General features: G+C 44.2%; 7 protein-coding genes and 1 non-coding gene across 18 annotated transcripts; 1 reads left to right on the top strand and 7 right to left on the bottom strand.

Moving 5' to 3' along the window:
* Positions 1–2150: 2150 nt before the first annotated feature.
* Positions 2151–2232, top strand: trnas-gcu (transfer RNA serine (anticodon GCU)). Its single transcript has one exon. It is a non-coding gene; the product is annotated as a tRNA-Ser (tRNA).
* Positions 2233–10544: 8312 nt separating this feature from the next.
* LOC106602975 (uncharacterized) lies at positions 10545–13472 on the bottom strand. Its single transcript, XM_014196061.3, has one exon. The coding sequence runs from the start codon at positions 13273–13275 to the stop codon at positions 11203–11205; it is 2073 nt and encodes a 690-aa protein (XP_014051536.3). The 5' UTR covers positions 13276–13472; the 3' UTR covers positions 10545–11202.
* A 23297-nt stretch (positions 13473–36769) lies between these two features.
* Positions 36770–40552, bottom strand: LOC106602974 (ras-related protein Rab-1B). Its single transcript, XM_014196060.3, has 6 exons — positions 40201–40552; positions 39608–39680; positions 39392–39487; positions 39171–39266; positions 38950–39081; positions 36770–38767 (listed from the first exon to the last, which is right to left on the bottom strand). The coding sequence occupies exons 1-6, from the start codon at positions 40212–40214 to the stop codon at positions 38573–38575; spliced, it is 606 nt and encodes a 201-aa protein (XP_014051535.1). The 5' UTR covers positions 40215–40552; the 3' UTR covers positions 36770–38572.
* A 929-nt stretch (positions 40553–41481) lies between these two features.
* On the bottom strand, positions 41482–71418 carry LOC106602972 (EH domain-binding protein 1-like protein 1). Of its 11 annotated transcripts, none has more exons than XM_014196058.3 (29): positions 70792–71418; positions 61585–61642; positions 61359–61454; positions 61139–61192; positions 60823–61001; positions 60560–60699; positions 60326–60391; positions 59365–59811; positions 58675–58863; positions 58357–58521; positions 57405–57776; positions 55354–55413; positions 54999–55212; positions 53725–54228; positions 52812–53405; positions 52259–52669; positions 51543–52007; positions 46944–48269; positions 46359–46704; positions 46052–46224; positions 45760–45808; positions 45081–45647; positions 44857–44908; positions 44639–44700; positions 43904–44024; positions 43633–43732; positions 43385–43458; positions 43141–43255; positions 41482–42772 (listed from the first exon to the last, which is right to left on the bottom strand). In XM_014196058.3, the coding sequence occupies exons 1-29, from the start codon at positions 70893–70895 to the stop codon at positions 42685–42687; spliced, it is 7191 nt and encodes a 2396-aa protein (XP_014051533.3). In that variant the 5' UTR covers positions 70896–71418; the 3' UTR covers positions 41482–42684. The 11 variants fall into 11 exon arrangements, with proteins under 11 accessions (XP_014051533.3, XP_082830546.1, XP_082830548.1 ...); XM_082974420.1 differs by having other exon boundaries at positions 43904–44015; XM_082974422.1 differs by having other exon boundaries at positions 52259–52459.
* Positions 71419–74026: 2608 nt separating this feature from the next.
* fam89b (family with sequence similarity 89 member B) lies at positions 74027–79386 on the bottom strand. The gene is made up of 2 exons (XM_014196046.3): positions 78699–79386; positions 74027–74925 (listed from the first exon to the last, which is right to left on the bottom strand). Exons 1-2 carry the CDS (start codon positions 78948–78950, stop codon positions 74641–74643), a joined length of 537 nt encoding a protein of 178 aa, XP_014051521.1. The 5' UTR covers positions 78951–79386; the 3' UTR covers positions 74027–74640.
* A 660-nt stretch (positions 79387–80046) lies between these two features.
* znrd2 (zinc ribbon domain containing 2) lies at positions 80047–82863 on the bottom strand. Its single transcript, XM_014196045.3, has 4 exons — positions 82754–82863; positions 81649–81800; positions 81349–81433; positions 80047–80910 (listed from the first exon to the last, which is right to left on the bottom strand). Exons 1-4 carry the CDS (start codon positions 82767–82769, stop codon positions 80465–80467), a joined length of 699 nt encoding a protein of 232 aa, XP_014051520.1. The 5' UTR covers positions 82770–82863; the 3' UTR covers positions 80047–80464.
* Positions 82864–83309: 446 nt separating this feature from the next.
* LOC106603010 (arrestin-C) lies at positions 83310–92122 on the bottom strand. Its single transcript, XM_082973806.1, has 7 exons — positions 91997–92122; positions 91792–91876; positions 91639–91711; positions 91391–91528; positions 91215–91298; positions 91022–91095; positions 83310–83416 (listed from the first exon to the last, which is right to left on the bottom strand). The coding sequence occupies exons 1-7, from the start codon at positions 92120–92122 to the stop codon at positions 83310–83312; spliced, it is 687 nt and encodes a 228-aa protein (XP_082829932.1).
* Positions 92123–92299: 177 nt separating this feature from the next.
* LOC145878519 (beta-arrestin-1-like) lies at positions 92300–111275 on the bottom strand. Its single transcript, XM_082973805.1, has 5 exons — positions 111249–111275; positions 92975–93035; positions 92837–92881; positions 92476–92729; positions 92300–92377 (listed from the first exon to the last, which is right to left on the bottom strand). Exons 1-5 carry the CDS (start codon positions 111273–111275, stop codon positions 92300–92302), a joined length of 465 nt encoding a protein of 154 aa, XP_082829931.1.
* Positions 111276–113014: the final 1739 nt, after the last annotated feature.

Raw genomic sequence — 113014 nt, 5'->3', positions numbered from 1 at the left:
CTTCTGCCTTAAGCATCCTACATAATGCCATACAGTCACCGTTTTTGACAACAGAAAATAAGGGATTCACAGCACAAAAAAAGGGGAGCACAATGGAAGGTGCGAACCTGTACGGTAACTGATTAAAGGCTGTAGATGTTATATATATTGTTGAAACAAATTCTGTATGAACATCAACCGCTGCTTTTCATTGCTGACCAGCAGATGTCCCCAATGTGGACACGTGGACACGTCTGAACAGTCTGAACGTCAAATTGCGAGCTCACTCTCCTTCTTCGGCGGGGTTTAAAAGCGGTTGGCATCCAATGTCAATACTGCATTACCGCCACCAACTGGACCGGGTATTGAACGAGGAAAAAAATATCCAATGTGGGAAATTTAAAATGACAAGTTAAAGTCACCCAGGAAAATACTACTTGAGTAAAGGTTTAAAAGTATTTGGTTTTAAATATACTTAAGTATCAAAAGTAAATGTAATTGCTAAAATATACTTAAGTATCGAAAGCAAAAGTATAAATAATTTAAAATTCCTTATATTAAACCAACTAGACGGCACAATTTTCTTGTTTTTTTAATTTACGGATAGCCAGGAACACGCTCCAACACTCAGACATAATTTACAAACGAAGCACGTGTTTACATTTACATTTACATTTAAGTAATTTAGCAGACGCTCTTATCCAGAGCGACTTACTTGTTTAGTGAGTCAGCCAGATCAGAGGCAGTGGGGATGACCAGGGATGTTCTCTTGATAGGTGTGTGAATTAGACCATTTTCCTGTAACGAGTACTTTTGGGTGTCAGGGAAAATGTATGGAGTAAAAAGTACATACTTTTCTTTAGGAATGTAGTGAAGTAATAGTATAAAGTGGTCAAAAATATAAATAGTAAAGCTATCCCAAAAAAAACGACTTAAGTAGTACCTTCAAGTATTTTTACTTAAGGACACGTCACTGGACACATCAACAAACAAAACCCATCCCACTCCTTCAGTCACTGTTCAATCCAAAACACATCCCTACACAAACTGGACCCTGTGAAGGAAGAACAGTCATCGACACGATTCCTTGCAAGACCTCGGCGGTGAGTGTGAAATCATGAAGACCCTCAAAAAATGTTCAGACTGCTTCTCTGCATATGCTGTACAGTTTTTGACCATTGCAATAAATGATACCAAAAACAATAACAGCACTTACAGTTGATTAGGGCAGCTCTAGCAGGGCAGACATTTGACGAACTGACTTGTTGGAAAGGGGGCATCCTATGATGGTGCCACGTTGAAAGTTACTTAACACACCACCATGCAATCTCCATAGACAAACATGTGGCAGTAGAATGGCCTTACTGAAGAGCAACATTTTATACACCTGTCAGCAAAGGGTGTGGCTGAAATAGCTGAATCCACTAATTTGAAGGGGTGTCCACATACTTTTGTATATATGGTGTATAACCTCCACTCGCATTCGATACTCTTCCCATTGGCATACATATACTTGCCACATGACCAAATCTTTTGCACTTATGACACTGATTGGATTTGTTATGCTTAAGGCTCATTCAGGGTATCTCATAGACAACATTCTGACTTGTAGAGGTCGTGAGAGGAAACTTTCCTGATTCAAACAAACACATTTTCTGCCAGACATAGAATTCAATCCAATTCAACATCTGGTTTCCAGGCAAGAAGAAATAGAGCCAATAGAGCTAAAAGTAAGGTCTATTTCTCCAAAACTAGGCCCATTGTGAATTTTACTACAAATGTAATGGACTCAACTTAACTAACACACTTTGATGTACAGCCTATTAAATACTGCACGTTATTACAATGATAAAGATTGAAACTTTTTATCTTCCAGTACAGTGACCATTCAATCAATAAATGTGAGTTAAAAAACTGCCATAGCTCTTTTGTGCAAAGACTGCTGACAGCTAGCTATTTCCGTCAAATGTTCCGCTGACGCCTATCGGGCACACCGCACACTGGCAGCTGACTGAGATGGGACTGCTTTTCCCACCTCAGCATGTGGTATAAATCTATAGCTACATTAGCTTTACTACAGTAGCTAGTAAACCGGTGCAAAGAATTCGAGAAGCTAAACAGTGAAGCGTTTAAATGTATATAAACTGAGATTTTTCGCGATAGCTTTAACTGACGAGGTGGCCGAGTGGTTAAGGCGATGGACTGCTAATCCATTGTGCTCTGCACGCGTGGGTTCGAATCCCATCCTCGTCGACAAATGTTTTTCCAACCATTACTTCTGTAGGTGGTGTTTCTTATCTACGAGTGTCTGCAAAAAGTACTTTACATATGAATTATAACAGCATTTATTTATATAATGAATTACAAAAGCAAGACATAGGCAAAGGCTTTATACAGCCTGGTCATTTAGGCTAGTACTGGGCATGCTGCATTTCCATGTAAAAAGCCCCATAAGTACTAACGTGAAGTTGATAGGAGCACATAATATTTATTGTGAAATGAAAGCTAAAATTCCATATGTTTTGGGGTGATTTTGTCAGTCCAAATCTGAACCAATATATAAAATGTTCAACCATTTTACATCCTAAAAGTTTGGAATAAGCAAAGGCTTTGATTTCTTGTCAGATGGAAAAGGGGTTTTAGAAAACATCTACCAGAAAAAAGACCCCTGCCAACTAATAACAACATGCATATTGCAAAATATCTCAATACCACATTTTGAATCTCTTGGTCTTGTCTCAGTGTCCGTCTTAACTCGGTTTCGGACAGCGAGGACTCGTAATTACATCTGGAGACCAGCCGAGAACAGCGTAGTAAAAAAACTAATAATTATCAGCTTCCATTCAGTAATCGCATAAAACCGCTTCGCCAGGTGTGGGTGTGCATGCCAGCAAGTAGAAAAACATGTTGACTCACCCTACTTGTAGAGAAATGCCAATGCCATCCTCCTTTCTTTCATGTTGCCAAAACTGTCTACCACTATGTCATACAGTACATGCTTTATTGTTTGTTGTCCTAGGATACCTGAATAAAATGCTTGCTTGCGAGCCTAATTTCCATTCATGGGCAACTTTAGCTAGTTAACATTAGCCTTCTACATCTACTAGATGATCTAGTTACATATTAAACTTCCATCTTCTCAGGCCAAGAGCACAACAATGTATGAATTTATGGTTAGATCAGAATCACTGTTATAATCATTGGCCAGTACGGAGAATTAAGTAAAACCACAAGTCCAAATCCTTATCTCCATCCATGCCTAATTTAGGAAAGGGGTAATTTTAGCTAGCTAGCTAGCCACCAGAGTACAACAACACAACAAGATGCAACAATTCAAGTTGTTTCTGTCAATGACATTATGCTCTCAATGCAATTTGATAGGCGAGACGCCAAATCCAAAGTGGCTTCCCTTGACACTTTTTTTTGTTGGTGCGCCAGGACCATTCACAGTTGAGCTCACTCAGTTTAGCTCAACGATGATTGGCTATAATTATATACTTTTTTTTTTTATCAAGGGAGACCAAATGCTCACTGGCTTCCCTTGCATTCAATGCTACGGGCATCAACAGTGTTATACTCGTTTGGACAGTTTTGTTATATTTTATATTTCAGTCTTCTGTGACGTCTAAATAAAGTGGAATATTGGGATGCAAACAAAAAATGTAATACATTTCAACTCTATATCTGACATAGTACAGATGTCTTCTTTTTTTTAAGCCCATAACCGTGTATGAGGTGTATATTTTTGCTTCAAAGTTGATTTGTTTAAGACCAATAATCACTCTGTGTGACCCTAATTCAGCCCAATGTAGTAAAAGGTTAACTTGTTGTTGAAAGTTATTCTTGAAAAGGGGCGAAGCTAACAAATTAGCAACAACATCCTCTTCGATAACACCTGCTGCAGCCGCTGCAAACAACAAAAGATAGCTAGCTAGACCGGAGAAAACTACTGCTCACTATTGTGAGCAGTGACCTGTTGACCTTAGAGAAGGCAAAAGTTTCCATTCATTTTTTCTAAAAACAGTCCCAACCATTACAAGTCAAAATGTGACTGGTTGATTCCACTGTCACTCCAAAATGTTGCTCTAATACAGGGCAGATGCCTTCTATTTAGCTTCTGAAGGCCTAGCCAATAGCTGACTTAGTTAGCTAGATTTATCTTCCCGGATCCTGATTGGATCTTTTTTTCTCTTCAGTGTTAACACTTTCCTTTAAAAAAACAGAAGAGATTAAATCAGAACATCATTGAATAGCATAATAATAATATTTATTATTATTTTATAAATCCTTAGCCCTTCTCTGAAGGCGTAGAAGTCCCTCATTCTTCCCCACTGTTTTTGGGATAGTGATCATTTGTAAAGTGGCTCTATTTGCCCTCAGCATGTATTTTGTCACCATTCTGAGTGTCTAACGAATATATATGTTCTTCTGAAATATGAACACAGAAATAATGGACATTTTGAACTCTCATGGTGGCAATTTGACAGAATTACAATCATGGACTTGAATTGGACTCACATTTTTCTGGTCTCGGCCTTGATTCGGTCTCGGACATATTCTCCCCCTCCCGGTCTTGGTCTTGAATCGGTCTCGCTTTAGGTGGTCTCCAACACAGCACTTTAGTTTAGCAGAAATGATTTGCCTTCTGTAAGTTTAATAAAATTGACTAGTGTCTTGTCATTCTGTTACCAAAAACCCACATATCTTTAAGATATTTTCAAATTTCTCTCCCTCATGAGGAGGGAGGATAATACAAGTTCACAGTAGTAACAAGTAAAGGTAGGCCTATCAATAAGTTCTAGTGTTTTTGCTGCTAACAATTTAGTTTGTTACTTATTGATTAAAATGCGTCATTTTGTTACAAAATTGGTAACAGAATGACCAAAAAAATCTGTAACAGAATGTCTGCAATTGAATTGGCTACAATGGGAAATCATAGTCACAAAGCACAGTTAGGTCACCTGCTACTGTCCTTCCTTCCACTGACTGTTATGTTCAGTACTACTGTCCTCCCACTGTTATGTTCAGTACTACTGTCCTCCCTCCACTGGCCTACTGTTATGTTCAGTACTACTGTCCTCCCACTGTTATGTTCAGTACTACTGTCCTCCCACTGTTATGTTCAGTACTACTGTCCTCCCACTGTTATGTTCAGTACTACTGTCCTCCCACTGTTATGTTCAGTACTACTGTCCTCCCTCCACTGACCTACTGTTATGTTCAGTACTACTGTCCTCCCTCCACTGGCCTACTGTTATGTTCAGTACTACTGTCCTCCCTCCACTGACCTACTGTTATGTTCAGTACTACTGTCCTCCCTCCACTGGCCTACTGTTATGTTCAGTACTACTGTCCTCCCTCCACTGGCCTACTGTTATGTTCAGTACTACTGTCCTCCCTCCACTGACCTACTGTTATGTTCAGTACTACTGTCCTCCCTCCACTGGCCTACTGTTATGTTCAGTACTACTGTCCTCCCTCCACTGGCCTACTGTTATGTTCAGTACTACTGTCCTCCCTCCACTGGCCTACTGTTATGTTCAGTACTACTGTCCTCCCTCCACTGGCCTACTGTTATGTTCAGTACTACTGTCCTCCCTCCACTGGCCTACTGTTATGTTCAGTACTACTGTCCTCCCTCCACTGGCCTACTGTTATGTTCAGTACTACTGTCCTCCCTCCACTGGCCTACTGTTATGTTCAGTACTACTGTCCTCCCTCCACTGGTCTACTGTTATGTTCAGTACTACTGTCCTCCTTCCACTGGTATACTGTTATGTTCAGTACTACTGTCCTCCCTCCACTGGCCTACTGTTATGTTCAGTACTACTGTCCTCCCTCCACTGACCTACTGTTATGTTCAGTACTACTGTCCTCCCTCCACTGGTCTACTGTTATGTTCAGTACTACTGTCCTCCCTCCACTGGCCTACTGTTATGTTCAGTACTACTGTCCTCCCTCCACTGGCCTACTGTTATGTTCAGTACTACTGTCCTCCCTCCACTGGCCTACTGTTATGTTCAGTACTACTGTCCTCCCTCCACTGGCCTACTGTTATGTTCAGTACTACTGTCCTCCCTCCACTGGCCTACTGTTATGTTCAGTACTACTGTCCTCCCTCCACTGGCCTACTGTTATGTTCAGTACTACTGTCCTCCCTCCACTGGCCTACTGTTAGGTTCAGTACTACTGTCCTCCCTCCACTGGTCTACTGTTATGTTCAGTACTACTGTCCTCCCTCCACTGGCCTACTGTTATGTTCAGTACTACTGTCCTCCCTCCACTGGCCTACTGTTATGTTCAGTACTACTGTCCTTCCTCCACTGGCCTACTGTTATGTTCAGTACTACTGTCCTCCCTCCACTGGCCTACTGTTATGTTCAGTACTGCTGTCCTCCCTCCACTGGCCTACTGTTATGTTCAGTACTACTGTCCTCCTCCCACTGGCCTACTGTTATGTTCAGTACTACTGTCCTCCCTCCACTGGCCTACTGTTATGTTCAGTACTACTGTCCTTCCTCCACTGGCCTACTGTTATGTTCAGTACTACTGTCCTCCCTCCACTGGCCTACTGTTATGTTCAGTACTGCTGTCCTCCCTCCACTGGCCTACTGTTATGTTCAGTACTACTGTCCTCCCTCCACTGGCCTACTGTTATGTTCAGTACTACTGTCCTCCCTCCACTGGCCTACTGTTATGTTCAGTACTACTGTCCTCCCTCCACTGGCCTACTGTTATGTTCAGTACTACTGTCCTCCCTCCACTGGCCTACTGTTATGTTCAGTACTACTGTCCTCCCTCCACTGGCCTACTGTTATGTTCAGTACTACTGTCCTCCCTCCACTGGCCTACTGTTATGTTCAGTACTACTGTCCTCCCTCCACTGGTCTACTGTTATGTTCAGTACTACTGTCCTCCTTCCACTGGTATACTGTTATGTTCAGTACTACTGTCCTCCCTCCACTGGCCTACTGTTATGTTCAGTACTACTGTCCTCCCTCCACTGACCTACTGTTATGTTCAGTACTACTGTCCTCCCTCCACTGGTCTACTGTTATGTTCAGTACTACTGTCCTCCCTCCACTGGCCTACTGTTATGTTCAGTACTACTGTCCTCCCTCCACTGGCCTACTGTTATGTTCAGTACTACTGTCCTCCCTCCACTGGCCTACTGTTATGTTCAGTACTACTGTCCTCCCTCCACTGGCCTACTGTTATGTTCAGTACTACTGTCCTCCCTCCACTGGCCTACTGTTATGTTCAGTACTACTGTCCTCCCTCCACTGGCTTACTGTTATGTTCAGTACTACTGTCCTCCCTCCACTGGCCTACTGTTAGGTTCAGTACTACTGTCCTCCCTCCACTGGTCTACTGTTATGTTCAGTACTACTGTCCTCCCTCCACTGGCCTACTGTTATGTTCAGTACTACTGTCCTCCCTCCACTGGCCTACTGTTATGTTCAGTACTACTGTCCTTCCTCCACTGGCCTACTGTTATGTTCAGTACTACTGTCCTCCCTCCACTGGCCTACTGTTATGTTCAGTACTGCTGTCCTCCCTCCACTGGCCTACTGTTATGTTCAGTACTACTGTCCTCCTCCCACTGGCCTACTGTTATGTTCAGTACTACTGTCCTCCCTCCACTGGCCTACTGTTATGTTCAGTACTACTGTCCTTCCTCCACTGGCCTACTGTTATGTTCAGTACTACTGTCCTCCCTCCACTGGCCTACTGTTATGTTCAGTACTGCTGTCCTCCCTCCACTGGCCTACTGTTATGTTCAGTACTACTGTCCTCCCTCCACTGGCCTACTGTTATGTTCAGTACTACTGTCCTCCCTCCACTGGCCTACTGTTATGTTCAGTACTACTGTCCTCCCTCCACTGGCCTACTGTTATGTTCAGTACTACTGTCCTCCCTCCACTGGCCTACTGTTATGTTCAGTACTACTGTCCTCCCTCCACTGGCCTACTGTTATGTTCAGTACTACTGTCCTCCCTCCACTGACCTACTGTTATGTTCAGTACTACTGTCCTCCCTCCACTGGCCTACTGTTATGTTCAGTACTACTGTCCTCCCTCCACTGGCCTACTGTTATGTTCAGTACTACTGTCCTCCCTCCACTGGCCTACTGTTATGTTCAGTACTGCTGTCCTCCCTCCACTGGCCTACTGTTATGTTCAGTACTACTGTCCTCCCTCCACTGACCTACTGTTATGTTCAGTACTACTGTCCTCCCTCCACTGGCCTACTGTTATGTTCAGTACTACTGTCCTCCCTCCACTGGCCTACTGTTATGTTCAGTACTGCTGTCCTCCCTCCACTGGCCTACTGTTATGTTCAGTACTACTGTCCTCCCTCCACTGGCCTACTGTTATGTTCAGTACTACTGTCCTCCCTCCACTGGCCTACTGTTATGTTCAGTACTACTGTCCTCCCTCCACTGGCCTACTGTTATGTTCAGTACTGCTGTCCTCCCTCCACTGGCCTACTGTTATGTTCAGTACTACTGTCCTCCCTCCACTGACCTACTGTTATGTTCAGTACTACTGTCCTCCCTCCACTGGCCTACTGTTATGTTCAGTACTACTGTCCTCCCTCCACTGGCCTACTGTTATGTTCAGTACTACTGTCCTCCCTCCACTGGCCTACTGTTATGTTCAGTACTACTGTCCTCCCTCCACTGACCTACTGTTATGTTCAGTACTACTGTCCTCCCTCCACTGGCCTACTGTTATGTTCAGTACTACTGTCCTCCCTCCACTGGCCTACTGTTATGTTCAGTACTACTGTCCTCCCTCCACTGTCCTACTGTTATGTTCAGTACTACTGTCCTCCCTCCACTGGCCTACTGTTATGTTCAGTACTACTGTCCTCCCTCCACTGGCCTACTGTTATGTTCAGTACTACTGTCCTCCCTCCACTGGCCTACTGTTATGTTCAGTACTACTGTCCTCCCTCCACTGGCCTACTGTTATGTTCAGTACTACTGTCCTCCCTCCACTGGTCTACTGTTATGTTCAGTACTACTGTCCTCCCTCCACTGGCCTACTGTTATGTTCAGTATGTTCTTTCTCTTTCTGTCGTGTGTCCATTTAATGTAACTGCCCTCTCACCCACTGAGCACTGACCAACACCGGATATCCATGGTCGTTGAAAAATATTTCAAATTTAGTCAGTCCAATTCTGAACCAATCATAAACGCCTGCTTCAACCATTTGGTTTGGACAGCACATTACAGTACAGTACCGTAGAGTGCAGTACACAGTAAAGACAATTAGAGTAGAGTATAGGTCAGTACAATAAAGTACCGTACTGTACTGTACAGTAGAGTTCAGTACAGTAGAGCACACTAGAGTAGAGTACAGTATACAGTAACATATATTGTACTGTACTGAACTATACTCTATTGTACTCTACTGTACTTAACTGTACTGTACTGAACTATACTCTACTTTACTCAACTGTACTCTACTGCGCTGTACTGTGATGTCCCAACTAACTTGTGAAACATAGATGTCTATGATTGGTACACATTTGGTTCAGTCCCAATCAAATTTGGTCTTGTTTGGGGGCGGAGCTCATTAGAATAATAGCCAGTGTGTAGTAGAATAATACCCAAACATGCAAAGGAGGACAATACACTTTTATACCTTAGTTGACCTATTCTGGATACATCACCATGAACAAAATGACATTCATAATTAGGCTATGCATTTCTGTATACTACAGATCAGGGACCCATGATGTCATTGTGTTACCGTCATTCTGTTACCTGGTGTTAATCCACTTCCCTTATTGTAGTTCAATAACTAAAATAGATTTTTTCAAACTCAAGGTGTCATATCATAGCTGACACCCAATTCTTTCTGCAGACATCTTTGAATCTTAATTCGAAGTATATGTTAAACAGAGATTTTGATCAACTGGGTCTCAAAAAACCTGAGGGAGATTTTACCGCCATTCTGTTACCAAATCTTTACATCTGCGCTGTTCCTCGAGTAAATGTGTGTGTTTTTTTTAAATCCCTGTGGAAATTGTTAAAAGTAGTCCTTGTGTGGTTTGTTTAACTTAGCAATCAATGTTTTTTGTTTGGAATACTTTTAAAGTGAAGAATCAGAGTCTTAGCCCTACTCGCTAATGCATGCATATCATAAAGAATTATAAAATATCCTAATGCATTACAAAGAGGGTAGTCATAGGAAGTGTTACCAAAATTAGGAAAAATAAGAATATGGATATGATAAGCAATTATAGCACGATCACTTATTATAGGCTGAGTAAAAATCCTGATGATTGTGATGTGTTCTGCCCTAATAGATAGAGTCTTAACTTAAGGAGAAGAGAACCCCACATTTTTGGTTAGTGAAAGGGATACAGTTGTAAATCTGCTATGATCTTTTACAAATACAGGCCTAGGCCCTACCGCCTGGGGGCGCTGTTTCCCAATAAAAGGCAAAAGAGGCAGATAAAATTAGGAATTTCTCTTGCTGTTGGGATAGTCTAAGTTACACAATATTCCTAATAATTTCCCGGTATGAGGTATATCAATCAGACAAAACAGCAATGGTTTATTGATTTTATTCAAATCCAATGCATATTCAGTGCATCTAGAAGGACACAATTCGATTAGGCCTGACTAACACACGTGGGTAAACATTACAAACTGCAACATATCCAAATATTACATAATTGGAGCGTTTCTTTTCACCTCCACACAATTCATGTGACGGGATTGTTTCTCATCTGGGTTTCTTAAATTAGTACTCTGAAGTTTATTCTGTTTATTATGAGCAACCTCAACAACGAGGTCTACAGTACATAATGCTGTTAACTTTAGCACCTGTTGAATTAACAATTGCTTAAGACATTTTCAGATGGTGGGCAAAAAAAGCACCAGCAGTGAAATAGGAACCGCCACTTCCTCTCGACAACGTCGTATCCCCTGTCCTCTTTACAACGTCGGCGAAAAAAAACCCCACCACTTCATTTAAACGTGGTCATGATTTTTGAAGCACCAAAATAAGCATTCTTCCTACATGGACTTCAGAGACGCTAGGATGTTCCACAGGAGTATTGTAGGGGTCCAGTTTCACAGTGCTGGCGGCAGAGGCCGTCAGGTGGGTGGTCTGCATCCTGTCAGTGTCCTTTATTCAACCCTGTCCCTGATTCACCCCCCTCTTTCACAACTATTCACTAAAAAGACAGTATCACCTCTAATGGTCAAGCACGAGATTTCGCCTTGTTTTCCCCCTCTGACTTGGAGGTGATGATCCAGCGGTAACAGTCAGTGATGCTCTTGTTTTGTTCTACAGCACAGCTAGTGCAGTACACAATGCCTAGAGCCAGCATCACCACAATGAAAACACACAGCGGCACCAGGAGTGCTACTAGAAGCCAGCTCTTGTCATGCTTCCTTTTGCCTTTACTCTCCGGCCCCTGGGCCCCTGAGGCAAACACTGTTTGGGCTGGAGGTGGGACTCTGAGTGTGGTGGTGGTGGCCTTAGCGTCAGAGTCAATGTCTGGGGTTTCTACCACTCTCCCAGCTCCCTTGTCATTCTGGACTGCTGGGCGGTGGCTGTCACTAACCCTGGACACCACTGAGGGATCACTTGCTTGGCTTTGAGTGTCATCATCTTCCTGCGAGGAGGAGCTGGGCGAGGGTGTGACAGTGTTCCGAGCGGGCTTTCTCCGTGCGAGAACACCCCAGTATGAGTTATGGCCATCCAACGGCCTGCGAGGAACCGGTGTAGATGTTGTCTCCTCCTGCGGGGCCTCTGTAAACCAGCCCAGGTCAGTCGGAAGCCTCTCAAGGACTGTCTGCTCTGTCAGCCACTCCAAACGTGTGATGTCTGTAACCCAGTCTTGGTCTGTAACCCAGGTTTGGTAGGACGAGGTGGTTGTTGATGAATACTCATCATCACCTTCTGGAATAGCCATGCAGGAGTACTGGTCTGACTGCAGCTCGTACCCTGCCTCACAATAGCACTCAAACCCACCCATATAGTTGAGACACTTCTGGTGGCAGCTGGTGGAGGTCTGACACTCATCCACGTCCTGGCATAAGCCTGGATCGTCGGGCAGCTCAGTGTAGCCTTGGCGGCAGTGGCAGGCAAAGGAACCAGGTGTGTTCTCACATCTGTGTTCACAGCGACTGGAATCGTGGCATTCGTCAACATCCACACACTCGCCATCTTCATCGGGCTCGTAGCCCTGGTTACAGTGGCACTCGAATGTCCCAGGAGCATTGACACATATATGACGGCAGGGGACCTGGAGACACTCATCCACATCCAGGCAGTTGCGTCCATCAGGTGCCAGCAGGTATCCTTTTGGACATTTGCAGCGGAATCCCTTAGCTGTCTCCTCACAGTCAAACTCACAGTTGGCCGTGGCACAGGAATGGTTCGGCTGGCAGGTCTGGCGGTCCTCTGCCAGTGTGAAGCCGTCAGAACACTCACAGTAATAGTGTGTGTCAGCATTCTGACAGAAATGTTCACATCCACCATTTTCTTCTTCACACCAGTCCTGGAGGCCATCAGAGCAGAGGGGGGAATCCTTTGACCAGCCCACAATCCCGTCTTCCCTCAGCATGCAAAGAACAGACTGGTCTCCTAAGCTGTCTTCATTATCTGGGCAGGGAAGGGTGGCCACTGAGCCAAAGGGGATGTGAGTGAGGATGGTGCTGAGCAGGCTGAAAGGGGTGGTATACAGGGCAGGTCCGCCTCCCTCACTCTTCAGAGAAGGGCACATCCCCCGGTAGGTGTAGTGACACATGAATCCATCCACAGTCAGCGAGCAGGAGCCATCCAGCCACTTGAAGTTGTCGTGCTGCTCCCGGGTGTCAGCAGCAGTGTTGACACTCATGACGACACAGCGGGGCGCGGCACAGGTACTAGGTGAGTCCGCCCTCAGCCAGTTGGTGTACTGCGTGTCCTGTTCACCGGTGATCCATTGGAATCCCCTGAGTGGGCGTGTGGCAGAGCACTGCCTGGGCTGCCGATGGAGCCCTATCCACAGTCTGACCCTGGCCCGTGGTCCTCGCTGCTCCACAGACGACAGGAGCTCATGGACCACAGCCACCTCCTCAGAACTCTTTAGGGTTGCCAGGGAACCACCTTTGTCCTTGCAGAACCTTGCCGATTCCCGAAAGGTCTTGCGTTGGAAATAGATGGCGTAGCAGCCATCTGCAGTACAGAGAGCATCTTGCTCCTGCAGCTCTTGTCCCAGAGTCCAGGGAAGCCAGCAGGCCCACAGAAGAGCAAAGGAGCGCAAGGCATAGATCATCTTCCCCATCTGTACCACTGTCTTTTTTCCACCTCCCTACACCTCTCTCCAAGTTAAAAAAATAAAATGTTTATTTCAGCTTTGTTTCAATGTTCGACCACTTCTCCCGAACAAAACACTTGTGTTATTAGTCAGAGTTATTTAGTCAGAGGCCTTCTCCTGAGCTCCCTGCTTGTCTACCTCTGCCTTGGTAGCAGCATTCTGACTGATCTGCAGGAGAAAGAAAAGAGGGGGGAGGGAGGGAGGGAGGGAAGAAAGAAAGAAGGAGGGTACGTAAAGGAAAAAGGATTGTATGTTTTTGGAAGAGGGGGCGGGTAATGACTGAGTGTGTGGAGGGAGAAGGGGGGCTGCTGTGCTGGATGGTGGTTTTCCCTTGTGCCATATGGTTTTCATAACTTTAATGGAATTTCTCGCAACCCTGCTACCAACCACCCCCACCACATCAACCACTTCAGCTCCACCCACAATAATGGAAACCGTTTCATTTTCCCAGTTTCTCAGACAGATGAAGAGTGGCGACTCAGATAAATCCTTGTTTTTGTCCTAGGGACTGATCTTTCCTATAGTCTAGTCATTTAGACATTTTTTTCCCATTCTGTATATTCAACTGTGAGACACTCCATCACGGGTACTGAATTCCATGTCCAGCTTCTTGTAAACATCTGGTCTTTTAAAGGTCTGTTGTCTGTGATGTTTAGAGAGTTTATATGTGGCTGGATTTATTCATTATATATGAATACAGTTCATCCTCGGCACACAGTTCATCCTCGGCACACGGCGCCTGAAAATGTGAAAAGACAGGAGGGACAAAATTCATTATGACATTGGTAGAGTGTTAGATGATTGGACCAAGATGTGCGACTACGCAGGTTTACAAAATCTGAGGGAAATGGAAAAGTATGCAGACAAATACATTTTTTCGTGTGCAAGGCTTTTTAGGGTCAAGATGAAAAAGAGCAAGGAAGTTAATTGCGTCTTTCTCAATACAAGTAGGAACTCCAACAGTCACAGTTCAAGCAATGGCTGCTATTGTTCTCTGAATCTATTGTATTATAATGGGTAAATTAAATATAATAGTGGGTAAATTAAGTATACCTTTTGTTTTTGATACTTTGGGGCCCACTACTGCATCACTCTCACGGCAGGTAGCCTGGCTTGCTTTTTTGGGCCATCCCCGGGGCAAAATACAGTATATTTCAAACAGTCCAATATCTTACTGGTCTTTTCCAAGTCAAACAATTTTGGTTCAGGATAATATCCTTCCAGATGGCTACCTGATCGTGTTTTCCATAATGCTAGTAGGCTAGATACAGTACCATGCTGAGGGCTTAGAGTGCTACAAATATAGAGGAATGAGTCTTCCTGCTGTTGATATCTGGATGAATTTGTATTGTAGGTTATTTCAGGTACATTACCTTCAGGTACTCCACAGATTCTTTTTGTCATCAATTCATCTTCATTTTTGGAATGACCAATGGGATGGTCAGGTTAGCCCTTGGCCTTATCATTTGACACAGTGGTGGGAAACAACACGTAGGTCTGCTCCTCTATGTATGTCTGTATATTATGTAAGAGAATCTGATCAAGAAGTTTCAGATGTGTATCAGATTGGCCTGCTCCACTGGCTGGAGTGTTAATGCAAACAAATAGAACTCTTGAACTGTATGAGATCACTTCCTGCAGGCGAACTCTGCAGATCTTATCGAGCATGGAATCCCTTTAATCTCGCTTTTTCCTTCTCCTTTTTTTAAATACATTTTTTACAATTTCACCTCTTAATAATTTTTTGGTCAAAGCCATGCATTCTGCAGTTTGAGCTTCCGCTACCTGGTGTTGATGAACACATGACCTAAAAAACGAAATAACTCATTTATAAAAACTGAATCATAACTAAATAAATAACTTCTGTTAACTTGACTAATAGAATGGTTTCTTTCACTGATTTGGCAACACTGAATAATTTATCTTTGCATAGCTTGAAACTTGGAGTGCAGTTCACATTGAAGTTATGCTGCACAATTTCACAACGTCAGCAACATCTGTTATGTAATACCAGTGATTCAGTACCAGCAAAAATTTGGGTGGGCCAAAAAAAGCAGCTAACTTCCAGCAATTTTACACATTTTGTCATGGGGCAAAGAGAAAATGTAGCTGTTTTAAAGCTAATTTCCTGCAATTCTACACATTTGTCCATGGAGCAAAGAGGAGCATTTACAATTTTATCGCTCATCTCTGTCACGCCTGCTCCCGCTCTTCCCCCCTGGCACTCGAGGGCGCCAGGCTGCCCTGTATTACGCACTCCTGCCACCATCATTACGCACACCTGCCTTCCCTCGTCACGTGCATCAGCGATTTATTGGACTCACCTGGACTCTACCACCTGTTTATTACCGCCCCTATATTTGTCAGTTCCCCAGATCTGTTCCCCTCTGCTGCATTAATGTTCGTATGTCATTTGTTACCTGGTTCTGACGCTGTTCTTGTCCTGTTCCATGTCTCACCTACATTAAATGTTCAACTCCCCGTACCTGCTTCTCATCTCCGGCGTCGGTCCTTACAGAATGCAGCAGCCAGCAAACGAAGCATCGGGGAGTACTGGCTTTCTGGTTGGTGGTGACGTCGGGTCCGGGGCCCGCCGCCGATGGAACGAGGGGTGCCTAAGCCAGCTCGTCGGGCTCCCACGCCCTAGCTGGCTCGAGAGGTTTCCTTGCCCTGGTTGGCTCGGGAGGCGCCCATCCCACGTCAGGCCTCAGCCAGATCGTCAGGTTTTTACGCCCAGCTGGCTGGTCAGGCTGCTACGCCTCAGCCGGGTCATCGGTCTCCCACGCCTCAGCGGGATCGACAGGCTTTCATGCCTCAGCCGGACTGTCAGGCTCCTATGCCTCAGCCGGCTCGCCAAGCTCCAACGCCTCTGCCGGTTCGTCGGGATTTTACGCCCAGCCGGCTTGTCCAGCGTCCGTGCCTTGGCTGGCCCCTCAGGCTCACCCAGGTGGGACGCCGGGTGGTGGCCCTAGAGGGGGGGGGGGTACTGTCACGCCTGCTCCCGCTCTTCCCACCTGGCGCTTGAGGGCGCCAGGCTGCCCTGCATTACGCACTCCTGCCACCATCATTACGCACACCTGCCTTCCCTCGTCACACGCATCAGCGATTTATTGGACTCACCTGGACTCTATCACCTGTTTTATTACCTCCCCTATATTTGTCAGTTCCCCAGCTCTGTTCACCGCTGCTGCATTAATGTTCGTATGTCATTTGTTACCTGGTTTTGACGCTGTTCTTGTCCTGTCCCATTTCTGCCCTACATTACATTTTCAACTCCCCGTACCTGCTTCTCATCTCCGGCGTCGGTCCTTACAATCTCCTAATATTCACTAGGCTGAGAGAAGATTTTGAATTTTTAAAGCAAAAATATAGGTGTGTTGAGTCTGATAAAGGCACTAGATTATCTTGTTTGTTAAAGGGTGGATTCCGACCCGAGTTAAGCGCTCTTAAATGGAACGTAATTCAATGTATTTTACCCCTTTTTTTCTCCCCAATTGGCTCAGGAGGCAAAGGTTGAGCAATGCGTCCTCCGAAACATGACCCACCAAACCGCGCTTCTTAACACTCGCCTGCTTAACCCAGAAGCCAGCCGCACCAATGTGTCGGAGGAAACACCATTCAACTGACGACCGCGGATCAGCCTGCAGGTGCCGGGCCCGCCACAATGAGTCACTAGAGCGCAATCAGCCAAGTAAAGCCCCCCCTGGCCAAACCCTCCCCTAACCCGGACAACGCTGGGCCAATTGTGCGCTGCCCTATGGGACTCCCGATCACGGCCGGTTGTGATACAGCTTGGGATTAAACCCGGGTCTGTAGTGACGCCTCTAGCACTGCGATTCAGTGCCTTAGCCCGCTGTGCCACCCAGGAGGCCCCGTAATTACATTTTTATGCACGTTTCTCTCTATGTGGATTCTGATCTTAAACTTAAGCATGAGGATAGCATGCTATTCACCTGCTATTCATTCGGGATGGAGATTGAATATATGAAGGTGAGGCGGAGATGTGTCAACACAGACTCCGTATTCTAATCTTGATTTAATTCCCTAACAATTCCACTACCTTTACCCACGAGGAAACCATGAATAACATCTAGTGAACGTATCAGTTCCAAGTGGAAAATGCATTTACAGATAATTTTTTTCTATAGAAATAATACCATTCTCCATGCAATGTAATTTACAACTGGAAAAAAGCTAAACAAGGTCAACAGTGAAGAGGCGACTCCGGGAAGCTGGCCTTCTAGGCAGAGCTGCAAAGAAAAACCATATCTCAGACTGGCCAATAAAAAGAAAAGATTAAGATGTGCAAAAGAACACAGACACTGGACAGAGGAACTCTGCCTAGAAGGCCAGCATCCCGGAGTCGCCTCTTTACTGTTGATGTTGAGACTGGTGTTTTGCGGGTACTATTTAAGGAAGCTGCCAGTTGAGGACTTGTGAGGCGTCTGTTTCTCAAACTAGACACCCTAACGCACTTGACCTCTTGCTCAGTTGTGCACCGGGGCCACCCACTTCTCTTTCTATTCTGGTTAGAGCCAGTCTCCGCTGTTCTGTGAAGGGCGTATTACACAGCGTTGTACGAGATCTTCAGTTTCTTGGCAATTTCTCGCATGGAATAGCCTTCATTTCCCAGAACAAGAATAGGCTGACGAGTTTCAGAAGAAAGTTATTTGTTTCTGGCCATTTTGAGCCTGTAATCGAACCCACAAATGCTGATGCTCCAGACACTCAACTAGTCTAAAGAAGGCCAGTTTTATTGCTTCTTTAATCAGAACAACAGTTTTCAGCTGTGCTAACATAATTGCAAAAGGGTTTTCTAATGATCAATTAGCCTTTTAAAATGATAAACTTGGATTAGCTAACACAACGTGCCATTGGAACACAGGAGTGATGGTTGCTGATAATGGGCCTCTGTACGCCTATGTAGATATTCCATAAAAAATCTTCTGTTTCCAGCTACAATAGTAATTTACAACATTAACAATGTCTGCACTGTATTTCTGATCAATTTGATGTTATTTTAATGGACAAAACATGTGCCTTTCTTTCAAAAACAAAGACATTTCTAAGTGACCCCAAACTTTTGAATGGTAGTGTATCAACATATCAACTTTCCCACAGTAAAGTTTATGAAATGCTGGGCCATTATGCATAATTTAAATTGTAAGGCCTTTTAATTTGCAGGATTTGCAGGGATGGGCACTCTCGAATGTCTTAATTATAGGCTACCCTGACGTTCTCTTTTTCCTATTTCTAACGTGTTAAATATTAGCCAGTATCAGTATAGACCAATAACTACACATATCAGTAGGCCTAATAACCACACATATTCAACTTCCAATTTACTGTTAGTTCCCTTCAGTTGGTTTAGCCTACATTATCATTCCATTTAATTCCATTCTTTCGTTTACCTTCATTTGCTTCTTCTGCAAACTGTCACGTTCGTTAGAATGATCGGACCAAGACGCAGCATGAGTAGCGTTCCACATAATTTATTACAAAGTGAAACACAATGCAAATACAAAAAAAATAAAGAATAGACGAACCGTGACTACAATGCAACTATGCATAAACAATATCCCATAACCCCCAAGTGAAAAACAAGCTACTTAAGTATGATCCCCAATTAGAGACAACGATTACCAGCTGCCTCTAATTGGGAATCATACCAATCACCAAACATAGAAAAACTAAACTAGAACCCCACATAGAAAATAACAACTAGAAAACCCCTTGTCATGCCCTGACCTACTCTACCATAGAAAATAAAAGATTTCTATGGTCAGGACGTGACAGTACCCCCCCAAAGTTGCGGACTCCGACTGCAAAACCTAAAACAACAAAAAACAAGGGAGGGTTAGGGGGGGTGTCTAGTGTCGGTGGCGGCTCTGGTGCAGGACGAAGAACCTTCTCATCCCGCGGATCCTCCTGCATCGGAGGCAGTTCTGGTGTGGGACGAAGAACCCTCTCATCCTGCGAACCCGCCATCATAGGAGGCGGCTCTGGTGCAGGACGAAGAACCCTCTCATCCTGCGAACCCGCCAGCATCGGTGGAGGCTCTGGGCCGCCGACCGTCGCTGGAGGCTCTGGGCCGCCGACCGTCGCTGGAGGCTCCGGACCGCAGTCCGTCGCTGGAGGCTCCGGACCGCAGACCGTCGCTGGAGGCTCCGGACCGTGGGCCCTCTCAGGAGGCTCCGGACCGTGGGCCCTCTCAGGAGGCTCCGGACCGTGGGCCTTCTAAGGAGGCTCCGGACCGTGGGCCTTCTCAGGAGGCCCCGGGCCGTGGGCCGTCTCAGGAGGCCCCGGCCGCCGTCTCAGGAGGCCCCGGGCCGTGGACTGTCGTTGGAGGTTCCGGACCGTGAAACGTCGCCGGAAGCTCCGGACTGGGAACTGTCGCCGGAAGCTCCGGACTGGGAACTGTCGCCGGAAGCTCCGGACTGGGGACTGTCGCTGGAAGCTCTGGACTGGGAACTGTCGCCGGACTGGGCAGGCGCACTGGAGGCCTAGTGCGTGGAGCTGGGACAAGTGGCACCAGACTGGTGACACGCACTTCAGGGAGAGTGCGAGTAGCAGGCACAGGACGTACTAGACTGGGGAGGCGCACTGGAGGCCTGATGCGTGGGATCAGTACAGGTGGCACTGGACTAGTGACACGCACTTCAGGAAGAGTGCGAGGAGGAGGCACAGGACATACCTGACTGGGAACACGCACTTCAGGGCGAGTGCGAGGAGCAGGCACAGGACGTACTAGACTGGGGAGGCGCACTGGAGGCCTGATGCGTGGGACCGGTACAGATGGCACCGGACTAGTGACACGTACCTCAGGGAGAGTGCGAGGAGGTGACACAGGACGTACTGGGCTGTGAAGGCGCACTGGAGACCTGGTGTGTATAGCCGGCCTCAACTGTACCGGAACTTTAACACACTTCTCAGGACGAGTACGGGGAGCTGACACAGGTGGCATTGGACGACTAACACGCTCCTCAGGGCGAATGCCGTGCATACTACGCCAAACCAACAGCTCTCTCTCTTCACTCTCCTCCAATTTATCCAACAATTCCTCAAACATCTCTAAATCTCCCCTCCGTTCAGTCTCCTCCAATTTATCCAATATCTCCTCAACGGACTCTGACTCACCCCAATATGCCTCTTTGCTCTCCGACTCACCGACCAACCCATGTGCCCCGCCCCAAAAATATATTGGGGTTGCTTCTTGGGCTTGTGTCGTGGCCACGAACCCTGTCGTTGTCGCTGTCCTTCCTTCACCGCTTGCGTCTCCACCATGGAAGGCGATCCTGTCCTGGCTGGATTTCCTCCCAAGACCAGGATCCCTTCCCATCCAATATCTCCTCCCAAGTCCAGCATGTCCCCCACTCCTGGTCGGATGGGATATTCTGTCACGTTCGTTAGAATGATCGGACCAAGGCGCAGCGTGAGTAGCGTTCCACATAATTTATTACAAAGTGAAACGCAATGCAAATACAAAAAATAATAATAATAGACGAACCGTGACTATAATGCAACTATGCATAAACAATATCCCATAACCCCCAAGTGAAAAACAAGCTACTTAAGTATGATCCCCAATTAGAGACAACGATTACCAGCTGCCTCTAATTGGGAATCATACCAATCACCAAACATAGTAAAACTAAACTAGAACCCCACATAGAAAATAACAACTAGAAAACCCCCTGTCATGCCCTGACCTACTCTACCATAGAAAATAAAAAATTTCTATGGTCAGGACGTGACAGTAAATGCTGTCGCGGTCATCTCGTTGTTGCTGAGGATAATTTGTAACAGTTCATAATATATAAAAACATGTAGGCTATTTCAATTGTTATGGATCCAATGTAACCCAATGCAAACCAAGCCGGAACAGTTTGAACTCGACACACGGCGCAATACTTGGCCGTGTCATCACACAGTTCCATGGTTAGTGCAGGCAACAGACAAGGGTATAACCAACTATTGTACACTATTCTCCCTATAATAATGATATGTACACTAATTTTCCAACTTTACAATGGGTTGAAGAACTGAATGGATACATTTTCAGTATGAATCATACCACCGTTTTCTTTCCTTCCGGGGTAAAGGCTCTCCAAACCTGTTTTTTTATGATTCATAAATACTTTCCTAAACCAAAATAATCTACAAGACCAGACTGTTTTTAAATCTACCAATTGGTGCTGAAACGGAGACGAATATGCATATATTTAGATGTCTTTCTTTAATTGATCCCTAATATATAGTCTAGCGAGTCTGTCAACAAAATTTGAACTAAAAGGTACACCGTATTTAAAGGGATGGCTTAAGATAAATGTACTGGAAACCCTATTGAATCAAAACTCCACGAGAAAATCTGTTGGCCCAAGGGTTTTCGGCGATTGAATGAAATTTATTCGGAGCGCGCAAGGTAGCCACACTTGCAGAGCACTTTGCGTGGCTGAATCAGATAAGTCTGAATACCAAATACTGAGAAGTGGGTAGGCATGCGTAGGAAAGCATACATTTCTCAGCATGAATCGCCCTCTAAATTAACATATGCAATAGGCAGTGGCATAGTGCATATAGCCATAGAAGCACAGTGACATATGTCTCAGTCATATACGTGGCTTATTGGGGGTGTGGCTTTCAGTTAGTTATTTTTGGCAATCTATCCCGTGAGAGTGAATATCATTCCAGTTAATAGGTTCTGCTATATTTCATAAAATCTGACTAACCCAGTGCACTGCTTGCCATCAATTATATCTGATGGTGTTTGCATGTTGAGGTAAAAAGACAAATAATGTCCCGTTTAGAACAGACAAGTAAAGGGCATTTCTCAATCTGATTGGGTGGGCGTGCACGGTAGTTTATAATGAAAAAACGCCCCTGAGCCACGGTAGTTTATAATGAAAAAATTCAGTACATCTCATTTTGTAAACTTTTTTTCCACATGTTGGAATGGTGTATATAGTCTACAGTGTGGAGAGAAGTTATAGTCAACAGACCTGTTTTTTCCCCCAAACTCGTCTTGGCTCAATCTATGAATCAACTAGGCAACCAATAGGAATGGTGAAACAATGAAACCACTGACAGCAGACATCTGCCCAAGTACACACTAGACTAGACTAACTCTAACCCTCTGGGACACTGACCAAACATGCAGGGGCGTTCAGCCCCACATCTCTCCTCCTGACCTTGCCGTTGCACTAAAAGCAGACGGGAGGACACAAGGACGTAATACATCTGACCAGCTCAAAGACAGAGCCCAGAGACCCATGCGGACCTCTCTGGTGCAGCTCTCAGACAGAGGAAAGAAAGATTGTCTGTGGCAGGGCTTGCTCTTTCTCCTTCTCTTTCTCTCGCTTCTCCTGGCTTTTCAATTAGTCTGCATGAGAGTCTCAGATCTGTTAGCTCCTCCTGCTTCCATATCCAGCCAAAACCCAGCCTTTACCTTTTTCAGCAAGGACTTCTGGAGCTGCATTTTAGAATTGCAATAGATAGACCAGACAGGGTTATCCACTCAACATTGAAGAGAATCCATTCTATACAAAATATACTAGAATCACTAGGGTCCCTTTCTGATGAAATAGCATTGGGCTTCCTCTCAACTTTATGGCCGATTACACTATACTGCCCTACCAAGCAAAAAGGTAGTAACTGCTAATTTGGTTGAAAATTAGTTAATGCCATTTTTGCTACATTAAATACATGCTTAATCATGTGGACAAGTATCCTGCCTCTATTGTATTGTGTTTTGGAGAAAATGGGGGTCATGTTAACAGTAACTGCATAAAGTTACGGTGAAACTGTGAAACTCTACCTACATGTACATACTACCTCAAATAACCGGTGCCCCCGCACATTGACTCTGTATTATTTCACTGCTGCTCTTTAATTACTTGTTACTTTTTATCTCTTATCTGTATTTTTTCGAAACGGCATTGTTGGTTAGGGGCTCGTAAGTAAGCATTTCACTGTAAGGTGTAACCTGTTGTATTCCACGCACGTGACTAATAAGCTTTGATTTGATTTGACTTTGATTTGAAACCGAAGGTAAATAAAAGCAATTTTTCTCAGTTCCATGCTATGAGCAGTTACTGCCTTTTTGCTTGGTAGAGCAGTATAGCCATTGCGTTTTAAGACACGTATACAGTATGTGTATATTCCTCTTCTATGTACAGTAAATACACTGAGACATCATCCAATTGAATAGGTCCCAGGTGTGACCTTCTCTTTCTCTCCTCACCACTGATGCATAGTGCAAGTTATTGCTCCTTAATGTGTAAACCATGTGCTGCCTCCGTCTCCATGGACCTGGCAGACAGTTTACACATACCTCAGATCTTGTCTGGTGTGCAGTGCAGTGCTAAGGTACAATAGATCCAAAAAAATGGCCTTTTAAAGTTATTGATGGCTGGTTGTCTTGCCTTTGTTTAGCTAACCCTACAGTATGAAGGAACCCTGGAGATATTAAAATAGCACAGGTACTCTGTCCCAGTCTGTTTTTAGTTGTTCGGCAGACCTACTCTGAGGCTCAGTATTCTCAATTGATATTTCTAGTTTGGTATTGACGAAGACATTTGTTTTTAGCATCGATTATTAGTCATTTCCTATTTCTACATGCTACTTTACGTGTATCTTAACCCTAGACTTTTCTGACTAAGGATAAAGTTGATGCCCAAATTCACACATCTTGTATCGATGTGAAGTGCTGTTTTCTTGTATTGGTCAGACTGCCCATACCCTCGCTCATGTCCTATACGTTGGCTTCCAGGCACCACGTACAAGCCGCCGGGCAGGGTTGGGTAGGTTACTTTTTAAGTGTAATCCGTTACAGTTACCAGTTATCTGTCCAAAGATTGTAATCAGTAATGTATCTTTCAGTACTTTAAGTTACTTTTGGATGACTTCCCCTTATTTTCATTTGTTTGTATTTATATATTTACACATAGGAAAATGCAAAACAATATTCATGAAAGTTTAAAAGGTAGACAAAAGTAATGTGCAGGTGAGGTAAGAAATCCCGAAAGGCTTGTAAGCACACCCTTTCAATGTTTATAAAACAACACCATACAAAAAAACAATCAGATTTTTAAGAGATGCATCAAATCAAATCAAATTTGACTAGTCACATGCACCGTATACCTTACAGTGAAATGCTTAATTACGAGCCCCTAACCAACAATGCAGTTAATAAAATACGGATAAGAATAAGAAATAAAAGTAACAAGTAATTAAAGAGCAGCAGTAAAATAACAATAGCGAGACTATATACAGGGGGTACCAGTACAGAGTCAATGTGCGGGGGCACCGGTTAATTGAGGTAATATGTACATGTAGGTTGAGTTAATTAAAGCGACTATGCATAGATGATAACAACAGAGAGTAGCAGCGGTGTAAAAGGGGGGGGGGGGGGGGGGGGGCAATGCAAATAGTCTGGGTAGCCATTTGATTAGCTGTTCAGGAGTCTTATGGCTTGGGGATAGAAGCTGTTTAGAAGTTTCTTGGACGTAGACTTGGCGCTCCGGTACCGCTTGCCTTGCGGTAGCAGAGAGAACAGTCTATGACTAGGGTGGCTGGAGTCTTTGACAATTTTTAGGGCCTTCCTCTGACACCGCCTGGTGTAGAGGTCCTGGATGGCAGGGAGCTTGGCCCCAGTGATGTACTGGGCCGTTCGCACTACCCTCTGTAGTGCCTTGAAGTCGGAGGCCAAGCAGTTGCCATACCAGGCAGTGATGCAAACAGTCAGGATGCTTTCGATGGTGCAGCTGTAGAACCTTTTTGAGGATCTGAGGACCCATGCCAAATATTTTCAGTCTCCTGAGGGGGAATAGGTTTTGTTGTGCCCTCTTCATGACTGTCTTGGTGTGCTTGGACCATGTTAGTTTGTTGGTGATGTGGACACCAAGGAACGAGTCCACAATCATCTCCTTTGTCTTGATCACGTTGAGGGAGAGGTTGTTGTCCTGGCACCACACGGCCAGGTCTCTGACCTCCTCCCTATAGGCTGTCTCGTCGTTGTTGGTGATCAGGCACTGTTGTGTCATCTGCAAACTTAATGATGGTGTTGGAGTCATGCCTAGATGTGCAGTCATGAGGGAACTGGGAGTACAGGAGGGGGCTGAGCATGCACCCCTGAGGGGCCCCTGTGTTGAGGATCAGCGTGGCAGATGTGTTGTTACCTACCCTTACCACCTGGGGGTGGCCCGTCAGGAAGTCCAGGATCCAGTTGCAGAGGGAGGTGTTTAGTCCCAGGGTCCTTAGCTTAGTGATGAGCTTTGAGGGCACTATCGTGTTGAACGCTGAGCTGTAGTCAATGAACAGCATTCTCACATATTTATTTGCACTTAAGAAAATGCAAAACAATATTAATGAAAGTTTTGTCAGGTGGGAAAGGGCAGTGTGGAGTGTAATAGAGATTGCATCATCTGTGGATCTGTTGGGGCGGTATGCAAATTGAAGTGGGTCCAGGGTTTCTGGGATAATGGTGTTGATGTGAGTCATGACCAGCCTTTCAAAACACTTCATGGCTACAGATGTGAGTGCTACGGGTCGGTAGTCATTTAGTCAAGTTACCTAAGTGTTCTTGGGCACAGGCACTATGGTGGTCTGCTTAAACATGTTTGGTATTACATACTCGGACAGGGAGAGGTTGAAATGTCAGTGAAGACACTTGCCAGTTGGTCAGTGCATGATCGCAGTACACGTCCTGGTAATCCCTGCGGCCTTGTGAATGTTGACCTGTTTAAAGGTTTTACTCACATCGGTTGCGGAGAGCGTGATCACACAGTCATCCGGAACAGCTGGTGCTCTCATGCATGTTTCAGTGCCATTTGCCTCAAAGCGAGCATAGAAGTAGTCTAGCTCATCTGGTAGGCTTGTGTCACTGGGCAGCTCTCGGCTGTGCTTCCCTTTGTAGTCTGTAATGGTTTGCATGCCCTGCCACATCCGATGAGCATCAGAGCCGGGGTAGTACGATTCGATCTTAGTCCAATATTGACACTTTACCTGTTTGATGGTTCGTCGGAGGGCATAGAGGGATTTCTTATAAGCTTCCGGTTTAGAGCCCCACTCCTTGAAAGCGGCAGCTCTAGTCTTTAGCTCAGTGCAAATCCATGGCTTCTGATTGGGTGAGGTACGTACGGTCACTGTGGGGATGACATCACCGATGCACTTATTGATGAAGCCAATGACTGATGTGGTACTCCTCAATGCCATTGGAGGAATCCCGGGAACATATTCCAGTCTGTGCTAGCAAAACAGTTCTGTAGCTTAGCATCTGCTTCATCTGACCACTTTTTTATTGATCTAGTCACTGGTGCTTCCTGTTTTAATTTTTGCTTGTAAGCAGGAATCAGGAGGATGGAATTATGGTCAGATTTGCCAAATGGAGGGCGAGGGAGAGCTTTGTATGCGTCTCTGTGTGTGGAGTAAAGGTGGTCCAGAGTTTTTTTTCCCTCTGGTTGCACATTTAACATTTAACATTGGTAAAACTGATTTAAGTTTCCCTGCAATAATTCCTCAGCTACTAGGAGCGCTGCCTCTGGGTGAGTGTTTTCCTGTTTGCTTATTGTGGAATACAGCTCATTCAACGCTGTCTTAGTGCCAGCCTCTGACTGTGTGGTATGTAAACAGCTACGAAAAATACAGATGAAAACTCTCTAGGTAGATAGTGTGGTCTACAGCTTATCGTGAGATACTCTATATCGTGCACCAGCTGTTATTTACAAAAATACATAGTCCGCCGCCCCTTGTCTTACCAGACGCCGCTGTTCTATCCTGCCAGTACAGCGTATAACCAGCCAGCTGTATATTGATAGTGTCGTCGTTCAGCCACGACTCTGTGAAGCTTAAGAACAAAAACACAATCGGTTGGGGACACGTAAAACATGTGCCTTCTTCTCCGGCGCTGTTTTTAAAACACATGATTGGAGATGTATACAAAAAGAAGGAAAACATTGTGAATTTTACTTGAAATTCAATCGTAATCGAAATAAAAGGCTGATAGGCTCAGGGATAAGACGTTAAGTCGAAAGTCCCTTAAAGGCCCAGTCAAAAACAGCTGATGAACTGTAAAAGTGTGAAAAAAGTTGACCAGTGTTATCTCCTGATAGTTGCTGGTTGAAAATAAAATCTACGCAGGACCTTCTAATCAGCAGGTTTGAATTGAATTGAATGTCATTGAGAAAACAGAAATGTGTCAATGTATACTTTCATCCTTTCTGAATAAAAAAGTAATCCAAGAAGTAATCATCTAGTTTTTCAAAAGTATCTATAATGGAATTACAATATTTTAGCTGGTAACTTAACTGATTACAGTTTTTTGTAATCAGATTACATGCAACTGATTACATGTAATCAGTAACTCCCCATCCCTGCCACTGGGGACTCCCATTATACATACTGAAACAATTAACTAAAGCCATATGGTCAACTAATGGAAGGGAACAAATTCCCATTGATTTTGGTATGGAGTAAAGGAAAAATTGAATAATTATATCCACATCTTATCCACACCCTGTCTCAAACAGTTTGCAATGAATAAATCAAATCAAATCAAATCAAATGTATTTATATAGCCCTTCGTACATCAGCTGATATCTCAAAGTGCTGTACAGAAACCCGGCCTAAAACCCCAAACAGCAAGCATTGCATGTGAAAGAAGCACGGTGGCTAGGAAAAACTCCCTAGGAAAAACTCCCTAGAAAGGCCAAAAACCTAGGAAGAAACCTAGAGAGGAACCAGGCTATGAGGGGTGGCCAGTCCTCTTCTGGCTGTGCAGGGTGGATATTATAACAGAACATGGTCAAGATGTTAAAATGTTCATAAATGACCAGCATGGTCAAATAATAATAATCATAGTAGTTGTCGAGGGTGCAACAAGCACGTCCGGGTGGACTGGGGACAGCAAGGAGTCATCATGCCAGGTAGTCCTGAGGCATGGTCCTAGGGCTCAGGTCCTCCGAGAGAAAGACAGAAAGAGAGAAAGAGAGAATTAGAGAGAGCATATTTAAATTCACACAGGACACCGGATAAGACAAGAGAAATACTCCAGATGTAACAGACTGACCCTAGCCCCCCGACACATAAACTACTGCAGCATAAATACTGGAGGCTGGGACAGGAGGGATCAGAAGACACTGTGGCCCCATCCGATGATACCCCCGCACATTTTTCCAGGGAATCACTCTTTCACAAACAAGAAATCCACATTCACATTCAAAATTAAAAACACTCATTCAACATTGAAACCTTGACCGTGAACAGTAGTTTCATGGAGTTAATTGTGTCCATTGTGGAATTCCCTGTTTATTACCCCGGGTTCCTGCTGTTAATGACGGAGGGGCGTAGACGTCCCATCAGGGTGGCGTGTCAACATAATAGAGCTATAATGAGCTCCCTAATAGGACCTATTTATCACTATGGGAAATGTCCACACCATAGAATTACATGTAAATGATAGGATCTCTGTGGTCCACACAGCTATCTAAGGCTGCAGATACAGCCTAGTGTGAGAGTACAAATACATGTAGTCCAGCTACAGCGGGGTTGAAGCCACCTAGGGTTCTTGCTAGGAGAGATGAGTGGAGGCTCTGGGCTATATCTGCCTATAGAGGATGACCGTATTATAGTGTAAGTGTTTTGAGTGCTGAGATGACAGATACCAGATGTTTTCCTCCGGTCTTAACTCTGTTCAGTCTCAATTCTTGCGCAAAAGAGGGGGAAATGGAGAATCTCCTCCCGTCGCAGTGCTTAATACGTCCCAGATAGTTGCAGTGCTTTTTTTAACAGGGGAAAATACTCCGATTCCTGGGCCAACACTGAAATCTCAACACATTATGATACATCTGTGTCCTTCATCAACTTTTTTTAGGCTAGCTATTAAGACTTATCTTTGGTGGGAAATTATGTCATACTTGATCTGTGTTTGTGTATCAGTGGGTGGCTAAGATTGATAAAGATCGTCCTACTTGAGCAGTACTCTCCCAGAGACTGATTTGTTCTGTCGCTCAAACGTTCACCCGTGAAGAGTTAATTGAAACGTTATGATTATTATCGCAACCTCTTCTCCACACGGGATTTTGGCAACACATTTGCGACGGGGGCTCTTGCTGAAATGCTCATCTAATCTTTATAGTTCTGTACTCACAGTCGCGCATGTTTTATTTCACAACGCTACAGTGTGCTGCCGCGATTAACGGTTAGAGTTTAGAGATGTATCATTTCGGTGAGTTACAGTGAGTCCAGTAAGACAGATTTACATGTGCAAATCATTACAGCTGTAAGCCAAAGCAGTGACATCTTCTGTTGCTGTGCTTTTCAAATGGCTATCATTCCTTACTCTCTTAAGTAATATTGAAATGAATCACTGCAGTAAGAGAATATTCTGGGTACAAAATGACTCATAGATCATTCATTTACCAGACGAGAGAGCCTCAGCTTTTCCATATTTCACCTTCATCAGTGTGTCTGTCTGTGCCTTTCTGAGGGCTGAGAGAAAAGGCCCAAAAGGACTACGTGAATGGATCATGGTAAATGCATTAACAATAGGAGGTGAAATGCCACATTAAAGCCTCCGACTTTGATGGTTGCCTGTGGAAGTCCACAGACTTTCTCTCTAAAGGATAGGGTGGATGGTGCCCTTGATACCAGTTACCCTAAGAGATACAAAAGGACCAAGGTCACGCTCTACAATGTTCTCCTGTCAAAATGCTTCACTTTTCCCGTAGTAACATATTATTGAGCTTCTTGTGTGGCTCAGTTGGTAGCTATGGGTTTGATTCCCATGGGGGGGGGGGGGGGGGCAGTATGAAAATGTATGCACTCATTACTGTAAGTCGCTCTGGACAAGAGCATCTGCTAAATGACTAAAATGTAAATGGTTGGTTCTGGAATAATATGCAATGGTCCTTGAGCATTACGAAACCTTTCTGTCTATAGAATATATTGTGCTAGCTTTGCATAATTCTTACCATGTGATTCAACATCCTAGATTTTTAAATATTCCAGATAATTGTTTTGTTTGACAGGGGTTGACATAGCTCTCTTGATTTTATTGACAGTTCTGTCTTGATTTGTTTAACATCTGTATACCTCTCTCTCTCTCTCTCTCTCTCTCTCTCTCTCTCTCTCTCTCTCTCTCTCTCTCTCTCTCTCTCTCTCTCCTCTCTCTCTCTCATTAATATAATAGGGGAGGGGACATTTATTTATATAGGCCATTATTATTATAATTATTTTTACAAAACCTCATGCACAGGTACATGCTCACATACACACCCCACTGATCTCTGCTTGTGGTCCTGAACCCTCTGCCTGTGGGTCACTGGGATGTCTCTGGGGGCCCCTGGCCAGTGAACTAGCTATTAGCGGAGCTTGACGGTTGCCGTATGTTTATACACTCCAGTCTCCAGTTACTTCTCTGTGATGCGGCATCTTTGACCTTGTGCTGTTGCCACAGTGCCTCACGAGGACGCTGGAATGAAAGTTTCCTGGATCTTGAGTCTTCCTGAGCGGCCTCTCTGAGCCAGGTTCTCTGAATACTGAGAAAACAGAGAGAATGGAAATAAGACTCGTTTTCAGGATGAAACCATCTTAAACCAATGCTTCTGAGTCCATTTATAGACACTCGTAAACGTATTTCTGTCGTTTGAACCCACATCAATTGATAAGTGTGGTTTTTATGTGAACCCACTCAGTTGACAAGACACCTTGGGCAGAAACTGTCAGCTGTTAAACACATGCCTTACACTCAGGAAGAAGGAAAATGACCACTGAGTATAACATTCCAGTCCATTTAGAGAAAGATGTACATGGAACAGGGTCAGTGAACAGCAGGCTTTGTGCATTGTACTGGAGAGCAGGGTTTCCAATAGCACAAGACACAGGAAATATTTTCACCCATTCAGCAAATGTCTGCTCTTGCACAGCTTGGTTGTTATCACATTTTAGTGTCTTTTCAACAACCACAAAAATAAATCTGGTGGCTGATTTTCTACCCAGCATTGCTTTGATTAATATACACTGGGACACAAAGACAACGTGCAGCTCCTGTGGCCCTCCAGGACCAAGACGGGACTGGAGCACAGTGGTCCACACTGACTAAATACCTCCCTCTGCAACTGGATCCTGGACTTCCTGACGGGCCGCCTCCAGGTGGTGAGGGTAGGTAGCAACACATCTGCCACGCTGATCCTCAGCACTGGAACCCCCCAGGGGTGCGTGCTCAGTCCCCTCCTGTACTCCCTGTTCACCCACGACTGCATGGCCAGGCACGACTCCAACAGCATCATTAAGTTTGCAGACGACACAACAGTGGTAGGCCTGATCACCGATAACGACGAGACAGCCTGTAGGGAGGAGGTCAGAGACCTGGCCGTGTGGTGCCAGAATAACAACCTCTCCCTCAATGAACCAAGACTAAGGAGATGATTGTGGACTACAGGAAAAGGAGGACCGAGCACGCTCCCATTCTCATCGACAAACTAGAATGGTCCAAATACACCAAGACAGTCGTGAAGAGGGCACGACAAAGCCTATTCCCCCTCAGGAAACTAAAAAGATTTGGCATGGGTCCTCAGATCCTCGAAAGTTTATACAGCTTGCAACATCGAGAGCATCCTGACTGGTTGCATCACTGCCTGGTACGGCAATTGCTCGGCCTCCGACTTCAAGGCACTACAGAGGGTAGTGCGTATGGCCCAGTACATCACTGGGGCCAAGCTTCCTGCCATCCAGGACCTCTACACCAGGTGGTATCAGAGGAAGGCCCTAAAAATTGTCAAAGACCCCAGCCACCCCAGTCATAGACTGTTCTCTCTACTACCGCATGGCAAGTGGTACCGGAGTGCCACGTCTAGGACAAAAACGCTTCTCAACAGTTTTTACCCCCAAGCCATAAGACTCCTGAACAGGTAATCAAATGGCTACCCAGACTATTTCCATAGTGTGCCCCCCCAACCCCTCTTTTTACGCTGCTGCTACTCTCTGTTTATCATATTTACATAGTCACTTTAACTATACATTCATGTACATACTACCTCAATTGGCCCGACCAACCAGTGTTCCCGCACATTGGCTAACCGGGCTATCTGCATTGTGTCCCGCCCACCACCCGCCCAACCCCTCCTTTATGCTACTGCTACTCTCTGTTTATCATATATGCATAGTCACTTATCCATATCTACATACTACCTCAATCAGCCTGACTAACCGGTGTCTGTATGTAGCCTCGCTACTTTTATAGCCTCGCTACTGTTATTTTTCACTCTTTTTACTTCTTTACTTACCTATTGTTCACCTAATACCTTTTTTTGCACTATTGGTTAGAGCCTGTAAGTAAGTATTTCACTGTTGTATTCGGCGCACGTGACGAATAAACTTTGATTTAGATTTCTATAATGAGCAGGATTAGGGGGACGCAGGGGCAGAAATATACAACTGGAGAACCATTTTAGGGCTGCAAAGCCAGTATTCACAGACCGTTTTGGCAATTTAAGGCAATCTAGGTTAGAAAACTATTTAGCCATTGATCTTAGTATGTTCTCTCTCTGAGTTGACACCTCCCACTGTGCTAAAGCTGTGCTAAAAACTCTGTCCCCTGTTCAGACAGTAAAACCTTACATTGTTCCCCACTAAGGTGTGTCAGGGGAATGTACCAACAACCATATGTATGAAACAGCTACTGAACGAGCTGAATGGATTTGTTATTGGCATTTAAAATACTCTGGAGACAAAACATAAATATTCCAAGTAGAAAACAGTCTTTTTTGAGCAAAGGTCATACTGGGAGCTGGATTACACATGACCATGTGTATAGTTTTAACAGCGTAATGGGCTAAACTCACTAGTACATTTCAGTGGAATATGAGGCCACAGGATGGAGATGGTAGAAATTGTTTTGGAATGTCTGACTCAAGAGCCCGCGAAGGGAAAACATTAAGGTTCTGACCAAGAAAAGGGAGCATGCAAGACGTAGATTCAGAAACAGCCCAGCTGTCTCTCACTGCGGACATACAAGATTGCACTCACTGAGCTAAAGGCTAGAGCTGCCGCTTTCAAGGAGCGGGACTCTTAACGCGGAAGCTTATAAGAAATCCCTCTATGCCCTCGGACGAACCATCAAACAGGCAAAGCGTCAATACAGGACTAAGATGGAATCGTACTACACCGGCTCCGACGCTCGTCGGATGTGGCAGGGCTTGCAAACTATTACAGACTACAATGGGAAGCACAGCCGAGAGCTGCCCAGTGACGCGAGCCTACCAGACGAGCTAAATTACTTCTATGCTCGCTTTGAGGCAAGTAACACAGAAACATGCATGAGAGTATCAGCTGTTCCGGACGACTGTGTGATCACACTCTCCGTAGACGTTGAGTAAGACCTTCAAACAGGTCAACGTTCACAAGGCCAGACTGATTACCAGAACGTGTACTCAGAGCATGCACTGACCAACTGGCAAGTGTCTTCATTGCCATTTTCAACCTCTCCCTGTCTGAGTCTGTAATATTAACATGTTCTAAGCAGACCACCATAGTCCCTGTGCACAAGAACACTAAGGTAACCTGCCTAAATGACTACCGACCCGTAGCACTCACATCTGGAGCCATGAAATGCTCTGAAAGGCTGGTCATGGCTCACATCAACACCATTATCCCAGAAACCCTAGACCCACTCCAATTTGCATACCGCCCCAACAGATCCACAGATGATGCAATCTCTATTGCACTCCACACTGCCCTTTCCCACCTGGAAAAAAGGAACACCTATGTGAGAATGCTGTTCATTGACTACAGCTCAGCATTCAACACCATAGTGCCCTCAAAGCTCATCAATAAGCTAGCCTGGGACTAAACACCTCCCTCTGCAACTGGATCCTGGACTTCCTGTCGGGCCGCCCCCAGGTGGTAAGGGTAGGTAACAACACATCTGCCACACTGATCCTCAACACAGGGGCCCCTCAGGGGTTCGTGCTCAGCCCCCTCCTGTACTCCCTGTTCACTCATGACTGCACGGCCAGGCATGACTCCAACACCATCATTAAGTTCACCAACAACAACGAGACAGCCTATAGGGAGGAGGTCAGAGACCTGGCCGTGTGGTGCCAGTACAATAACCTCTCCCTCAACGTGATCAAGACAAAGGAGATGATTGTGGACTACAGGATGCACCTGAGCCTGAGTCCCATAGCAAAGGGTCTGAATACTTATGTAAATAAGGCATTTCTGTTTTTTTATTTCTAATACATTTGCTAAAATCTCTAAAAACCTGTTTCCACTTTGTCATTATGGGGTATTGTGTGCAGATTGATGAGGAAAAACATTAATTTAATCAATTTTAGAATAAGGCTGTAACGTAAAATTTTTGGGAAAAAGTCAAGGAGTCTGAATACTTTCCGAAGGCACTGTATATTTGTGTTTTGAAGTCCATGCGTGTATTAAACGTGTCTGGTTTCAAGGCTTCTGTAACTGTTCGCCTTACGTGCAGAGAGCAGGATAACTGCCAAAGTGTCTTCTTTGAGGTGCAGCTGTTCAATAACATGGTGGAAATGGGCTGCAATGGTTGATGTGAAACAGAGATGGGCACAGTATTAATGGTGGAAATGTGAAGCAGTCTACTAATGTCTATAAGTTTCATTGCTCTACCCACGCCAAAGAAGAGAGGAACGATGAAGATGGCAGTGGTGGGTCCAGTGCAGGGCACTAGCATGGGCAGCATACAGGCCCGGAACACAAGTTCCTCAGTCAGTGGTGCCACCACCTGGTTCCTCAGCCACACCAGGTTCCCCCCACACACCCGCCCAGGACCTGGGGGTCTGCAGCAGGGTGAGTATCGAGATGGGTACAACAAACACATGCACTCATGGTCATATCAACACCGACACACTGCACAGACTCACTAACACCAGGCCAACTCTGGAGAACTTACACACCAACACTAACAGGAGCATGCCAACAGACATATTGACGCTTATGCATGCTTGATCAAACTCACCAAGGCCTGATTTAATTTCTGTGGGGTTTTCCATAGCTGACTGGGTCAGGGGAGCAAGAAGAAGACATTTAGGATTGAACTTGAGGGATCAAAATGCAGCTGAGAATGTCATAGGCTACAGCAGATCCTACTGTACCAGTAAATATCACCCTGACTAATGTTTCAGATTTAGACTGTTGTAAAATAGCATGGTTTCATACTTTCATATTTATTAGTGTGGGAAGCAGGGGCGCAACTTTCACTGCGGATGGGGGGGGACATGATTCTGAAATTGCATTTTCATCATTGGAATGTGATACAAAACGAGCCAACGGTGTACTTCAGGACCATGCGTACGCCTGTTTATCCAACCTCCACTTCTAAAACTAAAGTTGCGCCCCTGGTGGGAAGTAGAATGTAAAACGGGCGCAATGCTATGGTGAGAATGGAGTCTTCCTGGGCCATACATCTATACGTCTACATTATAACAAATATATACCTTTTTTTCCCCCAGTGCCGGCAACGATTTAGCTAAATGCATATAGGGGAAACACTGAATACTACACAATATTACACTATGGACAGATAACTCTGACCCAGTCCACACAGGTACCAGTTGGTCCTGTAGCTTGCTCCGCCACATACAGGTAACTGCCAAAATAAAGGAAACACCAACATAAAGTGTCTTAATAGGGCAGTGGGCCACCACGAGCCCCCAGAACAGCTCAATCCTTGGCATAGATTCTACAAGTGTCTGGAACTCTATTGGAGTGATACGACTTTCTTCCTCGAGAAACTCCACCATTTGGTGTTTTGTTGATGGTGGTGGAAAACCCTGTCTCAGGCTTCGTTCCAGAATCTCCCATTAGTCTTCAACTGCGTTGAGATCTGGTGACTGGCACACACACACGTTAAACCCCCTATACTCCTTTGAGACCCCTCTCTCAAAGTAGACATCTTCTGCCATGGTAGCCAAAATAATGGGCAACTGGGCATTTTTATACAGGACCCTCAGCAGGATGGGATGTTAACTGCTTAATTGACTCAGGAACCGCCTGCTTTCAATAGACTTTGTATTCCTAATTTACTCCAGTGTTTCCTTTATTTTGGCAATTACTTATATAAGGTCCCAATGTAAGAACAGGCTAGAAATAAACAGGATTGAATGGACACACCCTGCACACTCCATCCAGCATCGACAAACTATCTTTACATTTATCATCCTTGTGGCATACGTGTGTTGAGATCATGCTGTTTTTAAGTCATCCCCTGACATGAGACGGGGTAGGCCTACGAGAGCTAGAAGGTGAACGGCATGAGCATGCACAACTCTCTGATGTCAGATGGTGTAAAACTCAAGCGGATTATCAGTAGCCTATAATAGCTTCCGACGAGCTACTGTTTCTGCGCTAACTCTGACCTCTACTGGTCATTACAGGTATCACACATTCATCTGAAAAATATGTACAAAACAGATACACAGTGAACACACAATAATGGCAATAATAACAATATACTTTATTACTATGGACTCCCAATATCTTCGGGGCATTAAGAGCATGTTACATTGTCCACAGCAAAGAAGAAATAACCATCATGCCGCAATCTTTCCATTATATCGCTTCCCTGACCAAAAGCCAAATGATTGAATTAGTGGATTAGAAATCATCTATTTGTCATTTAAAGGAGAAATGTAAACCAGAGAGAATATATTAAGGAAGCCTCATCTGCCTGACAACTATTTAAATGGGTCAAATTTCACTAAATGGAAAAACCCAGCAACCTTTTCCTGGTGTGTTTACAAACCAACCGCAAGACACTTCTTTATCAAAAAGGCAAGGATATCAATGGTGATGCTTAAGGAAGTGGAATTCCCAGACAGTCATCAGCTCTACAGTATTTACTCAGGAAAGCAAAAGTGTTCCTCTTGTTTGAAATCCCATACGAATTTCAGACACTGGTGATTTTTCTCTGAGGTCCATTCTCTCTCTTTCCCCCGAAACATGTCATTAGACTAGACATATCCGAAATGAAAGTTTGAGCAAGCAGTTAAACGTGAAAACAATACACTCAAAAGCTAACTGTGGTAGGCTACGTAATGTGCCATACTCTCCCCAAAATATTGTCTAACAAATATCCAAACCTTGTTGCAATGCTGGACCATGGTGACTAATGGCATGAGCCAGTACTGTAATAATACATGTTACCTTATCATCAACCAGAGGGTGTCCATACGGTATTATAGTGAGCATGTAAAAGTTCTGATGGTACAGGAGCATTGTGACTTGAGATCAAACTCAACGCTAAAGGATTGGACATGCCTGAAAACGCCTGATGTTTACAGCCAGCTAGCTACCACTCCAGACAGAAAGAACCAAATGCTGTTGACCTTCGATTATGCTCTCATTCATCAAACAGCAATAACATACGTATTGCTTACACACTTTCTAGATTAAAAAAGAGAATCAAAACAAAACAAAATCACAGTAGTACAACCACCATGTAATAATAGTGTTATATAACGAAAATTCAAACAGACAAAGATGTCGACGCCGTGATTGCAGATTTACATTTGCCATGTTGTCCCCACTTTGTGAACTTTGTTTTGATAGAAAGCCTGTTATTTACTTCACCCTATCTTCTCTTTCTCCTCCACAGCAACCCTATTACAACCTCTATATTATGCACATGGGCCCAATGACAACTTTTGGGAATGTCAATTCCCGAAAGGACAGATGATACAAACGGCGCTTGTCTTCACTATTTTTCCTCTGGAGTGTGTCCATAAAGCCTCTGGTTTAACTGTCACACTGATCCTCTTATTTCACCTTCTCACCATCAACGATCAGCAGTCTGACTAGGAACCACAAAGGCCATAAAGGATAGTTATGTAGTCAGCCATAGTTGAAAGAACATCCATGATTTCTTTCGACCACTTGTGTGCGAGTGTGTGTTTAAACAGCCAGTGTTACAGATAGATACTGGATTAGTGCTGGATTAGCTAAAAACATTTTTCATGCCTTACAACGCCAACCACATTTTTCAAAGATGTTTCCAATTCTGTGCATATTGGTGAATAAAAGAGTGTTGGGAGGGGGGGGGGGGCTGCTCCTTGGGCACAAACCCTTCTCACTTAATTATGGGCATAGGTCAAGATGGGAAAAAAAATAAAAAAAAGTCAGTCAGTTCTTGAAGATCCCACCACCTCCATCACCATATTTTTCTGTTCTGTCAGCTCCACCCCAGTACTGTCACTCTACCCCTGGGCCTCTGGAGGTGAGAGGAGGGGGCAGGGCAGTCCTAACAGCATCCTCCTCCAGACTGCCTTACTGGGGTGCTATCAATCTTCAGGTTGGGCTTGTCTCCTCCTGTCGTGGCCCCGGGCCCCATGCGCTTCTTAATCTCGGCCGCCATGGTCATGAAGGATTGCTCCACGTTGGTTGCGTTCTTAGCACTGGTCTCGAGGAAGGGGATGGATAGGGAGTCAGCAAATTCCTGTTTGAGGAGGGTGAGACAGATGTCAATAACCAGTCTGACTGCAGTAGTAGGGTGCTTCCATTGCAAGTAAAACACAGTGTGTCCTAAGAGTTGATAATTCAGCATGTCGGCTATAGTACACTTTATTCAAATACTGTGGTTCATCTGTATCCGATTCCGCATGTTTCCTGTGGACTCACCTTGGCTGTTGTATAGTCTACTACTTTCTTGGTGGTGAGGTCACACTTGTTACCCACCAGCAGCTTGTTGACATTTTCGCTGGCATAGCGGTCGATTTCCTGCAGCCACTGCTTTATATTGTTGTAAGACTCCTAGAAAATACCTCAGTTATGTGTGGTCAATAAATAAACGTTAACTCATAGATGTCAATGAATCTCCTTTGCGGAGGGGCGTCACTAACCTGATCTGTTACATCATAGACAACGATGATACCATGGGCTCCTCTGTAATAGCTGGAGGTGATGGTGCGAAACCGCTCCTGACCAGCAGTGTCCCACTACAGACATTAGACAAGAAAGACAAGAAAAACAAGACGTTAATTTGCTAAAACACCACATGGCTGCAAGCATGAAATGAGATGACACTTCCCGACAGCTGCCAGGCGTGCTGGATTCAACTCACAATCTGTAGTTTGATAGTCTTGCCGTCCAATTCAATAGTTCGGATTTTGAAGTCCACGCCGATGGTGCTTATGTAACTTTCCGTGTAGGTGTCATCCTGAAATGTACAATAAAAAAAAAAAACATATATCAACAAACTCGCACAGACACACAGTATCCAAACGTCGATTGAAAGCTGAAAACTGATCAACATGCCAATAACACTGATAGTTTTTACCGCAAATCGAAGCAGGAGGCAAGACTTGCCCACCCCTGAATCGCCAATCAGAAGCAGCTTGAACAGGTAGTCACTACGGGGAAAACCAGGTTAGAGGCTATCAAATAACGGTTAGAGACTAACATATCTATTCTATCAAACCGCCAGCATTGACTTTCATTTAGGTCTCTGGCGAGTTAGGCTAGCTTATACGCAATGCTGTCATTTCCATCTGAAATTATGTTATTCTAGCTAACTACAGCTGCAAGGGTGTACAATGAAATGTCCAAGAGGAAAACGTAAAAGAGAGAGAAAGTTGACTAGACCCATATCCGCACTCCAATTCATTGGTTCATTCAACAAACTAGCTAACCAACGTTAGATCAACAATCTTATGCAACTTGATGTCAACATAGCTATTGGTATGATGATGACAACATTGTAGCTACCATGTAAAACAACCCGGTATCATAGCAGATGTTCCGAACAAATATGTAAACAAGTGATGACGCAATATATTTTGTTAAGCGTTTGAGTTAGCTAGCCACGTCTCGTCATCCGCGGTTACTGGACATGGAGCTAACAAAAACAACTAAATATCAAACTTCACTCACTATTCAGGATTCATGGTGTGTCCAAAATACGTGTTTTCTCGGCTCTTGTCTGGGTCACACGCGTATCCTCTTGGTAGCTAGTTAGCTGCGTTGCTAACGCGTAGGAAGAAAGAATACTTGTTAACGACGTTAGCTAGCTCCACAAACCGCGTTTGGCAAATTGTTCTACAAATTCACGAGCCAGGAGGCTGCGTAAAGGTTGTTGGTTCGGTGTGTAAGTGTTCAGACTAGAATTCGTTTTGTTGGTTGATACACATTCCTTTCTTTCGCGTGTTGTTTTCCTCTCTGTCTCCCTTTTTACTTGTCTTCCCTGGTCTTTTGCGGCACTGTGCGCAGGTGTCATTGAGTGATGACGTCAAATTGTGGTCCTACACAGGTGGGAAATGTAGTTCAGCCAAAAGCCCTCGGTTCAGCTGGCTCTGGGATTCAAATGTGGCCTGTAACAGTACACTGACACGTTCTTACCAAAGGAGGCACAAATTTGTTTACATCCCTGTTACTGAGCATTTCTCATTTGACAAGATAATTCATCCACCTGACAGGTGTGGCATATCAAGAAGATGATTAAACTGCATAATCATTACACAGGTCCACCTTGTGCTGGGGACAATAAAAGGCCACTCTAAAATGTGCAGTATTGTCACACAACGCAATGCCACAAATGTCTCAAGTTTTGAGGGAAAGTGCAATTGTCATGCATGACTGCAGGAATGTCCACCAGAGCTGTTGCCAGAGAATTCAATGTTAATTTCTCAACCATAAGCCGTCTCCAACGTCGTTTTAGAGAATTTGGCAATATGTCCAACCAGCCTCACAACCGTAGACCATGTGAAACCCCGCCAGCCCAGGACCTCCACATCCGGCTTCTTTTCCTGCAGGATCGTCTGAGACCAGCCACCCAGACAGCTGATGTATTTCTGTCTGTAATAAAGCCCTTTTGTGGGGAAAAACTCATTCTGATTGGCTGGGCCTGGCTCCCCAGTAGGTGTGCCTGGCTCCCAAGTGGTTGGGCCTATGCCCCCCCAAGCCCGCCCATGGCTGCACCCCCTGCCCCGTCATGTGAAATCCATAGATTAGGGCCTAATGAATTTATTTCAATTGACCGATTTCCTTCTATGAACTGCAACTCAGTAAAATCTTTGAAATTGTTGCATGTTGAGTTTATATTTTGTTCAGTATAATAGCGCACGATCACGATAATATAGATATTGAGAAATGTGAACATGTACCACATAAGATATGACAACAAATTAGAGGAAACTTATTCAAACAAACTCCCAATTATCTTTTTGAACTTCAAAAATGTATTATTTATCATTCACTGGTTTAAACAAAACATATCGTGTTCGAATGTCCTTTTTAAAAAGAGGCTGGGGACAAAGTAATATGTCATTACATTTTCCGTTCTACCAGTGGTTAGTAACTCATCATCTGTGATAATAGAAATGTGAAACTAAAGGTCTTTGCTAAAAAATAAACAGGAAAAGAACTGCAGTGCCAGGTTATAACAGAGTATAAATATTAATATTTACAGGATGGTATTTATTGTCCTGTATGTATTCCAAGTAGGACTACTAGCTTCTCTCTACAACTAAAGTTTCACGTTTGTTCACTGTCCTCTTTTTCATTCATTTCTGGGTAGATTGATTGACTGTTCATATATGTTCAATATGACACACACCTAACCCCAACATATCTCATGCAAATCTCCAAACCATAAATAAAAGTAGGATTGAAAATTGAAAATACATCTCTACCAGAAGACAACAATACGTGGTACTCTCACAAACTTGAGTCTTTCGTCAAACATCTGGGTCCAAAGTAAAACACAGAATGGTCAGTCCTTCTGTATACAGAACCCTTTTAATATTGTGCGCGAAACCACCAGACCGTTCTTTTAATAGCCAGTTCCACCAAAGCATTAAGGCAAAGCGCAAACTATCTAATATAGTTGATTATCCTATATTGTTGAACCAGATAAGATCAATGAGATGTTTACAGATGTGAGAGTAGGCACTTAATTATGGAACCAATTATCTTCATGGTGGGCTAATTGTATATACACACACATCTGTTAGTACAGTGGACTTTCTGTCTACTGAATGACAGAGTAAGGCATATTGACTGACAACTGTAGAGGTCCTCGTTTTTTCAATCAAACGTTTTAAATGGATGAGGGACCTTCACAGTACAGGGGGAAATTTGGTTCAAGTATCTCCAAAGGGGAAGGCACACAGCTCCAGCATCCCAGGGGACGTAATCGATCATTAATGACCAGTCCCAAAATCCCAGTTAAAGGAGAGAAAACACTGCTTGACAATCATCCCATCGGTGCAGAGGGCTTTGGATTTGTTGCTGGGGTGGCAGGTTCCTAGGCTTGTTTCATACTGTAGGATGCTGAGTGAGTGAGAGCTTGGTAGAAAGCAGGGATTGTGGAGGTTTAGTTCCTGGATGGGTTGGTATTCGTCATTGTCGTCCCTTCTCTCACTGCAGCACACACTTGTCTTTGTTGCTGAACTTCCTGCGTCTGAGCTCCAGCCCTCGCTCCAGGCGCTCATCCTCCTCAACGGCCCTGAGGACACACACACACACACACACACACACACACATAAACAACCGGCACGCTACTGCATCATATCAAACATATGGAACATGCGCGTGTAGCACATGGGGAAGTGTGAAACGTACTCCTCGGCCCTTAAGTGTCCCGCTTGCGTCGCCTCGTTAGCTAGCTTTTGAGGCGGCGCGATCGGCTGAGACGCTTGAGGGAGGACGGTCACGTGTGTTTGTGAGGCAGAGGTCCCCGAGTTCGCGCCAGGTATGGGCCTGAATCGGGAGGGAGTGGTACTCGCTAAGTGAGCAGCGTGACGTCCTATACACATGCTTGGTGTTCCATACTGTATACGCAATGGCTGTAACAAACAGATGGGCTAGTCTCACCCTCGCTCCTTGGCGTCCATGTCTCTGACCAGCTCGTCCCGCTGGTTGACCAGAGAGACCAGTTCCTGCAGCAGGAGCTCCTCCCGGTGCTGCTGGGCCTTAGTCTTCTGCCACTCTGAGGAGAGGGAGGACGAGGGAAGATAATATCACAGTCGTTATGCACGGCACGACTGCTTTAGGCCTACAGTCGTCTCACCGGTTGTGTTCAGTGTAAACGAAGGTTCTGCTTATGCACTGGACGAACCTTCATTGGCCATCATGGCTCTGAGTTCTCTATTCAGTAGCTGAAATCTTTTCTCCAAGTCCTGCTCCTCCTGCCTGTGAATACAATACATTCGGTTAGCTGACCTCTGCTGGGTACACAAAACAGACCATACTATGGCACATATAGTTAGATGGCAAACTTCAGGTGAAAACCATTTACTAGTAACATAAACGTGTTACGTGTTCTTAAGAATAATAGATGTGTGAGTGGTCTGGTATGTGTCTTACAGCAGCTCCAGGTGGTCCTGTCTCCTGATCAGGGCGTTCTTCTTGTTGACCAGAGTGAACCACTCCTGGATGAGCTTCTCTTCCTCGTCCCGGTCGCTACCTGGAGCAAGGACACAATGTCCACAGTTAAAATGGCACCTTAAAAGGTGGTTTTTTGTTGTTGTTGTTGTATATACTGAGAAAATGAATCCTTTGATAAACACACGTAACGGTATGCCTGACACGGCTCATGTTAGGTTCAGCACCTTTTGATATCTTTTGTCATTCTCACCTGATTCCATCAGTCTTCTGAGTCTCCTCTCCACGATGCCTGCTCTGTTGTCGATGTGCTTCTGTTCACTCTCCAGGGCTTGCAGCTCACTCAGCACATACTGACTGGTGTCCTGCAGACGCTGACCATAAAGATACAGAGACACACATTGCCAAATCGAAACAGACAACAGACAGATGGGAGGACATGGAAGGACAGACACACAGATGAACATAGATAGATGACAGACAGGAAAAGGTCAGAAGATTAGAGGGAGAAACAGAAATAAAGGCAAAGAGAAGACCAGGAAGTAAATATGATACACATTAAGAGTAGTGACGGACCGTTTAAGCCATGGACTAAGAGCCACAGAGGCCTAGCAGTAAAGGAGTAGTGATGGACAGGTTAAGCCATGGACTAAGAGCCACAGAGGCCTAGCAGTAAAGGAGTAGTGATGGACAGGTTAAGCCATGGACTAAGAGCCACAGAGGCCTAGCAGTAAAGGAGTAGTGATGGACAGGTTAAGCCATGGACTAAGAGCCACAGAGGCCTAGCAGTAAAGGAGTAGTGACGGACAGGTTAAGCCATGGACTAAGAGCCACAGAAGCCTAGCAGTAAAGGGGTAGTGACGGACAGGTTAAGCCATGGACTAAGAGCCACAGAGGCCTAGCAGTAAAGGTAAAAAGAGAAGCCTAAAGAGAATACAAATGTAAACAGTCAAGTGGATAATAACATGACGTAAAGGTTTGAACTGACCAGAGTATCCTCCTCCTGGCTTGGGACACTGGACTCCTGGACAGGCACTGGGCTCATTGTCTCTGCATACAGATCAAACAGTTAGACTGGTCATTAGAATATGTACTGAACAATGAAATCACAGAGAATGCAGCCTTTCATATCACGCTTGAGCATTGTGTCAATTTCTGTTGTTGGCTCCTTCAGTTCAGGTAAAAATCTCCTGGTAAATCTCCTACCTGATTCTGAGGAACCGTTCTTCACCGCTCTGTCTGATACACTTTCAGCTGACTGGACAGGAGACACAAACACAATAGATACTATAGGTAAAGAGAAACATGGCCTCGTGTCAATAGCAAAACATTGACAAATGAACAGAACATCAATCTCCGTTCAAATGCAAGAAAAGAGTTTTAAAAGATGGGGAAATGGCTTGGGAGAAAAGACCGTATTCAGCATGTACCTCTGTGCTCTTGGATGTGCTGCTCTGTTGCTCCAGCCCATCCCCTTCATCCATAGATTCACTCTTCAGCCGCAAGCGCCTTTTCTTCACCAGGTCGGCATCTCTCACGTGACCAAATCCTGATTTGGCTGCAGAGGCGTGTGACCTGGGTGGAGGCACTGGGGTCTGTGACCCATCCGCTCCCCCTTCCAAACCCCCAGCTCCGCTCCCCTTCTCCTCCCCCTTTGTCAACCGTTTTGTCCGAGGGGGTGGCACTAGGCTCCCATTGGGCTTAGAGGCCTGTTCTGTCGCACTGTCCTCCAGGGAGATGCTACCTTCCTGTAGCTTGCGGGCACAGAAGCGAGCAGCAGCATCCACATCAGAACCCTGACTGGGCTCAGTCACTGCATAGCTGGACTGGCTGCTGTTGTGCTCTATCTGAAGAACACTCAGCTCCTGTCCCGTAAAGTGGGTGCGGATCTGACTCAGGTAAGTCATGACGATCAGGCGGTCTGGCACAGAGAGCAGTACCATGTCTGAGGGCTCCATTAGACGGGAGATGCCCAGCGCGGCAAAGCCATCAAAGGCCTGAGAGAGAGGGAGGGGTCAGGACAAAAAATGATGACTTCTGTGTTCCTTATAGACATGATGTGTATTTATTATTATACATAGTGATGTACAGTAAATATGACTTTTTCACCTTCTTGTTGTTTAACTTGATATCGTTGGTTTCCAGTGCCTCAAAATCTCTGAAAAAAACCCACCAGTAGTTAATAGAAGGACATGGATGGAACTTCCGGGTACTATTTTGGGAGAACTTCTGCTGTATCCCTGTACAAAGGTGGAATAATTATACCTTTCTTACATTCAGCTGTCTGGGTTGACTTCAAATACATGCATGGACTCATAATAAAGTTGCGTGACTTTCCACATTCAGACTAGGATGGAACATTGTCGGTGGGAATTGAACTGATTAGTGATTAAGTGCTTACATCTTGTCGGGATAGAAGTGGTGTAGGATGGCACAGAAAGCCAGGCCATTACGCCAGGAGGTGTTAAAGTTGGTGACCTTCACTCCCTTATACCCCTTCGTAACCTCCTGGCACCACTCCAGCAAAGACTTGCTGGAGGTGACCAGCCCGGGACTGGGCAGTGGACCTGACATCTGAGAGGGACAGAGGGAGAGAGACCTGTTATAGCTACTGACATTCTCATTGACATATTCAATGTTCAGCTGTGTTTGAAATATAATGAACTGTTGATACCTCTTATAAAAGGAAATATGAGAATCAAATTTACCTCCTGGCTGAGGACTAGCACATCTTTCCTATAGGCTTCATCCTTGTCCGCCGTGGTAGTGGAGGACCCTGGGGCAACTTCCTGAAGGACCACAGGAAAGGAAAGGGTTTTCAACTTGCTGCGTCGGGGAGGTACAATCGTGTCTGACGCTTGACCAGAGGTGACCCCCTTATCTGCTGGGGTCTGTCCATTGGACTGTGGCTCTTCACTGCCTGGGCTGGTGGCTGGGGGCTGGTCGTTCCTCTGGGTTGTGGTGTCTGGTGCGGATAGCTGGGCAGCTTTCTTAGAGCATATCGTTGGGACAGCCAGGTCACCGGACGTCTTTTCCCCCTCAGCCATCTCAGATCTATAGGGACAGAAATGGTTGAGATAAGATGATGGGACAGCCAAGTAAAGTTAGGTTTAAATTCTGATCTCGTTTCAGTTACTATATTGTCCTGCAGACAAACAAAAACAGTTTATAGTTATGCACTGATCCAAGTCAATATTATTCAACTGGGCAAGGAGTTACAAGAGCCAGATGACATGACCTGATTAATGTCAAACCAGGCATAGCCAATGCTAGACAATGTCCTGCCAACTTACTGTTCATCCACCCCATCCACTGGTGTATCTACAGTGCACAGAGTAGCATCCTGTTCTATCTCAAGACCATCCTCCTCCTCAACCCCTGATTCAGGCACCTTCCCATTGAGGACTGTTGCCCCGGTTTCAGTCAATAACAAGCGCTCCTCTTGGCCAGGGACACAGTAAACTGTAGAGAGCGCACCGCTGTCTACTTTAAACCCTGTGTCAACAGGTACCTCATCTGTCACCGTTTCTGTCATCGGGATACTTTCCTCAACCTCCGCTGGCTCCTTTGAACGGACTGTCGAGTTCACAGCAGAGTCTGATGATGTCATTCCCTCAGTGGTTGCCACCACCGGATTAACCTCAGTAATCGTTTCTGATGGGCTACTATTTGATGAGGAGGCGGCTATGGTAGAGGGCTCACAAATGATTTCCTGCCGCCCTTTCCTTCCATCTAGATCTAGGAGTTTTGGCTCAGGCCTGTCTAGACTGGCTTCCTGAGGGATCACTGGTAATGGAGTCTCTTGTTCCTCACTGGCCTCGGAGGCTGGGAGATCTTCTGGGTTCAGAAAAGGGTCGTCCTCGTGGAAGGAGGGGATCAGGCGTTTCCTGAAGCGTGGGGCAGGCACAGGCACAAACACAGGCACATCTGATGGCTCTTCTCCTGCCATCTGACTAATCTTAGCCAGCAGCAACATTTCCTCCTCAATTAGGCTCAGGTCCTCTTTGGGGGGTTCCGTAGTGATTACATGAGGGACCTTGGGAGATGTAGTAGGTGTTCCAGGTTGAGAGGGCCGTAGAGGCCATGGGACCACTGAGCTGACAGAGACATCTTTCTCTGGGACATCTTTCTCATCATCACCCTCCTTTGCTAGATGAGGCTCGTCATTGGCTCCCTTCTCTCTGGCTGTCACCAGAATGCTATCTGAAGAAGTGGTTTCCATGGCGAGGATGAGTGGTTTTGGAATGTCTTCCTCTTTAGCATCAGTGTTAAAAGTCTCCTTTATTAAGCTAGATTCGCTGCTCTCTTGTGCCATTGCCTCACTATCCGTATTATCGGTTGGTGGAACAGTTTCCTTTTTGATTCGCTTTGGTGGAGCCAGGCAACTGGCAACCGGTGCCATGTCTTGACTAACTCTCTCTGGGCCTACTTCCTGAAGAGGCACTGGAGGAGTGTTTTTTTGTTTGTTGCTGCGACGACGGGGAAGTGGCCCCAGTTTAATGGTTCCAGTAACAGGTCCTGCAGGGGGGGACCCCGCCGATATGGCCTGCTGTGTGGACACACTATCAAGGCGGTTGACCTCGTGTGGAGCAGGTGGTGAAGAAGAGAACACCGCTTGACTGTGAAACAGAGATATCAACGTTAGCCATCAGGCAAGGCTACGATAGCAATTTCCACAAAATGCAAACTGCCACACAATCCTCGACCACGCCACAGTCAAAAGACAACGGTCCAAAAGCCGAGGCGTGGCAACAGTAAACATCAACACGGCAAGCTCACTATCAGCTATGTCCAACATTTCATTGGGTTCGGTTTAAAAGTTGTTTGCAGAAACACTTTTTACTTCCGCATGCAAATGCACATTCAGAGGATTAACATCCAACACTTAAACCCTCTCCTCAGGCATGGTAGTAGACTGTACACAAAGATCTGAGAACCGCAAGGTCATGTGAAGTAACTTGATGAGAAACCCCGAAAAAAGAGAATTCAAAATAAGCAAAGACAACTGTACCACTCCAGATGCCTGAGTACAAAAACCCTGCCACAACCTGACAGAGCTCCATTCCTACTACATGAATGCAATCTGTCTCATTAAGCCATGCAGGAAAGGAGTGCAGAGAGCGACAGGAGCTCAGGCACTTACCCTGCATCCATGTACAACTCTGCTAGCCACACTGTGCCTATATCCTCCTGCCCCATCTCAAACTCCAACTCATCTGAATCGCTGTCAGGCATGAACACTGTCTTGGTCTTTCCCTTGATCGTCTCTTTACGGGCTTTAGTGTAGTTAATGATGGGGGTGGCGTCGTCTTCATTGTCTTCCAAGCACTCCTCATTGGCTATTTCATCCAGCTCTGCTTTTCTCAGTGGTGGGAAATCGTCTGTACAGCTTTTTGCATCCTTTTCGTTTTCTACAGGTTTACCACCTGTAGAAAACGAAAAGGATGCAAAAAGGTGGACGTACATCCTCTGGTTTACCCTTCACAGTGTTCGTCTCCTTCAGTGCTTCTGTGCTCTCCTTTAGTGCTTCTGTGCTCTCCTTTAGTGGTTCTGTGCTCTCCTTCAGTGCTTCTGGGCTCTCCTTCAGTGCTTCTGGGCTCTCCTTCAGTGCTTCTGGGCTCTCCTTTAGTGGTTCTGTGCTCTCCTTCAGTGGTTCTGTGCTTTTCTTCAGTGGTTCTGTGCTCTCCTTTAGTGCTTCTGTGCTCTTCCTCAGTGGTTCTGTGCTCTCCTTCAGTGGTTCTGTGCTCTTCCTCAGTGGTTCTGTGCTCTCCTTCAGTGGTTCTGTGCTCTTCCTCAGTGGTTCTGTGCTCTCCTTCAGTGGTTCTGTGCTCTTCCTCAGTGGTTCTGTGCTCTCCTTCAGTGGTTCTGTGCTCTTCCTCAGTAGTTCTGTGCTCTCCTTCAGTGGTTCTGTGCTCTCCTTCAGTGGTTTGGTAGTCTCTTTATGTGGTTTGGTGGACTCCTTCAGAGGTTTGACCTCTTGCTCAATTTTGGTGATTGGGTCCTTGAACAGCTCTTGCTCCACAGCAGCTAAACACAAAGTCTCCACTAAGCTTAGCCTGCCAGTCTCTTCAGTTGTTTCATTCTTGTGGGTCAACTGGACCGGTGTTGAGTCTGTGACCATGACTGGGAGTTCCTCCAATGCATCAGAAAAGGCTTCAGGTGGTAGGATCTCAAACTCAGATGGAGAAAGTGGTCTTGAGTCTGGTTCTCCTTCCTCATCATCATTAGACATCATTAGGCCAGATGGCTGAAGTATGGAAGTCACAGTCTCATAACTAGGGAATGGGGATATTTTTAAAAATATTTAGGGGATATTTGAACAACGTTTTTAGGTTACATGTACAGCAGGCATGGAAGATGCAGTTCTTTTTCAATGGACTTTAAGACATATTTCAAGGTGACATTCTACAATTCAAATTTCCATCAAATCTTTAAACATATACACAGAGTACAAAACATTAGGAACAACTTCCTAATATTGAATTACACCCCCTTTTACCCCCAGAACAGCCTCAATTTGTCGGGGCATGGACTCTACAAGGTGTCGAAAGGGTTCCACAAGGATGTTGGCTCATGTTGACTCCAATGCTTCCCACAGTTTTGTCAAGTTGACTGGATGTCCTTTGTTGGTGGACCATTATTGATACACACGGGAAGCTGTTGAGTGTGAAACCCAGCAGCGTTGAAGTTCTGGACCCACTCAAACCGGTGTGCCTGGCACCTACTACCATACCGCGTTCCCCCGTTTAAAGGCACTTAAATCACCCTCTGAATGGCACACATCCACAATCCATGTCTTAAAAATCCTTCTTTAACCTGTCTCCTCCCCTTCATCTACACTGATTGAAGTGGATTTAACTATTGACCAATAAGGGATCATAGCTTTCACCTGGATTCACCTGGCCAGTCTGTCATGAAAAGAGCAGGTGTTCCTAATGTTTTGTACACTCAATGTAGATGTGAAATCTTTTGAATTGGTTGAAACAAACGTTGCTATTTGACGACATGTTTTCATAAGCAAAAGCTGGCGTTCACAAAAATAGACATATTTCAGATTCAGCCTCAGAGTCAAGAGCACTTAAAAGTCCCTAAAATGCCTGTGGCCATGCTGATCAAAGATGTCAAAGCTGAGCAAGCCTCGGTTGCCTGTCAGACTTACCCTCTGTACACGGCCCTCACTAATACTCTCATGAAGACATCAACATCAAGACCCTCCTCCTGTACAGCTACGGGAACCTGCTCCAGCCTTCCCAAAACCTGCTCATCTTCCAACTCCTCTCTTGTACTTAAATCTGATGCGTCCACAGAACCTTTCTTCCACACTGGATCTAGCTGCCGCTCATTGTCGGCTTGTCCTGGGCCGACCACGGAGGAACCAGACTCACTTTCGCCTTCTTCAATCTCAGTGTTGACAACAGCACATTTCCCCAGGTGTAAGTTCTTCTTCTTCTTAGGAAGGCGAATGGGGGCCTCCTCCTTTGATGGCGTGTACAATTCCACTGAACTGTCACAGTCAAAGTAAATGTCTGTTTCTCTATTTTCCTTGGAGGGAGATGGGAGGGGAGTGTCCTCTAGGTACTCAGTCAAGTGGATCTCTGCTACAGATCCCTGTCCAGATGGGCTGCCACAGACAGATATGAAATGAGACACTTGATTGGATACTAGTCTGACACCAGCACAAGGACCAGAATCCATAGAGATTTCTACTAAGGGGAATACGACTAGTCTCCAGAAAAGTTATACCTCAAACGCAGTGTTATTGGCACTTTTGGGTGAGAATTAAAACATGTATAAAATGTCAACACCACCACAAACATGCATGTCCAATGTAAATGTACCTCACACAGACACTTCATGCCATGCCATGTGGAGTTTAACCCCCAGTAACTTACCCCGTTTGCAAGGTACTCTTTGTTGCCTCCAATGTGCTCATGCCTACTCCCGCTGTCCCTTTAGTTTTCTCCTCTAAAGCAGCCCATAGAGGCTTCTCTGCCTCTACAGCCCCCGTGCCGGGAGGACGCTTCATGTAGCATGGGTCCTCTTCGTTTAAATCTGACTCTCCAGCTGGAGAAATGGCTGCTTCCAATGACACAAGCGCGTCTATCTGCAATGAGCGCTTCATGGTGGAGCAACTGAACACCTTCGTGGGGAGGTGCAGAGGGGGTGTAGACGGTGAAGTTGATGGTTCACTGTCTTTACCCTCCTCTACAACTGTCTCCTTCAGAAGTGATTCAGGAGACCGGGCTGTGGGCTCTGGGGTAGGTGGCATTTGGAACACCTCTGATTCATCTGAGGTGATTTTCTTGTGACCCTCATCTCTGCTAATGCCAGCTTCTGGCTTAACAGCTTTGTCTGAGCTGAGAGGGCAAACATATGGGAATTACCTCAGTATTACTGTATAATTAGCCTACACACAGTGAATATTTACAAGTTCAGACACACTCAAAAGAGCTGTAGGACACGGCCAGGCATCGTCATACATTTGAAGTGTTGCCAAGGATACCCACCAGACTACAATTCACACCTTTTATGACAAGCTTTAACTGGGGTAACTCTGAGGTCATCGATTACTCTCAGTGGTATAGAGGTGCCTCCCTTCCACACTTACCCTGTCTTCAGTGATTCTACGTCCGGCACTAGCATGTTCTCATCTACTTCCCCCCGTTCCTCCCTGAGGACTTCCTCTTTGATCGTCTCCTCTCCAGAGTCCTGGTCTGGTTTCTGATCCTGAGCTTTCTCTTCCAGGGCCTCCCAGAGGGGAACCTCTGCCTGCGCCACTGCATCCTCAGCTATGGTCTCTAATGTCAAGCTGGATTGGATCATAGGTTCAACAACTTCATACTGAGGGGGTTCAGCCATATTGGGTGTCTCTTGGCTACCTGGCGTGGCATCCATGGTTTTATCTATAGCAATAGAATTACTGATATTTGATAGTAAATCTATTTCTATGGTTTTATCTACACTGACACTGCCTGACAAGGGAAATGTGTCTGCTTTTGATGACACGTGGTCAGAAGAACTGAAAGAGAGACAGAAGGTGAGATGGAACAGGATATGGAGTGGGGACAGAGGAAGAGAGAGTTTAGACAATAAGAAAAGTTGACAAGGTTAAAGGACATTTCGTAGAGATGAAAATGTAAACAAGATGTGCTCTCACTTACCGCTCTTTCTGAACACAGCCGGTATCCCCTCTGTGGGCTTCCAAAATCCCTGCCTCCTCTTTCGTTGCATTCCACTGTGAACTATGTGACTCCTCTTCACTCCTGTTAGCTTGAACATCAAGGGGGGCTGATTTGTGCTCATCAGCTTGTGATAATGAGGCCTTCTCCTCCTGGGGTTGATTAGTCATCTGTTTCTTGTCCTCCTCTCTGCAGCCCATAATCTCCTCAGCCCAGGATGGCCTTTTTGCTTTGATTGGCTTTTTCTCCAGAGGAGGGAGCTCTTGAGTATGAATACTGGATGACTCAGCTGGCGTGGATGTCATACTGGGAGGACCAGCCTCCAGGGCAGCCATGTTTTTCATAATTTCCTTGTCTTCATCTGACTTGTTGAGGTCATATAAACAAGGAAAATCAGGTGTCGGCCTTTGTTTCTCCTGCTTCTTCTCCATGGGCTTCTCCTGGACTTTGGCGTGCTTCTCGGCTGCGTATTCACACGTGATGTTTACAATCTCTGGAAGTAGCTGCGTGTCAACTGGCCTGTGGTCTTTTGATGTTGGCACTGCCGGTGAATTTACATCAGCTTCCTGTTCAACACTGAGAGACAGGGACACTGATGTCAAGGGTTTGAGCATCAATGGAGATATTATTCTCAGAAGTGGGTGTGTACGTCTGTGTACGTGTGCACATGTGTGTGTACGTGTGTAAACACATTTGTGTGTGAAGAAAAGAGGTGCCATTCAATAAATACTTAAAGAGTGCCTGTATAAAATAGCCAAGTATAGCGTTCAGGCTAGTCAGGATGAGGATAAATCGTCACATAAGGATGAGGACGGGAAAAAAACGACTTCTCTAAGAAGCTGCCTTGAGAGGAAACAGCAGCACTGTCTGCTTGCTGACAGAATGTCACACTTACCCTCCATCCAGATGTTCCATTTGAGTCTTCAAGATGCTGAACGGCGACCTCTTTATTGTGTCCGCTTTTGATCCCTCTTCACCTGCGTTGTCCTCCAAAAACAAGTTACCTGCCGTGACTGCTGGATCAGGCGTCTCTATGACTATGTCATCAAAGTCGAGCTCAGGCTCAGCCAGTGGCGGCTTGTCTGCAATAAAAGGTGTTTTGTCCAGGGTCGAGGGAGAGGAGTCCTCTGGCTTGGCAGGTTGATAAGGCACTTTCTTGGTCTCATTGGATGTCTGTTTGAAGCCAGACTTCTTTTCGGCCAATGGCGGGTTATCAGCACTGAATGCTCCCAGGACGTTGGTAGAAGGCTCTTTAGGGGTAGTGCTCTCTGGTGCTTCTGTCTCCGGGCTAGAGAACGGCCATGGAGGAGGGAGCGCTGGAATAAGCTCTGCTGATTCAGAGACTTCTGTGGGCGTAGGGCCAGGGATACCAGTTGCTGGGCTGCCATCTTGCCCAGAACTGAGGAACAAAGATACTTGGTGTCAGAGCTCAGACGTCGAGAGCAGGGAGGTTTCTGGGCGCACAGCAGGCAGGTCACACACATCAGGGTCATGATTGGAAGCACGCAGTAGTGTTAGGGAGGGTTGTGTGTTTTATAGAAGGTGAAGTTAAAGTATCAGTAACAAGACAGAGAAAGGGGATGAGTAATCATGGGTAGGGAAGCATGCTATGTAGCTGGGTATAAATGGAATACACAAGACACTACAGACATAAATTCCACTCTCATGCCACGCTTTACCACTCCTTCCTGTTTGAGGCCAATTATAGGCCTATTTCTGCCCTCTATGAGTCAACAGAGATCCATCAATCAGGAAATCTCCCTACAGCATGTCTCTGCAACATTGCTGTGAAGCTGAAAGGCTGGCAATGATTTTCTTCACTCCATTAAACACTTGCAGCCATTGGCAACCATTTTGCGATTAGTCTCAAAATTATAGCAACCAATAGCAACGAAAAGGCTAAAGCTGCCCCATTTCTCAAACAACTGTGAAAAACGATTCATAAAACTAGGGGCTTTCAAAGTCAGCACACACAAACCTCATGCATGTGCTCATCTCAAACTCATCCCAGACGTTTTCTTCTCGTGCTCATAGTGTACCACACACGTACAGCTTAACAACCATATAACCTCTCACACTGTCTCACACTTCAACAACAGCATTTCAAAATGGAAGCGTGAGGTCCCAGCTGCGAAGTGGCTGTACAGTATACCACCACTAGGAACTCACCCTTTAATGGTCCTGCCATCTTTCAACCCCACGGCTTTCTCTGACTCCGGTCGCCTCTCCCGGTCTCTCTCCAGAGATGCAGAGGCTTGTTGGTTGGCGATCCTGATGGTGCCAGCAGTTCTGGGGGAGCGGAGAGACTCGTCCCCTCTGTTCAGGGCCAGGGGAAGGGTCTCACTTGAGACAGACGGGCTCTGCTTCTCTGACCGTTTCGGCCCTGGAGGGGTCAGGAACATAGACCAGTCAAACAAGGTTCAACAACATTCTTAGTTATTATAGGGAAAACTACATATTATGCTATAATACAATACATCAATATATTCTGTACATATAGCAAGAACATGGCAGAATAGCTCACCAAGTGTAGAAGGACTGTGGTATTCCTCTTCTGTGAGAGTGTTTAACTCCCTCTGGATCTCTGTAAAAAGAAAAAGGCACACATAATGTCTATGGGGATAACATAGAACATTGTTATTTCCGTTTAAACATTAGTGGGTACAGTATGACATTGTTGACACTCAGCAGTGCATGACGTGATTCACAGGGGCGTCTTGTCTGAACTAAGATATTACTGGCAGCGGTAACAGAATGCTCTCCTCCATCACAGCTGCAACAGGGCGTGTGGGGGGGGGGGGTCTATGTCCCTAGAGTGGGAAAATGTGTGATAGCAGCGCAGCAATTGGAGCTTTCTCCGGATACCACTCTTTCTTTCATCGCCTACCGATGGCCTGTTGCAGCTGCCGCCCGTGCAGTTCATTTTCTTTACGGAGAGCTTCTCAGCTCTGTTTTGGAAGCGGTGCGTTGATGATATGCTCTTATCTATTCAGTTGTGTGGGTTTGGAGTTGGACACGCTCTCTCTGCTGTACGACAGGCAGTTCAGTTTGAGTTGAGTCTCCCCGCTCTCTCTCCCTCTTCACTTCCCCATGTGGTGGATATCAAGTGATCTGTAGAAGTGCTCGCAATAGTTTCCTAGTTCTATTTTCTATTAGTTTACAATTCTAAACTTGGTGAAAACTGGAACAACATCAAATAAGGAACATGTCATTTTCTTACCCTCGGCTCGCAGGCCTGCTCCTGCCCATTATTCCCCCCCACGGCTATGACTAGAATATTTCATACACATATGGTCATGCAAAATGGATCCAATAAGACCCCATTCAGTTGTTTGGCTATAAAATGGCTGTTTTAGCTCTGTGTGTGCAATTTCATGCTTCTATCACCAATGTTACAATCCACAAACATAGCTGCCCCACTACATGGCACTCTATGGCTAAGCTTCCAACATTCTAATGTCAATGGCACAATATGGCCGATTGCTGGTGCTTTCAAAGTTGGCTATATTATATATCATTTGAAAGGTCATTTCATGACCTTTCAGAATCACTTGCTTGTCAAATAATTTATCCAGGTAATTCTGATATGCACCCTAGAGGTCAAAGGTCAGAGTTCTTTTGACATGAACATTCCAAAACAAATGTGTCTGACGGATAGCTGTGAATCTAAGAATTCCAAATGATATACGATTAAAGGGTATACGTGAGCAATAACTTGTTGTATAGCGACGTCGTTTGTAATAAGGGTAAAATCCCTATGGGGAAAATGAATGGGATGGAAAGATGAAAGGAAAAGGGATAATGTCACGCCCTGGCCATAGAGAGGGTTTTGTTCTCTATTTTGGTTAGGCCAGGGTGTGACTGGGGTGGGCGTTCTATGTTCCTTTTTCTATGTTTTTGTATTTCTTTGTTTTGGGCCGAGTATGGTTCCTAATCAGAGGCAGCTGTCTATCGTTGTCTCTGATTAGGAATCATACTTAGGCAGCCTTTTCCCCCACATGTGCTTTGTGGGATCTTGTTTTTGTGTAGCTGCCTGTGAGCAGCCCAGAACGTCACGCTTCGTTTTCATCTGTATTGTTTTGGTGAGTTGCATATTTATTAAACATGTGGAACTCTAAGTATGCTGCGCCTTGGTCTACTCCTTTAGACGATCGTGACAGATAACCCAAATGTTGTACTGCTATCACACACACACACACGTTACAACTCCAGCGACCTAGACCTTCCAAAAACAATCCCTATGAGACATCCTCACCAAATTTGGGGGGAATGGCTCATGGACTATACAGACAACAGGGCCTTTGTGCAGGATATATTCTTAGCTAATTACAGCACTTCATTGGTACTGTGCCTTCAGCACCATGCATAGGCATCGAAATGAATTTAGTAACAGCTAAAATTGGCAGTGGAATACTGTGTTTGTCTCAGTCCTTTGCCAACAGGCAGTGAACCGCAAGGGACAAACTAGCCAGAATGTTTTTTATTGATGAAATGAGGCTGATGTCATAGACCTAGTCCGCCCCCCACCCCCACGCCCTGATGTTATTCATGCTGTGAGACCTGTTGGTTCAGTACCTGACTGGGAGGCAGTGAGAACTGCAGAAGCAGAGGCACGGACAGTCTCAGGAAGCAAAGGGACAGGCTTGGGTAGAGGGTCAGAGAGAGGGGCAACGGCTAGGGCACGTTTACAGTGGTTGTTAGAGCGAGGAGAGGGAGGGTTGTGAGAGAAAAGACATTTGACAGGAGGTGAGGACTTAGGGAAGGGGATGGGAGGAGGACAGTGAGGGTCACACAGAGCATCCAGGTCTGGGCTAGTCAGCAGAGGGACAGGGGCCATGGAATCCCTAGGAGAGGGACAGGAATAGGAGGGGGACAGGCCAGAGACAGAGGGGCCACTGGGGCCTGACACAGGCCTGGGCCTCCCCCACTCCCTTTGCCGGATGGAGGCTGAGAGCAGAGAGTTGATGAAGGGGAGAGATGGGGAGACAAAGATTTATGATTGTGGGTAAACAGAGGGAGAGGGAGAGGGGAGAGGGAAGAGAAAACGTATATAATTAGTCCATCAACCACCATTAAGAGTAAAGATACAGCAGCAAGTAAGAGGGGGATGGAGAGGAATAGAAAAAGATGGAGAGGGGAAGGGGAAGGATAAAAAAGACAAGCAAAGAAGTGGAATGATATGACAGGTTAAAAATGAAATGACTGTCATAAATCAGATACAACTTCACAACTGACATTTCCAAGAGAACTAGCTAGCTGCTGCATAGCATATACATAAGTAATACTGTTGCTCTCTATTGTTTTTTCTTGGCAGTCCGATATCTTTGGGGAAAGTATCTGATTCAATGGAACATTTGACGCCGTAATGTGGTGACTAATATAGAATCACATCACAGGGGATCCATCATTTTGTAATGTTACAATTGTCAAGACAATACAACTGAAGAGAAGCAATCTACACAGGCTATAGCCACTGAAGTAAGTAACACAAAGTGGTCAGCGCTAGTGATAGAATGTGTTTCCATACTTGGCGGAGTGTTGGCGAGCTGAGGTTTGGGTAGGGACGGTTCTGCCTGAGACAGGGCGGTAACAGTGTTTTTGTCTTGAGGAGATGCAGCAGAGGAAAAGATAGAGGGGGAGGACGGACGCTGATGAGTTGATACAATCTGAGGTCTGAAGACATTTGAGCGAGCTGCAGTAGAGAAAGAGAGGGAGGGAGGGCATCAGGCATAAAGGAGACGACAGGACAGAAAGATGATAGTGAAAAAATAGAGCATTGGACACTCAAACCGAGTCCAACTTAAAGATATAGAATGGCCAATGTGATAAGCAAGTGACCTATGACCTTCCATGCATCCGGTACCTCTCTGTGGGTCGGAGGGTAGAGAGGGGTGTTGAGAGAGGCCAGAGGAAAGGGGCTCAGCTGGTCTTAACTGGGGCCGATCGGGGGCCACTTGGCCAACACCCCGGGGCTTCAAATCCACTGCAGGGCCACACAGAGCCCCTGGGAGACTACTCAGAAAAGACACAGGCGCTAGGAGCAAGAAGAAAAGGAAAATAGGGAAGAAAAATAGCAGAAATGGATAAATAGCAGAAGCCAATGAGTGAGAGCGAGGACTTGGTGGAAAGAGGGATACTGCAAATAGACATGCCGTATGACATGCAGTGATGTTACTTTTACTTTTCTTAACCACAGTTTCATGTTAATAATGCAGAGAACATTTCTGTTAACTTACAGTAGTAACACTGGTATTCTCTTCATAAACAGTCTTCAACACAAGCAAGCAGGTTCAAAAGTGCCACTGGTTGATGCTGCTAGTCATTTGTACATTGCTCAAATCACTCTCATAAGACAGCCCAACCCCAGATATTACTACATCATGCCCTTGCCGGGGGATACTTTTGTTGAACAAAATTAAAAGGCAATTCATAAGCAATTTAGGGAGTTCCATCATGCAGATTGAGAAACAAGTGAAGCTTCATTAAGCACTTGTCAAGGCAGCATCATTCAGTCTATCTGCCTGGCGGCAGGTACCTGAGCCGCTGCTGGGACGGAAGATTTTGGGCAGTGCCGGTGGTTGATAGTGGGTAAAGGCAGGCAGTGAGGGCGCTGATGATACTGAGGGTGGTTGATAGCGGGTAAACACTGGTACTGAGGAAACTGGGGGTCCTAGGGGCCCTAATGGCACTGAGGGAACTGGGGGTCCTAGGGGCTCTAATGGCACTGAGGGAACTGGGGGTCCTAGGGGCCCTAATGGCACTGAGGGAACTGGGGGTCCTAGGTACCCTAATGGCACTGAGGATGAGGGCACCAAGGGGACTGGGGGCACTGGTGGCCTGGGGGGCTCAGGGGAGGGTGGCACAGAGCGTGCATGTCTGGAGCGGGTTTGAAGACGGGGAGAAGGGGTCAGGGGGACAGGCAGGGGGGGCCTTGAATGGAGGACAGGGACAGTGCCAGCTTTGCCACTCTCTTTCCCACAGGCTATGGGATGAAGAGGGGGATGGAGAGACGGAGAGAGGGGTAGATGGAGATGGAGAGGAGTATAAATAGAAAAAGATGGAGAGGGGAAGGAAGGAAGGATAAAAAAGACAAGCAAAGAAGTGGAATGATATGACAGGTTAAAAATGAAATGACTGTCATAAATCAGATACAACTGACATTTCCAAGAGAACTAGCTAGCTGCTGCATAGCATATACATAAGTAATACTGTTGCTCTCTATTAGTTTTTCTTGGCAGTCCGATATCTTTGGGGAAAGTATCTGATTCAATGGAACATTTGACGACGTAATGTGGTGACTAATGTAGAATCACATCACAGGGGATCCATCATTTTGTAATGTTACAATTCTCACTTGTACGGAAATCCATGGATATGGTTTTTCTTTCAAAATGATTGAAAATCCTTCATACATGAGGTACTATGATGGGATGATGGGAAAGGAGTCACAGGGGTGAAAACCAAAGTCTAGAACAAGAGGAAGAGAGGTAGGGTACCTATGACAGGGGGATGTTTTAGAGAAGGCCCCCTTTCTGGGGGGCGCACTGGACGAGCAGGAGGAGCTGGCAGAGAAAGTGGAGAAAGAAAGCGTGAGAAGGAAAAAGTAGGGCCAGGAGATGATGATAGAAAAAGTGAGGATGCCGTTATTCGAGTCATGTGACAGAAAGGCAGATACAGAGCCCCAAAGAAGGTACGGTTTTGATCTCATGACGTTTATGATTCAAGTATACCTGCGGCCGCTTTGCTAATGCTAGCCCCAGCACTGGATCTCCTGTCGTCCTCCTCGTCGCTCTCGTTGAAGTCGTCAAGGTTACCGATGTCTGTGGGTTTGACGCTCATCAGACTGGCCAGACTCTGCATGTCCTCGTCACTGCGGGAGAGCAACACAGCATTGTCACCTTGACACGTAATGAAGTCGTTACCGACGTTATTACTGTAGTACGGCTGGTCATTCTGAATCTACCGTTAGCGGGATGTTATGGGACGGACTCACGTGGCTTTCCCTTCTCTGAGAAACACACAGGACAGGGAGAGCTTCAGAGTGGCCTCCAGCACCTTGACAGACAGGGGCTTAAGCTTCAACGTCAGGTCTTGCTGAGTGGGAGTGGGACTGGCAAACTTCTTCATATTCACGTCCACTGAAGCCAACACCTTACGTTGACCCTTCGTCTCCTGCAAGACAAAGCAGCAGGGATACATTCGTGAGTGGGCTTTAGTGGCACCGTTAGCCGACCTTTAATGAACGTTCATGTTTCAATGCCGGCTGTTGTGAGCGACTGTAATTAGATTGAGGCAGAAAGTGCACTCACACTCTCAATGACAAACGTCCAGTCTTTGTCTTCAAACACATCGGAATGGGGATCCTAGTGGGTAAGCATAGAGAATGAAAATAACAGGGAAATATAACACATATTCCACCCATTTTTGTACGTTGTCAATTTACAATAGAAATGTATAAAGATGAATTATCACAGAAACAAATAGCTCTAGAACAGTGTACTCATTGAATAGCCGTGGGGTGAAATTTACCCTGAAGAGTGTGAGGGAGATATCCACGTTTTCAGGTACGGGCCACACCACCATCCCCCTGTATGGGTTCTTGATGCCCGGCTGCCATCCATGAAGCTAGAGCGAGAAATCAAGACAACAAGACTACATCAAAATGTGATACAAGTCACGGCAATGGATCCCTGCCATCCAAGTGGGATAGGAGAGCTGCTGTCTGTCTTGTAAGTACATCTGGGTGAGTATTTACCTTGGAGCACATGCGCCTATTTCTTCTGGTCCAAACCACCCTCACTTTATCTGGTTGCCTGAAATCATAGAAAAAGGATGATGCATCAAAACATGAGACAAGAGACAGTGAGAAATGCAAGAAATTGTTTTGTAACTTCCTTACATCTCGCAACATACGAGAAACTGTTGAGCATGAAAAACCCCAGCAGCGTTGCAGTTCTGACACACTCAAAGCAGTGCGCCTGGCACCTACTACCATAACCCGTTCAAAGGTACTTTGATATGGCTGCCATATTTTGTCTTGCCCATTCACCCTCTGAATGGCACACATACACAATCCATGTCTCAATTGTCTCAAGGCTTAAAAATCTTCATTAACCGGTCTCCTCCCCTTCCTCTACACTGACTGAAGTGGATTTAACAGGTGGCATCATTAAGGGATCACAGCTTTCACCTGGTCAGTCAATGTTATGGGAAGAACAGGTGTTCCTAATATTTTGTGCACTCAGTGTGTTTCACAAAATTACAAACACCAACACACAAATTCTGTATTATTTGTTTGTTACTGTCACGCCCTGACCATAGAGAGCCCTCTGGGTTCTCTATGGTGTTGTAGGTCAGGGCGTGACTAGGGGGTGTTCTAGTCTTTTCATTTCTATGTTGGTGCTCTTAATATGGTTCCCAATTAGAGGCAGCTGATGTTCATTGTCTCTAATTGGGGATCATATTTAAGGTGTTCCTGTTCCCACCTGCTTTGTGGGATATTGTTTTGTGTCTGTGCATGTAGCACCACTGTGGTCACGTTTTCGTTGTTGGTTATTTGTTTTTGGTAGTTTCACTTTGAATAAAGACGTGGAACTCAAATCACGCTGCACCTTGGTCCGTCCTTGTTAACGATCGTGACAGAATATCCCACCACAAAAGGACCAAGCAGCGTGCCATGGAGGATAAGGTGAGTTGGACCTGGGAGGAGATCATGAGTGGATGCGAGACCCTTCCTTGGCGGGAGTCGCAGAGAACTCAGGAAGGACAGCGACAACGCCGGGGACCGCGGCCACAGAAACCCCAAGATTCTTTTTGGGGGGGGCACGAGGGGTGGTCGGCCGAGCCAAGGAGAGTGCCAGAGCCCGCCTGGGAGTCGATGGAGCAATGTGAGGAGTGATATCGGAGAGAGATGTTGGCTAGGAGTATGCGGCAACGCAGGCGTTTGGAGGAGTGTGTCATCAGTCCGGTGAAACCTGTGCTGGCTCCACGCACGAGGCCTCCAGTGCGCCTCCCCAGTCCGGTACATCCTGTGCCAGCTCCACGCACTCGTCCTGAAGAGCTAGAGACCGTCAGGTGTTGGTCAGGTGTGTTCTGCACAACATTCGACCTGAAGAGCCTGTCAGCAGTCTGGTGAATCCTGTGCCAGCTCCCAACACCCTCCCAGAAGTGTGTGTCATCAGTCCGGTGCCACCTGTGCCGGCTCCACGCACCAGGCCGCCAGTGCGCCTCCCCAGTCCGATACGTCCTGTGACAGCTCCCCGCACCCTCCCTGAAGTGCATGTCACCAGTCCGGTGCAACCAGTGCCGGCTCCACGCACCAGGCCTCCAGTGCACCTCCCCAGCCCGGTAAGTCCTGTGCCTGCTCCCCGCACTCGCCCTGAAGAGCGTGTCATCAGTCCTGTGCCGGCTCCATGCACCAGGCCTCCAGTGCGCCTCCCCAGCCCGGTATGTCCTGTGCCGGCTCCACACACCAGGCCTCCAGTGCGTCTCCCCAGTCCGGTACGTCCTGTGCCTGCTCCCCGCACTCGCCCTGAAGAGCGTGTCATCAGTCCAGTGCCACCTGTGCCGGCTCCACGCACCAGGCTTCCAGTGCGCCTCCCCAGCCCGGTACGTCCTGTGCCGGCTCCCCGCACTCGTCCACCAGTGCGTGTGTACAGTCCGGAGTCTCCAGCGACGGTCTACAGCCCGGAGTCTCCAGCGACGGTCCACGGTCCGGAGCTTCCAGCGACGGTCCACGGTCCGGAGCTTCCAGCGACGGTCCACGGTCCGGAGCTTCCAGCGACGGTCCACGGTCCGGAGCTTCCAGCGACGGTCCACGGTCCGGAGCTTCCAGCGACGGTCCACGGTCCGGAGCTTCCAGCGACGGTCCACGGTCCGGAGCTTCCAGCGACGGTCCACGGTCCGGAGCTTCCAGCGACGGTCAACGGCCCGGAGCTTCCAGCGACGGTCAACGGCCCGGAGCTTCCAGCGACGGTCAACGGCCCGGAGCTTCCAGCGACGGTCAACGGCCCGGAGCTTCCAGCGACGGTCAACGGCCCGGAGCTTCCAGCGACGGTCAACGGCCCGGAGCTTCCAGCGACGGTCCACGGCCCGGAGCTTCCAGCGACGGTCCACGGCCCGGAGCTTCCAGCGACGGTCCACGGCCCGGAGCTTCCAGCGACGGTCCACGGCCCGGAGCTTCCAGCGACGGTCCACGGCCCGGAGCTTCCAGCGACGGTCCACGGCCCGGAGCTTCCAGCGACGGTCCACGGCCCGGAGCTTCCAGCGACGGTCCACGGCCCGGAGCTTCCAGCGACGGTCCACGGCCCGGAGCTTCCTGTGCCGGTGCCCAGTCCAGGCACGGCGTCCAACCCAGCTCCAAGGCCGGAGCCTTCCTCTGCGCCGATGCCCAGTCCAGGCACGGTGTCCAGTCCCGCTCCAAGGCAGGAGCCTTCCTCTGCGCCGATGCCCAGTCCAGGCACGGCATCCAGTCCCGCTCCAAGGCCGGAGCCTTTCTCTGCGCCGGTGCCCAGTTCAGGCACGGTGTCCAGTCCCGCTCCAAGGCAGGAGCCTTCCTCTGCGCCGATGCCCAGTCCAGGCACGGCATCCAGTCCCGCTCCAAGGCCGGAGCCTTCCTCTGCACCGGTGCCCAGTCCAGGCACGGCGGCCAACCCAGCTCCATGGCTGGAGCCTTCCTTTGTGCCGGTGCCCAGTCCAGGCGTCCAACCCAGCTCCATGGCCGGAGTCCTCCTCTGCGCCGATGCCCAGTCCAGTCCAGGCACGGCATTCAGCCCGACGCCATGGCTGGATCCCGGGTCTGGGCGGGGGCTACAATCCGCACCGGAGCCGCCACCGACACTAGTCACCCCCCCAACCCTCCCCATCTGGTTTCAGGTTTTGCGGCCGGAGTCCACACCTTTGGGGGGGGGGGGGGGGATACTGTCACGCCCTGACCATAGAGAGCCCTCTGGGTTCTCTATGGTGTTGTAGGTCAGGGTGTGACTAGAGGGTGTTCTAGGGTTTTCATTTCTATGTTGGTGCTCTTAGTATGGTTCCCAAATAGAGGCAGCTGATGTTAGTTGTCTCTAATTGGGGATCATACTTAAGGTGTCCCTGTTCCCACCTGCTTTGTGGGATATTGTTTTGTGTCTGTGCATGTAGCACCACTGTGGTCACGTTTTCGTTGTTGGTTATTTGTTTTTTGGTAGTTTCACTTTGAATAAAGACGTGGAACTCAAATCACGCTGCGCCTTGGTCCGTCCTTGTTAACGATCGTGACAGTTACGGAACAATTGTCTGAGAAGAACGGGGAATGCTCCCCCAGTCAGTGTCATTACTGGTGGTTAAGTTACAAAGTATGGTTTGTTTTACACTAACAGAACAATGCAACGGAATCAAGCCCAAAAAATGTTATTATTCTACAACAGATGAAGAAGAGGGTGGATAACAGACACTAAAGGGGATCTTGTGAGAGTCACACGATCACAGTCAGCTGTCAATGCCCAGGGGCTGGAAGAGAGTGTGTGTGTGTGTGTGTGTGTGTGTGTGTGTGTGTGTGTGTGTGTGTGTGTGTGTGTGTGTGTGTGTGTGTGTGTGTGTGTGTGTGTGTGTGTGAAGCCAGGGATCCTTGCTACTACAGTTCTATACTACACAACATACTGTAGCTTTGGTCCAGACTTCCCTTACAAATGCCGTCCAGATACATCACTACGGAGAATGCCAAACATTGCCTCATACACATCATCCCAGCGGTACCGTATCAGCAAGCCATTGGTATCCCATGGTGACTACCTCATTTAACACATGTGGACTAATTTGTAACATCACACAGACTTTCTGAATACATCTCACACCCAAGCCAACTGAATTACTGTAAAACAAAATATGGTTTTCTATATGTCTATTGGTGAACGACCAGAAGTAAATGGTGGCATTATTTTTACATGACATAATGCATTCCTGAAATATGAATACATGAAATATGTCATACACTCTATTCTATCCTCCATCAATATGTGACATTATAACAGTGTCGCCCTGACTGGGAGAAGTTTTCAAACCATTGTTTTGTCCCTTGTTTTTGTTAGACAGACGATGAAGCTCTGGCTTCTGCAACACAGGAAGAATGGAAGGAAACTGCAATAAGCCACGTGACCTGGCTCATGGCACTGTTTTCTTGAGGGCTTTTGAGGGTGGGGTACCTCACAAGAGGAAGGAACCATATTTCTCAATCACTTTTAACCTACAGTGCCTTTGGAAAGTATTCAGACCCCTTGACCTTTTCCACATTTTGGTAGGTTACAGCCTTATTCTAAAATTGATTCAATTGTTATTTTCCCTTCTTCAATCTAATGACAAGCAAAAACAGGATTTTAGAAATGCTTGCTAATGTATTAAAAATAAAAAACTGAAATATCACATTTACATAAGTATTCAGACCCTTTACTCAGTACTTTGTTGAAGCACCTTTGGCATTACTTGGGTCTTCTTGGGTAAGACGCTACAAGCTTGGCACACCTGTATTTGGGGAGTTTCTCCCATTCTTCTCTGCAGATCCTCTCAAGCTCAGTCAGGTTGGATGGGGAGCGTCACTGCACAGCTATTTTCAGGTCTCTCCAGAGATGTTCGATCGGGTTCAAGTCCGAGCTCTGCCTGGGCCACTCAAGAACATTCAGAGATGTCCCGAAGCCACTCCTGCATTGTCTTAGCTGTGTGCATAGGGTCGTTGTCCTGTTGGAAGGTGAACCTTCGCCCCCAGTCTGTGGTCCTGAGCGCTCTGGAGCAGGTTTTCATCAAGGATCTCTCTGTACTTTGCTCTGTTCATCTTTGCCTCGATCCTGACTAGTCTTCTAGTCCCTGCTGATGAAAAACATCCCCACAGCATGACGCTGCCACCACCATGCTTCACCGTAGGGATAGTGCCAGGTTTCATCCAGAAGTGAGACTTGGCATTCAGGAAAAAGAGTTCAATCTTGGTTTCATCAGACCAGAGAATCTTGTTTCTCATTGTCTGAGAGTCTTTAGGTGCCTTTTGGCAAACTCCAAGCGGGCTGTCATGTGGCCACTCTACCATAAAGGCCTGATTCGTGAAGTACTGCAGAGATGGTTGTCCTTCTGGAAGGTTCTCCCATCTCCACAGAGGAACTCTAGAGCTCTGTCAGAGAGACCATTGGGTTCTTCGTCATCTCCCTGACCAAGGCCCTTCTCCCCCGATTGCTCAGTTTGGCCGGGCGGCCAGCTCCAATTAGAGTCTTGGTGGTTCCAAACTTCTTCCATTTAAGAATGATGTAGGCCACTGTGTTCTTGGGGACCTTCAATGCTGCTGACATTTTCGGTACCCTTCCCCAGATCTGTGCCTCGACACAATCCTGTCTCGAAGCTCTATAGACAATTCCTTCGACCTCATGGCTTGGTTTTTGCTCTGACATGCATTGTCAACTGTGGGACCTTTATATAGACAGGTGTGTGCCTTGTGGAATGTGGAAAAAGTCAAGGGGTCTGAATACTTTCCGAAGGCACTGTATAGTCCATGATTTCTTATGGTATAAGTATCCCCTCGGAATACAGTTGAGCAGATTGCTCACTTATATTGCTTGTAAATGGTAATACAAGCAAACAGCAGGCCGTGTTTAATATATTTAACGTATATTCGAAACATATTGAAGTTCCTCTGTAAGAGACTCCTTCCTAACACTCGAGAGTCATTAGGCTAACGGAGCCTGTTGAGGAGAACATAGAAAAGCAGGGCCAAATTCAGTTCTGTCTCGGGTTGCAGGCTAGTTATAGCAACATAGCGAATGGGAGCCAAAGGGCATGTTTGGGTGGGGAGGGGGCTGGTTTGAAAGCATAGTGGCATCACAAGGCACAGAAATAGACTGGCAGACTGGGACAGGCAAACCCATTAGGACAGGAGGAGGCATGTCCATAGTCCTGAATAACCAGAGACCAATATGACTCACATCAAAAAGCAGCCCGCTGTGTCATACTCCAGCTGTCATAAACCCGACCAGAGGCAAGACTGATCCTTGGTTTAGTCTGAAGACTTTGACCCACCTGCTAACTAAAAGCTACAATCAATAAGTAAGGCTGTCTCTCAAAAAACCTCCGCACTCGTTGGTTCTCGTGTTAGAACAGCTTCTGACAAAAAAACGAGATGGACAGTTCGATCACTCTTCCTGTTTGTGTTATTATGAGGGATATCCAGTTCAACTATTGGGTGCAAGGCACCAAGGATTATGTATGGATATTGTATCAGATTCAAACAGTCTTTGTTTAAGTCCACATCTTATCAACTAAGAAATAATGATCTAATCACACTAATGCAGAAGACACATTTCAGTTGAATACATTCAGTTGGACAACTGACTAGGTATCCCCCTTTGCCTTTTCATTTTTTGATTCTGTACAGTACACAATAGCATATACTATTGCTCTGTTGCAACACGAAAAGATAAGCAAGAACGTGGCATGATTGGCCGGCCTGATTGCAAACTACACCGTCGTTGTGTAGCCTACTATGGTGCAACTCAGACACACATTGAAAGATCCCGCGTTATCACGGCTAATAGAAAATAAAAGTGCCAACTAACTTCAGTATTCCGCTAAGAGTGAAGACACTATTGTTTTCATTTGATCAATTAGTAGGCTATCGACGGAGGCTCTCCTCTTTACTTAACATCCAAAGTAGGCAAAAGGTAATCGATGACATGTCAACACCGATGACATCAACACAGGTGTCCTTTATTAACAACACAAATGAATAAATACCAACAAATCCAATCATAGTGTAAAAAGGAAAGCTAAACGTTATATCACTCTGGAAAATGATTGCCCTGCTACCCAGTCTCTGGTTATGTCTGGGCATCATCGTCGTAATGATCCAGATCCTCCTGCCAGTTGAGTGGACTGAAGTAATGGCTATCATTAATCGGTCTGACAGTGATGTGGCAGGCTAGGGGTATTGATGCCTATTGGGTGCATAAAAGCCACAGTAGGCCTGTGCCCATTGCCTACTGTAGGTTCACTAAAGTAAACGTGGAAATGTAACGGCTCGATGAGCTTTTGTTATTCATATTACTGTATCGGAGGAAACCAACCTGGGCTGTAATTCGGGACACTTCAATTCGTATGATATGCTATGTATTAATCTGTGGATGTCCATCTTCCATCTTGTCTCATATGTGACGAATTGCAATTCGTACAATATGCTACGAATTTGCAAAACGTATGATATGATACGAATTCCAATTTGTTGTGGCTAACACTAACGTTACCTAGGTGGCTAACGTTAGCTAGGGTTAGGGAAAGGGGGATACCTAGTCAGTTGTACAACTGAATGCATTCAACTGAAATGTGTCTTCTGCATTTAACCCAACCCAGAGAGGTGCGGGTGGCTGCCATAATTGGCATCCACGTCTTCGGCGCCCGGGGAACAGTGGGTTAACTGCCTTCCTCAAGAGCAGAACGACAGATTTTTACCTTGTCAGCTCGGGGATTCGATCCAGCAAGGCTAGGGGTAGGGTTAAGGTTAGGAGATAGGTAAAAGGGTTAAGGTTAGGGGTAGGGTTAGCTAACATGCAGTTGCAAAGTAGCTAAAAAGTAGTAAGTAGTTGCAAAGTAGCTCAAAAGTAGTAGGTATACTGAAAAATATATATAAATGCAACATGCATCAATTTCAACGATTTTTACTGAGTTACAGTTCATATAAGGAAATCAGTCAATTGAAATGAATTCATTAGCCCCTATAATCTATGGATTTCATATGCCCTCCCAGGCCCCCAATGGTGGCACACCCACTGGGGAGTCAGGCCCTGCCAATCTGAATCAGTTTTTCCCCACAAAAGGGCTTTATTACAGACAGAAATACTCCTCAATTTCATCAGCTCTCTGGGTGGCTGGTCTCAGACAATCCCGCAGGTGAAGAAGCCAGATGTGGAGGTCCTGGGATGGCGTAGTTACACGTGGTCTGTGAGGCTGGTTGGACATATTGCCAAATTCTCTAAAATGACATTGGAGACGGCTTATGGTAGAGAAATGAACATTAAATTATCTGGCAACAGCTATTCCTGCAGTCAGCATGCCAATTGCACGCTCCCTCAAAACTTGCGACATCTGTGGAATTGTATTGTGTGACAAAACTGCACATTTTAGGATGTCTTTTTATTGTCCCCAGCACAAAGTGCACCTGTGTAATGATCATGCTGTTTAATCAGCTTCTTGATATGCCACACCTGTCAGGTGGATGAATTATCAGGCAAAGTAGAAATGTTCACTGAAATATAAACAAATTTGTGCCCAAAATTTGAGAGAAATAAGATTTTTGTCTGTATGGAAAAATTCTGGGATCTTTTATTTCAGCTCATGAAACATGGGACCAACACTTTAAATGTTGCTTTTATATGTTTGTTCAGTATAGTTGCAAAGTTGCTAATTAGCAAAAATTGTCAGTGATGAGATAAAAACACGCAATCTTTGGGTTGCTGGACGTCCACGTTACACACACACACACACACACACACACACACACACACACACACACACACATCCACCCCTGCTTTCCCTTAAGTAACCTTCTGTTTTAAGTAACCATACCAAACGTAATTAGGTGTCCCGGTACTAATTTAGGTGTCCCGGTTTTACGTTTATTATGTTAAGTCTAGTATATGAGACCAGCAAGGTTGCAACCAGGCTGAGGAAACAACTAACTAACCACATCTCCTTCCTGAAAGTGTAACTCTTGTCACTTGTAATGAGGGGCTACGGCCCGTTATGGGTTTGATCCGATGGTTTTGATCAAATAATGGAATAAGTTATTTGACATGAAGCATAAACAGTGGCCATGTTGTTAGGCTGCGGAAACCTACTTTTAAAATAGAAACATTACAAGAAGAAACGCCCGTAATGGGAGCAGTTCAGACGACGTGCATCAATCGGATGTTGTGAAAAGTAGCCGAGTAACTTTTAAAGCAATAACATAACCTACCATTTCTTAGTGCATTCCAACACAAGTTCTTGATAGGACGCCACAAACTGGAATTTTGAAGCTTTCTTGCCAACGCGTTGTAATCTTTTCCAAACCGAAGTCATAATTTAGTTCAGGTAATAAAAAAAAGTTTCAAAAAAAGTAAGTTCCTCTTTCTTCTCCCTCCTTTCAAAGTAGGCTATCCAAAGGATGGCTGCGCAATGACAGTTCGTGGTGCGTGACACACCGATGTCTTCAGGCTGCCGTGTTCAACAGGGACACGCCGCCGATGAAGTTTCATTGACTTGAGTCAACTGTCGCCATATCAACTAAACGCCTTGAAGAAAAAACATTTAGCACGAAACTACCGTAGCCTAATTATTTAACTATTTATAAGCGGAACCAAATCCACTTTCGTCCTCATCGCAACACTTCCACATGATCAGAATATGAAAAGCAAAAGAAATGCAACAGGTAGTCAGTCCTATTCCCAAGGAAGTCCGTGTCGACAGTTCATTTAGGTATAAAACTATCCGATAAAGCCACCATAACACATTTTACATGATAGATTATAGTAAATTGAATACGCTCCCCAAGTGGTAGCCTATCATTTGTTGCGTCTGTGTGGTGCAGATAGAGAAGGGGAGCGGTATGCAAAGCATTGATGATGCGGCAGTATGCAAAGTTCCCTGTCTCTATCTTCTGCCTATTGGTACAGCAATGGTAACAACTAACTCCTCAGACTTTGGATTGGTCCATTGTACACTGCCACTGCCAGTACGATGGCCAGTGAAGAGCATAGACATGAAGGGTGAATCAAACTAATCCAACTAATCCAATTTTGCTGAACTTTATTCCGAATGAATACTATATGCTGAATTGTTCACTGAAGTATTTTAGAAATTCTGCAAGATACATTGAAGTCACGTGTAAAGTGCTCTTGCCTGTTTGACACTTTTATCCGTATTCGCTTATTTACATGTTAGGAATAGCGTTTCATTTCCTTACTTCTCTAAAAGATTTGTGATTCAGTTTGGGTCAAGACACATTGTACAATAAGATAATTCATGAGTTTCCATGAGGAAATATGTCCTGGCCCACTGTGCGTATTAGGAGTAGCCTTGCATAGGGATTTTCCCTTGCTGTGTGGAGTATATTTTTAGGAAGGAGAGGAGGGATGGATGGATGGACAGAGGCAGCTGGGGATAGAGGAGTGTGATTCATCAGTGACCTAGAATCATCATTGGACTAGAATCCCTATACCAGCAGCAGCTTATGTGTAGGTCCTACCTCTCCTTTCCACTTGGCAATACAGTCTAATAACAACACGGACAGAGACAGGAGGCACGATCACAGGCTCTTAAAGATCAAGGCATTCTGTTGATGTTAGGAGTTTTATTGTGCCCGAGTATGTTCAAAACTTTTCATTATTTAACAAAGGGAATTTAAAAAAAAAAATTGTTTCCAGTATTCAGGGCTGAGGTCAGTGAATTAGAGAGCTGGCTAGAGCTGAGATTTTCCCTAACTCAACCCACCTTGTTCTCGGATGTGCAAGTCATGACTTAACATGTCATTTACTGTGACTCAGGTAGTAAACACTTCACTATTAATCAGTGTCTGAGAGACATAAGGCCACTAACATTTGCACACTTTAAGAGCAAATCACAAGAAGAAATTGAGATCTGAAGTTATTTGCATGCAGATTTCCCAGACAAAACCATTAGAAGTAGGTTATTAAAACTGGGTGATACTGGTAATTTATGTCCATGGCCAACCAGACTAAAAAGGGTCCTCAGACAGGCCCCTTGTTGTCTAACAATATCCATAGCATCTGCGGCCTATTTATAGAAATACATGGGAATTTCTAAAAGGAATGTATAAGCTCTCACCCCTGTTTTAATGTTCTGTTGCTATATGAGTAGTAAAATAAAATGGGAACTGACCACGAATGGCAATAAGATATCAGAGACTGTTATTACAAAAATGCAAACAAAGGGTGGAATATTGTGGCCTTGCACTGTGGCTATGAGGAAAATAACGATGGATGTCTGAGGGATGTAGGGGGCTTCCTGTTTTCAGTTAGTCATTTCCTGGTGGTTAGTGGATCTGTAAAGTACCTTGCTTAAAGGTATAGTTTTAATCTATTCCTGTAATTACCCTGTCACAAGTTACTATGAGCAGTTGAGCAGTACTTGCCTCTGACCTTTTGTATGTTTTCTTTGAAGACAGAATCCAAATGAATAGTAGCAAGTACTATCTGACTGCATGTGTACTAATATACTTATTACACTGTGGTTACAGATATTATTCCATTACGCTGGTATAATGTCTGTGTAATGTATATGGACGTGTGGTAAAAAATGGAAGGAACTATGTGGAGAGAACAAAAGGCCTGACCTACTGGTAGGCCAATGCTATATTGCTTGATGTTGACTTGATAAAAATTAGAGATGCGTTGCAATACAACTTTGAAAGTCACTGCGGCAATGTTTATGTTCTACACTAAATATGATGGCAAGATAAGTTACCTGGGATGCCTTGATTGTATCCCTTTAATTCACCTTAATTTACCCCACGTGTAAAGGGTGTTTTAAGTTTAAACATTACTTTAAAATGTTTTATTCAAATTATCTTTCAACCACTCAAGAAGTAGAAATATTAGATGTTCAGGGTTAATTCTGTAGTAATGAATGCATGATGATGATATTTGTAAATCTATCTGAATGTTTTTCAGCGCCTGTGTTCTGGGCTCCTCCTCCTTCTCCCCCCCAGGAAGAGAACAAGGATCATTACCTAATAAGACTGTGTGTGGCTGGAATGGTTTGTTTATACTGGCCAGACAGTGGGAGAGTAGTGATCTACTGAACCAAAACATGCAACAGCACAGCCACTGAACTTAAGTTAACCAACCTTATCCACTTATAATACTAGGAAACGTTTTTGACTTCGGTGAGACGTAGTAGTTTGGCATAGTTAGAAACAAGTTGCATACTTTGCCATGAGCCAGAAAAACATGAACTATAACACAGTTTCTGAAGCTGAAGGTCTTTCTGGATTAATTTTGGGAAGCACAATATTTCAGATTTGCAATAGCAGAATGGACCAAAAGCTGACATCTCTCAGGCACAACAAATGTTGCCATCTAGTGGTTAGAGTAAGTCCAACAACCCTTTCCAAACCAATACATTACAGCTGAGCTTGACCCATTAGCCCGGCCAATGAAGTAAAGTTATGAGACATAGTAATGAGACATATGTTACCATTGCATTTTTATTTTGGGGGCGAATATTAAAAATAAAAAAAAGTTCAATATATAAACTGCACATACACAACAAACAAAAACAAGTAATACAGGCTTGTGTGGCTACGTGTCTAAAACTACATTCAATCTTAAAATTGTAGGTGCAAATTACAAGGCATTTACAATCCTAAGCCTTTGACATCAGACACTGCCACTGATACAGTCTTCAAATGTATCAATAAGTGTGATTGGATACCAATAACATGTGTTCAATTAATTGTAGGCATTGTGTACTTACATCCAATCGTAGATAACAAATGACACCAAATTCAAATGCCTCCAATTCATCAGGTATCTGAAATACTGTATGGCTTTTCTTTTCAAGATGGGCACCATCAGTCCAAATATATTAGCAAGGTCTTTTGAATATAAATTGTATAATTACAAGGTTGTTGTAGAAAATGTCAGCTCCTTGTGTGATGAAGACAGTTCAGATCAGAATGGTGCCAGTTTGAATATGTCCTGCTGCCAATAACCTAGGTGGGTACCAGTATAATAAATCATATAAAGGCTATACAGAACAAGGAACAGCTAATATTATGTAAATATTGAGAAAAAGATTTGTAAGTTTATAAGGGAATGTGGAAAGACTCTTTGATCCATTGGTCACGAGAGTTTTGAGTTGGCTGGAGAGTCAGTGAAGTGCTAGGTGGATCCCTAGGTACATTGTCAACATCGTTGTCCTCCTCTTCGTCATCCTCCTCTTCCTCAGAGTAACCATTTTCTGTAGTGAAGGTGCTCTCTGAAAGCAGAGAGGACGAGATGTCCCGGAAGGCTCCTTTGTACTCCTGGATAGACTCATAGAGAGACCACAGCTGACAGAGCAGAGACATGTCCAACTGCCTCAGGCCCACCTAGGACAGACAACAGGAACAGATACTTGTGTCAATCATCTCATACATGAACTATAGCAATTTTGTCAATTGTGTAGAAGAAGCTATGATTCCATTTGGAAATGGAATATTGCATAATACTTCTAGTAGTTTTCTAGAATAATTGTGTTTGAAATGCAATGTATTTGCTTACAATATCCAAAGAAAAAGCAGCAGTGACAAATGGAACAGTCACTATATATGACAAACAGGGCTGTAGCCAGGGTCTGAGTTTTAGTGAGGTCCGAAAGTGGGGGTATGACATTTTAAGAAAGTTAAATTGCATTAATTTAATTTCTATAAAATGTTAACTCAAATGCTATTTGGACAACAGCAAAAACAAGCAAAAAATACCCCAGCCATTATCACATTGGTAGCTGTAGCTTCATTAAAGGGATACTTCAGGATTTTGGCCATGAAGCCCTTTGTCTACTTCCTCAGAGTCAGATGAACTCTGGGATACTACACTGCTCAAAAAAATAAAGGGAACACTTAAACAACACAATGTAACTCCAAGTCAATCACACTTCTGTGAAATCAAACTGTCCACTTAGGAAGCAACACTGATTGACAATAAATTTCACATGCTGTTGTGCAAATGGAATAGACAACAGGTGGAAATTATAGGCAATTAGCAAGACACCCCCAATAAAGGAGTGGTTCTGCAGGTGGGGACCACAGACCACTTCTCAGTTCCTATGCTTCCTGGCTGATGTTTTGGTCACTTTTGAATGCTGGCGGTGCTTTCACTCTAGTGGTAGCATGAGACGGAGTCTACAACCCACACAAGTGGCTCAGGTAGTGAAGCTCATCCAGGATGGCACATGCGAGCTGTGGCAAGAAGGTTTGCTGTGTCTGTCAGCGTAGTGTCCAGAGCATGGAGGCGCTACCAGGAGACAGGCCAGTACATCAGGAGACGTGGAGGAGGCCGTAGGAGGGCAACAACCCAGCAGCAGGACCGCTACCTCCGCCTTTGTGCAAGGAGGAGCAGGAGAAGCACTGCCAGAGCCCTGCAAAATGACCTCCAGCAGGCCACAAATGTGCATGTGTCTGCTCAAACGGTCAGAAACAGACTCCATGAGGGTGGTATGAGGGCCCGACGTCCACAGGTGGGGGTTGTGCTTACAGCCCAACACCGTGCAGGACGTTTGGCATTTGCCGGAGAACACCAAGATTGGCAAATTCGCTACTGGCGCCCTGTGCTCTTCACAGATGAAAGCAGGTTCACACTGAGCACGTGACAGAGTCTGGAGACGCCGTGGAGAACGTTCTGCTGCCTGCAACATCCTCCAGCATGACCGGTTTGGCGGTGGGTCAGTCATGGTGTGGGGTGGCATTTCTTTGGGGAGCCGCACAGCCCTCCATGTGCTCGCCAGAGGTAGCCTGACTGCCATTAGGTACCGAGATGAGATCCTCAGACCCCTTGTGAGACCAAATGCTGGTGCGGTTGGGTCTGGGTTCCTCCTAATGCAAGACAATGCTAGACCTCATGTGGCTGGAGTGTGTCAGCAGTTCCTGCAAGAGGAAGGCATTGATGCTATGGACTGGCCCGCCCGTTCCCCAGACCTGAATCCAATTGAGCACATCTGGGACATCATGTCTCGCTCCATCCACCAATGCCACGTTGCACCACAGACTGTCCAGGAGTTGGCGGATGCTTTACTCCAGCTCTGGGAGGAGATCCCTCAGGAGACCATTCGCCACCTCATCAGGAGCATGCCCAGGCATTGTAGGGAGGTCATACAGGCACGTGGAGGCCACACACACTACTGAGCCTCATTTTGACTTGTTTTAATGACATTACATCAAAGTTGGATCAGCCTGTAGTGTGGTTTTCCACTTTAATTTTGAGTGTGACTCCAAATCCAGACCTCCATGGGTTGATAAATTGGATTTCCATTGATTATTTTTGTGTGATTTTGTTGTCAGCACATTCAACTATGTAAAGAAAAAAGTATTAATTAATAAGATTATTTCTTTCATTCAGATCTAGGATGTGTTGTTTAATTGTTCCCTTTATTTTTTTGAGCAGTATATTTTAGGTCTCTGCGTGAAGGAAGTTGCTAACTAGCCTTAGCGCAATTACTGAAAGTCTATGGTATCTTCCTTCTCACAGAGACATAAAATAGTATCCAAGAGTTCATCTGATTGAGGAAGTAGATAAAGGGCTTCATGGCCTTTAACCTCAGTCGATCTACAAACACATAGCCTATTAGCTATACAGTTAACCACTACACATTAACTCACATTTACTCAGCACTAGTTTTTAATCCTATCATTTATTACGTCAGTATTTTATTAACAAAAGCTAAACAAATATGTTTGCTTTACATTACTTTTTTGTGTGTGCAGTTTTACAGATAATTTAGTACAATTGTACACATTTTGCCATGGGGTGATGACACATTTTTGCAGTTTTAAAAGCTAAATTCCTGCATTTCTACACATTTTGCCATGTTAATATGATCTCTGAGTCAGTGACTAACAAATTCAATGGGTGCCCCCTGGAGGTCATGGCCAGGTTGCATAAAACATCTATAGGGTTTCCCTTAAGGAATAACTTTACCTTACCTCAGGGAATTGTTTAAGGGCGTTGCATAGAGCCCCTAAACTATTACCTTAGGTCAAATCAAATCAAATTGTATTGGTCACATACACATATTTAGCAGATGTTATTCCGGGTGTAGTGAAATGCTTGTGTTCCTAGCGCCAACAATGCAGTAGTATCTAAAAAAAAATTGCAACAATACACACATCTAAAAGTAAAAGAATGGAATTAAGAAATATATAAATATTAGATTGTCATTGCCACTCCGATATTGCTCAAACACAGTACAATAGAATACAGTATATACATACGAGATGAGTAAAGCCGTATGTAAACATTATTAAAGTGACCAGTGATTCCAAGTCTATGTATATAGGACAGCAGCCTCTAAGGTGCTGGGTTGTGTAACCGGGTGGAAGCCGGCTGGTGATGGCATACTTAAGGGCTTTTACAGTAGTTTGAAGGCATGTATGGCAGAAAGAGTATCTGGTTACCATGGAGACAGCCTGGTTCACTGATTAAATGCCTCCTCAAAGAGATGGCTTTTATTTTGTGAGATGGCAAAATATAACTTTCTACAGTCAAGGCAGGATAATAAACCACATTTCTTGTAGTTACTTTTTTTTATATTACTTTTCTATTTCAAGCTAGTTTGCAGACTAGCTAGAATGCACCTTCCATTGTTAAGCTAGCTAAGTAATGTAGCTAGCTGGTTGATGTTTTCCTTTTGTAACCAGAACAGATGAAAGACACATTCACCTCCACAAATGCTGTTTACATTGACATTCATATTGAATGAAGCAGTTAAGGGGCCTCATGGCCACCCTTAAGCTTTTCACTTAATTTAAGGGGGAAATTCACATAAAATGTTTTGTGCAACTGACTTAAAGTTAAGGAAACTTTAAATCAGTTGCACTGGTGGGCAATTCGGCCATGATTACTAACGTTACAACTTTACACTAACTAGACCAATTTACAAATCACTGACATGGGCTAATTGAGTGACTGTCAGTGAGTGACATATAACAAGAGGAAAATTGCTGATACAAAACCAAGTTTCACAATTGCATCTTGTGTATTCTACTATGCTACAGTAAGTTGACACCCCGACTGAGGTCCGGTTCGAAAAAATAACGGTGTCCTTTATATATATATATACAGCTAAGACCCTGAAGACAAATAATATCAGAAATAGCTTTCCTCATACCATTTCTTTGCGCAGCACAGCGAGCGCCGCATCCAGACTTGCAGGCTTGCTGAGGCCAAGAGAGTTGCTCACTCTAGACTTGCTGATGTCGGCCTGAATGCGTGTCCGTTTACTGTATACTTTTTCGATGTCTCTCCATGAGCCACCACTGGAGTTCAGGATGCCGCTGAGGCCTTTTGGCAAAGGGGGTAGTCCTTCGATTGAAGAGACGCTCCCTGGACATTCAGGAGGACTGGACTGGAACCCATTCATCTTTTTTCCTCTACCTCTATCAATGTATTTTTGAAAAAGAAAAAAACCTTGCCGCGGGTTTAATTATATAGCCTGAAATAACTGCCAGAAATATTAAATCATAAAGAAAATTCTGAATTCAAATCACGGAAGAACACTATCACGTATGTGATTTCAAAATAGTAGTCTTCGTTGATTGCCTCAGATCAGCGTTTTACTTCTACCGATAATGAGCGTTAAATTACAACAGAATATGTTGCATATGTAAAGAGGGAATAGGTCTACCGCAACATTGTTTCAATAAAAAAAAACGTCGGTTCACCTTCAAGCCTATTATTGTAATTCCAACGAGTCCTCAATAGTACAATAGAGGCGCCGTGCACACAGCGTCCATCGTTGTGTGGATGAAAAATTACTTTGACCATGAAAACATTAATATCGTATGTTTTAAAAAAAGCTGTTACCAAGGTTAATTTATTCCTCGTTTCCTTGGGTTTTTTTTTTCTCTACAAGGCTTTTCTTTGTCTCAACTGACAACCTCGCCCCTCGATGTATCCCCGCCCCATCCCACTTCATCGCAGCGAGGCGCTTCACCGCTGTCAGAATCACTCACTATATTTGGGGATAGAGGAAACAGTAGTAGGATGTCCTTAGGAACAATAACGCCGAGGAACTAAACTGTCCTACGTTGATGGCAGTGTTCGATTTAATCCTAGCAATATCAAATTCTGCACCTTTACCCATTTCTAAATGCCTTTATACATCAAGACAAAAAACACTTTGAAAACTCCCACAAAATATTGCTATTTGAATATTGTATATAGCTTTACCTCAAATTCTACTCTATTCCATTTTTTCCAATTATACAAATTGAAATTCATCCAGTACCCTACTACATAAGTGACTCTTAAAAGTTATAATTATGACACTAAAAACTACTGTCCTTATCAAAAACATCCCATCTGCTTCAACACCTAACAAGGAAACTCACTACTACCACAATACAGAATATTACGTATTTAATCTAGTATAGTTTGCTACTGTATCTACAACACTACACAATTACATTACATGGAAAATTGTTTAAAAATTAAGTAATAACCACAGAAAGTATGAATAACGTGGATAAATTCTGATTTTATAAACAATTGACATACATTAATACCAACCAGTCAAACACCATTCAACTATATTTAGTTCAAGATATTCGACCACTCAGAGGTGCCCATTGTCATCATGCAAGTTTGTGTCAACTTTACCGTGCATCCACAGAGAAGACTGCAAATAAAAAGTAACAGCAATGTATAAACAAAATATAACTATAGGTCAGGCCCTCAAAATGCAAAGTATGCATATGCAGACAGTTGTCCAAGTTTATTACAATAACCTTTACCGGCAGAGGCGAAGCAGCTTCAACTTGCCACAAAAACCTTTGCAAGGGAAACAAGCTGCTATAACTTCCGGTGTTGCTTATGTGAGTGTGTGTTTATGCCTTGTTTCTGGTTTTTTTTTTTAGAATTGCCATCAGTTCAGTCTCATGATTGGTGAAGCTCTTTCAGGCTGCGCAGTGAATCTGCACAGCTGCGGATCAAGCTGCACAGCTGGATACTGGCCTCTACGGAGGCTGAGTGCTGGAGCTCCTGTGTGGCCCACCGCAGCTTGTGCAGCACTACTTCCTCAGCACTGGATAGGGCTGGGTGAGGTGCAGGGGCTACTAGGGGGGCTGGCACCTGGACTGGCTGGATGGAGGGGGTGGACGGAGGGAGGAAGTTGGGGATCACGATGGATGCAGGGGAGGGGTTGGGTGGTGTAGGTAGGGGTCCTCTCAGTCCTGACGCAGCCCCCTCACAGTGCTCTGGTCTGGGCTGCCCAGTGATGGAGAGGGGGGCGTCGCTGGAGGGTGCTTCATTGGCCTGAGGGACAGGCTGAGAGGCCAGCTGTCTCTCTCGGACCTGTGACAGGGCAGCTTGGGCATTCAGAGCTGAGTGTGAGAGGAGAGTAAGACAAGAGGGAAGAGAAGAGAGGAGAAAAAAGTTTAGTTGCAAACCGAGTCATAAGTTATGACTCATAATCAGGGCCCAGAGTCAGGTAAGGAAATTCCTTTCCTAACCTTACTACCCATACACAGCGCTCCGGCCAAACGCCATACCCAATGGTGTTTCTTCTCCACGATGAGTCTGGATTTGCTTTCCCCACGGACATCTTGTAGAATGCTAACACATTGACTGTTCTGATTGGACCCAGAAACCGATGGTTTGGGCCAGAAAAACACCTCTCATTTTGACATCAGCACAAACTATTTCTAGGATGACAATGTATGGAGCGACGAACAGAGCAGTGGAATTCAATTCAGGATGAGTCATCAGGCAACTCTTTCGCCTAGTCATAACAGAAATCCTAACCCTGCACAGACTCTTACCTGGGTTGTCCTTGTCTACGTCAGAGTCCAGCTCCTGACATGCAACACAGTAGTTCTTCTTCTGCTTGTCCTGAAGGAGGATCGTCTGGAGGCACAAAAGACAAATTCTTCAACACAAGACCTAATGTCATACCCCTTATTAGTAAAGCTACTTAGATGCTGACTAAAACCTCCAAAGACAAGATCAATCAATCTCTTTAGCATAACACATATGTTTAGCTATAGATCTCACTATATCTAATGTTGGCTAACATGTGACAAATATATTAACTGGGTTGGTCTGGATTATCCCCCACTCACCCCACATTGCTCACAGCATTCTCCTAACATCTTGTAGCCCTTGAGGAGGTAGGCGCCCATGAGCTTGCTTATTTTGTCCTGTCGTTCCCGCTGAGCATGAATAACCTTCGTCTCAGATTCTGAAGGGGGTGTCCACTCGAAGTCATCATCATCTGACAGGGCAACCATGGTGGATGAGAGGAGTAAACAGACATTAAAGCAACCACAACTCAGTCATATGGACACAGCTGGCTGGCTAGCTGTTTTTAGAAACGTGTGTATTTGCATACACTAGAATTGCTTTTAATTATATTGACACGAGGTCATTTAAAAAAAATGTATTTAACTAGGCAAGTCAGTTAATTAAGAACAAATTTTTATTTACAATGACGGCCTACACCGAATAAACCCGGACGACGCTGGGCCAATTGTGCGCCGCCCTATAGAACTCCCAATCACGGCCAGTTGGGATACAGCCTAGAATCGAACCAGGGTGTCTGTAGTGACGCCTCTAGAGCAGCGGTAAGCAGAGAGGAAGTAGGTCTACAACAGACCCACGTTTGGAACGTCTGTTTAATAATACCACCCTTTTTATAATGTTTCAAATTCCCCCCACCGACACAGTAGCTAAGTTGAAACGGAATTGTATTTAACTTCGGGCTTCATGCGGACTGTTTTTGTAAAATACACCCGCGTTACTAAAAAGCACCTACAGTAGTACTGGTTGGCTTGCTCATCACGCAGCTAGCTAAATTAGTTAGCTTATCAAACTGACAGATAATCGATTTCAGATAACCTAGATAATGTTAGCGGCTGATAATATAACTTTAGATAAGTGAGCTAACTAGATGGTTAGCAAGAAAGTATCACGCGACGTCAGTTTGTGCTAACTGAACTGGAGACACCGGTGGACCAAAACAACTAGCTAGCAAGCTAATTAGCCAACAAGCTAACGTTAGCTGGCTAAGCTAACCATGCTAGCTGTCAAAGTGGGCTTTCAGGCAAAACTTTAATTCCCAAAAACGTCGGAGTCTGGCATTCTGAAAGACAATTAGCAAAATAAACTTGTGAGAACGCCAACCAAAATAAAAGATGAGTATTTAAGAAAATAAGTTGTCTTATTTACCTGCATTCAGTGCCATAATTCCACTGCTATGCCTGGTTGCTGCACGCCGTTTCTTCCCCCAAAAAACGTTGCACACATGCGTGCACTGATTTAACTTAAGGTGTAACAGTTGAGCTCCGCTACCGCCACCTTTCGTACTGGAAGAATACAGCCATCTCAGAAACTGAAGCTACAGAAACTACCGCCATAGTGATAAGAAAAATCAGATAAGTAAAATAGAAAATGCATTTCATTTTCTGCATAGAGAAATACCGATTTTGTTTTATTTGACTGTATCTATAAACACATAATCCACTCTCCACAATGTTGTAACATATGGCCATCTGGCACTTCAGCTCTTAAAGACACAAGACAATGCATTGAATGTTTGTTGTTTATTTCGAGAGACTTTTGACGCCAAGTTTTGCCCTGCACAACCAAAGCATGAAGTTAGGGCAGAAATGCCTGCTAGTTTGTGCTTGGGCTTTGCATTTGCTCCTCCATCATCTCCAACCACGCTGTCCTCTTGTCATCCTCCTTGCTACAAACCCTCTAGCCAGTGGACAACACTGTCATCTCAGTCTCCTGGGAGCAGCAGTAAGAGGTAGCCCATCACGATGATAGCTGCTGCAGCCACTCTGACCTGGCTGAGCTGTGGGGCTGCAGCGACATAGAAATCCAATGCTGCAGAGATACAGTAGGGGTCAGGCATACTGGAATGCTGTTTGAGATGCCAACAATGTGACCTCAGGAAAACATGTATGAAGATCTCTCATGACACCATTGTTTCTCTTGATGTATCATTGGGGTTTTATTTAAACAGATACATATAATTATTCTGTACCTGTATTAGCTGGGATACTTGGTAACATTCCAAGAGAAATAAGGGTGGGGTAGGCAAGCACACTTCCTAGATTCACCAACACATGAAAAGCTGATGATGAGAGGGGAGGGATACGATTGAAAAATTTGCTAATTTAATATCTGGACAGAAATGAGCGGTGGAGTGTTACAGAGGAGCAGGGAGGCCTTCACACACAGTGTGTCCCCGAGGATGTGGGTTAGTGGCCAGTACTCCACATGTGTGAGGTAGAGCAGCACATACACAGCTGCATATCCCCACATAGGACAGCAAAACACTTGCCACACCCGGCTGCATCTCTCCCACTCACTTTCTAAACGACACCTGAAAACAACGAACACATGAATATGTCTGCCCACCACAACAGTTAAGATTTTCCTGTTCTGAACAGGAAGAAGTCTAGTGTCCATGGATGAGTCGGGCAATGACCTTGTAGAGAGAGGGCTGTGGTTGAAGCTGAGCCTACTCCCAGAATCACTCCTGTGATTGGTTAGGAGAACTTACGCAGCCGGTTAGGAGATTTAGCGTAGCAGGTTAGAATAGTAAGGTTAATGTTAGGAAAAGGGTTAGGGTTAGCAAAAAAAATCTATATCACCAAAGCTGTATCCCATCTAGATATGACCACACCACTAAGGAGGTGTTCAGAACATAGAGATAGTTAGAGGACTCAAAGTGGCCAAAAGTGGAGATGGCCTCAATGGCATTGCTGCGCGCTCACAGACGCCATAATGGGACAGATACAGTACAAAGAATAGTCCTCTATCATTCTCTATTGTTTAGAACCCTCAAATATTGGCACTTTCATTTTCAGACCGTTTTAACACACTGCAAAGGGGTTGGCTTGAGGTTACTGTATTTAATTTTGCAGTACACTTACTGTAATCTAAATACAGTATCAAAACAAGTACTGTGTAATGACGCACATTACAATACATTGACCCTGTTGGACTGTAAAAAAAGTAAATGCTACTGTTATCGTAATGAATGAATGAATGGATTAATGAAATGAATTTAAGTTATTGGGGTTTTCACAGTATTTGACTGTAATTACACTGAACAAAAATATAAACGCAACATGCAACAATTTCAAAGATTTTCCTGAGTTACAGTTCATATAAGGAAATCAGTCAATTGAAACAAATGATTTAGGCCCTAATCTATGGATATCACATAACTGTTAATACAGATATGCATCTATTGGTCACAGATACCTTAAAAAAAGGTAGAGTTGTGTATCAGAAAACCAGTCCGTATTTGGTGTGACCACCATTTGCCTCATGCAGGGCGACACATCTCCTTCGCATGGAGTTGATCAGACTGTTGATTGTGGAACGTTGCCCCACTCCTCTTCAATGGCTTTGCGAAGTTTCTGGATATTGTCAGGAACTGGAACACGCTGTCGTACGCGTCAATCCAGAGCATCCCAAACAAGCTCAATGGCCGGGCCACATGTCAGATGAGTATGGAAGAGCTGGGATATTTTCAGCTTCCAGGAATTGTGTACAGATCCTTGCAACATGGGGCTGTGTATTATCATGCTGAAACATGAGGTGATGGCGGGGGATGAATGGCACAGAAATGGGCCTCAGGATCTCGTCACGGTATCTCTGTGTATTCAAATGGCCATCGATAAAATGCAATTGTGTTTGTTGTCCATAGCTTAAGCCTGCCTATACCATAACCCCACCTCCACCATGTGGCATTCTGTTCACAATGTTGACTTGACATCAGCAAACTGCTGGCCAACACGTCTGCCATCTTCCCAGTACAGTTGAAACCGGGATTCATCCATGAAGAGCACACTTCTCCAGCGTGCCAGTGGCTATCAAAGGTGAGCATTTGCCCTCTGAAGTTGGTTACGACGTCGAACTGTAGTCAGCTCAGGACCCTGGTGAGGACAACGAGCATGCAGATGAGCTTCCTTGAGACTGTTTTTGACAGTTTGTACAGAAATTCTTCGGTTGTGCAAAACCACAGTTTCTTCAGCTGCCCGGGTGGCTGGTCTCAGATGATCCCGCAGGTGAAGAAGCTGTATGTGGAGGTCCTGGGCTGGCGTGGTTCGGCGTACTGCCAAATTCTCTAAAACGATGTTGGAGAACACAAACTAAATTGCACAACTAATTGCATTACTAACTGCATTAGTACTGTACAAAGTTAGAGGTGCGCTTTTTGATAGATTCCCCCGCCCCCTCTACCTCGGGCTTCCAGTGGGGAGACCTGAGGTCAACCTACCCCCGCCTCCCTCCCCTTCTCATACTTCTGAGTGGGAGACCTTCCCAGGCAGTAGCCTGCCTAGCTCACCAACTAGAATCAGGGTGCCCACTCTGACAAGGTTAATTGACCCACAGTCCCACACGGTGACATGATGTCATTGACATGACTGGGAAATGAGCGATAGAAAACCGATCGCTCAAATGTAACCATTCCGAATAGTTTTTTTGCTTGTTATATTATTATTATGCGGCCCGGGGCGCCTGCCCATGTCGCCTATACCTAAATTCGCCACTGCTTACACCCACGAAAAAATGCAATAATAATTACAAGCATTTCGTTACACCCGCGATAACATATGCTAAACATGTGTATGTGACCAATAAAATGTGATTTGATTAAAAGTGAGGTCCAGGAGAGGAGAGGAGAGGAGGAAGATGAAGGCCTGGCTACAGCAGAGAATGGCGCTGGCATCGCCTGCTGAGATGCAGCAGAGGGCCAGCAGGTACAGATAACCTTATAAAACTCCACAGCACCCTTCAGGATCACTATCATTTTCTCCTCCACCAGGAAGCTGCTGCACTGCCTGAGACACAAGAAGACAGGGAAACACCTGGTGTCCTGGTCAGCCCATAGGTGGCGCGTGAGTTTCAAGTTTGGGGAAGCAAATTTTGACAATAAATATGCACCTTTATAAATAAAGCATTCCATTCATCATCGCATCTGCAGACTTATGTAAGAGCCTATATTCATAAGGTGACGAGTAGATTGGATAGTCATAGTTTAGGTTAATAATATAACTCAATCACCTTTCGCAAAAAATAACATTCAATGCATGTCTGAGCACGTATAGCTTAGTCTATAGGCTATAACGTATTACATACGTTTCTTCTTCCTTTGCACTGAAAACATTTGGTATTTTATAAACACATTTCACGCAATTCTACTTCATTTTATATGACACCAAAACATTAGCAGCCATTAAACTCCGTAACTGTTTTAAAATCACCATTGGCCTCATGGTGAAATCCCTGAGGGTTTTTTTCCCTCTCCGGCAACTCAGTTAGGAAGGAATTAGAAACCTGTATCTTTGCATTGAGTAGTGACTGGATGTATTAATACACCATCTAAAGCCAGTTAATAACTTTCCCATGCTCAAAGGAGTGTCTGCTTTTTTTTAACCCATCTACCAATAGGTGCCCTTCTTTGTGAGGCATTGGGAAGGCTCACTGGTCTTTGTGGTTGAATCTGTCCTCGAAAGCGTTCCACAGGGATGCTGGTCCATGTTGAATCCAATGATTCCCACAGTTGTGTCAAGTTGGCTGGATGTCCTTTAGGTGGTGGACCATTCCTGATACACAAGGGAAACTATTGAGAGTGAAAAACACACCTTGCAGTTGTTGACACAAACCGGTGCACCTGGCACCTACTACTATACCCCGTTCAAAGGCATTTAAATATTTTGCCTTGCCCATTCACCCGCTGAGTGGCACAAATACACAGTCCATGTTGCAATCGTCTCATTCCTTCAAAATCCTTTTTTAAACCTTCTCCTCCCCTACATTTACACTGATTTAAGTGGATTTAACAAGTGACATCAATAAGGGATCATAGCTTTCAGCTGGATTCACCAGGTCAGTCTATGTCATGGAATGGGCAGGTGTTCGTAATGTTTTTTAGACTCAGTGAAAAAGCAAGACATTTCAGTTATTTGTACACATTTACATAATGTTCTTTTCACTTTGACATTATGGAGTTTTTAGTGTAGATCATCGACCAAAAAAATCCAAGGAGGGTGAGTACTTATGATAGGCACTGTACTTTTTTATTTTAGTGAAGTATTGAAAAAATGTACATGGTTTGCTGGACATGTGCCTGGTGTATGTTAGAGAACACTATAAAACATGTATTGCTATGAAGACCCCTCATTACCTGATGCCAGTTCAGCGCCATGGACATCTCACCTAAATGCACTGCAATGAATGGTTGAAAAAGCAATCTTAGAAGTATATGTGGTGTTTTTATTTGGTTCAATTACTTATCAGCCAAAAACATACATACATACATACATACATACATACATACATACATACATACATACATACATACATACATACATACATATATACATACATACATACATACATACATCTCACAGAAAAACAAAATTTTTGAACATGATAAACTACCGGACTCCCTGTTGGTTGGAGTAGTTTATGAGTAGGATTTTATTGACAAACCAATAAACCCCCTGTATATTGGATGCAGTGGCGATTTTAGCATGTCAATATTAGTGGGGCAAAAAATATATATATAATTATTCATGCACGCAAAGCCACTACACAACCAAAACTAAACAATACATTCATTGCACTATATCGGTGACAAACAGTGCCCACAAACCTTTATGGACTACGTAAAGCAGAGCTTTCTTATCAGCACTATGGAGTGAATCCTTACCACTGTTACACCTGGCTATCAGTGGAGGTTTGTCTGGCAACGAAACAGGTAATTCAGCCTCATTTACTGCATTTTCAAAAAACAATATAACTATTTGTTTAGCAAATTAACAGTATTCTCCCTGTACACCAAGTCAGAACCGTAGGATAAATAAAGGGGGCATATAAGCAGACAATGAAAGCTCTTACAATATTCGATGATGGCATTTCTTTAAAACAGGCTACAGGCTACATGTGCACCATCAAGTCATAACAGTAGGCTAAGTTATGAGGGAGGAAAGGGACCACATTTTTAGGGTGAGGCACATGGGCATCTACCAGCTTACTACACAACATACTGTACACTTAATATTACTTTCTTGGCTACAGTATACATATCTCCCTGGCTTATTACATCATTTATGCCGCAGCATACAATACATTTTTGGACTCACCTTGTTGTGCTGTGCTCACTTGAACAGGAAGGTGGCGCGGCAGTCCTTCTAGTGGGCTCTAGAAAGAGGCCCGAAATCCCGACTTGGAATTCCGAGTTGGATGACCGTTCAAAATTATTTTCTGCATTTCCCAGTCAGAGCTAGTTTTATCTGAGTTCCCAGTTGTCTTGAACTCACTGAAATCTGAGATTTCCCAGTTCCGAGTTTCCAGTTGTTTTGAATTCTGCAGAAGTCATGCTGGATTGACAGCATGGCCAATGTATTCAAACTTTTCTTGGCCATGGCATTAGCCCCTTTTTCGTGATATCCAATTGGTAGCTCCGATCTTGCCTCGTCGCTGCAACTCCCCTATGGACTTGGCGAAGGTTGAGAGCCTGCTTCTTGAAACACTGCTCACTTAACTCGGAAGCAAGCCGCACCAATGTGTCGGAGGAAACACTGTGAAACTGATGACCGAAGTCAGCTTGCAGGCACCCGGCCCACCACAAGGAGTCGCTACAGCACGATGAGACAAGGACATTGCTGTCGATCAAACCCTCCCCTAACCCGGATGACACTGGGCCAATTGTGTGCCGCCTCATGGGTCTCCCGGGCACAGCCGGCTGTGACACAACCTGGGATCGAACCCGGGGCTGCAGTGAGCACTCATTGTTGAATTTGCGATTTCCAACTTGTTGTGTAATGTCCAATGGCCGATGAGCACCGATATGTTTTATCTGTAATTTCTCTTCATATGACAAGGATTGAAAAGGATTTGGCAGTAGATTACCGACTTGATGCATGAAGATGACTGCTTGTCTAGCTTGCTAGCTAAGATTTTGAAAGTATGATGTGCACATGATCAGTCCAATCAATGCTACGGTAGATATAACGTGATTTAACGTCATTTTATCTGTGGCTAATGACCTTGAGCCTTCTTGGATGGGCACTTCTAATGTAGGTCTATGGCAGCACTCAAGGGGATTGAATTTTCAAGCTCCACCCGTAGATTTTTCAGTGACATAGTGTCCCCATGAGTGACAGAACACTGAGGCAATCACGGCGCAACTAGAGAACAAATCCTATGCTTCATATTTTCTGCTGGCTGCCCCACCACCATAGAAAGTACTGAGCTATGCTGAAACACCTGCATTTTGGCGCTGCCTTACTCAAGAAAGCAAAAAAGAGACCATGTTTTACATTATTTGCAAACTGATATGTGACACGTATGAATGCCAAAATAACATACAAAACAGGCAAACAAAAAAAACTGGTTCAAAACGGCCCCACCTGCCCTGAATGACGCGTCGCCACTGGTTGGATGTGATCGTTGACCCCCCCCCCCCATGAATTTATGTGAGAAGTACAGAGTGAATGGTAAAGCGATATGATTCATATGCATGGATGGATATCAACATACAGTACAAGCTCACAAAACCACAACTGAAGACATGTCTGTAATAGTAAAATAAATCAATATCATGTGTTTTTGATGGATGGTTCTTCTTATGAGGTATTCCTGTTTCTTCTTTGGTTTGTTCGTCAGTCCCAATCTGAGCAGCTGTCAATGGCGTTGCTCCATTCATCTTTGCAGTCCCTCTTTCTTTTCTCTACTGCTGAGGGAATTTACTCAACCTCAAGGGTAACTTCCCTTCTGGGGATTCACAAAACATATACAATAAATATCTCTGCTTGGTGACCATCACAGACGACTACAGTGAATGACAGCGTGTGAACTGATGCAGTGAACTCTGGTCCCGAAGTAATGCCATGATTACAATGATTCGATTTAGTCACAGGATCATCTGAGTAATCTACCTTCTTTTTTTTCTTTTTTTTTACTTAATTGAAATACAACTGTGGGTGCCTTCATGCTAATTCTATCCAGGGCAAAGCCTGGCCTCTATCAAGACCAGAGTTCAACAGCCCAGCAATGAACAGGCACGCCACATCAAAGGTATGTCCACTGTACAGTAGGGTCTATAAGTCTGTCGGATAGAAGCTCACCTTCACTCTTAGAGGTTTCTACTCTGGGTGGGGGGAAACATGAGAATAACACAAACTCATAAGGCAATTCAAAAAAACAACACTTAAGCTGAATACTGTGGTGTATGCGACTAATACATGCTGGTTTATTATATTCTATAATTTTATACTCACACTTCTGTTCTTGTAATAGGGTTCATTATGGTAGAAGGGAAAAGAGTAGAACGGTTACATTAGCAGCAACTCTGAATGAGTAGAGAGAGAGAGACATTACACCCTCAGCACATCAGCTCTTCTTTGACAGAGTTTATTAGATATGGCAAATCCTATTATTTATTAGGTAATACTATTAGTTTACCTTGGGGTTTGGGATGCATGAGAATCAGCGGGAGCTCCACCTGTATGTCACTGGCTGTGAGACCTCCCAACAAGCTGAACGGGGGTAAAGAACATAGTAGATTAGAATGTGTTATTTTCCTCCAATTCAATGAAAAGCATGACATTGGCTTACAAGCAAAAAAAAAATATATATATTTTAAGCTAAGCCTTACCCTCCTGAAGACACCATCAAGTTGACCTTGATTTTGTAGGAGACCAAGATTCCCAACACTTCCTTATCCATACCGGGTCTAATACTAATTGGGGGTAAGGAGAAGACGGTGAGAGATGGACTCAGGTTGTTCCAGTCTAGATCTGAATGTGATGATATTAACCGACTGCTACTCACATGGTGTTGGAGGCCAGGTTCGTGTCCTCGTCCTTCAGTCTGCCGTCCAGCGCCAGACCTCGCTTCTTCTTGTTTTCGGCCAGTAGGGGGGTGACGGCAAGGGATTTATTGAATGTGCTATGGGCATCTATTGTCTCTCTGTAAGAGAAGGTCGGAGATGTTAGGACTCAGAGCATCAGGGGAAGAGCACTCCCTAGAAGATGAGGAGGAGAGGGACATTGCCTGAGGGTGGGTTTCTGTCTACTCACCCAAAGTCTTGAGCAAGTACGGTTTTGGTGTATTTGTCTGCGGAGTAGAGAACCACGTCTGTAGTCTGCTCAACTAAAGGAAAGAGACCACCGTTACCAAATGAAGTAGAGCATTTCAGTTCTAACATTCAGAGTCAGTGGTGATAGACTTACCTATGATTTTGATTTTTGTCACTGTTCTGGAGGTTTCATTTTTGACTTTGATGTTGACGTTGATCGGATCGCCATGGTAGTAGATCTGACATCGATAAGAAGACAAAATTGTCTAATGTCTACTTCCCCTTTTTATTATGTGTTCCAATAAAGTTGCTACAGTAGATGCGCTGTAGAATCCAGTGAGGCCTTCTGTGTAACTCACCTCCTTTTCCAGAGAGGCCTGTAGGTGGACAGGCTTGTCAGACATCATGAAGCTCTTGCAGATGTCAGCCTTGGGCCCAGGAGCACCAGTCGCGTCTGGGGCAAACTGGATCTTACGGACGGTCATGCGAGCAGTGTCTCTACAAAGACGGAGGGGGAAATTAGCAAAGTGAAGAAGGGAGGGAGAGAGACAGGGAGGCAGAGATGAAATAAGGCCAGAAAGAAACAATTGGTTTTAACATGTAGAGAATTTTTTCATGTGTGTAAAATATTTCAATAAACAACACAAAGATTTGGATAGCACTCACTTCCTATCAAGTTCCACTTCGGGGTCTGTCTCAGTTGCAATGTACGTCTTGACTTCAAAGTCCACACCGCAAGCCTAGGTGTACACAAAAGGTCAACGTGAATATAATGAATCATGGAATTCTATCAATCTGGGGTAAAAACAAAAAAAAGATTATCAAGGCAAGGGCCTACCTTTCCAGCATTATCTGGTCCTGGCTGGAGTGTGACAGAGCAGGGAAGGTTTGTGGCAATGTCGAAAGTGAAGGCACGGCCCTGCTCTCCTGCTTTCTTGAGCAGGCAGCCGTGCATGGGAGTGAGGTTGGGTTTGTGGCCAGCATCAGGGTACAACTGGATGTGCTTGACCCAGATGTCTTTCCTAAAGGACAGTCCAATGACATCCAGGTCCTCGCGGCCATAATGAAAGGCACAAGCCAGCTTCACAAACACTGGAGAGAACAGGATAAACATTAACCAGTGCGCTATCATTCCGCAGAATTGCTCACACGAGCAACTTCTCTGTAAAAAATAAATAGTATTGTAAAAGAAAGTGTACCTTTCCTGCCTGCAATGCCTGCAGGATCAATTTTCACCACTCCCTCTGTAACAACGATGGGTAGAGATTTGAGAGATTCAACACAAATATCTAAACTGGATATGATACATATGTGAAACGTATAAAAGTAATACTTACCAACAGGGTCCACATTCTGAACATGGTCGACATAGTCTCTCTTTCCCAGGTAAAGGGTAAGCTGAAGAAAGGAAGAAAGAAAATGTCAACACAGAATGTAACTGGAGCTCTTTCACGTTCATCACAAATAGGTGATGGTCTCTATTTCCATGGGGCAAGTATTATTAGAGAGACGGAAAAAGGTTTTCACTTACTGTGCCGTTCCCAGAGGTTTTCTTGTACAACCTTAGCAAAGATCAAAGAAAAAGGAAACAGTCAAACTCAGCAGTATTCAAACTGTTTCACTGTATAGTGGCACATTCTGAAAGGATGAAAACACACAAAGTTCATTCCAAGTAGTGAAAAAGACAAATGATCAAATCAACAGTTCTTCAAATGTGTGCAGGTGTGCAACTGATGACGACACAACCTGATACAAACACATAATTTATACTAAATGATGATAACTGACATGTTTTGTCCAAAATGTTTCCCAATCCTGAGTTTGTACATGTGTTTGTCGGGCCAGCCTAATGGCAGGGGCCATAAGTCATGGTCATATGTCGTCTTACAAGAGCAGAGCTGAGGAATTAACCCTTGAGCATAGTTTTACCTACCCAACTACTTGGGCTGTAAGCCACCCTGCATGAGTGACCATTCATCACATAGTGCTTGGGGTAATCACAGATGCTCAAGTCAAAGCTGCAGCCTTGTCTGCCTCTCTCTCCAATACTGTTGAACTGAATGGAGCCCTCCTTTCATAATTCATCAGGGGAAACCTATTCATTGACTTTGATTAGCACCTTATGGCAACCAATGTCATAAAAACCTTTGGAGGAAACACTGCTCTAGGGAGTTTTTCTTATGAGAGATGAAAAGTCCGAGGTAAGCCTAATGTCTCTGACAAACAGACAAATCCTTTGGGAATGGTAACACTTCGTGTTATTAATATGCATGTGCTCAGCGTTGGATAGGACCCAAGTTATTTCTGGTGTGAGCTTTCTCCGGTTGTAGTCAGCAGTCCTCTGAGCTCTTAAAAGTATTGCTTGCCATATTTGTTAGAGACCTTTTCCTATTCTGCTCCATTTAAAGTATACCAGCGAGTAAGGTTATATCAGCTAGGCCTACATGAAATAGAAAGGTATGTAACATGGAGTGTTGCTACTCCTTAATAGAAAAGGTTTGACTCACTTAGCCATTTTACAGCAACTTCAGGTATATTTCTGTGGAAGACAAAAAAACAAACAAAAAAACATGTGCAATGTGTGACTTTAAAAATGACACAACAAAAAGGTGAATGTAGATCACAATCAGGAATAACCCCTAATCCAGCAATGAGATGGAAGGATGCTCCGTCAGTGTCGAGTGCCAAGGGAAAGGCGGATGGCTAATCTGGTGGAATGAGATTACAGCATCACTGTGAGTTACCTTGAGCCAAATCTTGCCTGGGGATTATCTTTTCGCACTGCTGCTATTGACAAATCTCATCCAATAGACTGCACAGAAAACTGGACAATACCTCAAAGTACCTGGGCAGGAATTGCACACTAGCGTATTCTCATGTCACACTATTCTTCTCACAGCTCAAAGTCAATCTAAAAGGAGGGTTTTCATCCTCACGTCCCTGATGGATTACACACATTGACCAAAGTCCCCCCCAAAAGCATTCACAAGGTCACACGGTGTCTTATTTTCCTGAAAGATTTATAGCAGATAGATGAAGATAATGACATGAGATCATAACAGTATCGATACACATAAGAGGACTTAAAAGAAGAATTAGAAGAAAATCTAATTTTAGTCGAACTGAAGAATACGTTTTAGTCAGCGGCGGTCGGTGCCGTTTAAGATGGGGGAGGATTAGCATGGCCTTATTTCTATTACAGCATATTAGATGACTGTCATTCATATTCCATTCACTCAGCTCCATGTAACATCGATAGGTTTAGGCTACTACATGATACTCTGATTTCCCCTGATAATCTGATTTCCCCATGAAGGTTTACAACGTAGATCATTTTGAATAATCAAGGTGACTTTCAATACCGCCTTGCACACTCTTGCCTGCATCTAGCTGATCTAGGGAGTAATCATTAGTCCAACAGTTGCAAATGTGAATTTCTATGAGACGAATTTCAGTATTTTTATCCCTGTTTCGTTCTGTTTGCTTTCGTTTAAGAAACGTTTTTCAACAGAACCAGTGGAATAAATACACCCCTGATCACACGCAAACACAGTTCACTTTCATAGCAGCCACATACAAACAGCATGATCACTTTGTTCGTTGTATATATAATTATTTCTCGCAAACTATCTATGCGCTCTCCTCCTCTCAGCTTTTCCCTTCACTTTTGTACTTCAGTGCACAACACATCAGCTATCTTTGACCAGGCAAAAAAACCTTTCCAACTAAACCTTCATATCATGACCACTACAACCGCTACACACAGCCTACATCGATGTCATGTCATAGTCAACATAGCTACTAGAACTAACGCGTTAGTAAACCCACTAGCTACAATCATGCAGTACAGTGTACAGTCAGAAAGCAGTTTAGCAATGACACTGGTGGGCCCCAGTGGCAATACATTAATAAAACCAAAAGCTTACCTTCACTTGGAAGAGTTCCAGTGTTGGATAGCCATAGCCAGCTAGCTAACATAGCATCCCTCTCTGTTTGTGTTTGAGTATGCTTAATTAGCTAACTGCATTCTCTAGCTAAGTGACCATTTAAAAAAAATACAATCAAATATAGCTATCTCTCTCTCTCTCTCTCTCTATCGCTTCTCCTTAATTTTGGAAGAATTGAATTTGTTCATAATTGTTCAACTATTGTTTTTCTCTCTCTCTTTGAGTCAACTACTCACAACATTTTCTGCACTGCAGTTCTAGCTAGCTGTAGCTTATGCTTTCAGTAGTAGATTCATTCTCTGTTATTTTGATTGGGTGGACAACATGTCAGTTCATGTTGCAAGAGCTCTGATAGGTTGAGGGACGTCCTCCGAAAGTTGTCATAATTACTGTGTAAGTCTATAGAAGGGGGTGAGAACCATGAGCCTCCTAGGTTTTGTATTGAAGTCAATGTACTTAGAGGAGGACAGAAGCAAGAATTATATATGGAAAGGGGTGAGAACCATTAGCCTCCTATGTTTATAATCCCAATGTACCCAGAGGAGGACAGAAGCGAGTACCATGAGCCTCCTAGGTTTTGTGACATGGTTTAGCGGTGTGAATATATTTGCTATAGTTTTATCTATGTTTCTCTTTTTTAATTTAATTAAATTCACTGAGGGGGATGGTCTTCACTTTCCTCCACTGGTTTTAGTCAACTAGTCACTACACACTTAGAAAAAAGGGTTCCAAATGGGTTCTTTGGCTGTCCCCATAGGAGAACCCTTTTTGGATCCAGGTAGAACCCTTTTTGGTTCCAGGTAGAACCCTCTGTAGAAAGGGTTCTACATGGAACCCAAAAGGGTTCTACCTGCAAACAAAAAGGGTTCTTCAAAAGGTTCTCCTATGGGGAACGCCGAAGAACCCGAAGAACGCCGAAGAAGACCCGAAGAACGCCGAAGAACCCTTCAAGGTTCTAGACCGCACCTTTTTGTTCTAAGAGTGTACAAACTGGGCCACAGACGTCAATTCAATGTTGGTTCAACGTAATTTCGTTAAAATAACGTGGAAACAACGTTGATTCAACCATTGTGTGCCCAGTGGGCATTATCATTTCTCGTGTTTGTAATTTGGTACTGTATCACTTTCTATACTCAAGAATGGTGCTATCCATGTTCCGGATCTCAATACCATGTGTGTAGTCAATCAATTGATGAGATCAGGACCATGGAGAGTGACCTCCTAAAGTTGCATTTGGAGAGTGATGCAGAGACAGTGCACCATTTACAGGGAGTAGTTGACTATATTTCAGTAGTCTATATGAAGTTAAGACTGGACTGGATTGTCAGCAGTCAGCTGTCTTCATAAGAGAGATATTTTCCACAATGGAATAGTAGCACATTTCTCCTACAAATGGCAGACAATACCAGTAGGCTGACGGAGATTGAACACACCTGCATTTCCAGTGTCAGATATCAATCAATGAGACAGAGTAGTTATAAGCCTGAGTGTTGCAAACCTTATGCAACTACAGGAAGGATGCTACGCTGCTTTTCCATCATTGACCTGAATGACCAAATAATCCTTACCAAGTAATTCACCTAATAATACCTTTTACTATCCCCTACTAAATCAGACTGACATGTATTAACAGGCTAGACACGAGTGTTTTCGAACATAACATTTGAGGCTCATAGTTGTGGAGCGTGTAATATTCAATTAAGGGCAACAGTTGACTTTCAGCTCTGGAGATTTTACTGTGAAGAGACAGAATCATTAGATCATTTGTTCTGGTACTGTCCGTATGTAGCTTGTTTTCGGTCACAGGTCCAGGAATGGCTGAAGAATTGGAATATTTACTTGAAGCTAACCCTGCAGATAGCAATACTGGGCGATCTGAAAAGTCATAGTCAATCGATCAATAATATAGTAATACTTTTAGCAAAAATGTTTCTTTTCAATTTACAATCTGTAGAAACAACTTTTGTGAAACACCACAGCACAGTTGAATATGGATGGTGTTAAGAGATAGATGGGAGGGGTTGAATGGAGCTGAAAGCTGGGACTAATAACAACAAATAATAACAAGATAATTAACGTAAAACATACTGTGTCCGTAAAACGTAAATGGGTTAAGAACTTTTGTGAAATGTATATAGTATGTATAAGCTGGAAGTAGAGGCCTAAGCGTTGTTGTTCACTATTTTACTCCAATTAGGGGATGGGTGGTAGGGTTAGAAAGCAATAAAGGAAAATATATTTAAAAAAGATATGTATATATATATATGTATGTATGTGTATGTATGTATATGTATGCATGTATGTGTATATGTATGTTTTTATATGTATATGTGTATGTATATGTGTATTATATATATATATATATATATACAGACAATATTAGCAAAAATATATATGGGGGATTGGAAGTAATGCAGACAATTACATTGATGGAAGCTACAATCTATCTGCAATATGAAAGCTGATCTACCCCCTATATATAAAAAAATAAATATCAAATTAATTAATTAATAAAAATAACAGTTCACTCTACCCGTGAACACAGATGTCCCAATTTCAAAATGTAACTGGATGGCTACATTTATAAATGAAAGCATTTACCAACTTCTTTCAGCTACATTACAGACGTTTTGTCTGCATGAACTGGAGATTCAAACCAGACAAAGCAAAAAGGATGGCGATGTCTTACCTTTTCCTAAAGGTATCAGCTCACTACTGATGTTCCAATTCCTTGTATGTGTCCGGTGGTCAGAGAGTGTAGTCTCTGACTGTTGACATCACTGTTTATACCCGGACCTCGTCCTCCTCCTCCCCCGGCCTAACTCTCTTGTTTTAGACACTGTTGTCCGTCTCTCAATCCAATTATTCAATCAGCAAACATCTTTCTTTTTTTTTTTTTCTTTTTTTTAACCAGAAATGGTTTACAAATGCCAACAGCCAACTGAAGTAAAATGCTCAATGCGCAATACATTTAAAAAAAATATATAACTAGGCAAGTCAGTTAAGAACAAATACTTATTTACAATGACAGCCTAGGAACAGTGTTCAGGGGCAGAACAACAGACTTTTAACCTTGTCAGCTCGGGGATTTGATCTAGCAACCTTCCAGGTTACTGGCCCAAGACTCTAACTATTAGGCTACCTGTCGACCCAGTATCCCCAGTGACAGAGTCAGGACCCTGATCTAATGTAAATATGAACAACAGTGATGTTCCACAGCCTGTTGTTGGTGCTGTGGCTGATCTTGAAGGTCTAATCCTCACAGGGTATTGCAATGAATAGGAAAGAGGCCCCCCTTTGTAACCGACAACAAAACGTTGTAAATTAACTCAGCTTTTGGCCTTTGAGTTTGCTTAACATGTCTGATATTAATTTGGGATTTTGGCGATGGCAATTATCTACAACCCCGAGTCAGATGAACTTGTGGATACCATTTTTATGTCTCTGGGTCTAGTATACAGTAAGTTGCTAACTAAAGTAAGTACAATTGCTAACTAGCGTTAGCGCAATGACTGGAAGTCTGTGGGACAAAAATAGCATGCTAGCTGTTCCTGTACTCTTCCAGTCATTCTGCTAATGCTAGTTAACATTGGCCTGCCAAACTACCTCTAACGTCCTTGATACTGGACGAAGATATATCTGAAAAATATCCACAAGTTCATCTGACTCTGGGGAAGTAGATAAAAGGCTTCACTGAACTATCCCTTTAATCCCATTTGGTATCACATGCCAAGAATCAGGGTTTGTTTACTGATAATATAGCTATACCATTACTAAACCAAGAGATCATCTGCCACAGCTGATAATGTTATTTATTAGTCTGGGTGGCTAGATGTCCTAAGGTCTGAGACACAGGAAGTGACCCATTGAACATCAGATTGAAAGGTGTTTTTGTCTTTGAGTATGTCCAGGTATTTCTGGTAGAGTAACCTGATGACATTATTAGTTCCCTCAGTGCAGTTAGTGCATGACAGGAGAGCTGTTGGACCGGCTATTATTCAAGAATGGGCCTCACTATGTCTGTTGAGACAGTATGTTCAAACAATAAGAATTAAAAAGGCAGACATTCTGTATGTTTAAGTTGGTATGAATCAACTATTCGAGGAAGCTCAGAAGGTCCAGCGTGCAGAACCATGTTTACACAACAGGGTGGGGTCATCAATCAGGTACACTGCAGAATCGAGGGAGATGACTTCAATTGGCTCCTATTCCCTTCCAACTACACTTGACTGAAAGTAACTGGATAAAAAAAATCTAAAAAAATCTGTGTACTCAGGGAATAACCAACTATTAAAATAATTGTATCTACAGTACACCTACTCACCTACTCCTTCCAGGGTTTTTCTTTATTTGTACTATTTTATACATTATAGAATAATAGTGAAGACATCAACACTATGAAATAACACATATGGAATCATGTAGTAACCCAAAAAGTGTTAAACAAATCAAAGTATATTTTCAAATTTGAGATTCTTCAAAGTAGCCACCCTTTGCCTTGATGACAGCCTTGCACACTCTCAGCATTCTCTCAACCAGCTTCATGAGGTAGTCACCTGGAATTAATTGCAATTAACAGGTGTGCCTTGTTAAAAGTTAATTTGTGGAATTTCTTTCCTTCTTAATGCGTTTGAGCCAATCAGTTGTGTTGTGACAAGGTACTGATGGTACACAGAAGAAAGCCCTATTTGGTAAAAGACCAAGTCCATATCATGGCAAGAACAGCTCAAATAAGCAAAGAGAAATGACAGTCCATCATTACTTTAAGACATGAAGGTCAGTCAATGCGGAAAATGTCAAGAATTTTCAAGGTTTCTTCAAGTGCACTCGCAAAAACCATCAAGTGCTATGATGAAACTGTCTCTCATGAGGACCGCCACAGGAAAGGAAGACCCAGAGTTACCTCTGCTGCAGAGGATAAGTTCATTAGAGTTAACTGCACCTCAGAAATTGCAGCCCAAATAAATGCTTCACAGAGTTCAAGTAACAGACACATCTCAACATCAACTGTTCTGAGGAGACTGCGTGAATCAGGCCTTCATGGTCGAATTGCTGCAAAGAAAACACTACTAAAGGACACCAATAAGAAGAAGAGACTTACTTGGGCCAAGAAACACGAGCAATGGACATTAGACCAGTGGAAATCTGTCCTTTGGTCTGATAAGTCCAAATTTGAGATTTTTGGTTCCAACCGCCGTGTCTTTGTGAGACGCAGAGTAGGTGAGCGGATGATCTCGGCATGTGTGGAGGAGGAGGTGTGATGATGTGGGGGTGCTTTGCTGGTGACACTGTCTGTGATTTATTTAGAATTCAAGGCACACTTAACCAGCATGGCTACGACTGTCACGTCCTGACCAGTAAAGGGGTTATTTGTTATTATAGTTTGGTCAGGACGTGGCAGGGGGTATTTGTTTTATATGGTTTTGAGTGTGTGTTTATGTAGAGGTGCGTTTGATTTATGTATTCCGGGGTTTTGGTTTAGTTCTATATTGTATATTTCTATGTCGAGTCTAGGGTGTTTATTTCTATGTTTAGGTATTTGGGATTGGGGCCTTCAATTGGAGGCAGCTGTGTATCGTTGCCTCTGATTGAAGGTCCTATAATTAGGAGTGTGTTTGTTTTGGGAATTGTGGGAGGTTGTTCTTAGCACTGCTGTATTTAGCTTGCAAGACTGTTAGTTCGTTCGTTTCTTGTTTTGTTTATTAAGTGTTCACAAATAAAGTTAAGATGAGCACTCGACCCGCTGCGCCTGGTCCATTTACTACGACGAACGTGACAACGACAGCATTCTGCAGCGATACGCCATCCCATCTGGTTTGTGCTTAGTGGGACTATCATTTGTTTTTCAACAGGAAAATGACCCAAAACACACCCACAAGCTGTGTAAGGGCTATTTGACCGAGAAGGAGAGTGGTGGAGTGCTGCATCAGATGACCTGGCCTTCACAATCACCTGACCTCAACCAAATTGAGATGGTTTGGGATGAGTTGGACCACCGAGTGAAGGAAAAGCAGCCAACAAGTTTTCAGCATATGTGGGAACTCCTTCAAGACTGTTGAAAAAGCATTCCAGGTGACTACCTCCTAAAGCTGGTTGAGAGAATGCAAAGCTGTCATCAAGGCAAAGGGTGACTACTTTGAAGAATCTGAAATATAATGATTTGTTTAACACTTTTTTGGTTACTACATGATTCCATAGGTGTTATTTCATAGTTTTGATGTCTTCACTATTAATCTACAATGTAGAAAATAGTAAAAATTAAGAAAAACTCTTGAATGTGTGTCCAAAATGTTGACTGGTACTGTATATTTGTTGAATGGCTATGACTTCTTCCCTAAACCCATGTCACTTTGGATCAACTACAGTGAGTTAACTAACATTGTTTCGTTGTGGTGTTCTTTTGAAATAATAAACTATTGCAATTATTGTAGCCATTCCTACATTCGTGGAGTTCCATTTATAAGACTTTGAAGCAAAGAGACAGCGTTTGACTGGTATCGTGCCTAAATGTTGGTTCTATAGAGCATATCAGAACACTCATGCAGGTCTACGTGTTCTATGTGAAATAGTCTCCCTAAAACCATCCTAAATCTAACCAATATAATCTTATTCTGGTCCCTTCTGGCCTCTCACTCAGATTAGCTCCCCAAACCAATAACACTAAACACGTTTCAATCCCACCATTTCAAATCGATGAATTACGTGACGCATGAAAAAAGTCACGACCGAGTTGATGGAAAGATTAAATTCCAGTACAATTTTATAAATGCATGTTTGACATTGTGTTTTTTTTCGTGTCGCTAAAATTAATTAAGCGGGAAATGCAGCAAATATTGACATAATAACCATCATATCAAAGTACATTTTGAGTCAGGCGATGATAGGTGTGTGGTCCTTCCACTACGACTCGAAAATCATGCAGTTTATTAGGCAGATTAAATAGGTTAAATAAATACAGATTAAATAAATAATGATGAATTTCTCAGAGTGGTGAAAGTCCATGGTGATGAGCTTGATGCTCCTTTCCCAAAAAATATTGCGGGTCTTATTCTGGTGACATGATGATCGATGCTTGGCTGCCGTTTTACAAATACAAATAATATCGCTCTTGTCCGAGGGCTCCCGAGTGTCGCAGTGGTTTAAGGCACCGCCTATCAGTGCTCGAGGTGTAACAACAATCACCCTGGTTCGATTCCAGACTGTATCGCCCGGCTGGATTGGGGATTCTATAGGGTGACGCACAACTGGCCCAGTGTCGTCCGCGTTTGACCGGTGTAAATAAGAATTTGTTCTTAACTAGTTACATAAAGGTTTTAAAAAATCTCATCATGTAGGAATCCTACCCGCACTGTAAATCTATCTGTTGGCAAGGGTGCCTGTACCAAGACCAGAGTGGGCACATTTGCTATATAACCAACGATTTAACTCCATTTTTTAACATGTATTTTACATTCGGTGCATGGGAATTTAACACCAAAATGTATTTTTTATTTGCACTACGTCATCACTCAGAGCCTTTTAGTATTTTTGCTGGAAACATCGCTGGTGGGAAAATGCCTATATTGCTTTATGCAGATTTTAGAATACACACTCTGTTGCAAATTGGATGTGAACCTTGCTCCTGGCCTTAAATAACTCCACTCAGACAGATGCAAACCTAACAGTAATGCTAACCCTAACACATAATGTACTAAGTCTCCAATACATCTCAAACATAGTGACATTATTCCAGATTATTTCTAGAACTTCTAAGAAACACTTTTATCAGAGCTACCTTCCTTGATTAGTGTTACTATTCTTAATGGTGGATCTACTTCTACATTATCTGATTATCCTGTTTACTTCCCTCATGTCCTCACCTCTACTGTTTCCTCATTTCATGGGATGCTACACACGCACAAACACAAGGATTGGCTCATCATTAATGAGCTCATCTATAACAACTCCACTGGGCCACCATTTGACTTCTAGAAGTCTGGGATTTCCTTCTCATCTAACTTGGATTAGGGATCCAATGACATTCCCTAACCAGCAGAACAACCATAAATATGATTACAGGAGTTCCTCTGCATCAGCTTGACAACCTCTGCGACAGGCCTCAAACACACTCGGATCTCTGTACTCATACTTTTGGTGGCGCAACCATTGACCGCATGTCGATCTGAAAGTCAATCTAGACGACTGAGGTATAAGATGTAAAATATAAATGTTCTATTTTTAAACATACACAAGGCCAAGATGCTTTATGCCTTAGCCTGATACAGACCACATGGTACAGTACGAGTTTGGTATCAGACAGGCTAAGAATGGCCGTAGACCTTAGTTTCCAATTCTAAGTGTACAATTCTAAGTCATTTCCTTAGTAAGTATCTGTGTTTGAACAAAGGCTTTTGTGGGCACTGGGCAGCACACACTGCCACAGGCTCAATCGATTTCCAAGCAATGCCAGAGAGTGCAGTGCCAGCCCATAGGGTCCCTCTCTGATGCCTCTCTGTCATGACTCCTCATAGACTACACTGTAAATGTTTTTTTTGTGAATTTGACAGTAACTTACAGGCAGCTCAGTGGCATGTAAAAAGATGTATTTCATATTACAGTACACCTACTGTCCTATAAATACGGTATCAAAGCAAGTACTGTGTAATGACACACAGTACAATACCGTAACATTTACGGTATTATGCTGTAAAAAAGGAAATACTGCCGTAATCGGAATTAATTAACTAAATTCATTGAGGGGAGGGGTTTGTATTTCACAATATTTTAATGTAATTACAAGGGTGCAAGCAGGTTGGCTGTTCATTACAGCATGTTAATACATATTTGGTGTTTTATATCACTTGCACTTTTAGAGGCCTGGCAGGACTACAGATCAAAACAGACCAAAAGGACTCAACCATTTAAGGTTTAAGACTTGCTGCCACTCCAATATGTCCCCTTTACAGCCTCAACTAACCTGTACCCCTGCACATTGACTCGGTACCGGTACCCCCTGTATATAGCATCGTTATTGTTATTTTATTGTGTAATTTAAAATATATATATTGTTACATATTTGGCACATGTAACAAATCAAATTGGATTTGATTTCTACATTTTAAATTGATTGGGTACTATAACGACATAGAAGTTAAATTGGTACAGTATTAATATAGCCTCTTACAAGGCATGCCTCAAACAATATTAATGAGCCAGAAACAACATTACCATGCAGCAATCACTAGTGGTTAAAAGGTTTTTGGCACTCCAAATATATAGTATGGTAATGTATCTGTGAGGTGGAATTACAGTACCATTTGAAATACAGCAATTCCTTCCCCGCCCACAACAGTTTCCCACAATGGACCATAATTTACAGTATGCCGCAGTAAACTGTTTCAGAGTATTTTACTGTTGATAATACCCCAAATTACCGTATATATTACAGTTTTCCATATCAGTGTACGCCTAATAATCTCTCAAAGGCGATCGATCCCCTTGAGTTTGACTGGGAGTCCCCTAGTACACAACTCTGATACACAACACAATCCGATTACAGGCTAAGTGAGACGGCGGATTGAGTGAGATTTATCTCTTAATCAATTTCAGCCTCCTATATATAGACAAGCCCCAGCCAGTACCCTGCTCTGAACTTCAGTCACTGTTACTAGCCAGATACCACCCGGTACTCTACCCTGCACATTAGAGACTGCTGTCCTATGTATGTACAAAGTCATTGAACACTGGTCACTTTAATAATGTTTACATACTGTTTTACCCACTTCATATGTATATATTGTATTCTAGTCAAGGCTCATCCTACAGTGCATTTGAAAAGTATTTGGACGCCTTGACTTTTTCCACATTTTGTTATGTTACAGCTTTATTTAAAAAAAAACCATCAGCAATCTACACACACTATCCCATAATGATGAAGAAAAAACAGATTTTTAGACATTTTTGCTAATTTATTTTAAATAAAACACGGAAATATCACATTTACATAAGTATTCGGACACTTTCCTCAGTACTTCGTTGAAGCACCTTTGGCAGTGATTACAGCCTTGAGTCTTCTTGGGTAGGATGCTACAAGCTTGGCACACCTGTATTTGGGGAGTTTCTCCCATTCTTCTCTGCAGATCCTCTCAGGCTTTGTCAAGTTGGATTGGGAGCGTAGCTGCACAGCTATTTCAGGTCTCTCCAGAGATGTTCGATGACGTTCAAGTCTGGGCTCTGGCTGTTGGAAGGTGAACCTTTGTGCCAGTCTGAGGTCCTGAGCGTTCTGGAGCAGGTTTTCATCAAGGATCTCTCTGTACTTTCCTTTCATCTTTCCCTCGATCCTGACTAGTCTCCCAGTCCCTGGCGCTGAAAAGCATCCTCACAGCATGATGCTGCCACCACCATGCCTCACCGTAGGGATGGCGCCAGGTTTCCTCCAGACGTGACGCTTGGCATTCAGGCCAAATAGTTTGGATTCATCAGACCAGAGAATCTTGTTTCTCATGGTCTGAGAGTACTGTAGGTGCCTTTTGGCTAACTCCAAGCGGCAGTTTACCATAAAGGCCTGATTGGTGGAGTGCTGCAGAGATGGTTGTCTTTCTGGAAGGTTCTCCCATCTCCACAGAGGAACTCTGGAGTTCCTTCAGAGTGACCATCGGGTTCTGGTTCACCTCCCTGACCAAGGCTCTTTTCCCCCAATTGCTCAGTTGGTTGGGCGGCCAGCTCTAGGAAGAGTCTTGGTGGTTCCAAACTTCTTCCATTTAAGAATTATGGAGGCCACTGTGTTCTTGTGGACCTTCAATGCTGCTGTGTTCTTGGGGACCTTCAATGTTTTGGTACCCTTCCCCAGATCTGTGCCTCGACACAATCCTGTCTCGGAGCTCTACGGACAATTCCTTCGACTTCATGGCTTGGTTTTTGCTATGACATGCACTGTCAACTGTAGGACCTTATATAGACAGGTGTGTGCCTTTCCAAATTATGTCCAATCAATTGAATTGTGGACTCCATCTCAAGGATGCATCTCAAGGATGCGCCTGAGCTCAATTTTGAGTCTCATAGCAAAGCGTCTGAATACTTACAGTACCAGTCAGAAGTTTGGACACTCCTACTCATTCCAGGGTGTTTCTTATTTTTAACTATTTTCTACATTGTAGAATAATAGTGAAGGCATCAAAGCAGCCGCATACCACCCTGCATCCCACTGCTGGCTTGCTTCTGAAGCTAAGCAGGGTTGGTCGTGGTCACTCCCTGGATGGGAGACCAGATGCTGCTGGTAGTGGTTTTGGAGGGCCAGTTGGAGGCACTCTTTCCTCTGGTCTAAATTCCCCAGGCCAGTGATTGGGGACACTGCCCTGTGTAGGGTGCTGTCTTTTGGATGGGATGTTAAACGGGTGTCCTGACTCTCTGAGGTAATTAAAGATCCCATTGCACTTATTGTAAGTGTAGGGGTGTTAACCCTGGCGTCCTGGCTAAATTCCCAATCTGGGAATACCAAAACAGCCACCTAATCATCCCCAGCTTACAATTGGCTCATTCATCCCCTCCTCTCCCCTGAAACTATTCCCTAGGTCATTGCTGTAAATGAGAATGTGTTCTCAGTCAACTTACCTGGTAAAATAAATAAAAACTGTTTCCTAGCTTTTGTCTGGTACTGTATGTAAATAAGGTAATTCAGTTGTTTTTTTTAATACCTTTGCAAAAATTTCTAAAAAACAGTTTTCGCTTTGTCATTATGTATTGTGTGCAGATTGATGATGATTTTTAAAATGTATTATCATAATGTTTTTTGTTTGTATTTTACCCCCTTTCTCAATCTTGTCTCATCGCTGCAACTCCCCAACAGGCTCGGAAGAGGCGAAGGTGGAGTAATGCGTCCTCCGAAACATGACCCGCCTAACCGCGCTCCTTAACACCCGGCCCGCCACAAGGAGTCGCCAGAGCGCGATGAGCCAAGTAAAAACCCCACCGGTCAAACCCTCCCCAAACCCAGACGATGCTGGGCCAATTGTGGGCCGTCCTATGGGAAATGAACCCGTGTCTGTAGTAACACCTCGCAGTGCCTTAGACCGCAGCGCCATTCTGGAGGCCCGATGATTTTTTAATTTATTTAATCCATTTTAGAATAAGGCTGTAACGTAACAAAATGTGGAAAAAGCCAAGGGGTCTGAATACTTTCAGAATATACTGTATATAACTACTGCTGTACAAACCTTTTCTATTCATATACTGTCCATAATGTTTATACACACCATCATATACTGTAAATATACTGTGTATTTATATTCTGGGTTCTGAAATTGCTCATTCTGATATTTCTATATTTCCCAATTCCTTTTTTTTCTTGGATTTGCGTGTATTGTTTTGTATTGGTCGGCACTGTTGGAGCAACAGTAGGAACAGAAGCATTTGGCTGCACCTACAATAACATCGGCAAAATACGTGTACACAACCAATACATTTGTATTTTATTTGAAGACACATTGGGACTGGCAAACCTTGTTTCCAGAAAGCATGAGTCCTGATCAGGCATGTAACATTTGTTTATTTCTGTGTGGTACTGTGCCAGCCAGGAGGACAGCTTCTAACATATCTAGCATATCCTTAGAAACAATGACACTAAATACTACTAAATGTAGTACTTCAAAAGACTACTGAATTCCCAAGGGTAAATGTGTATATCAGTATTAGAGAGTAAAATATAGAGTAATGCTAGTTCCACCTGAGATTAATGTAGACTACTATTATTACCTTATGGACATAGGGTACATTTGTGGGTCCAACAATTCACACAATTGCTGAGACTCAAAGCCACAGCTAACAATTCCTTTGCTAGCTATATTTTTTGTATTTTTCATTTGTATTATGACAGAGTACTAACTGTGTGGTATAGTCTGGCAGCACTCCAGAATAGCTTTTTTATTATGTGAGGTATAGTGCCCCCTACTGGCCGAATAATATTGCTTCTGATCCAAGCACCATATGAGAGATCAGATCACTGTCCAATGTCAATGTCCTTTTCCACTTGACAAAGTCACCACAGGCTAAATCTGCTTCTTTACTTTCCCCCAAAACTTTAATATTACCAGCACTGCATTCAGTAATCCATCTATTGGTATTATGAGGTTGTAGAATGTGAACGGATAGTGATGATGTTGTACGAGCAACAGTTAGTAAGCAAAAATACCGAAGAACGAAATGACAGAGTTATCCAGGAAATCCGCCTAGGCCTACAGGTTTTGATTGAATAGGAACTTGTCAGGAGTCTGGTCAGAGGTGTACTATTGTTATCGTCATAATCTACCTTTTAACAGATGAGTTTAGGTGAAACGTTGAGTTGTTTGGCTCAGAAGGGACAAAAGGACCCAAAGGTGTACAATGTGTAGGTCAATGTGTGATTTGATTCTATTTGGTATTTCGGTATTTTATTAGGATCCCCATTAGCTGTTGCAAAAGCAGCAGCTACTCTTCCTGGGGTCCACATGAACCATAATACAGAATGACATAATACAGAACATCAATAGACAAGAACAGCTCAAGGACAGAATTACCTACATTTTTTTTTAAAGGCACACGTAGCCTACATATCAATGCATAGACACAGACTATCTAGGTCAAATAGGGGAGAGGCGTTGTGCCGCGAGGTGTTGCTTTATCTGTTTTTTGAAACCAGGTTTGCTGTTTATTTGAGCAATATGAGATGGAAGTTCCATGTAATAAGGGCTCTATATAATACTGTACGCTTTCTTGAATTTGTTCTGGATTTGGGGACTGTGAAAAGACCCCTGGTGGCCTGTCTGGTGGGATAAGTGTGTGTGTCAGAGCTGTGTGTAAGTTGACTATGCAAACAATTTGGGATTTTCAGCACATTAATGTTTCCTATAAAAACAACAAGTGATGCAGTCAGTCTCTCCTCAACTCTTAGCCAAGAGAGACTGGCATGCATAGCATTTATATCATCCCTCTGATTACAATGAAGAGCAAAACGTGCCACTCTGTTCTGGGCCATCTGCAGCTTAACTAGGTCTTTCCGTGCAGCACTGAACCACACGACTGGACAATAATCAAGATTAGACTAAAATAGAGCCTGCGGAACCTGCTTTTTGGAGCGTGGTGTCAAAAAAAGCAGAGCATCTCTTTATTACGGCCAGACCTCTCTCCATCTTTACAACTATTGAATCTATATGTTTTGACCATGACAGTTTACAATCTATGGTAATGCTAAGTAATTTTGTCTCCTCAACTAGTTCAACAGTCACACCATTCATTACCAGATTCAGTGGAGGTCTAGAACTTAAGGAATGTTCCTAGTTTTAGAAATGTTCAGAACCAGTTTATTACTGGCCACCCATTCCAAAACAAACTGCAACTCTTTGTTAAGGGTTTCAGTGACTTCATTAGCTGTGGTTGCTGATGCGTATATGGTTGAATCATCAGCATACATGGACACACATGCTTTGTTTAATGCCAGTGGCAGGTCATTGGTAAAAATAGAAAAGAGTAGAGGGCCTAGAGAGCTGCCCTGCGGTACACCACACTACATTTTTGACATTAGAGAAGCTTCCATTAAGGAAATGCATGAATACAATGCGTGAATACAATTGCTCACTGTTCGTTATTGGCATTTCCTGCCTAAGTTTGCCCACTTTGCCAATTAAATAATCATTCAAATAATTGGCAACATCAAATGGTTTTGTGATAAATAAGCCATCTGATTCGATGAAAGATGAAGTTGAATTTGTCTTTCTGCCCATAATTTCATTTAAAGTACTCCAAAGTTTTTTTCCGTCATTCTTTATATCGTTGATCTTGGCTTCATAATACAGTTTTTTCTTCTTTTGTTGAGTTTAGTCAAATCATTTCTCAATTTGCAATAAGTAAGCCAGTCAGATGTGCAGCCAGACTAATTAGCCACCCCTTTTGCCCCATCTCTTTTAGCCATACAGTTTTTCAATTCCTCATCAATCCATAGAGCCTTAACAGTTCTGACAGTCAGTTTCTTTACAGGTGCATGTTTATCAATAATTGAAAGAAGCAATTTCATAAATTCATCAAGTGCAGCGTCAGGATGCTCCTCATAATGGATTCTTCAATCACAATGAGCTGTTTTCTGTCATGCCTTTCCTTATTTTATCTTAGTGTATTTCTGTATTGTTTTAATGTTTCACCATAGTGAAGACGTAAGCTAAGGTTTTCTGGTTCTCTGTGTTTTTAGTTGGATAGGTTTCTCAATTTCTTTCTTAGGTTTTTACATTCTTCATCAAACCATTTCTCATTGTTGTTAGTTGTCTTAGGTTTTCTGCCAGAATTTTTATTTGATATGTTAGCTGATTGGTCAGATATATTTTTCAGGCTTCCTACTGCTAAGTTTACACCTTCACTATTGCAGGAAAACATTTTGTCCAAGAAGTTGTCAAGTAGGGATTGGATTTGTTGTTGGCTAATTGTTTTTTGGTATGTTTCTACACTACCTTCCATCGATAGCATTTCTTAACAGTATGCAGTTTGTTTGGCTTCGATGCCTCATGGTTGATTATTGCTCTGTTTAAGTAGATTGTGTTTTTGCTGTGATCTGATAGTGATGTCAGTCGGCTGACTGTGAACGCTCTGCGAGACTCTGGGTTGAGTTTGGTGATAAATTAGTCTACTGTACTACTGCCAAGAGATGAGCTATAGGTGTACCTACCGTAGGAGTCCCCCCAAAGCCAACCATTGACTATGTACACATACCCAGCGTGCAATAGAGCTGCAGGAGTTGTGACCCTTTTTTGTTGGTTATGTTGCCGTAGTTGTCTCTGGGGGGGCATATGGGGGACGGAATGCTGTCTCCTCCAGTTAGGTGTTTGTCCCACTGTGTGTTGAGGCTGTCAGGTTCTTGTCCAGTTCTGGCATTTAGGTCATGTTTAGGTCATTCATACCATGTTTCTTATAGGATAACAATGTTTGTATTTCTAATTTCTTTGGTGAAGTCCAGGTTCCTGTTCTTTAGGCCAAAGGCAGATGACGTCCGGCAATTGGATATTCCAGGATGATAGTGAAGACTTTGTGTTCCAAGTGTCCAATGTTGTTGGTCATGTGGTTTGGCTTCAGACCAGTAATTGTGAGAAGAGCCTGCTGAGCATATGATACATGCCATTGGCTTGGGCTAGGGTAAGAGTGGAGGGCATAGATCTGATCCGAGGGGGCCTTTATGGGGTGTGGGCATGGTTGGTTTGAGGGGGTATTGATTGGTTGGGGTGAGGGTGTGGATGTGGCTGGTGGTGCTGTGCTCTGGATGTAGGTCCTCTCTCTCCCTCTCCCTCTCTCTCTCTCTCTTCCACCTCTCTCTTTACCATTCTCGCTCTATGGTTCTCTCTCTCTCTCGCTCCCTCTCTCTCAGCAAGGATTGTTTTAAGGTGGAGATATGGTTCTTCTGCTGTAGTTATGCTCAATGCTCTTAATTGAAAAAAAACATGCTTATTTTATTTCATAATATACAACATTTTAAACGGCCAAACTCTACTCACAACAGTATTCAGTTGGTAAGAGACAGACATTCAGTAAATACTAGGAATAGATTGTCCACCATCTATGTGTTATCCAGACAGAAAAGAGAAATATGCAAAAGAACAGTTTGATTTAGAGCAATAAAGAAGTTGAATAATTTATCTGAGCAAACCAGAAACCTTTCAATATATACATTCTAACAATATTTTAAAACCATTTAAATATAATACACAGGAAAGTTGTGCTGGACTATGGTCGAGGAATAATCAATCTATCTTTTAGACTGTTAGAGTATTTATCTGGTCAATATGTCAGTCTTTTTGTGAAAATGTGACTGTATTATAAATTGTATTTTAATGTTTAAGGACTCTTGAAAGATTAGTCCAAAAGAAGACTAAAAGAGATCCAAATCAAATCAAAATCTCTCTCTCTCTCTCTACCACACACACACACACACACACACACACACACACACACACACACACACACACACACACACACACACACACACACACACACACACACACACACACACACACACACACACACCACACACACAGTCCTATAGAAAAGATTGCTCACACACAGCATGGCATAGGGAAATGCATTTTTGTAGAAAATGATAAAGGACATAATTCATGTTATTTACATGAATTTGATTTTGCAGTTGACGTGAAATGCGCATGGCATAGGAAAATACATTTTTGTAGAAAATGATAAAGGACATAATTCATATTATTTACATGAATTTGATTTGCAGTTGACGTGAAATGCGCGTGACAGTGACACTGACACAGCCCTGTTCTGAGTGGACGCAAGTGCGTTCAAGGTGTTGCAGACAGACAGCGCTGCCTGTTACGAGTGATGGGTATTCTGAGTCTTTTCGATGAACCGGATCATTTGACTCCTTTCACCTAAAAAGAGCCGTTCATTCGGCTACAAAACGGCTCTTCGTTCAGTAGCGCG

This window comes from Salmo salar, chromosome 04 (assembly GCF_965601325.2).
Source record: "Salmo salar chromosome 04, fSalSal1, whole genome shotgun sequence".
Classification (NCBI taxonomy): Eukaryota; Metazoa; Chordata; class Actinopteri; order Salmoniformes; family Salmonidae; genus Salmo; species Salmo salar.
This window is presented reverse-complemented; position numbering and strand designations above follow the sequence as displayed.

Coding starts and splice junctions, on each gene's coding strand:
- fam89b (XM_014196046.3), bottom strand. CDS start 78,950: ATGAATGGGTTCCAGTCCAGTCCTCCTGAATGTCCAGGGAGCGTCTCT. Junction 74,926..78,698: donor CTGTGCTGCGCAAAGAAATG/GTATGAGGAAAG, acceptor TGTCTGTCCTAG/GTGGGCCTGAGGCAGTTGGA.
- LOC106603010 (XM_082973806.1), bottom strand. CDS start 92,122: ATGACCGTCCGTAAGATCCAGTTTGCCCCAGACGCGACTGGTGCTCCT. Junction 91,877..91,996: donor AGGCCTCTCTGGAAAAGGAG/GTGAGTTACACA, acceptor TATCGATGTCAG/ATCTACTACCATGGCGATCC. Junction 91,096..91,214: donor TTGATGGTGTCTTCAGGAGG/GTAAGGCTTAGC, acceptor ACCCCCGTTCAG/CTTGTTGGGAGGTCTCACAG.
- LOC106602975 (XM_014196061.3), bottom strand. CDS start 13,275: ATGGGGAAGATGATCTATGCCTTGCGCTCCTTTGCTCTTCTGTGGGCC.
- LOC145878519 (XM_082973805.1), bottom strand. CDS start 111,275: ATGGTTGGCTTTGGGGGGACTCCTACG. Junction 93,036..111,248: donor GCTTTGGGGGGACTCCTACG/GTAGGTACACCT, acceptor TCCTTTCTTCAG/CTTACCCTTTACCTGGGAAA. Junction 92,730..92,836: donor AGGCATTGCAGGCAGGAAAG/GTACACTTTCTT, acceptor TGTTCTCTCCAG/TGTTTGTGAAGCTGGCTTGT.
- znrd2 (XM_014196045.3), bottom strand. Junction 81,434..81,648: donor AATGCTGTGAGCAATGTGGG/GTGAGTGGGGGA, acceptor TTGTGCCTCCAG/ACGATCCTCCTTCAGGACAA. Junction 80,911..81,348: donor CGTAGACAAGGACAACCCAG/GTAAGAGTCTGT, acceptor TCTCACACTCAG/CTCTGAATGCCCAAGCTGCC.
- LOC106602972 (XM_014196058.3), bottom strand. CDS start 70,895: ATGACTTCGGTTTGGAAAAGATTACAACGCGTTGGCAAGAAAGCTTCA. Junction 58,522..58,674: donor AGGTACCGGATGCATGGAAG/GTCATAGGTCAC, acceptor TCTCTACTGCAG/CTCGCTCAAATGTCTTCAGA. Junction 43,733..43,903: donor CAGAAGACTGATGGAATCAG/GTGAGAATGACA, acceptor TCCTTGCTCCAG/GTAGCGACCGGGACGAGGAA.
- LOC106602974 (XM_014196060.3), bottom strand. Junction 39,082..39,170: donor TCTATGATGTAACAGATCAG/GTTAGTGACGCC, acceptor GGTATTTTCTAG/GAGTCTTACAACAATATAAA. Junction 38,768..38,949: donor TAGACTATACAACAGCCAAG/GTGAGTCCACAG, acceptor CTCCTCAAACAG/GAATTTGCTGACTCCCTATC.